We start from the raw sequence: 144,179 nt of genomic DNA, 5'->3' as shown, positions 1-144,179 counted from the left end.
TATTTGGGCACTAAACACATTTATTTTAAGATTTTTTAGGTTCTTCTACTATGTTTATTTCTCCTTGGGGTAATCTATCTTCCTTCTGCTGATATGTCTGGCTATCCTTCTCAGCATCTGTCTTAGTTTGGGTTCTCCATGGAACACACCCTGAGAAAAGGATGTGAGTTCAAGTTGTTTATTTGGGAGGTGAAAGAAACAGGAGTAGAATAATGGATAAGGGAGATAGAGAAGAAAACAATCACTAATGGGTGCATTACTAAACGAGTTACCCTTGTGTGTAACTAGCAGTCGATTCTTCAGGGAAACTTCTGGAAGCCAGTGTAGAACAGATCTCTCAGAGTTATCCTACCCAGGGGTCATGCTAGTATTTATGTACCAATTTCTTCTGGTTAGGTTGAGGCTGTTCCCCAAAGACATTAGTTCTCCATCACTTTTAGTACACCAGACCAGTAGGCAAAGCAGGATTCATTACCAATACAGGAAAACTAAAACAAAGAAATGCAGATGTTGAAAGTCAGACCAATATGCACTTGAGCAGTGAGAACGTGGAGATAAGGGGCACTGACAGTACCTGGTATGGCATTAAATCTTTTTTCTTCAGGGGCTCCAATCCCATGATGATGTTGGGGGCAACGTAGTTCCAGTCAGTTGGCTGCTGGACTACTTGCCTTGTTGCAAAAATGTCTGTCTTCCCACTCCCAGTGTGCAGCTGGCTAAAAGCCTTAGCCATAGTGAGTGTTCAGAACTTTTCTCAGTCCTATTTCATAATCTAGAGAGCCTTGTCTTTAAGCAGTATTGTTTATCACACAGAATGTTAAATTCTGCTTACTATCCCCTGCTTCTTAAGGACAGCAAGCCTGTCTATTCAGAACATTTTACTATTTGCATTTCTTTCAGTTTTCACTTTGCAAAATTATTTTACTTTTTAGGTTGGCTGAGTATTTTGGTCTTCTACTGGTATATTTTATCTATTATTGGTATGTATTTGGGAAGAGGGAATATAATCAATTACAATCTTACTGTGCTATACTGGCTAAATGTTTACTATCTCCTTATTTTAAATAAAATCATAGAATTTTAAAAAATTAAATTATGTATTTTTGAATTCTCATTTAAATGAAAGGAATGGGCCTAGTGAAAAATTGTTGTTTGTGCAAGGCTTACGGGAACTATTTTCTTCTCTTTGTTTTATATGTGGCCTTTTTTTCTATATGTAACTTTTTGGGGAAAGGTGGGACGTTCTGCCTTTTTGTACCCTTCTAATACTAGGTTACACTGAGAAATTTTCAGTTTGGAGTTTTCTGATATAGAAACAGCTGTAACTCTAACCTTTTCTATATTTTCAATATGTCATCCTAAAAACAAATCAAGATACTTGATATTCACTGTTTACTCAGATATTACAAAAATAACTTGCCCAATATTTAATGTTTATATAACAGAAATGGTCTCAATAGAGTAAATGAGACGATTAAAAGCCTGAGGAATAAGGTGTCCAAGAATAGAGGATTAAGAATTGCAGAGAACAAGTGTGAGGAATTTTATCTTTTCCAGAACTATGTTAGCAACTGTGGTAGGAACACAGAGAATCAAGTTTGTGTTTCCTTTTCAACCTTGCCTTACCCCCTTGCACCTTTATTCCAGAATCTTCAAAGTTTTGGACAACTTCTAACCTTATATAGAATGAGAATTTCTCAGAGTTTCTGTCTTAAACCTATGGATAAAAAACAACAAAAGGAAATTATACAGACCTGTCACAATTGAGAATGGTAGCTATAAGAACAAAGGCAAAAATATCCTAGACAAAAGTAATTCCAATTAAGAGAATCTCATGGTGGAACTAGTTAAATGGTTTGTTTGGTTTTGAGTTTTTTTCCTTCAATTGAGGTATAATTGGCATAGCATTATATGGTTTCAGGTATGCAACATGATTCCATACTTGTACATATTACAGAAAGAAAATCACAATGTTTAGTTCTCATCTGCTACTTTATGTAATTACAAAAATATTCTCTTATGATAAGAACTTCTAAGATTTACTTTCTTAGAAACCTTCAAATATGCATTAGAACATTATTAACTATAAATCCCATGCTGTACATTGCATCCAGTCACTGACTTACAACCATAAGTTTATAACTTTTGACTCCCCTCAACATTTTGCCTACTACCCACCCGCTGCTTCTAGCGAACACCAGTTTGATCCCTGTATCCATGAGCTTGTTTGGGGTGTGTGCTAGGTTTTTTTTAGTTTCCACGTATAAATGAGATAATACAGTATTTGACTTTCTCTATCTTCATTTCTCTCTCTTCACTTAAACAGGAGTGCCTCAAAATCCATTCATTTTGTCACAAATGGCAAGATTTTCTTCTTTTTGATTCCTCTGTGTGTCTGTGTGTGTCTGTGTGTGTACATACCACACTTTGTAATTCATTCATCAATGGACACTTGGGTTGCTTCCCTGTCTTGACTATTGTAAATAATTCTGCAATGAACATGGGGGTACATACACCTTTTTGAATTTTTTCAAAGGCTTTTATTTTCTTTGGATAAAATCCTGGAAGTGGAAATGCCAGATTAATTGGTAGCTCTACTTCTAATTTTTTAAGGGACCTCCATACTGTTTTCCATGATGACTGCACCAATTTACTCCTACTAACAGTGCATAGGTGTTCCCTTTTCTCCACATCCTTGCCAACACTTGTTACTTCTTATCTTTTTGATAATAGCCATTCTAACAGATGTGAGGTGATATATCATTGTGCTTTTGATTTGTATTTCCTCATGACTAATCATGTAGAACATATTTTCATGTACCTGTTGGCCATCTATATCTATCTAATCTATCTATCTAACTATCATCTATCTATCTTCTTTGGAAAATGTCTATTCAGATCCCCTGCCTAGTTTTTAATCATTTTTTTTTTTTTACAATTGAGTTGTATGAATTCTTTATACATTTTGGATATGAACACCTTATCAGATATGATATGCAAATACTTTTCCTGTTCAGTAAGTTGCCTGTTCATTTTTTGATGGTTTTCTTTACTGTACAGATTTTCAGTTTGATGTGGTTCCACTTATTTTTGCCTTTGTTGTCTTTGCCTTTGCTTTCAAATCCAACAAATCATCATGAAGAATGATATTAAGGGGATTATCTCCTATGTTTCTACCAGGAATTTTATGGTTTCAGGTTTTGTGCTCAATCTTTGATCTATTTTGAATTATTCGTGGTGTTAGATAGTGGTCCCATTTTGTTCTTTTGCATATGGCTGTCCATTTTTTACAGCACCATTTATTGATGAGACTCTTCTCTCCCTGTTGTATATTCTTGGCTCCTAGATTATAAATTAAATGACCATATATGCATGGATTCATTTCTGGGCTCTCCATTCTGTTCTACTGATTTATGTGTCTGCTTTTATGCCAATACCACACTGTTTTGATTACTCTAGCTTTGTAATATAATGTAAAATCAGGAAGCATGATACTTTCAGCTCTTTCTCAAGATTACTTTTGCTACCTGAGGTCTTTTGTGGTTCCTTACAAATTTTAAGATTGTTGCTCTATTACTGTGAAAACAGCCTTTGGAGTTTTGGTAGGGATTGCATTGTATCTGTAGATGACTTTGGGAGGTGTGGACGCTTCAGTAATATTAGTTCTTCCAATCTATGAGCACAGACTATCTTTACATTTATTCTTATTTTGGTTTTCATCAATCAATGTCTTAGTTTTCAGTGTACTGGTCTTTCACCTCCTTGGTTACCCTTATTCCTAGATATTTTATTTTTGCTACAGTTGTAAATGACATTTTCAAATTTCACTTTATGATAGTTCATTATTAGTGTATATAAACACAACATATTTTTCTTTGTTGATTTTGCATCACTCAACTTTATTGAATTTGTTGATTAGTTCTAACAGTTTTATGGTGGAGTCTCTAGAGTTTACATATATATAATATGTCATCTGTAGATAGCGACAGTTTTACTTCTGTTCTAATTTGGATGTCTTTTATTTCTTTTTCTTGATTAATTGCTCCAGCTAGGACTTCCGATATTATGTTGAATAAAAATTGGGGGAGTGGGTATCCTTGTATTGTTCCTGATCTTAGAAGAAAAGCTTTCAGGTTTTCAACTTTGAGTATGATGCTAGGTGTGTGCTTATCTTTATTGTGTTTAGATACATTCCCTTTATACTCACTTTGTTGAGAGTTTTTATCATAAGTGGATGTTGAATTTTGTTAAAGGCTTTTTCTGCATCTATTAAGATCATGAAATTTTTATCCTCATTTTGTTAATGTGGAATGTCACATTGATTTTGTGGATGTTGAACTTCTCTGCATCCCTAGAATAAATTCCACTTGATATAGTGTTTGATCCTTTTAACGTGCTCTTTAATTTGGTTTGCTAATATTTTTGTTCAGGATTTTTCCATCTATGTTCATCAAGGTTATTGGACTGTAATCTTATTTTCTTATAGTGCCCTTGTCTGGTTTTGGTATCAGTGTAATGCTCTCTCATAAAGTAAATTTAGAAGTGTTCCTTCTTCAAATTTTTGGAACAATTTGAGAAGAAATGGTATTAATCCTTCATCAATGTTTGGTAGAATTCACCTCTCTGGTCCTGGATTTTGTTTAAGAGTTTTTTGATTACTGATTCAATCTCCCTACTAGTAATCAGTCTGTATATATTTCTATTTCTTCATGATTTAGTCTTGCTAGGTTGTATGTGTCTAGGATTGTATCCACTTCTTCTAGGTTGTCCAGTTTGTTGATATATAATTTTTCATAGTAATCCAAGCAACTTATTTTATTTTTAATGACTCCCAGTACTTGAGAATATGCCAAGACCTGTCACTGTCCCCAAGGAAGGATCATAGTCAGCACCTAGTTTCAGGCTGTTGAAAGACCTAAGTCAGCAGCTTTTAAAGTGTGTTAATGTATATAGTTCTGTGAGACCATAAACCTCAATCCTACTGGTCACCAAAGCTAGGCCATCTAGAGGTGTCCATTTTGGTAGGAGTTATAAAAATCAGGGCCCAAATGATGGTATAAGTTCCTTTCTGGGAGACAATGGTGAGCTGGAGTAAGGCAAAAGGAGAGCATAGAGATGGTTTCCACCAACCTCTATCCCTGGAGTGTGTCTAAGAAGAGCCATAATGGTGTGCCAGACCAGACACCTGCCCTCAGGCATAATTTCCAGGACAAACAAATAAGGATTCTCCATAGAGAGACTGGAAATGTGTTTCAGTCTTCTATCTATGGAGTTCTTTGGGGGTGGCAGTCTGCCAGGATGGTTTCTCTTTTGGTTATAGTCCCCTGGGACCCAGGAAAGCAAGCTCCATAGGTCACCAAAGCCAGCAGTCAAGGGCATCCCCTTGGTTGCTGCCATAAAAATTGGGCACCAGGTATAAAAACCTGGGCATCAGATACATGTACAGGCTCCCTTTCAGGAGATACTGGCTCTGTGGAGCATAGCATAGGAAAAGAAAAAAGATAGCCCCGGCTTCTGAGTTCTCTGGGAGGATTACAGTGGGTTCTTTGATGTGTATTGAATTAGAAATCAGTCTCTCCTACCACAGCTATGAAGACAAGCTAATATACCTCTTTCATAGAAGCACTGAGCCCTGGGGGTAGTGGGCAGTTAAGAACTCTTTTTTTTTTTTTTTTAATAGTCCTGTGGGACCGACAAGTTTAGCTCCCAATGGCAACCAGAGCTGTACAACCTAGAGATATCATACCTTTGGTGACAGTCATAAAATTCAGGGTCCCAGATGACTGCATAAGTTCTTTTCTGGGAGATCCCAGCACGCTGGACCAAGATAGAGGGAGAGTGGAAGATGAGATCCACCTACCTCTGTCTCCAGAGGGCACTTCTGAAAATTTCTAGATCTGTGCCAAACCAGAGCCCTGTCCCTCAGGCAGCTCCAGGACAAATAAGCTTATTTCACAGAAAGACTGGGGTGTGTTTTAGTCTGCTGTCTATGCAGTTCCCTGAGGGAGACAATGGCCTAGAATCGTCTCTCTGATTATTACAGTACGGTGGGACCCAGAAACACAAGCTCCGCTGGCCGCCAGAGCTTGCCTGTCAAGGGGCATTTCCTAGGTGGCAGCCAGAAAACTGGGGCATCCATTCTTTGCCATGAAGTACCAGAAAGCTAGAACAATGCAGAGGTAGAGCACAAAGATGAGGTCTATAGGCTCCTATCCCAAGAGATGCCCCATCAGGCTCTAGATGTGTGCTAAATTATATGCCTGACCCATCCTGACCCTTTAAGACAAGAAAATAAGCCTCTTTTTTTTTTTTTTTAAGATTTTATTTATTTATTTGTCAGAGAGAGAGAGAGAGAGAGAGAGAGAGAGAGCACAGGCAGACAGAGTGGCAGAGGGAGAAGCAGGCTCCCTGCGGAGCAAGGAGCCCGATGTAGGACTCGATCCCAGGACGCCGGGATCATGACCTGAGCCGAAGGCAGCCGCTTAACCAACTGAGCCACCCAGGCGTCCCGAAAATAAGCCTCTTTCACATAAAGTTTTTAAGCCTCACAGTGCTTCTGCACCAGTACCTGGGTCAGATGAGTCTGAGCCTGTGAGCCCTTTAGACCCATTTCTTAGCTCACTATAGCCTTCTGGGTCTCATGGATAAGATCTCTGTTGGTTTTCGGGCACCTGAGGGGCTCAGTCAGTTAGATGTCTGCCTTCAGCTCAGGTCATGATCCTGGGGTCCTGGGATGGAGTCCCACATTGGGCTCCCTTCTCACTGGGGAGTCTGCTTCTCTCTCTGCTCCTCTTTCTTGCTCTGCTTACTCTCTCTTTCTCTCAAATAAATACAATATTAAAAAACAACAAAAAAAGCTCTGTTGGTTTTCAAAGCTAGATGTTTGGGCCTCATCTCTCAGGTGCAGGTCTTAAAAGTTGGAGTGCCCAATATAGGATTCAAACCTTTAGCTCCTCAGGGGAAAGCTCCAGATTTCGAGTCCCCTCTTGACTGTGGGCACCATTCCTGGGTAGCATTTATGGTAAAATTGTGTCTCAGCTTCACCAACCCACTTTAATGTGGATTTTTTTCTCATTTGTCTGAGATGCAGGAGTTGCTTAGCTAAGTGTTTAGATTTTTTTCAGAGAAAATTTTTCCATTTGTAGTTATCTGTGGGAGGAGGTGAGTTCAGGGTCTCCCTATGTTGCAATCTTAAACCAGAACATCCAGACCTAAAGGTTAAAATTTCATTTATTTCCCCCTTACCCCCAGCCATATTTCCTACTTCACACACACCAAGATAACTAGAATAAATAGATGTTCTCATGCAAGGTAAGCCTATAGCTCTCTACACATGCTAAGATCTAGCATAGATCTTATCTAGCATAGAACAACTATTTTTTTTTGCATTACACACATTTTTTACATTGGCTATATAAAATTAAACACTTAGTTGAAGCTAGTACTATGGAAGAAATCACAAAATCCCCATCCTTAGAGAATTTTTCAAAAATAATATGAAGTCCCATAAAGTCTTACTGAAGACTAAGATGGGAACGAACATTGCAAAACTTCCACCGAGTGCCAGATAATGTGTTAGGAAGATTTATATTTATTTCACTCATTTAAGCATCACTTGGAGTTTCCCAGCCAAATATTAGCTTATAAAGAAACAGATTCTGAGAGTCAGCGTAGCTAATCCAGGATTCAAATCATTTTTGTCTCTCTTCAAAATTTAGGCTCTTTGTACTACAAAACAGTGTTGTGTTCTTTCCAGGATTGGTGTGAGAGCTGGAAATAGCACATGTATATCTGGCACATAGGATCCTGAAATAAATGGTAGCAATTATTATTACTGTTATTTCACACTTCTCCCAAATGGCTTAATACAGATCCTGTGCTACTTTTTACAGAAGTAATTTTATAGAACGCCTGCCTTCCATTTTCATATTGCACTATGGCAACTTACTTTTGGACAAAATAAAGAGATGACCGAATTGGCTAGGGCCTTCCAAGAAAGTTTCCTCTCCAGAGAACAACAGTCCTGACCCACTCCTTGCAGGTGTATACCAGGAGGCTTATAAACTGTGGGTGGGTCTCCTGGTCAGACTTGATATTGAAATTGACCCTTTCTGTTATTCAAGTTTATTCAATATTGGGGAAGTGCCAGGAAGAAGTCAGTGTAAGAAAGGCTCATTTAGCTGTTTGGGAGAATGAAATGCCAGTGATTACCATGGAGTAAACTAGAATCTGCTTACAACCCCCTGGGGCTTCCTGAATAAACAGCCAATAGAGGGCTGAAAAGTGCCCTTGGGATTCTCTCTGATTCAAGCCACTTGGAAAGGGGCTCAGTGAGGTTGAAAGGCATGACTGTTACATAGGGGACATTCCCTCTTTCTTCACCTTGTCCATCCTGTACCGGACTGGCCACTATGGCAGGCTATCACTCACCACAATGTATTATTCTGTTCCTTTAACTTTGTGAGTTTTTATACAAGCTCATTCTTTTACAGAAGACCAGAGGCCCTACTTGCATAGGAGACCCAATGAAATAGCTACATTTTAATTAAATTTACACAGCTTTTATGACACCGGTGGGTAGCCTTCACTACTACCCAGAGAAACCCCAGAGCCCATCAGATGGACTTCACATGTAATTAATCTCTAATGCTCGACTTTGTAAGATATGTAATAATACTGCCTGGTTAGAAATGAGAGCTTCGGAGAAGAGTCATATTAAAGATGAAGAGAGAAGCTTTAGGAAGAATTGGTTTTCAAGAGAGCAACTAAGTGTGAACTTTATTAAAAGGAAAAGAATAATGGGAATATCTTGCATTAAGTAAAAATGCTTGACATCTTCAATTTTTCAGTTTCTTTTATTTTGCCCCAGACAAATGTTTCTGGGTTTGTTTTTATAATGCATACCATATGTAAGGTTATGTTTGTAGCCTCATAGATTTAATATTTGGGAAAGGGACGATTTGCTGTATTCAGAAATTGAAAAAGAGAGAGAGAGAGAGAGAGAGGAAGAAAACCCCCAACTGTGACTAAATCCTTTAATGGAATTTAAATCTCTTTCCCTGAAAATATTTTGAGAAATTACTTTCAATCAAGAGTTTTTATTTTTAATTATCAAGGAAACAACATGTTCAAGTGTATCCAAATCACTTACACAGTACTCCGTAGTTCTCGCTTGGCTTCAAATTGCATCATGTCACTTGATCCTCACACACAGTAAGAGGAGGGAAGAGAAAGCATCATTACTCCTAGTTCACAACTTATGAAACAAACAACTGTAGGGATCAACTTGTTTGTTGAAGGCCACTCAGGTGGTTAATGGAGACTATGACTTCTGATTTATTGTCTACTGCTATTTCCATTCTACCATTCTGATCCCACTGTCATTTCCAGATTTTGAAAAAATTTTTATACACACATACACACACATATATATACACCAATATAAACCTCATCTAATATTAAACCCATTATAATGATTGCTGCCTATTGTTAGGGAAAATTACCTAGAAGTGATCGTTCCATTTTTCTCTAAAAAAAAAACAAAACTCAGTTGTAGCCATGTAACATTTATGATGGAAGACCCCCTGATTGTACCCCATTTCCTGGCTTCACCTTTGTCTTGGATTCTTCATGTGGGCTATCATTATCTCTCCCTACACTGTAGGCTCTGCTAGGAACATCAGCATTGTTCTTAACTCCTCTCATCATCCTATTCTGTTACCATGTTCTTTGGTTCCACCTTCAAAATGTCTTTGATCCCAAATAACCCTTATTCTCATTTCCATTGCTACTATTCTGATTTGAACCTTTATCTCTTTTCTGAAGTACGTCCATTAAACCATAATTCTAATTTCTCCTTGTTTTATCCTCCTTGCTCTAACCAGAATTATTGTTGGAAATCTGATTCAGTCATGATTCTTCCCCACTTACGAAACTTTATTGACCCGTCTCCACTTACAAGGTATTATCCAGATATATTAACATGTTATACAAGGCTTTCCACACCTAAACCCAACATCTTCTCATTTCCTTCCTCTCATTTACTCTGTTCTATACCTGCAGGGTTAGGGGTGCTAACCCCCAAACTCAACCCCAGGTCCTGTGCCATCACTAAATCTAATGTAACTAAATATAACTTACTGTTACAGTAGGCTTACTGTTGACCAGAAGCTTTACTAATAATAGTTAATTAACAGTTATTTTATATGTATTATACACTGTATTCTTAAAGTAAATTGGAGAAAGACAATGATACTAAGAAAATCATAGGGAGGGGCACCTGGATGGCTCAGGTGGTTGAATGTCTGCCTTTGGCTCAGATCATGATCTCAGGGTCCTGGGATCAAGCCCTGCTTTAGGCTCACTGCTCAGGGGGAGTCTTCTTCTCCCTCTGCCCCTCTCCCCCCTCATGCTCACATGTGCTTTCTCAATCAAATAAATGGATAAAATCTTTTTAAAGAATCGTAGGGAGAGAAAACACATTTAGAGTATTGTACTGTATTCATTAAAAAAAAAAAAATTCATGTAAAGTAGACCCGTGCAATTCAAATCTGTGTTGTGCAAGGGTCAGCTGTATGGGCAAACTCCTGGGCTCTGGGGGAAGTGTCAGGTCCCCATAAATTAACTGTAAATTATTTGATTAGCTATAATTAGAAGAAAGGATCACAAAGCCTTACTTGGAATTAGTAATATTTAGACTTCTTTCCCCATCTTCAAAAATATTTTCCAAGCCTCTAGGAGAGAGATGGCCAACCATTCAATAACAATTAAAAAAGTCACTATTTGATAAAACCACTGAGGAAAAATGTCAGTTTATTTTAAAAAACATGTACACACAGACACACACACAAACACAAATGAGAGGTGTTAATAATGTAACAGTACTCTTCATTATAAACTTGAACTTTTTTGTACCACAGAAACAGACTATTGTTGGGCATAGAATAGTTTTAGATCGCTCCTCCTATGCCACCAGATAATAATTAGGCCTTCGAGGATTCTATGAATAGGAAAAATAAGGCTTATTTTGCTTAATATACGCCACCAAGCCATGATGGGAGACAGTTTAAGTTTAACCGCTTCCTTGATTTTTTCAACCTCATAGTCTTATAATGGTGACACAGACAAAGCCATGTAATACTTTGGACTTCAAAAAATAATTAAAACTTCAAGGTATCTGTGTCTTATTCCTAAGTCAGAATGATTTATGCTACTTATTATTTAATGACTGATGCTTTGACATCCTCACTGCACTGCTGTGATAGAAAATATGATCACACTGTGATATTTATAGTTGGAGGGGAACATTTTTGTTTTTATACTTTGTATTTAATTCATTCAACATCCTTTTCACTTCATTGCTCCCTCTCTCCCCTGGCAAGAATAAACTCATGCACTGAGCTTAGATCCGCTGTCAGTACCCGTGAGCTCTGAGAGGGTCCTAAATTTGGCAGAATACCCTCCCCTTGATGGGAGATATTCCAAATGAACAAACTGAGTGCTGGGCTTTCCTTCCCTCCCTACCCAAATTTTTCCAAAGTCCTTAAACTCCTTCCTTATCCCTGCAACTCTCAAGAGGGATTGCACTGATAAGGTTTCTGTTCATCAAAAGAGTGGAATGGCAGTGGCTCTGCTATTCCCCGGACACCTCCTTCTGGAAAAGGGCGGCTTCTCCCCTGAGAAGCTATTATAAAGAACAGGAGTTCTCCAGCTCCCATCATGAATGCATCACTCCACTTCAGTTATTGTTTCTGTGGATTCCTTTTCCTCCTGTCTCTCTCCCCCACCCTCAAGCAGTTTTTAAAATCCATTACCTAGGGAGTTTCAAATTGTGTCTGACCTATCGATTCCATGAGATGGCCATGTCCAATGGGCATACAATACAATACACAACCCAGAGCCCCGAATTCGGCGATGCGCGGATGAGACAAGGAATACACAACAGTGAACCACAGTTTGGAATTTCTAGGGAAATGAGATACTACTTTGATTTGGGGTTGGAAAATGAGACGTATGTGAAGAAGCTATGGAAAGCACAAGGCATCACGCAGATATAAGCTATTGCCTTCCTTAACAATAATTGAAAAATCGCTCTCAATCAGTTGGGGCTGAAAATGTCATGAGTGTTTTTCATGCACATCTCTATTCTAGATTTCAGGATGCTTTGTTGCTGATGTACACCTGTAAGCATAGGGTATTTAAAAGGGAGAAGGAGGGTTTATTAAAACCTGTCCAGGGGCGCCTGGGTGGCTCAGTGGGTTAAAGGCTCTGCCTTCTGCTCAGGTCATGATCCCGGGGTCTTGGGATTGAGCCCCGCGTCCGGCTCTCTGCTCTGTGGAGAGCCTGCTTTCCCCTCTCTCTCTGCCTGCCTCTCTGCCTACTTGTGATCTCTGTCAAATAAATAAATAAAATCTTAAAAACAAACAAACAAACAAAAACCTGTCCATTCTCACCCTTTTGCACTCACAGGAAAAGGTTTGGTGGGAGGTTACAGAAAACCCCTCTGAAGGAAACATGGCTTTTAAACCAACCTGTGATGAAGGGCATCTGTCAAAGAAGAGTCTTCTGGAAAGCTCTATCTTTTGTATTTTGCTCTGGTTAGGAATGTCTGGCCTAAGATAATTGCTATGCCGTGGACCAAGATATTGGTTAATTTAATTCTGTTTAATTCAACAAAATCTTTATTTTGTGCTAACCTGCGACCCAATCGCTATGTTAGTCTCTCTGGGGATATTAAAAATATGTAAGACATGGCCCATAACCTCAAGGAGTTAAGGATATAACTGAAGGGGCTTACAAAAATAGTTGATTTTTTTAAAAAGGTAGGGGAGGAAAAGGTATTAGAAATTGTTATAAGAACTCATTCTTCATCTTACTGCCTTTAACATATTAGCCTGGACAACTAAGAAATCATCATACTTTGGAGGAAAAATGAATATGTACAAATAAAATGGAGACCCAGGCTTTTATATTGTGCCTCAAGCAACAAAGCCTCCTTGTTCTGTTTTTCTGCAGAGTAAGTGAAGAGACCTACAGGATTAGATATATAATGTGTGGCCACTCTTCAGTAACCACTATTGAACTTCAAAATGAGTTTAGTCATTAGCTTTGACAAATGAGGAGCCTGTTATTGATTTTTACACATGTCTATCATGGGATCTATTTAAAAAGAACAGTCAATTCCAAGAAAGATTATGTTAATCTTATTGGTTTGATTTCCTAATGGGAGGAGGCAGAACAGGGAATAAAAGGACAGGTCCAGTATCATTTTCTTAAATCAATTCGAAAAACAATTTGGGGGGGAAAAATCAAGTGCATCTGTCTTTTCTAAGAAAGCTAAGAATATATTGATAAATCATTCCAGACAACGTTAACCAACAGCTTGAGAAGTTCACGCAAAAGGACATTGACAGGAGGGATACAATTACTAATTTATTTGTCTTTTTATGGTTCAGTTAAGAGTATCTTAGGTAGTCGAGCACATGGCAGCTCGTCAAACTTCACAGGGTAGCTGTCAGAGTTTTGACTGATGTACAAGCACGACTTGCTCACGTTTGCCCTTCCTTTCAATGGAGAGCACACAGGTAAGACAGCTTGTTGGTAATTTTTATTTAACGCTCTCAGGATCTGTGGCTGCACTTTCACTGAAAGTTCTGACAATAAAATTCCACTCCCTGAAATTTCCAAGGTTTCTGCTGCAAGCACTTCTCCATTTAAACAAGATCTTCCTTTGGGATTACACAACTCTTTAGGGTCTTTTCTGATGCTTTCTGATCTCGGAGACAGCTGTTTAGTATGTTGGAGACCGTTGTATTTTGGTTTTTGGTTTTTGTGTGTGTGTGTGAGCTCCACTGGAAAGGCATCTAAAAGAAAAATGAAACACAAGGAATTAGCACTGCAAAGTCACAGCGGGGCTCCAAGGAGACCTTTGTAAATCTGAATTGGCAAATGCCAACTTGTACCCGGTTTGACAATTTAAGCGTTCCCCACATTCCCTCTCTGCATTCCAACCCACTCATTAAACCCTTCATTCCACATCCGTCTTTGATGTCAGTTCTAGAATTTTATTTTATTTTTCGAGAAACTGAGTCTTCTGAATCTTCTTTCAAACAGGCTTGAGTCCTAGACTGTTTGGTGTTAGATCAGAAAAATTTCACTCAGGACAGGAATCATAGACAAGTTTTTCCACCACTTCACATACCTGGGTAATGTCTGAACACGGTAAATTGTAGTATGGCCTTGAATGCCTCATGTGGTAAAGGGAGCTGCTTAGCACACCTCATCCAGGAACTTCATCCATCCATATGAGACTATATTGGTGGCACATTCAGAGACCAGTCGTAGTATTTCAAAGGTCATGCAAAGCTATTATGATTTGGTGCCCAGGGTGAAACCCAAAACTTGATGTGTGTTGTCATATAGAAGGTCTGATGTGCTAGGACATAAGGTTTGATGAGCAAATCTTTTGAAGGCATGCTCTTGCAATTATTAGCATTCTTTTTCCCCAAAGCATAGCTGTCATGTGGTACATTCTCACTGTATTCATGTAACTTCATGTTTTGGAATTCTACCTCTAACAGCATGATAATCATTTCATAAAAGGATATTTTATCACAGCATAAGAAGGTAGGAAGAATATAAACTCAGAATGAAATCCAGTTCTTTACACGGAACAAGTGTAGCTTTATGAAAAAAAAAATCTCATTGCTCTATCAGGAAAGATAAGCTTGATGATTCTGCAGGGAAAAAAATTCTTCAGGGCATGTAAAACAACAAAATGCATTCCTTGTTCAACCCACTTGTACACTGGGGCTCTTTTGCAGGGTGAATACCTCCTTGAACAACGTGAAAAACATTGAGAGCTAGGCAACTTACATGCTGAAACCAAACTTTTTTGCATAGATGGTACACCTGTTATCCATATTTTTTTATTGTTTAAAGCACACCTCACAGCTCAGCCCAGCACAAGAGGTCGGAAGTGTATCATATGCTTGCGTGAAGTGGCTCTGGGTGTTACTGGATATTATCTAGTCCACATTTTAATCTTAAGGAAGCCCTAGCGATTATTTTTTAATATTTGCATCCTAAGCACCCATCATGCCGTCTGATCCAGAGTATTATTTAGTAATTATATCAGGACTTAAACCCAGCTGTTTGACTCCTGGTCTTCCCACCCCACCACCCCCCAGCCCACCCCCACTCCCAAACCTGTTCCCATCGCACTCTGATACTGTTAAGCATCCACAGTATTTACAAAGAAGAACGAGACCACCAGCACTTCCATATCTTTGTCCTTTTTGTCTCAGAACAATCCCACAAGATAATTATGACTGGTGTTTTCATCTTGATTTTTGGATTGAAGAAAACCAAGGCAGAGGGAACATGGCTCCCCTAAGGTCCTATAATAAGTGGTAGACCAAGAGCTCAAATTGAGGCTCCTGCCTGAATCCCCAGATCCTACTGAGTTGGCAGGTATGGTGTGGCTCGGAAGCCCCAATGGAAGCACAAGGGCCCTTTTGACACCCATTGCCCAGTGTCAGTTTCAAGTTCAGTTACCATCAAACATTTGCCTTGTGAGGAGCTTTTCATCAAGTTTCGATTCACTTTGAACAGAAAATCCTGCCCTTGGTGTCTGCAAACCTGTTGAGTCAGTCCTTTGCCCGGACACGTCTCCAGTGACTTTCCTGGCAAGCAGAGAATTACCTGCCACAGTGGGGAAATGCTAAAGCCCACATCAAACCTGCAGACATGGCCCAAGTTTCCCTTATGTTGCAAGCTTGTAACTTCAATGTAGGTCAAGGCGACGCAGAAGTGGGAAGCTGCTTCTAGAATTGCCCAACAAATTCTGATGGCAAACTTGCTGTGGGATTTACTTAATAAGGTTGGGTTTTTCAATATCAGGATCATATTGATTTTTCATGTTTTAATAATCGATTTTTCTTTACTGTACAAGCTTTATTTTCTTGTCCCTGTCTTATAGTAATCTATACTACGTTTTACTGGCTGATGAACTTTCAAATTTAGCTTTACTGGGAAGCACTAGGAAGATTGAAAAGGATGCTATTTGCAAATATCAACAGGAAAGAATCCTGTTCCACTTGCTAAATTCCCATTGATATTCAGCAACCTCTACATGCTATCAAAAGGTTGTCTCTTTGGTCCGCATATCAAATTCTCCTTGACATTTTGTCTCTGGGTAAAAGCAGGTTTTTGAATCATCAGAAAGTATGTTACCTGACCTTCCCCCCAAAGTATACAAAGATCAGAGAGCTACATCAGGAACAGGACTTAGATATATTTATATTAGTTGTAGTTATAGAAAAATCAAGCATTTTCTTAGAAAATCATTTTATCCTGATAGGAATGTGGTTGTTTAAGGTCTTGAGGATTATTCCTTACCCTGTGGTTTCTGTGAAGTCCAGATGTTGTCAAGATGGTGTTATGTGTGAAAACCATATATTTAGGAAGATTTGACCTCTTAGACATTCCCTGGAGGTAAATAAGTCTAACACTTTGAAGTTCAAATGTGAAAGTAGACATTTATAGAATAAGATTTTGCAATGTCCTAGAAATTAAACTAGGTATTATGTCAGGTCTATAATCCCCTTTTTAGTTGTTTTAACATGCTGGTAAATCTCACTTAACATATAATTAAGTAATGTGATAAAATGGCAATTTATTAAATGAAAATTGAAAAACTTGCCTAAGTTGATTTTAGTTTTGAGAAGATTGAAATCTTTTCAATATTTAGGAAAATAGAAGACTTATCTTTAAAAGAGTTAAAATTTATATATACATTTTTGTCTGTAAAATGATGTAATCGTATCACTCAAAGTGATTATCTACATTAGTAGTTAAGACAATGGTAATTTTGCTGACCTTGGTTTAGAACTTTTTTTTTTTTTTTCCTGGCAGTAACTTTCATCAATTAAGTGCTTAGATATTTGTGGGTCTATTTCCAGACTCCCCTGTTCTATTGGTCTATTTGTTCTTGTACCAGTAATATATTGCTAATACACTATAGATTTACAAGTCTTATAGCTATTAGTATAACTCCTTTAGATATGTTCTTTGAGATTATTTTGGTTATTGTCTTTGTTTCCATAAAAATATTAGAATCTGCTTGTCAATATTCACAAAATTTTCTAGGACTTTGGATAGCAGTTTTCCCAACATACAATCTCAATCTATAAATGCACTATATCCCATTTATTTTAGCCTTATTTTCTCTCAGTAATGCTGTACAGTTTTCAGTGCAGACAACTTGAATACTTTTTGTGAGATTTATTCCTAGTATTTGAATTTATGTTCGTATAAATGGTATTAATTTTCATTTTCTAAATGTCTGTTGCAAGTGTATAAGAGCACAATTTATATTTATTGATTAACCTTGTAGCCAGGGATTTTGCTAAATTCACCTTCCATTGGATTTTGTATATTCTTTTTTTTTTTAATTTTTTTCCAGTGTTCCAAGATTCATTGTTTATGCACCATACCCAGTGCTCCATGCAATACAGGCCCTCCATAATACCCACCACCAGGCTCACCCAACCCCCGACTCCTCTCCCCTCCAAAACCCTCAGTTTATTTCTCAGAGTCCACAGTCTCTCATGCTTCGTCTCCCCCTCCGATTTCCCCCAACTCACTTCTCCTCTCCATCTCCCAGTGTCCTCCATGTTATTCCTTATGCTCCTCAAGTAAGTGAAACCACATGATAATTGACTCTCTCTGCTTGACTTATTTCACTCAGCAAAATCTCCTCCAGTCCCATCCATGTTGATACAAAAGTTGGGTATTCATCCTTTCTGATGGAGGCATAATACTCCATGCTATATATGGACCATATCTTCTTATCCATTTGTCCACTGAAGGGCACCTTGGTTCTTTCCACAGTTTGGCGACTGTGGCCATTGCATCTATGAACACTGGGGTACAGATGACCCTTCTTTTCACTACATTTGATTCCCTAAGAAATTAAAAATAGAGCTACCCTATGACCCTGCAATTGCACTACTGGGTATTTACCCCAAAAATACAGATGTAGTGAAAAGAAGGGCCATCTGTACCCCAATGTTCATAGCAGCAATATAGATTCTTTTTTGGAGTTTTCAGGAGTACCAGTGTTCTGTTGAATAATTACATTAATTTTTACTTTTCCATTCCATATACCTTTCTTTTTTTTCCAGGTTTGAGATATAATTGATATATAACATTGTGTAAGTTCAAGGTGTACAACATAATTTGATACCCTTTTATGTTCCAGAATGATTGCCACAGTAGGGTTAACACTTCTATCCTCTCACAGAATTAGGACTCTTTCTTTGTAATGAGAACACTCAGATCTGCTCTCTCAGCAACATTCAACTCTACAATATGGTATTGTATTATGCCCCAGAACTTATAACTAGAAAGTTGCGACCTCCATATCTGTTTAATTTCTATTTCTTGGCATTGCATTAGCTATGACCTTAGTACTTCATAGAAACAAAATGTTGCTCTAGTTTTGGGTTTTTTATTAAAAAAATTGTAAATGCCTTTTATCTGATTAAAGAAGTTTCTTTTGATTCTTCCATTTGCTGAGTTGGTTTGTGTATGCATGTGTGTATTTAAATCATAAAAGGGCATTACATTTTTTTTTACATACTTTCTGGATCTATTGAAATCATAAGCTTTTTTTCCTGTAATATTTTAACATGGTAAATTCAGTTAATTTTTTTTAATGTTAATCCATCCTGGCATTCCTAGAATAAGCCCAACTTGACGTGCCATCCTTTTTTATATAGGGAACTGGATTGAGTTTACTAAATAACTTAAGATATTTCTGTCTGCATTAAAAAAAAAAAAAAAAAGTTTGGCCCATAATACTGGGGCCAAATGTTCTTATTAGGTTTTGGTTGCATGGATTTATACTATTCTTCTAAAATTAATTAAAAAGTATTCCTATTCTTCTACCATTGGAAGCATTGTATTTGATTGGTGCTATTTTTTTTCTTCTGATATTTGGAATATTTTACCTGTGAAGAGATTTGAGCCAGAAGTTTTTCCTTTGGAAAGATTTTATCGATTTCTTTAAAAATACAGAACTATGAAGTTTTTTCATTCCTTCTTATGTCCATTTTGGTAATAAGTTTTTCATAAGATGTGTTCATTTTATCTAATTTTTCAAATGTATTAAGTTATTCACCATATTTGTATCTATTGACCTCCTTTACCCATTTGGCCCATCTCATACCCCCTACTTCTGGCAACCACCAGGCTATTCTGACCTATGAGTATGGTGTTTGTTTTGTTTGTTACACTTAACATACTGTCTGCAAGATCTATCTATGTTGTTGTAAATGACAAGATTTCCTTTTATGGCTGAACAAGCTATTGTATGTATATACCATACTTACTTTATCTGTTTATCCAGTGATGGACACTTAGTTTGTTTTTATATCTCGGCTCTTGTAAATAATACTGCAATAGATACAAGGTTACTGCTTTTCATTTTCTTTGGATAAATATCCATGAGTGGAATTGCTGGATCAAGTGGTAATTTGATTTCTAATTTCTATCCACGATGTTTTCCAAAGTGGTTGCATCCATTTACCAAAAGTGCACAAGTGTTGCCTTTTCTCCACATTCTTGCCAACACTTTTTATCTCTTTTCTTTTTGATAGTAGCCACTCTAACAGGTGAGGGAATATCTCATTGTAGTTTTAATTGACACCTACCTCATGACTGATGCTGAGCATCTTTTCATGTGTCTGTCAGTTATCTGTAGGTCTTTTTTTGAAAAATGTCTATTGAGACCCTCTGTATTTTTTAATCAGGTTGTGAGGATTTTTTGTTTTGCTTTTGAGTTGTATGAGTTTATATATTTTGGATATTCACCCCTTATCAGATATATGATTTGCAAATCCCATTCCCTAAGTTGCTTTTTTGTCTCATTGATGGTATCTTTTCTGGTATAGAAGCTTTGTAGTTTGATGTAGTCCCACATGTTTAGGTTTTATTTTCTTTTGGGTGTCAAATTCAAAAAATCATCACCAAGACTGATGTCAAGTAGCTTACCACCTAGTTTTATTCTAGGGATATTATTCTAGGAATCTTATGGTTTCAGCTATTATTTTCAAATCTTTGGTACATTTGGGTTAATTTTGGGTATGGTGAAAGATATCAGTCCAGTTCTATACCTTTGCATGTAGCTGGCCAGTTTTCCCAGCATCATTTATTGAAGAGACTATCTTTTTCTTTTGTCTATCTTATTCTTTTGTCATAAATTGGCTATAAGTGCACAGGTTTATTTTTGGACTCTGTATTCTGTTCCATTGGAATGTGTCTGTTTATACACTAATACCATACTGCTTTGATTACTATAGCTTTGTATTATTGTTTGAAAAAAAGGAAACATGGTATCTCCTGCTCTGTTCTTTCTCAAGATTGCTTTGGCTCTTCAGGGTCTTTTGTGATTCCATACAAATTTTAGGATTGTTTATTCCTTATCTGTGAGATACGCCATTGTAATTTTGATAGCAATTGCCCTGAATCTGTAGATTGTTTAGTGTAGTATAGACATTTTAACATTAACTCTTCCAATACATGAGCACAAAATACCTTTGCATTTATTTGTGTCTTATTCATTTTTTTCATCAATGTCTTATAGTTTTCAGTGTACAGGTCTTTCACCTCATTGGCTAAATTATCCTCAGATGTTTTATTCTTTTTTTATGCATTTGTAAGCGGAATTTTTTTAAAAAATTCTTTGTTAGATTATCTGTGTATAGAAATAGAACAGATTTTGTGTTTTGATTTTGTGTTCTGCAACTTTACTCAATTTGTTGTTTAGTTCTAAAAGTTTTGGAGGTTTTTTTGGTATAATCTTTGAGGTTTTCTATATATAATATCATGTCATCTGCCAATAGTGAGAGTTTCACTTCCTCTATTCTTTGGATTTATTTTTCTTGTCTCATTGTCTGGTTATGACCTGCAGTACTATGTTGAATAAAAGTGGCAGATTGGGCATCCTTGTCCTGATCCTGATCTTAGAAAGTTTTCAGCTTTTCACCATTGAGTATGATGTTAGCTGTGGGCTTAGCATATATAGCCTTTATTATGTTCAGGTATGTTTCCTCTATAGCCACACTGTTGAGAGTTTTTATCATAGATGGATGTTGAACTTGTCAAGTGCTTTTTCTGCATCTACTGAAATGATCATATGATATATGATATATATTTTATATATATATGATAGCATAATGTTTGCTAAATGAATCCATGAGTATAGTTTGGTTAGCATTAGTACAGAGTCTAAATATTAATAGAGGAAAGATTATAATTTCTTAAAGGCATGATTGAGTCAAAGGAAGCAAAGCGGAATTGCTTGCATCTTTTTTTCTTTTATTCTAGTTGACACAAAATGTTATACTAATTTCAGATATGACATAATTGTCTGACAACTGTTATACCATGCTCACCACAAGTATAGCTACTGTCTGTCACCATACAACACTATTACAATATCATTGACTATATTCCCTGTACCGTACCTTCCATTTTTGTGACTTACTCATTTCACAAGACTATATCTCTTATTCACTTTTGCCCATTTAGCCCATCCCCACATCTCCTTTCCCTCTGGGAGTCACTAGGTTGTCCTTTGTACTTATGGGTCTGTTTCTGCTTTGTTCATTTGCTTTGTTTTAGATTCCACATATAAATGAAATCATATGGTATTTATGTTTCTCTGTCTTATTTCACTTAGCATAATACCTTCTAGGTCTGTCTATGGTATAGCAAATGGCAAGGTCTCATACTTTTTATGGATGCATAATATTCCAGCATGTACATATCACATCATTATTATTCATTCATCTACCAATAAGCATTTAGTTTGCTTCAGTATCTTGAGTATGGTGAGTAATGCTGCTATATACATAGGAGTGCATATATCTTTTCAAATTGATCTTTTCACTTTGGGTAAATACTCAGTAGTGGAATTACTGGATTATATAATATTTGTATTTTTTAAGTTTTTGAGGAACTTCCATACTGCTTTCCAGTGACTGCAATTTTCATTATTAACAGAGCATGGGATTCCTTTATTTCCATATCCTGGCCAACACTTGTTATTTCTCGTCTTTTTTATACTAGCTGTTCTGACAGGGGTAAGATGATGTCTCATTGTGGTTTTAATTTATATTTCCTGATAGCGATGTCAAGCAACTTTTCATGTGTCTGTTGCCATCTGTATGTCTTATTTGGAAAAGCATCTATTCAGTTCCTCTGCCCAATTTTTAATTAGTTTATTTTTTGATACTGAGTTTTGTAGGTTCTTTTATATATTTTGGATATTATGCCCCTATCAGATACATCATTTCTAAGTATCTTCTTCCATTAAGCATGTTGCCTTTTAATTTTGCAGATAGATATCTTTGCTGCACAAAAATTTTTTATTAAGGTATAGTTTCAGTAGTTTGTTTTTGCTTAGGATTCTTTTGCCTGAGGAGACACACCTAGAAAAATGTTGTTCCAGCTGCTGTCAGAGAGATTAATGCCTATGTTTTTCTTCTAGTGATTTTTATGGTTTCAGGCTTTACATTTAGGTCTTTAATCCACTTTGAGTTTACTTTTGTATAGAGTGTAAGAAAGTGGTCCAGTATCTTTGTTTTGCATGTAGCAGCCCACTTTTCCCAGTATTATTTATTAAAAAAACAAACAAAAACTGCATTTTCCCCATTCTATATTCTTTGTTATGTATTATTGACCATATAAGCATGGGTTTATTTCTAGCTTCTCTATTCTGTTCCATTGATACATCTTTTTTTGTGCCAGTGCCATACTGTTTTTGTTACAGTAGCTTTGTAGAGTATCTTGAAATCTGGACTTGTGATACCTCCAGCTTTAGTTCTTCTTTCTCAGGATTGCTTTTGCTATTAAAGGTTTTTTGTGGTTCCATACACATTTTAGGATTATCTGCTCTAGTTCTGTGAAAAATGTTGTTAGTATTTTTATGGAAATTGCATTAAATCTCTAGATAGCTCTGGGTGGTATGAACATCTTAACAATATTCTTCCAATCCATGACCATGGAATATCTTACCTTTTGTGTCATCTTTGATTTATTTCATCAATATTTAATAGTTTTCAGAGTATAAGTCTCTCACTTCCTTGGTTAAATTTATTTCTAGGTATTGTGTTGCTTTTGGTTTAATTGCAAATAAAATTATTTTCTTAATTTCTTTTTCTGCTACTTTATTATTAGTGTATAGAAATATGACATATTTGAATATTAACTTGTATTCTACAAATGTACTGAATTCATTTTAATAATATTTTGGTGGAATCTCTAGGGTTTTCCATGTATAGTATGTCATCTGTAAATAATGACATTTTCACTTCTTTCTTACCAGTTTGGATGCCTTTTATTTCTTACCTGTTTGCTATTGCTAGTACTTTCAGTGCTATGTTGAATAAAACTGCTGAGAGTGGATATCCTTGTCTTGTTCCTGAACTTAGCAAAAACAGAAAAACAAAAACAAAAAACCCCAATTTACTATTGAGTATGATGTTAGCTGTGGTTTTATCATATATGGCCTTTATTACATTGAGGTATGTTCTCTCTAGACTGATTTTGCTACTTTTTCATCATGAATTGCATACTGAATTTTGTCAAATGCTCTTTCTACATCTATTGATATGACTTTTATCTTTTATTTTGTTAATGTGTCATATCACATTGATTGATTTGCAAACATTGAACCATCCTTGCATCTTTTCATCCTTATAAATGATCCTTTTAATGTATCATGGAGTGTAGTTTGCTAATACTTTGTGGAGGATTTTTGTATTTATGTTTCTCAGGGATATTGGTCTATAGTTTTCTTTTTTATGGTGTCGCCTTCTGGTTTTAGTATCAAAGTAATGCTGATCTCATAGAATGTATGTGGAAGCTTCCCTTTCTCTTCTTTTTTTTTTTTTTCTTTTTGCAATAATTTGAGAAGAGAAATCAACTCTTCTTTAAATGTTTCATAGAATATACCTGTAAGTCCATCTAATTTTACAGTTTTGTCAGAAGTTTTTAAATTACTGATTCTATGTTATTAGTAATGGTCTGTTTGGATTTTCTGGGGTTTTTTTTCCTCATTCAGGTTTGGAAGATTGTGTGTTTCTAGGAATTTACCCATTTCTTGTATTTCACCCAATTTGTTGGTACATAATTTTTCATAATGTTCTTTAAAAACCCTTTGTATTTCTGTGGTGCTGGTTGTTATTTCTCCACTTCCATTTTTGATTTATTTATTTGGGTTCTCTCTTTTTTTTCTTAATGAATCTGGTTAAAGGTTTTGTTTATCTTTTCAAAGAACCCACTCTGGGTTTGATTTTTTTTTTTTTTTCTATTCTTTCTTCAGTCTCCATTTCACTTATTTCCACTATGATCTTTATTTTCTTTCTTCTACTAACTTTGGCCTTTGTTTGTTCTTCATGTTCCAGTTCCTTTAGGTGTAAGGTTATAGTTTTTGAGATTTTTCTTATTTTTTGAGGTAGGACTATATCACCATAAATTTCTCAGAATTACTTTTGCTGTGTCAAAGATTTTTGGACTATTGTATTTTCATTTTAATTTGTCTTCTTCTTCTTCTTTTTTTTTTTTTTCTTTAATTTCCTCTTTGATTACTTTGTTGACCCATTGGTTTTTTGGTAGCATGTTGTTTAGCCTCCATGTGTTTTTGTATTTTCCAGTTTGGGTTTTTTTGTTTGTTTGTTTGTTTTATTTTGTAATTGATTTCTAGTTTCATACTATTTTGGTTGGAAAAGATACTTAACAGGATTTCAGTCATAAATTTATTGAGACTTGTTTTTTGACTAACATGTGATCTATTCTTAAGAATCTTTAATGTGTACTTAAAAAGAATGTGTATTCTGTTGTTTTGGGATGGGTTGCTTTGTGTGTATCTATTAAATCCAGCTGGTCTGATGTGTCACTCAAAGACACTCTTTTCTTATTGATTTTCTGCCTGGATGATTTATCCATTGATGTTGGTAGGATGTTAAAGTCCCCTACTATTACTAAATTACTGTCAATTTCTCCCTTTATGTCTGTTAATCTTTGCTTTATGTATTTAGATAACCCAATGTTGGATGTCTAGATATTTATAATTGTTATATCCTCCTGTTGGATTTATCCCTCTATCTCTATGTAATGCCCTTCTTTGTCTCTTGTTACTGTCTTTGTTTTAAATTCTATTTTGTCTGATGTAAGTATTGCTACCCCAGCTTTTTTTTTTTTTTTTCTTGTTTCCACATGCATGGAATATCTTTCCACCCCTTCATTTTCAGTCTATATATATGTCTTTAGGTTTGAACAGAGTCTCTTGTGAGCAGCATATAGATGGGTCTTATCCATCCTGCCACCCTATGTCTTTGAATCAGAGCATTTAAACAATTTTCATTTAAAAAATTACTGAGGGTCACCAGGATGGCTCAGATGGTTACGCATCTGACTCGATTTTGGCTCAGGTCATGATCTTGGGGTCGTGAAATAGAGCCTCATGTCAGACTCCATGCTGGGCGTGAGGCCTGCTAAAGATTCTCCCTTCCTCTCCCTTTGTCCCTCCTCCCTGCACTCTCTTTCTCTCAAAATAAAAATAAAATAATTATTGACAGGTACATACTCATTGCCATTTTGCTAATTGTTTTTCAGTTGTTTTTATAGTTCTTGTCTGTTCCTTTCTTTTCTTGCTTTCTTGTATTGATGACATTTTTAGTGTTAATTTTAGCTTTATTTTTTGAGTATTACAGGCTTTTGATTTGTAGTTAACATGAGATTCACATGTAGCATCCTAAGAATATGGTAGTCTACATAACTTGATGGTCACTTAAATCCAAACACATTCTAAAAATCTTCCTTTTTATTCCGCCTTCATATTTTATATATGTGGTCTTATTTTACATCTTTTTAATTTTGTGAGTCCCCTTGTTTTTTACATATAATTGAAATTACTACTTTTGTCTTTCAACCTTCATACTAGTTTTATAAGTGATTGCCTTACTATTATTGTACGTGTGCTTTTTTTTTTTTAATGTTTTATTTATTTATTTGACAGATCACAAGTAGGCAGAGAGATGGACAGAGAGGAAGGAAGCAGGCTCCCTGCTGAGCAGAGAGCCCGATGTGGGGCTCGATCCCAGGACCCTGAGATCATGACCTGAGCCAAAGGCAGAGGCTTTAACCCACTGAACCACCCAGGCGCCCCTGTACATGTGCTTTTATTCATGAGATATTTTCATCCCATAATTTTCCATGGCCTTTTTCTTGTAAGGCCAGTTTAGTAGTGATGAACTCCTTTAGCTTTTGTTTTTCTGGGGAACTCTTTACTTCTCATTCATTTCTGAATGATAATTTTACTGTGTATTCTTGGTTGTAGGGTTGGGTTTTTTGGTTTTCCCTTCAGCACTTTGCATATATTATGCCACTTTCTTCTGACCTGAAAATTATCTGCTGAAATATCAACTGATAGACTTCTGAGGTTTTCCTTGGACATAACTAGTTGCTTCTTTTTTGTTTCTTTTAAAAATTCTTTATCTTTTCTCTTCAGTATTTTAATTATTATGTGTTGTGGTGCAGACCTCTTTGAGTTCATCTTGTGTAGAACTCTGCTTTCTGAACCTGAATGTCTGTTCCCTTCCCTCAGTAGGGAACTTTTCAGCTTTCAGCTATTATTCCTTCATACAAGTTTTATTTTTTTTTCCTTTTTTTAAATTTATTTGACAGAGAGATCACAAGTAGGCAGAGAGGGAGGCAGGGGTTGGGGGAAGCAAGCACCCTGCTGAGCAGAGAGCCTGATGTGGGGCTTAATCCCAGGACCCTAAGATCATGACCTGAGCCAAAGGCAGAGGCTTTAACCACTGAGCCACCCAGACTCCCCTCATACAAGTTTTCTGCTCCTTTCTCTCTCCTTTCTGGGACCCCTATAATGTGAATGTTTATTTGCTTGATGTTGTGCAAAAGATCCCTTAACCTATTTTCAGTTTTTACATTCTTTTCTTTTTGCTGTTCTGCTTGGGTGCTTTCCAATACCCTGTCTTTCAGATCATGGATTTATTTTTCTGCATCCTCTAATCAGTTGATTCCATCTAGTATACATATTTTTTTTTCATTTTTTATTGTATCATTCAACTCTTTTTAAATATTTTCTCTTTCTCCATTGAAGTTCTGAGTTTGTCCACTCTTCTATTCAGTCCAGTGAGCATCTTTAGGACCATTACTTTGAATCCTTTATTAGGTAGATTGCTTATCTCCATTTCATTTAGTTCTTTTTTCTGAGGTGTTGTCTTATTCTTTCATTTGGAGCATATTTCTATCTCCTCGTTTTGCTTGACTTTCTGTATTTTTTTTCTGTAAATTACGTGGGACTGGTCCTTCACCTAAACTTGAAGAAATGGTCTTGTGTATGGTCATCCTCTGTGTAGACTGGATGTGCCTGATAACTTTGGCTAGCTGGCATGGGGAGGGGAAGAGGTCCTGGGCACCTTATGCAGGGGCTGCTTTGGCAGGATGGCTGAAGCTGAAGTGGGCATGGGCCAGGATATTCCCAGGCCTCGCTCTTCAGAAGTGCCCTGGCAAGTCATCCAAAGCCAAGGTGCACATGGGTGATCTTTGATCACTCTGTACCAGGGATGGCCCTGGAGTATTCCAGGGTGCTTTGCATCTATGTTATTTTGGCAAGATGGCTGGAGCTATAGTGGGTACTGCCAGAAGTATTCACCATCCTGGGGCTGCCTTGGTGGGTCTTCTCATATGGGCTGGGAGTCTAGGTCTCACTGAGGTAGGAGACCAGCTATGGCACCTGGACTCCTCTTCTCTCTGGATTATCATAGGGGAAGGGGAATGTAAGCCATGGCATTTGTCAGGCCCTCTGACCTAGAGAGGGTTCTAACAGTTTGGAATATCTAAAAGGATTCTAGGATCTGGTTTCTTTATACTTTGGTTGCTCTTTTAAACAACAGTGCTGCATTTTTTTTTTTTTTTAATGTCCCAGGGCAGAAGAATCTGTTCACAATATCTCTATGCTGTCCCTCCCTACTGCAATTTGCAGCACTGAGGGTGGGTTACCCTTAGTTATCATGTCTCCAGCTCTCTTATTCTCTCTGTGGTCTCTCAGTCTTTTGTTACATAGGAGCTGTTCAGTAAGTCCTCAGTTTTTCTTTAGGAGGAATTGCTCCATAAATAGGTATAGATTTAGTTTGTGGAGGAGGTGAGTTCAGGGTCTTCTAAACTGTCATTTTGGACCCTTGCTGATCATAATTTTTATCTTGCTTTTGTTAATGTGTCATATCGCCTTGCTTGAGTTGTTCACGTTGAACCATCCTTGCATGCCAGGAATAAATCCACCTGATCATGGTGTGTTTTTGAATTTGATTTGCTAAGATGTTGTTGAGGATTTTTGTATCTGTTTATCAGGGATATTGGCCTGTCCTATTTTTTGGGGGGGTGGGGGGCTTGTTTTTGTCTGGTTTTGAATAAGGTAATGCTGACCTCTTAAAATAAGTTTGGAAGGGTTTCTTCCTCCTCTGTTTTTTGGAAGAGTTTGAGAAGGATTTTATTAATTCTTTAAATGTTTGATAGCATTTACCAGCGAATCCATTTGGTCCTAGACTTTTGTATGCTAGGAGGTTTCTAGATACCAGTTCTGTCTCCCCACTCTTCAGTCTGTTCAGATTTTATCTTTCTTTGGGAGTTAGTTTTGGTAGGTTATTTATGCTTCTAGGAGTTATCCATATCTAGGTTGTCCATTTTATTGATGCATAAGTATTTATAGTTGCCTATTATAATCCTTTGTATTTTTGTGATATCAGGTGTAACATCTCCTCTTTCATTTCTAATTTCAGTCCTTTATTTTCATGAGTTTAACTATTGTCGACTTTGTCTTTTTAGTCCCTATTTCATTTAAATTTTTTCTGAACTCAATTTCATTCCTTCTATTAATTTCGAGCTTTGTTCTTTTCCTAGTTACTTGAGGTATAAAGTTAGGTTGAGATTTTTCTTGTTTCTTCATGTAGGTGTTTATCACTATGAACTTTCCTCTTAGAACTACTTTTGCTGCTACTTATACAAGTATTGGTATGTTGTATTTCCATTTTTATTTGTCTCAAAAAATTTTTTTGTTTTAATTTCTTCTTTGACCCATTCATTGGTTATTTGGTAGCTGTTTAATTTCTACATATTTGTGAATTTTCTAATTTTCTTCTTGTAATGGCTTTCTAATTTCATACCACTGTGGTTGAAAAGATGCTTGATAGGATTTCAACCTTCCAGGGCTTGTTTTGTGACCTAACATATCATTTATCCTGGAGCATGTTACACATGTACTTAAGAAGAATTTGTATTCTATTGCTTCTTGATGAAATGTTCTATATACATCTGTTAAGCTAAAAACTTATAGATTAATATTCAACTGTTCATTTCTTACCATCTGGCCAGCAAATATAATGACCTTTTCTCAACTGAATTTTTTTAGAACATTCAACACTATTTATCTATTTCATCTTGAATATTCCTCTTATATAAACTACTGTGAAACTGAACTAACCTGTTTTCTCAGATTTGTCTTCTTTTCATACAATGTATATAATGAATCTTTCCATTCTTTATTTTCTTTCTATATTTTTTTATAATTGCTGCTATAGGATAAATGAAAACATTCCTTTAAACTGGTTTCAAATTTGCCATTCCCTGCTGGACATACTATTGCAAAAGATGTCTGAACTTCCAACTTAGCATTCTAAAAATTTTTATCATCTATTCCACTACCAAACTCTAAAGCAAAAGCCCTCACCCATATTTTCACATACTATCAATGATACTGTTATTCCCCTAGTTATCCAAGCTTAATCTTCAATTAAACAAACTTTTCACTACGAAAGTGTCCTAACTCAATTGCTAAATTAGTATTCCAACTCTAGTCTATCATGAATTCATCTTGATTTCATTTGCTTTAGCAGAACATTTTTTTTCCCCACCTCTTGGACTATTGACTAGACTCCTGAATGATCTCTCAAACTCTAGTTTTTCCCTTTACTGGTCTATCCAAACCATCTGATCATTCCTTCCTATTGCTTGGGGAAAAAAATTAGAATAAAAATAAGTGTTCTTTACTGTCTCAAGAACAAAGCTTGAAAATTCTAACCTGGCTTTAATTTTATTTTTTTTTTAAAGATTTTATTTATTTATTTGAGAAAGAGTGCTCATGCATAAGCTGGGGGGAATGGTGGGGGGTGGGGGAGAAGCAGATTTTCTGCTGAGTGTTATGACAGAATAATGGGTCCCTGATTAAAGGAGCGAGACTGATACAAATGAAGGTCAAACAAAGCTTTATTTTGCGCCAAGCATCAAGAATCAAACTGGCCGGCCAGGGCCGCACCTCTTAGAGAGAGGGCAACTCTGCTCTCCTTTACGGACTGGCTTTTAAGTGCAAAGGCCATGTGGTTGGGCCTGGCCACGCACAGGTGGCCAATGAAATTGTAACACACAGAGAAAACTGCACAGTGTTGCTAGGTGATCTAATTGAATTACAATTTCACCGTGGTTAAGATTGGCCCCCAAAAGGCTCCCAAAGGGCGGTGCCCATACTCCTTGGTAGCTAAGGAGACAGTATGCAACCCCCCACTGATCGGATGTCTCCACCTGGCCTGACCCATCCTTGTATCTGTGCTTTGTTACCTGAGGCTGGTTTCCGGGACTTGTTTTTTAAGTAGGTCCCCTGGGGGAAGGGGAGCAGGGACAGTTTAAGGGTTAAACAACGTTATTGTTTAACCTCAAGGGAAGCCTCTGGCTAAAATATAAAAATATAAAATAGGTCCTTACACTGAGCAGGGAACCCCAACCAGGGCTCCATGGAGGACCCTGAGATCATTACCTGAGCTGAAGGCAGATGCTTAACTGAATAAGCCACCCAGGTGCTCCTAACTTGGCTTTATTGATCCACCTTTTCTCTTATCCTTACCTATGATTTTTCTCTAATCTTTCATCCTTATGCATATACTCCCAAATTCTTACCAGGATAAATTAGTTCCTATTTTCTGAATGTATGTAAACTGTCATCTCCTACCTTAAACCTTTGTGAGCCTTTTATGCAGAAATAGCACAGAAGAGGGTGAGATTTAACTATTTCTTTGTCTATGTCAGCCACCCTACCCATTTACATATGAAATCAGCAGTTTTTAATATCTTCTTGTGGGAGCTAAAATTGGGACTGCTTTTCATGTCTCAGATGTGATCTCCGAGCCACATATAAAACTCAAGTGAAAACAGGGAGCAGGTATTGAAAATATAACTTGAAGATAAGGGGTCTATCTTTAAAGTTCCTGAGAACAAATTAGTGCTCCTAAGTCTGTCCCACATGAAAATATGAAACCAACCCCTCTTTTGAAACCTTCCGTTCCTGTTGTGAGCTCAAATTCTAACTCATCCATTCCATGTTATTTCTTAAATTGGAAGAATTCCTCCTGATACTTCTTTAGCTTTTTCTTTGTCTAATGAGCAGTTTTCTGTATGGTATCATATGGCTTTATGTACCTACTCTACCCCCACTTATTCATAAACATGATGAAGACATGGTTTATAATATTCATTTCTATATACTTCATATCACCCAGTATAGGCACTCAAATATTTGAACTATTAGTGTTTGCTAAACTACTTAAGTACAGCCAGTTTCTTTCCCCTTTTAATTGGGTCCCTTTTATGTGGATTTTGCTCTGTTATCCTAAGTCACCATATATTAGTTACAACAGATGTACCTACTATTTGGCTTGTTCTCTACTGACCAACTTTTATTTTGCTTTAAAGTTATTCTCCACTTCCTTCAATATATACTGTTTTTGTGGAGAAATAAATGAATATAAATACATTTTCATATGCACACACTTGAATAAACATGTATCTCTATATACATCAGGTTATGACTGCTAGGACTTCTTCAGGTGATAAAGTTCTTTAAATCTATGACAATGACTTACATGTTTAACATTTTGTCACTACCACAATGCCAGACACATACACATAGTGCTTAATAAGTGTTCATTGCCTGAAATTTTAGTATTTTTATAAACCCAAAATATGGAACACTGATTATAGTCTTTATATTTGCATAGGGAATCAGCAATTTTAATATCTTCATGTGAGAGCTAAAATTGGGACTGCTTTTCATGTCTCAAATGTGATCTCCAAGTCACATATAAAACAAGAAAAAAAAATACCATTGTGTGGGGAAGGGAGTTTTTTTTCCCTCAAAAACCAAACAGATCTGTAGAATGCTGAATTTGGAGTTATTCTGAAGCTGGCAAACATCTGCATTTTCCACATCTGGGGCAGCATCTGTTCTGTTGTTAGAAGAAGGAAATGAGAAAATTGGAGTAAACATCACAGCACAATATCAAATTCTACAAATCTAGCAAATGTATTTATTTATTGTTGATCAAGTGGCCAAGAAGTAGTGTGATGCCCATACTAAGATGCTTGATAATTACATTTCTTAACTCCTTTTAGAAAATGCCATACTCCAAGCCTGGGAATAACAAGCTTTTGCATAAGAGCACAGGGCCTATAAATAAGAAACTCATTAAGCTACCTGTAGCAGGCCTCTACCCCAGCCCTGCACTGGCTTGGGGATCTTAATGAGGTGATAATGAGGAGAAAATGGTTTAGCTCCTTTTTTGGCCTGGTTTGCGATGGGTAGGGAAATATCGGTCTTCAGTGAAACAGTCACCGTAGAGCCCAATTCATCATTCAGGGTGGGTCTATACCAGAGAAATAATTTGCTTCTGGGCCCTGTAGTTATTTGGCTCCCCTGTCTATGGAAACAAAGCAAGCTATTCATTCACATTTGAAGGGACTGTCCGAATAACACCAATAAAGGGTGTTAAACTAGCGGGTCATTAGCATTTGAAGGGAATGGCCAAATAACACCAACAAAGGGTGTTAAACCAATCCACATTGTAGGTGGGGGGGTGGGAGCCCTGTGCAATTCTAAGTGGATTAATGCCAGCATTATTTTCTCACTATGAGCCCAGCCTTCTCTCTAAGATTTCATATTCATTCATGGCTGGACCAAACCTTCTTGGCTATGCTCTCCTCTCCTTTTTCCCTATAAAGAAACTAAAGCAGTGAGCTGGGATTAAGAATATAACATTCAGCATGTTAAAGACAAGACTGAGATCAGATCACCAAACTGTTGGGCATCCAGGCCACAATGCCAAATTCAGTAAGATATTCTATGGCAGTCCCCAAGAGGGGTCCATGAAGAATAGAACAGTGATCGGTTTCATTTGATTCAAGCTTTTCTCAGGCTAAATGCTGCTGCTGCAAACCCTCAAAGTAACGGAAAAATGAAAAGAGAAAAGTGGAATTAGAATCTCAAGAGGAAAATACCAATGATCACTCAGTCCAAAGTTCCACCCAAAACGGAAATCCTCTATAACATCGCTTAGGGAAGGCCATTCTAGTCAAGGATTCAGACTGGGGGTGTTACTGCTACCTACCAGGTGGAATGGGCCACGATGACTCACATGTGCTAAATAACCCTGGAATTTTACTTACATTATTTATTCTTAAAATATATTGTGCTGTGCTCATGCTCAGCAATAAAGAGCTCATGCTGCCTAACACAGTAAGTGCTAGAGCCACAATCATACCCAGAGACTATAGTTTTCTATAACAAAACACAATTGGGATGCAGAGAACCTACAGACCTCAACTGATTGCAGAGAGAGATAATTTGGCAATAATTTCCACGCAGAGGATTTCAAGCAAATCATGGCCTATTGGACATACAAGTTTATCTTTACCCTTCAATCAATAACAGAGGATAAAAAATATATATATATTGCAAGCTCATAAGGACAAAGATAGTGGGAGAGATAAAGACAGCCATTGAGAAAGATGTCCCTTAGATTTAAGAAAAAAAAAAAAAAAGTTGAACACTTACTAGCCACAAGAGATGATGGAAGGAAAGGCAAGGCCACTAAGAAGCAAGGTAAGTCATGTTGCAGAAAGGGGTTGGCAGGGGTAACACTGAGCTCTGAGCTGTGATACAGGATGGGGCTGAAACAAGTAGACTGGCTGAACATCTGTTCAGTTTTGAACACTCCATCCCACCTGCCCCAATCACCAGGCTAAGTAAAATTTCCCTCCCACACCCTTCTTAACCCTGTACCAATTTGCAGGCTATTGGTTACATGATTGACAACTTCTGCCATCATTTTAAAATTCAACAGACCCGGGGCACCTGGGTGGCTCAGTGGGTTAAAGCCTCTGCCTTCAACTCAGGTCATGATCCCAGGGTCCTGGGATCGAGCCCCGCATCGGGCTCTCTGCTCAGCGGGGAGCCTGCTTCCCTTCCTCTCTCTCTGCCTGCCTCTCTGCCTACTTGTGATCTCTGTCAAATAAATAAATGAAAATCTTAAAAAAAAAAAAAAAATTCAACAGACCCCAAAAAACTTTATTTCTCTCTCTCTCTTTTTTTTTTTCCTGGTTATTTCCCGCTTAAAACTAATTCCTCCTTTGAGCTTTCTCATTTTGGTGAATTTTGTCATTTTTTCTATTATGCTATTGTATTTGCCATGGTTGTTTTGATATTCTGGTATTCCTGTGATTACATACCTTTCCAGTTTGTGGTTTATCTTTTCATCTGCATGTATTTTAGCAAAGATAAAATTGTATTTAACATTTATTCTTCTTTAGTTAGCGTTTATATGTGCATGTGAGTGTGTATGTCTTTCCTAAGAAAATCTTTTCAACTCTGAATTTCTAAAGATAGTCTCCCAAAAGGTAGTCAAAAAGTTTAGTTTTGACTGTGACATTTAATTAGATCTGTTTGGACATCGTTTTCTTGTGTTTTTTGATGTAAGTCTCTACACTGATACTTCTACCTGGATTCCCCACTTTCACAGCACCATTTAATACAGAGTTCCTCATTTCCCCACAATCTATAATACCACTTTTCTCCTATATTGTTTCCATAGATGCATGTATCTGTTTTGAGTTGTTCCTTTACCTGTTTGTCTATAACTGTATTAGTGCCATACTGCTCTAATTATCAGTTTTATGATGAATTTTTTATCCGGTAGAGAAAGCTTCCATCTTCTTCTTCAGGGGAGTTAGGGTATAGAAAAGTGTGCTTCTTGAATAGATGGTAGAATTTTCTGGTAAAAACATCTGGTCCTGGTTTTTAAATATTTTAATATAGAATACATGGTTTTTCAGTCTTTACATTTTTCTAATTTTCAAATTTATATTGTCATTAAGATATTCACAATTCTTAGTTGCATTTATATCTAGCCTGTTATACAAGTATTTCCCATTTTCTAATATTTTTTATGTATAATCATTTTTTAATCAATTTACCTGAGGTTCCCTTCAAAGAATCATTTCTTTGTAGATACTCTGGCATTTTCATTTTTCACTTACAACTTTTAAGTCTATACTATAAGTTTATTGTTCTTTTCCTCATTTCTTATTTGATGCTTAGATTGTTATTTATCAGTAATTCCTTTTAATATAATGGTTTAGAATTATAAATGTCCCTCCAGTGATCATTTTTGTTGCATTTTATAAATTTTGCAGAGTATTTAAATTACATTTAGTTTTAAGTTTTTTGTCTCCAAATTCTATTATTTTCTTCTTAAACCATAAGTTATTTTGAAATATATATACAAATATATATACACACACACATATATATATGTATTTAAACTATGTTTTTAAAATATATGTTTTTGTTATATTTTATGAAATTGAACTGCCATAAAAAAAAGCATGGGCCTGGAGCATAGTGTCCTAGTTAGTATTTATATCAGGATAGCATTTACTTTCCTATTTGCTGACATCTTGTGCTTACTCTACTTTTAGCTCCCCATGCCTTTGTATTTATTCATTCTAAGAAATGTTTGCTTTCTCTCTTATGATTTCACCAATGTGTTAAGCATAATCGTCCTAGTATAACCAAGACTTGGTTTCTAGCAGGAAAGGCTTTCATAATATCAGCTCAATGTCTAGTAAACTCTAAGAATCTTCTCCAACTACATCTTAGAAATTTCTATTCCCAAAGTCCAATGAAACTACAGGACATTCAAAAGTTTGAAAGGCTGTCCAGTGTTTTTACCTATTCACATTGGTCAACTCTTTCTGTTCTGCAACTGCATGCTAAGGAAAAACGGAATGATGCTGAGCACTAGTGTAAAAAGATTTGCTTTAGCTAAGTTTGCTTAATTTCAGGCTCACACCACCTCTGGTGTAGATAATTATGTGTATTGATTGAAAAGATCTTCTTTTCTAGCTCTTAGTAAAAGACAAATAAATAGAATAGATGGGGTTGTCAAATTTTCCTGGCTATGAAGAGGTGATTGGAATAGATGAGCTTTAAGTTGACTTTGAGCTCTAAGAAAATATGCCCGTGTCTAAAAACAATAAAATAGAATTTCCCATTAATTACCTGCCAGTGAATAATTGAGTGTTAAGTAAACATTGCATTTTTCCTCTGTTAATGGAGTAGCAACTTCTGAAGTATCTTTTTTTCACCCTTTATTCCTTACAACAATCTAATGCCCTCAAGTCACTAATAATTGTTGCTGCATTTACCTGTCATTTATGGATTGAGATTTAATGCAGTCTTTGTTAGTAAATGCAGGGGAATAATCCATCCTTAAAATCAAAGTTCAAGAATGTACCCTTGGAACAGGACTCCAGGGACAAGCAAACCACTTGTCTTGCGGCCTATAACCAGACAGTTCAGAACGAACAGGTTTCTTGAATTGAAGCAAATTTGACCCAGTGATATTTATGAAGTCAGAAACCAGGAAGAGGAAACTGAGTTTGTAAGGTTAAGAAAATATACGGAGTGGCCTTGAGAATAATAGTCATGGTCTGTGGAGCACATATTGAAGGAGTACTTTTGAAAAATGTACGTGGCGTATATATACAAACACTCACACGAACATGAATTCACATGTACATTGACACATACTCATGCACATAAATATACAATTTTAAGAAGACAGCATTATCTTTTATAAAAGTCCCCCCAAATTATTTTCTTTTTGCTCAGAATAATTTAAATTTAACTGAAGTAATAAAATACAAAAGTCCCTGATGGACTTTGCAGGGTCTTAGATATATTTAAACACCTGCAAATAAGATTTTAGAAAATAAAACTTGAAAATGTTCCTTTCTGAGATCAGATTCATAGGAAATCTGTACATGTAACCACTATTGGTTTTAATTGTTATATAATAATGTAATATGAAAATATTACTATGTATAATTGGGATAATTATATAGGCAATAATTTCACTTCATAATAGTAAAATGATTCAAGATTAATGGACTTGTATGAATTACACTACAGTAAGGTACAGCATTTAATATATATTTTTCAACTTGAAAGGCTGACAGTTAAAATATATGTGAAGAAGTGACGAAGTAGCATACAGATACTCTTATTAAATTAGATAACTCAATAAATCAAAAGCAATCTCTCCCATTAACTTTCTAGAGTATATGAAGTTTAGTGCCTTTTTATTTTTTCAGGTTTGAAATTCCTGCTCATTCTCTAGTTTTCAATTATTATTGAGAAATATCTAAAAGAGAAAAAAAAAAGGGTAATTTATCTTATAGCCTTAATGGGTAAAACAGAGGCCTCTCTATAGTTCTCTTAAGAAGCATTTCATTCAAAAACGGACTGTAATATTCACCTATCACTCTGAGAACTTTCTTCTTGTGTATCAGTTTTCTGCTGGGAAGTGAGTATAGAGTAACAGCAGCATTGTTTGTCAATGTCCTCCTGTGATTGTTAGCAATGCATCCTTGCACATATTGTTTCAGACAAAAAATTAGTATTTTGCATTAGAAGAGGATAATTAGGCAATAAGATACAAAAGCGAGTGTGGTTATCATGAGATAAACACACACATGGGGTGTTATGAGGCACAGCCAAGTGTCTGTAATCCCTCTAGGGTATGATTATCTCGTGATAACCACACACCCTGGAGTTGCCTTATTGCTATTATAAAATATCTTTATTATAGGAAGAAATGTGCATTTTTGTGCAGAAAGGAGACGGAGCTGGCAATTTAGAATGCCGAACAGCAGTTTCAGCTGAGCTATGTGGTTTACATAGATTAATCTATCCCATTGGAATGTTTCCCCAGCCAAAAAAATGTTCCCTAAATCCAAGCAGTCATAATCTGCAGTGATGTGCAGCTATTTGGAGCATTTGAGAAATTCCCTGCCTGGTTCTTAGGCTGTTGGTCTGATGGTTGCATGGGGTGAATTCTGAGATGCACGATGAGAGGCTACAGTCTTCTGGAAACTTGGTGTTCTGGGAACCCAAATTGTGATTCATGCAAAAATCAAAATTCTGTACCATAATTTTATCTGTTTTCTTGATCAAAGTAAATGTTTTAAAATCCTTATGAAAATAGCATCTAACAACAGAAATGTTCATAAGGGAGAGAAATTATTAAGGTGGAAACAAGAAGCTTGAGATGAAACTCAAAGTGGTGAGGGAAGAGTTGGTGAATGCCCTGGATAAGAGATAAGAAACTCAGGGCTTTAAAGCTAATGAAAGCCAAATGAAAGTCTGATGTACAGCCATAAATATCTGAATTATAATCATAAGGGATCAATGCATTCTCAGTGGCTCTAGAGACAGATTTAGTTTAAATGAAAATCATGAAGAAAGGCATTCATTTAGCCCTAAGAATCCAATTCTAAAATTTGCACAGTTACAAAATATAATTGTCCTCACTGGGGAAAAATATTAAGCCAAAGACTTAGTGATATATTAAGAGGGATTCCTCCCTTAGAAAAATTAGATTTATAATGAAAAGGTATGGATACATATAAAATCTGAAAAGATGATTCCACATCACCTAACAGGTCAAGAATGGAAAAAAGATGGCTTGGCTATCTTCTAATAGAAACAAGTAGTTCTTGTCTGTATCATGAGTGTTTACATATACTAAATGCACAAAAATAGCATGCACTAAAACCATCAAGGATGTCTCAATAAGTATAAAAGATTGATTATATAAATCCCATTTGATGTAAAATCACGATTTTTTTCTGCAAATCTGATCATTTATTAACCTGAGATTTTTAAACTGCGGTGGGGGGCACCTGGGTGGCTCAGTCAGTTAAGCCTCAGACTCTTGATTTCCCCTCAGGATCTCAGGGTGGTGACTGGGCGTAGAGCCTGCCTAAGATTCCCTCACTCACACTCCTGACTCTCCTTCCCTTCCAATAACAACAACAAAAAAAGTGATGGAGTCAGAGGATGGTCAATGGATACTTTTTCATAAAATTCCCATTGTAATTAAACAAATTGTGATATAAAATAAAAAATGGGCAAACCTATAAATTGTGTTAAAATAAAAATCAATTCTTTATATTCAGGTTTGGGTGGCCAATCTTTGCGGGGGGGTATTTAGCCCAGCTTTGATACTTTAATGGTAGTGATCAAAATGTGTCAACTCTAATGTAAGACTGTTGTTTAATATGGGATATGAAATCAACATAACTTATTTGAATTTTTAAAAAACCTTCAAGGAATATATGCCATACCTTTTTAAATGCAGCAAAGCCACTTCTTGGTTTAAATTAAAAATAAGTTTTATCTAGAGATCTCCTGCTCAGTCATGGTAGGTGCTTTATGCTTTGTGATGCTTTATGGGTTTGTGCATTTTACTAAAATCAATGCCTCGCAGTCTAATACTTTTTGCATTGTTTATGGTATGGGTTCTATAAGCTAAAATACAGTTTTTGATGTGTAACTCCAAATCTTTATTTTACAATAAAACTTGCCATGGGGAAAATTTAAAGGGGCACCATTTGTTGTCTAAATATGCAACAGCATCTTTCACATAATTGACAATTGTTTCAACGGAATGCTATCATTTCTGGTCTAAATCCCCATCTTTTAATTTAGCCCTAGGCCATACCTTTTAAAGAAATTGCCATCCATGAAATATCAGATGCTCCAACAGGGCCAGACTTGTGTACCTCCCTTGTAGAGCTGTGTGAAAAATTTCACACCTACACTGAAACTGCCAAAATATGCTTCTTCACTCTTTTCAGTACCAAGGGGAAAACATATACTTTTTCCCTTTGGGCAGTTTTGACAGCTTTAATACAAGTGAAAAGCAGGTTTTGCCAGCATAAAAAAGGGAAAAGGGAAGAAATCTTGAAATTATAATGTGAGAACCTCATCGTGTCAGGAGGAGGTGGAAAGCAGAGAAAACTGAATATCTAAGCTAATACTTAGTCTTCTCCAAAGCTGACCACATGATCAGTAGGGTTCAATTGCTTGCTGGCAAAGATCATGACAAGTGAAGGAGGCTAAACATTTTAAGGGTAAAGTCAATACGAAATAAAAATAATAATAAAGGGCAGTAAAACTTGAGCCTCTTGCAGCATTTTCCCCCAGAGTTAGGTCATAAGTAAAGCCAATTACGTCCATGAGTCTGTCCCATTGCCAAGCTTCCCTTCTCCCCCCATTCCACAGCCCCCACTCTGTGTATTGTCAAGATTTAGAAATCTTCCTTATCTTTAAGGGAGAGAGATAAAAATATAAAAGCCAACTAATATATCCCAGAGACATCTCATTGCTCAATGGAAAATCACCCTTCTTCAACCTCTTTCTCTGGGAATTTTGGAGGAATCTTTCATTTCTATGGGAGAGGAAGAAGCTTCTTTGCTGAAAGGTTTTTAAATAGAAAATTGTCATCATGGCCACTTCCCTCAATCACTGCAATCCCAAAACCCTCAAAAGGTTTGGTGGAATAATAGGTCTAGAAAATACATATAGATGTAGCTCAGGGGATTCAGTCGAACAGAGATTTCTTCTGGACCTATGAATTCCTATAGCATTTTTTCACTCTTTAGTCACGCTTTAAAACAATTGAACACCCAATATAAACATCAAGTCAATGAAATAAGCCAATGTGCTGAGCCGTTCTGCATCCACCCAAACTCATCTGGTAGAACGCTATACTTGCAGAACACGTGGAATGAATTTTAACTTGACTCTTATGTGGAAGTCTGTGCTACAGGCAGTTCAAAGCATTTACATAAAGATCCATCTTTTGTCACTTTGAAGAGAGGGTTACTGTGTATTAAGACAAAAACTGATGGGCCTTTTACATAAAGAAGGAAAATGGCTTTTATTTTTGGTTTTTATAAAAATCTTTAGAGGGATAATTCTGAGTTCTATATCAGTAATTTAGAGAAACACTACTGGTGAATGAGTTTGAACCTTTGCCCCTTGGATTATTTTATACCTTGTCCATTAAATAATAAAAATGGTCATTTGAGTAAATGCTATTATAACTTTTCTGTACCTAATGACTGTAGGCTGTTGAATTTGTAAAATTAACACCTAGGCATAAGATAAGCAGAAACTATAACCACATGTCAACATTTTAAGGGGCAGGGAGGCAGAGAGGAAAGTGTATTTTACTGCTTTCATATTAAAAATTACATGGACTTTTCCAATAACATGACACTAACTTTGTACTCTGAGCTGAGAGTCAACTTTTCTCTCCTGAGTGCTCTAATTAACCATCTTCCAAAGTGACTATTCTGGGACTTAGGACTGAGCTTACAGTGCCTTGTCCCTACCAATAATAACTTCCATTGAATTATTGCCTGCTACTTACTATCCTCTGCTGTCCTCCTTCTGTCTCCATGCCTGCTAATGCTGGCTCCACTCCCACAACACATGTCCTGATGCCACTTACACGGCCCCAGCACCACTCAGGTGAGTGTTACCATTGAAACTGCCTCCCAGTATTGTCTTGTCTATACTGGAAGAATGAACCCAACTAACTCTCTGTATTGCTCTTCCATCATCAAGTCTTACAGACTTTGGGTGGAAAAAAAAAAAAAATCTCTTGGTGAAAATTTTTAGCTTTCTCTCTCCTGAAGATTCAGATAGATGTGCCTAGGGTCTGAGATAGAATATATGTGCCAGTGGCTGACTCCGTGTTATCCTTAGGACTGTTCCTTTCTTTCAGTGGTGGAAGAAATGCTGTAGGATTGTATTTTTGCCCTTGGCTTTCTTTTACAACAGTTTCTTTTCCAGATAATCCTCTGCTCATCCCAGCTTTCAGACAAGGGTATATACACTAAGTATACAGATATAGTTTGACCAAATTATGGCAGACACTGCTAATTTTCTCTGTGTCCATATGCTCCTTCATTTTAGTAATAGAACCTCCCCTCCAGTCTACCTCCAGGTCTCAGCAGGGTGTGCAGCAAGTTAGCTAGATACCGTATTTCCCAGCCTCCCTTAGGGTAAGGTATGACTTAGTGGCTAAGCTCTTTCAATAGGTTTGACCTTAAAAATTATGCCTTTCCTCTTTCTCCCTCTTTTCTTCTCTGGGCTAGAAAATGGCAATAGTTGGAGCAGGTACCATGAGCTCCAGAGGGGAAAGCTACATATTAAGGATAGCAGAGTGAATCGAGCAGCTTGGGTTACTACATATTCTGTGGAGAAAAAAAAGTGAAGAGCACTGCTAATTAGCACTGCTAATCTCTGAACTTTTATAAGATGGGGAAATAGGCTTCTAATTTGTTTGTTCCACTCCATTACTTGAGTGTCTTTATTATGGCATTTTGATCTATATTCTAATCAGTATACTGGAGTTGAGAAGAGAGAAGACATCTGATTTATATTTTATCATATACCCAAAAGTTTAGTAAATTAATGAACTCATTTGGCTTTTTTTTAATATTTCAAGTTTTTCTCTAAATTCTAGTTAGTTAACATACAGTGTAATATTAGTTTCAGGAGTAGAATTTAGTGATTAATCACTTACATACAACACCCAGTGCTCATCACAAGTGCTCTCCTTAATACTCACCACCCATTTTAGCCCCACCCACCTATCCTCCAGCACCCCTCTTTGTTCTCTATAGTTAAAGAGAAAGGCAAACCATAAAATACGTTTTACCCCCTGTGTTCACTTGTTTTGTTTCTTAAATTCCACATATGAGTGAGATTATATGGTATTTGTCCTTCACTGACTGACTTATTTTGCTTACAGAATATACTCTAGCTCCATCCACATCATTGCAAGTGGCAAGATTTCATTCTTTTTTTATGGCTGAGTAATATTCCATTAATAATCTCACACTTCTTTGTCCATTCATCCATCGATGAACATTTGGGCTCAATTAGCTTTCTTATATATTCTGGCAACAGGTTTTGGATGAAATTATTTCCCATTCCTATCATGGAAATTGTAACAAAAGATAACTGGATGCTTTTAACATTGAGACTAACATAGCTTGCAAAAAATTGAATCAGTATCTCAAGAAGAAAAATGAAGTTATATGTGAAAATAGACAATATATGTAATAATTTTGTGGACCATAAATTGTTAGTTACATAATATAATTGTTACTATTTTACTGACATAATGATTATTGTGTTTTAGCCACTTTAGAGACCTAAACAAAATATACTTCTGTTAGTATTTAAAATATACTTCAGCTTACACATATATGGTCAACTAATCTATGACAAAGAAGGCAAGACTATAGATGGGAAAAAAAAAGTTTCTTCAATATATGGTGCTGGGAAAACCGGACAGCTATGTGCAAAAAATAAAATTGGACCATTATCTTAAACTATATATAAAAAAATTTAAGACCGCCTGGATGACTCAGTTGGTTAAGCAACTGCCTTCAGCTTAGGTCATGATCCTGGAGTCCCAGGATCAAGTCTGAATCAGGCTACCTGCTCATTGGGGAGTCTGTTTCTCCCTCTGCCCCTCCCCCATCACACGCACTCTCTCTCTCTCTCAAATAAATAAATACTTAAAAAAATTTACAAAATGGATTAAAGAATGTAAGACTTGAAACTATAAAACTTTTAGAAGAAACTATAGGCAGTAAATTCTTTGACATCAGTCTTAGCAATGTGTTTTTGGTCCAGTCTTTTCAGGCAAGGGCAGCAAAAGTTAAACAAATGGGATTACATCAAACTCAAATGCTTCTGCCCCACAAAGGAAACCATCAACAAAACAAAAAGGCAACCTGCTGACTGTGAGAAGATATTTGCAAATCATACAATCAATAAGGGGTTAATATCCAAAATATATAAAGAATGTATACAACTTAATATCAAAACGAATAGTTAAAAAATGGGCAGAGGACTTGAATTGGCACTTTTTCCAAATTAGACAGCCAGCCAGCCAAGAGGCATACAAAAAGTTGCTCAACATCATTCATCAGAAAAATCCAAATCAAAACCAAAATGAGATATCACCTCACACTTGTCATATTGGCTACTAAAAAAAAAAAGTTTTGGCAAGGATGTAGAGAAAAGGGATTGTACACTGTTGTACACTGTTGTTGGGATTTAAGTTGGTGCAGTCACTGTACAAAATACTATGAAAGTGCCTCAGAAAATTAAAAATAGAACTATAATACAATCCAACAATTCCACTTCTGGGTATTCATAAAAAAACAAAACAAAACAAAACAACAACAACAAAAAAAAAAACCACACCAGTCTCAAGAGATATATGCACCCTTATGTTCATTCTAGTACTATTTATAATAGCCAAGATATGGAAACAACCTCAATATTCACCTATAAGTGGGTGGATAAAGGTAGATGTGTGTGTGCGTTTGTGTAAAATGGAATATTACTTAGCCATTAAAAATGAAAACTTATTTGGAACAACATGGATGGACCTAGAGGATGTCATGCTAAGTGAAATAGGTCAGAAAAAGACAAATACCATATGATTACATTTATATATGAAATCTAAAATTTAAAAAAATGAACAGAATAAAACAACACAGAAACAGACTTGTAAATATGGGAAACAAACTTGGTTACTAGAGGTTGAAGTGGTTAGTGGTGGCAGAACACACAAAATCAGTGCAGAAGATTAAAAGAGATAAAATTCCAGTTATAAATAAGCCATTGGGATGTAATGTGTAGCACAGGGAATATAGTCAATAATAGTATAATAACTTTGTATGATGACAAATGATAACTAGATTTGTTTTAGGGATAATTTCAAAATGTATAAAAATATCAAATCGCTAGGATGTGTACCTGAAACTAATAGGATATTGTATGTCACTTTTACTTCAATAAATAAAATGTACTTTAATATTCAGACATGATACATTTTAATTATTGCATTCATTCATTTCACGTATTTGTAGACTACATGCAGAAGATGCTGACAGAGTATACATCACTAAAGGTCGATGTAACAGTGATCCTACAAAAACCAACTCATTTTATCTATCTTGAATTCAGATATTCACACAAGGCACTGAAATATGTCACTGAAAAGCAAATTTCCAAATTGCACATTTGTTCTATGTTTATGTATTATAGAATATGTGCATATAAAAATATACAGAACAAATGATGACACTGCATAAGAAGGATAATGGAAGGCTTTTTGAGAAATCGTAAGGAAGCAATAACAAAATGAATGACGAGTTTAAAGAGCAATTGAATGAGAGGAGAAGGGTATTTGAAGAGGTTGTATAAGATAGGAAACTTAGATTTATTTTCTTACTTGCAATCTGTGGGAAGCATTTTTAATGTTGTGTACCTCTATATGTGTGACTGTGTAATGGCCTTGTCTTCTCATGAAGATAACTGGTTAAGCCTGTGAAATGTTCATTGATCTAAGTGGATGGGTCTGAGGGGAAGGGCTTGTCAGCTGGGACAGCTTATCAGAAGAGGGTTGTTCTTCCCACCCACCCCCCTTCTTCCTATTTATTCCTAAACCAGGGAAAATTCCCCTGGGAGCATAGAGGCTTCAGAGGGAACATTGCAGAGACTCAAGAGATGAGAAACGGTTTGTAAATGAGCATTTAAAACATGAAAACACTCTTGTTTTTAAAGCCAATGAGTATAAAGTACCAGTGGGAGACGTGAGTTGACAGCTGGGACTCTTCATCCGTCTGGCCAAGGGATTCTGAGTCAATCTCTGACGGATGAAAAGTAGGACTGGGAGAACTGGGGCCTGTCAGGATCTGCTCAAAATTCCTGGGCTTGCCATTTCAAACCAAATTCAAACCTTCCAGAATTTGAGATTAAAGAGAGTGTTTACAGAAAAATAAAAGAGGCTTGAAAATGCTTATTAAGAGGCATCTTAGAAATCTTTATAAAGCGTCATCTGTGATGATTTACATGCAAATGAATCTGAATGTGCTTGGCATACATTATGTAAGGTTTTCAGATTTGATCAAATCCATGCTGATCATGGAAAATTACATGCATAGAGCCATTAGAGAGTTTGAAGCAAGATGGCTTGTCCATTCCTGGTTTGAAGCAGAGAAGTGACAAGGGAGAACATAGAAGTGCTTTTTATTCAGTCACTTAAGGACAATTTTTGCTCCCAAAGATATATTTTGAGTCTAAGACAGTTCCAGAGGTTTTTGGGAGCATGAAATGCCCTCAGGTTCAGGCTGGTCTTGGAGAGGTCTGAGCAGGAATTTACTCCATGCCTGGAAGATTCCAAAAACTCTAGTCTTATTCCAGTATTTCTTGGGGGATCTGCACTGCTTCTGCCAAGGGTTTCAAATCATCCCAAATAGTTTCTGATTTAATGTGACCTCTCTCAATGGTAGGACTTGAACTGGGACCCTGGGTCTTTGCTAATCATGGTTTGAATTACGAAAGAGATTTCCCAAGTTCATGAAGTTGCTAAAAGGTGTAGGATGTAGATAAATGCAAATAGAGACAAAAAAAAATTGCCACCAGAGTCTCAAAAGGCTATGAGGAAGAAGGCCACGACAATGTTATATAACAAACTAAGACAGGTCTCTTTGGGAAATTTATGTAGCTACTGAGTTCTTACCTAATTCTAAGAGTCTAATGGTCAGTACAAAAAAAAAAAAATGGGTCCTAGAAATTGCAAAAGATAAATATGTAAGGGGGTGTGTTTCTGGATTAACTAGAATTGGCAGTTTTGTTTATTGTCTAACACAGTATTCTCAGGGTATAAAATACTTACTAGCCCAGCACTCTGGTAAGTTTTCCTGATTTTCTCTCTCACTCACTAGTAAAATGAGAAACTCGTTATCAGAGCCAAAATTGGCACTGAGGAAAAATATGAAGTAGGCACAAGTTTGCTTTAGATGTCTACTTCCTCTTCTTTCTACCTGTCCCTTCCACAACCTTGTCTGTGTCTGTCCTTTACACCATGTCACCTCCCATCCAAGGCACAATCATTATAGTTAAAAATAAGAGTTGGCCAAGATAGCTACCAAAGATTTTTGTCTTCAAAAATATTAATGCTATGTTTAAAAATAAACAAGCACCCATTAGATGATAATTTGGTGTATTTTGTATAAATATTTAGTTTATCTATTAGTGTTGCATTGTATAAGTCTGATTCTCAATAGAAAATGGAGTTTTTCTCAGATCCTTCAAATGAAGAGGCTCTTATGAAAGGATCCCTTACAGAGGTGTGAGAAGGAAAAGGGAACATATAAAGAATGGTAATGAACTTAGAAACCAGCAACAGAAGAAATCATTAATACCTCTAAGGCTAAAGAAGCAAGTGGGAAAACTATTACTGGAACTCAGAGCTAGAGTCATACAGAGAGGCAGCTATTTCTAGAGGGTAAAACCCAAAGCAGGGAGTGGACAGAGAAGAAATACCCCAAACATGTTCTCTCTACCTAGTGCTTCCTATTGATGGAAAGCCAGAGGGTGGGGCAGCCCAGTTCCTGATGCAGTCTGTAGAGGTCAGTCAACCGGGGCACCGAGCAGGGCAGAGGATACAGAATAAATTGGTAAATGGGGTAGAAGGTAGAAGAAAAAATCAGTACATTAATCTAATTATCTTCTTTTTTTCTCCCAATGGCTTGATGAAGACACTCCTTTCTAACACCCTACATTCAATATTTTATTTAAGTCACTCCAGGGTCTGGTGGTAAGAATTCAGACAAGCTTAGTTTCAAAATCTCTTAACTCTGATTTCTTCCCATTCCAACTCTGGGTTACAGAAAGGAGGTGGTGGGGTGATGGGGTGACTGGGTGATGGGTATTAAGGAGGGCATGTGTTGGAATGATCACTGGGCATTATACGCAACTAATGAATCGTTGAACACTACAACAAAAACTTATGATGTACTATATGTTGTCTAACTGAACATAATGGCAAATTTTTAAATCTATCACAATAACTTTGTCTTGTTCTCAATACTAAATCTTCTTAAGATACTATGTAATTCAAAGGAACTAGAAAATAAAAGAACAAATAAAGTTCAAGGTTTGTAGAAGGAAGGAAGTAATAAAGATCAGAGAAAAAAAATATATCAATGAAACCCAGAACAGGTTCTTAAAAAAAAAAAACAGAACTGATAAACATTTCAGAAAAAGAGAAAATCCAAATAACTAAAATTAGAAACAAAAGAGGAAAAGTAACAAGCAACACCAAAGAAATACAAAGGACTATAAGGGACTACCAGAAAAAATTACATACCAACAACTTGGAAAACCTAGAAGAAATGCATAAATTCCTAGAAACATACAATACTTCAAACCTGAATCAGAAAAATTAAAAATCTGAGCATACTAATTATTAGTAACAAAACTGAATCAGTAATCAAAAACCCAACAAACAAAAGTCTAGGATCAGATGAATTCACAGGAGTATTCTACAAAACATTTAAAGAAGAGTTAAAAAAAAAAAAAAACTATTCCAAAAAATAGAAGAAAATGTTTCTAAATACATTCTATAAGACCAGCATCACCCTGACACCAAAACCAAGGATGCTACAAAAAAAGAAAAAAAAAGAAAATTGTAGGCCAATATCCCTGATGAACATAGATACAGAAATCCTCAATAAAATATTAGCAAACTACATTCAACAATACATCAACAGAATTAGCACAATAAAGTGGGATTTATTCCAGGGATGCAAGGATGATTTAATATTCACAAACCAATCAGTGTGATACACCACGTTAACAAAATGAAGGCAAATAATAATATCTCAAAAGCAGAAAAAACATTTAACAATATTCAACATCTATTCATAATTAAAAACAAAAAAAAAACTCTCAAAATGCATTCAAAGGGAACATACCTCAAACATAATAAAGGCTATATATAACAAAACCACAGTTTAGATCACGTTCAATAGTGAAAAACAGAGAATTTCTGCTAAGATCAAGAATAAGAGGGGTGCCTGGATGGCTCAGTGTGTTAAGTTTCTGCCTTTGGCTCAGGTCATGATCTCAGGGTCCTGGGATGGAGACCCACATCCGGCTTTCTGTTCAGCGGGGAGTCTGCTCCCCACCCCCTGCCCCCCCCCACCCCGCTCCTTCTCTCTCTGCCTGCCTTTCTGCCTACTTGTGATCTCTGACAAATAAATAAATAAAATCTTTAAAAAATAAAAGAATAAGACAAGTATGTCTGTTCTATGTCTGTTCTTTCCACCTTTTTTCTTTTATAAAGATTTTATTTATTTGAGAGAGAGAGAGAGGGAGTGTGTGTGCAAGGAGAGAAAATCTGAAGCAGATTCCACACTCAGTGCAAAGGCTGAGGTGGCTCAATCTCTCAACTATGAGATTACAACCTGAGCCAAAACCAAGAGTCAGCCAGTTAACTGACTAAGCCCCAGGAGTCTCCATTCTTGCCACCTTCATTCCACATCATACTGGAAGTCCTAGCCAGAGCAATCAGGTAAGAAATTAAAAAGTACCCAAATTGGTAAGAAATAAGTGAAACTGTTGCTATTTTCAGATGACACACTATACATAGAAAGACCTAAAGATTCCAACAAAACAATTAGAAGTGATAAATGAATAAAATTGCAGGATAAAATATCAATATTCAGAAATTGGCTGCATATCTCTACACTAAAACAAAGTAGCAGAAAGAGAAATTGAGAAAACAATTTCATATATAATTACACCAAAAAGAATTAAGTACTAGGAATAAGTCAATGAACTAAAAGACCTATACTCTAAAAGCCATAAAATATTGATGAAAGAAATTAAAAAATGACACAAATAATGAGATATTCCATGCTCATGGACTGGAAGAATATTGTTAAGGTATCCATAGCACCCAAAGCAATCTACAGATTCTAACTAATCCTTATCAAAGTACCAAGAGTATTTTCCACAGAATTAGAGTAAGTAATCCTAAAATTTATATGGAAGGAGGAAAAAAAAAAAAAAAAACCAACCCTGAGTAGCCATAGAAATCTTGAGAAAGAACAAAGCTGGAAGTATCACAATCCTAGATTTCAAAATATACTACAAAGCTATAGTAATCAAAACAGTAGGATTCTGGTATAAAAGAAGATACCGGAAAAAAAAAAAAAAAAAAAAAAAGACCAATGGAACAGAATAGAGAGTCCAGAAATAAGCCCATGCATATATGGCCAATTAGTCTACAACAAAGGAGGCAAGAATATACAATATTGAAGAGATTATCTTTTCTATAAATCTGTGAACAATGCACAGCTATATATAATGAAACCAGACCACTTTCTTACCACTTTCACAAAAATAAAATGGATTAAAGACCTAAATCTGAAGAAAGACATAGGTAGCAATATTTTTTTTTTAGGTGTATTTCCCCAGTCAAGGGAAACAAGAGCAAATATAAATTATTGAAACTACACCAAAATAAAAAGGTTTTGTGCAACAAATGAAACCACCAACGAAGAGAAAAGGCAATCTACTGAATAGGCAGAAGAGAGAATTCTGACAAGGATGGTGGGGGAGGATCCTAAGCTCACCCTGTCCCACCGTACAATTAGATAATGCCCATATCAGTGTAAATCACCCAGAAAATGACCTGAAGACTGACATAACAGATTCTCCACAGCTAAGTGAAGAGGACATATCAAAGAGGGTAGGAAGGGCAGACCTGGGGTTGTGAGCAAAACAGACTCATGGGACTGTCTGAAAGAGGGAGGAAAACTACAAGCATAGAGAGGGAGGAGAAACAGACACCACCTCAGGCACAGAGGACCTGTACTGGAAGACATTTGGCTTTGAAAACCAGAGAGACCTAATATTGCTAATTTCTTACAATCAGTGGGCTTACCACCAAAAACTAAAAATCAGTGGGCCCAACTTTATAAGAGTCAGAGCAGAAGAGGAAGCTGATTCCCCACCCTTGCACAACAAACAGCCCTGCAGAGATACAGCACAGAAGCAGCAGGTTCAAAATGCATGGGGTATACAGGTATACAGGAAGCTCTATTTCCCAATCTCAGAGCATGTGCTGGAGGGGCAGAGATCTTTGGGAAACCTCTCCAAGACCAAAAGACCTGGCAGGCACCATTTCCCTCCCCTGCTCCCCAGGCTGGTTATACAGCCCTCTAAGTACCAGTACAGCATGAACACTCTCCATCTAGCTTGCCAATAGTGCACCCTGATCCCACACTGTTCTGTAAAACCACACCTTCATTCCAGCCTTGGCATGAGTTTTCCCAGGTGGCTATAGGTCCCTTCCCACAGTACACCAGTGTGGACCTTGCTGAAACCAGGTGCCCTACCTCCATGCTCTCCTGTGACCCCACTCCCTCCAAAAAGCCTTTAGCAGGAGCCCATCCAAAGAGATGCCACAAGACTAGCAGTGTGCAAGCAGCCCTGATGGGTTCCAGCACTGCTCCAAAGTGATTCCTTCCCTAGGGACAGAGAAAGATAACTACACACACCAGTTTGATTGCAGACACACAGTGTGGTGGCGCAAGACATCTGGACTGACTGCAGACCCCATCCACCAACAAAAGCTTCTCAAGAACTTAAACAGGGAGAGCACCCTGGAGTTTAGTACTATAATAGCTTTGGCAAATGCCTGATCTGACCCAACTCAAGCCCAAGACAGATTTAGACTGGGTGATTGACAACACAGGGACCAAAGCCTGCCCACAACAGTCAAGGAAAGCCACTGCAGATGACTGGATTGAAAACAAATGTGACTCAGCCACAGTCGGTCATACACAAAACATATGGGAGACACACCTGAAGAGCTAGGTTCTGGCAAACAGGGGACAATGCACTGCAGGGCAGTACAAGACATCTTCTTCATAAGGCCACAACTTTCAAGAGCAGGAGATGTAGCTAACCTTCCTAAATTATAGTAACAGATAAAGGGAGTTAGACAAAATGAGGACCCAGAAGAATATATTCCAAATGAAAGAGTAGCACAAAATTACAGCAAGAGAGCTAAACAAAGTAGAGATAAGTAATATGTGTAATAGAGAATTTAAAGTAACAATCAAAGATATTCACTAGATAAGAAAAGAGTGGAAGATCTCAGTGAGAGGCTTAACAAAAAGAAAACAAAGAATAACCAATCAGATGAAGAACTTAATAACTGAAATTAAAAATACAGTAGATGGACTAAATAGTAGACTCAAGGAAGCAGGACCCATCAGTAGCCTGGAGAACACAGGAACAGAAATCAATCAAGCTGAAAGGGAGAGAGAAAAAATAATAAAAGATGAAAATAGGGAACTCAGTGACACCATCAAGCATAAAAAGATTTAAACTATAGGGATCCTAGAATGAGAAAAGAGAAAAGGGTGAAGAAAATCAATTTGAAAAAAATAATAGCAGAAAACTTCCCTAATCTTGGGTAGAAAACAGATATCCAGATCCAGGAAGCACAGAGATCCCCAAACAAATTCAATCTAAGGTGGTTCATACCTAAGACACAAAGTTATTAAGATGGCAAAATCTAGTGATGAAGGGAAAATATTTAAAATGGCAAGAGAGGGCATCTGGCTGGTTCAGTCAGTTGGATATCTGCCTTCGGCTCAGGGCATGACCTTGGGGTCCTGGGATTGAGCCCTGTATTGGGCTCCCTGTTCAGCAGGGAGCTGCTTCTCCCTATCCCTCTGCCCCTCCTCATCCAACTTGTGCATGTTCTCAATTTCTCTCTCTCAAATAAATAAAATCATTTAAAAAATATAAAAATAAAACAGCAAGAGAAAATAGTTAAACCTTGCAACTAAGAATACTCTATCCAACGTTATTAGTCAGAAAAGAAGAAGAGATAAAGAGTTTCCAGAAAAACAAAAGTTAAAGAAATTCATGACCACTGAATCACTCCTAATAAAAATATTAAAGAGGACTCTTTGAATGGAAAGGAAAGACCATAAGTAAGAGTAAGAAAAGAAGCACAAAAGCAGTAAAATCAAGTATATCTATAAAAATCAGTCAAGAGACTCATAAAATAAAAGGATGTAAAGAATGACACCATATACCTAAAACATGGGGGAGGAGGAGGGAAGAGTAAAGAATGGGTTCAAGGTAAAGAGACTATCAACTTAATATAGACTGCTTGTGCATAAGATGCTATATACAAACTTAATGGTAACCAACATTCAAAAAATCAAAAACCAGTAACAGATATGTAAAAATTAAAAAAGCAAGGAATCCAAGTATATACCTAAAGAAAGCCAACAAACAGAGAAGAGAGCCAGAGAAGAAAGGAACTACAGAAGAACTACAAAAACAACCATAAAACAAGAAAAATGGCACTTAGTACACACCTATCAATAATTACTTTAAATGTAAATGGACTAAATGCTTGAATCAAATATGTATGGTTACTGAATGGATAAAAAGCAAGATCTATCTATGCGTTGCCTACAAAAGAAGACTCATTTCAGACCTAATTACATAAGAATATTGGGAGAAAAATAATAGAAAACCTTGTATCATGCAAATAGAAGTGAAAAGAAAGCCATGATAGTTATACTTGTATGGGACAAAATGGACTTTAAAGCAAAGACTCTTAACTGTAGGAAACAAACTGAGGGTTTATGGAGGGGAGCTGGGTAGGAAGATGGGGTAACTGGGTGATGGGCATCAAAGAGGGCATGTGGTGTGTTATATGCAACTGATAAATTATTGAACTCTGTATCTGAAACTAATGATGTACTATATGTTGGCTAATTGAATTTAAATTAAAAAAAAATAAAACAAAGACTATAGTAAGAAACAAAGAATGATACTATGTAATCATAAAGGGAACACTCCAATGAGAACATGTAACAACTATAAACAATTATGCAACCAACATGAGAGCACCCAAATTCATAAAGCAGCTAATAACAAACAAAGGAAGTAATCAACAGTAATACAGTAATAGTAGGGGACTTTATCACCCCCACTTAAATCAATGGATAGACCAAACAGAAAATGAACAAAGGAATGGTGGCTTTGAATGACTCATTAGACCAGAAGGATCTAACAGATATATTCAGAACATTCCAGCCTAAAACAGCAGATTATGTTCTTTTCAATGGAAGAGTCTCAAGAAGACATAATAGGCAACAAAACAAGTCTCAACAAATTAAAAAAGACTGAAGTCCTATCAAGCATCTATTCTAACCACAGTGTTATGAAACTAGAAATCAATGACAAGAAAAAATCCAGAATGAACACAAATACATGGAGGTTAAATAACACATTAATAAACAGTGAATGTGTCAACTAAGAAATAAAAGAGGAAATTGAAAAATACATGGAGAAAAATGAAAACAAATAACAATGGTTCAAAATCTTTGGGATACAACAAATGCTGCTCTAAGAAGGATGCTTATAATACAGGCCTACTTTAAGAAGCAAGAGAAACTTCAAATAACCTAACCTTATACCTAAAGGAGATAGAAAAGAAAACCAAACACAACCCACAACCAACAGAAGGGAAGAAATAATAAAGTTTGGAGCAGAAATAAACCAAACGGACACCAATAAAAATAAAATAATAACCATAATAATAGAGCAGATCAAGGAAACCAGGAACTGGTTCTTTGAAAAGATAAAAAAAAAAAAAAAAGATAAATCTGTAGTCAGACTCATAAGAAAGAATAAGACAACTCAAGGTCAGAAATTGAGGAGGAGAAATAACAACTGACCTCACAGAAACACAAAGGATTATAAACAACATTACAAAAAATTATATGCCAACAAATTGGACAATCAAAAAAAAAAAAGGATAAATTCCTAAAAATATATAACCTCCTAAAACTGAAGCAGAAAAAAAAATAGAAAATTCAAAGAGACTGCGTACCAGCAATGAAATTGAATCAGTAATCAAAAAACTCCCAACTAACAAAATTCAGGGTCAGAGAGTCAGACGGCTTCATAGGCAAATTCTACCAAACATTTTAAGAAGAATTAATACCAAAATTCAGGGTCAGAGAATCAGACGGCTTCATAGGCAAATTCTACCAAACATTTTAAGAATTAATACCTATCCTCCTCAAACTATTCCAAAAAATAGAGGGGGAAGGAAACTTTCAACTTCATTCTTGAAGTCCAGCATTACCCTAATACCAAAGACATTACAATAAAAGAAAAAGACATTACAGAAAAGACATTACAATAAAAGGGAACTATAGTCCAATACTTCTGATGACTATAGATGCAGAAATCCTCAACAACATATTAGCAAACCAAATCTAATAACAAATTAAAAAAAATAATTCATCATGATTAAGTGGGATTTATTCCTGGGATGCAAGGGTGGTTCAATATTCACAAAATGATCAACATGATACATCACATCAATAAGAGAAAAGATAAAAACCTTTCAATAGATACAGAAAAAAAACATTTGACAAAATGTAATGTCCATTCATGATACAAACCGTCAACAAAGTAGATTTACAAGGAACATATATCAATATAATAATTTATATTTTTAAAAAGACACAAGACACAGTTAACATCATACTAAATGGTAAAAAACTGAGAGCTTTTATTCTCAGATCAGTAACAAAACTAGGATGTCCACTCTTACCACTTGCATTCAACATAGTACTGGAAGTCCTAGTTGCAGTAATCAGGAAAGAAAAAGGAATAAAAGGCTTCCAGTTGGTGAGGAAGAAGTAGAATTTTCACTATTTGCAGATGACATGATACAATATGTAGAAAAGTCTTAAGACTCCACCAAAAAACCACTAGAACTGATAAATGAATTCAGTAAGGTCACAGGATACTAAATCAATATACAAAATGTTACATTGCTATACACTAATAATGAAGGAGCATAAAGAGAAATTTTAAAAATCCCATTTACAATTTCACCAAAAATAACAAAATACCTAGGAATAAATTTAACCGAAGAGGTGAAAGACCGATACCCAGAAAACTATAGAGTGTTGATGAAAAAAATTGAAGATGACACAAATGGGAAGATATTCCACGCTCACAAAATGGAAGAACAAATATTGATAGAATGTCCATACCACCCAAATCAATCTACAGATTGAATGCAATCCCTATCAAAATACCAACAGCGTTTTTCACAGAACTAGAACAAATAATCCTGTAATTTATATGGAACCATAGAAGACCCCAAATGACCAAGGCAATTTTAAAAAAGAACAAAACTGGAAGTATCACAATCCCAGATTTCAAAATATGCTACAGAACTAGAGTTATCAATACAGTATAGTATTGGCACAAAAATAAACACATAGATCAATGAAATAGAATAGAGAGGCCAAAAATAAACTCACAATATGTAGTCAATTAATCTTTAACAAAGGAGGCAAGAATATGTAATGAGAAAAAAAAATAGTCTTTTCAACAAATGAGGCTGGGAAAACTGGACAGCAACATGTAAAAGAATAAGACTAGACCACTTTTTCATACCATACACAAAATTAAACTCAAAATGGATTAAAGACCTAAATGTAAGAGACTTGAAACCATAAAAACCCTAGAGGAACACACAGGCAGTAACCTCTCTGACACTGACCATAATAACTTTTTTCTATATAGGTCTCCTGAGGCAAGAGAAACAAAAGCAAAAATAAACTATTAGAATTTGAACAAAATAAATAGCTTCTGTACAGTAAAGGAAACAGTCAACAAAACTAAAAGGCAATTCACAGAATGGGAGAAGATATTTGCAAATGGCATATCATATAAAGTGTTAGTAACCAAAATATCTAAAGAACTCCTACAGCTCAACACCAAAAAACCCCCCAAATAATTGGATTTAAAATTGGGCAGAGGACCTGAACAGGCATTTCTTCAAAGATACAGAGATGGCCAACAGACACATGTAAAGGTGCTCAACATCACTCATCATTAGTGAAATTAAAATCAAAACCACAATGAGGTATCACCTCAAACCTATCAGAATGGCTAACATCAAAACATAAGAAACAAATGTTGGCAAAGAGGAGAAAAAGGAACTTCATGCACCATTGGTGGGAATACAAAATTGTGTAGCCACTGTGAAGAGCAGTATGCAGGTGCCTCAACAAATTAAAAAGTAGAATTATCATATATTCCACCACTGGGTATTTACAAAATGAATACAAAAACACCAATTCCAAGAGAGATATGCACTCATATGCTTATTGCAGCATTATTTACAATAGCCAAATTATGGAAGCAGCCCAAGTGTCCATCGATAGATGAATGAGTAAAGAAGATATGGTACATATACACAATGAAATATTACTCAGCCATAGAAAGAATGAAATCTTGCCATTTGCAACAACGTGGATGGATCTGGAGTATAATGCTAAGTGAAATAAGCCAAAGAAACACAAATACCATATGATTTTACCCATAGGTGAAATTTTTTTTTTTTTTTTTTATTTGACAGACAGATCACAAGTAGGCAGAGAGGCAGGCAGAGAGAGAGGGGGAAGCAGGCTCCCTGCTGAGCAGAGAGCCTGATGTGGGGCTCAATCCCAGGACCCTGAGACCATGACCCGAGCTGAAGGCAGAGGCTTAACCCACTGAGCCACCCAGGCGCCCCCCATAGGTGAAATTTAAGAAACAAAACAATGAATGATGAAAAAAAAAGACAAACCAAAAAACAAACTCTTAATTATAAAGAACTGATGGTTACCAGAGGAGAGGTGGAAGGGAGAGTGAAATAGGTGAAGGAGATTAAGAATATATTATCATGATGAGCACTGAGTAATGCATAGAATTGTTGAATTGTATATTGTACACCTGAAACTAATATAACACTGTATGTTAACTACATTGGAATTCACATTTTTAAAAATTAAAATGACAAAATAATTAAAGTGTCTCAACTACCTTCTCATTCTCGCTAATCCTACTGGGGCTCCAATTTATAATATGTATTTTACAATGTGTCTTATATGTCTCTTGTGCTTTTATTTTTATTTTTTTCCTATTAGTGTTTCCCTTTGTGCTTTAGCTTGGATATTTTCTATTCACCCATTAGTGACCCTAAGTCACTAATCTTTTTTTTTTTTTTTTTTTTTTTTTTTTTAATTTTTTTATTTTAATAAACATATAATGTATTTTTATCCCCAGGGGTACAGGTCTGTGAATCGTCTGGTTTACACATTTCACAGCACTCATCATAGCACATACCCTCCCCAATGTCCATTTCCCCACCACCCTCTCCCATCCCCCTTCCCCCCCGCAACCCTCAGTCTGTTTCTTGAGATTGAGTCTTTTATGGTTTGTCTCCCTCCCAATCCCATCTTTTCATTTTTTCTTTTCCTACCTCCCCCCAAACCCCCCCACCTTGCATCTCCACTTCCTCATATCAAAGAGATCATATGATAGTTATATTTCTCCGATTGACTTATTTCGCTAAGCATGATACCCTCTAGTTCCATCCACGTCGTCGCAAATGGCAAGATTTCATGTCTTTTGATGGCTGCATAGTATTCCATTGTGTATATATACCACATCTTCTTTATCCATTCATCTGTTGATGGACATCTAGGCGCTTTCCACAGTTTGGCTATTGTGGACATTGCTGCTATAAACATTCGGGTGCACGTGCCCCTTCGGAGCACCACGTTTGTATCTTTAGGATATATACCCAGGAGTGCAATTGCTGGGTCGTAGGGTAGCTCTATTTTCAGTTTTTTGAGGAACCTCCACACTGTTTTCCAGAGTGGTTGCACCAGCTTGCATTCCCACCAACAGTGTAGGAGGGTTCCCCTCTCTCCGCATCCTCGCCAGCATCTGTCATTTCTTGACTTGTTAATTTTAGCCATTCTGACTGGTGTGAGGTGGTATCTCATTGTGGTTTTGATTTGTATTTCCCTGATGCCGAGTGATGTGGAGCATTTTTTCATGTGTCTGTTGGCCATCTGGATGTCTTCCTTGCAGAAATGTCTGTTCATGTCCTCTGCCCATTTCTTGACTGGATTATTTGTTCTTTGGGTATTGAGTTTGATAAGCTCTTTATAGATTTTGGATACGAGCCCTTTATCTGATATGTCGTTTGCAAATATCTTCTCCCATTCTGTCAGTTGTCTTTTGGTGTTGTTAACTGTTTCCTTTGCTGTGCAAAAGCTTTTGATCTTGATGAAATCCCAATAGTTCATTTTTGCCCTTGCTTCTGTTGCCTTTGGCGATGTTCCTAGGAAGAAGTTACTGCGGTGGAGGTCAAAGAGGTTGCTGCCTGCATTCTCCTCAAGGATTTTGATAGATTCCTTTCGCACATTGAGGTCCTTCATCCACTTTGAGTCTATTTTCGTGTGTGGTGTAAGGAAATAGTCCAATTTCATTTTTCTGCATGTGGCTGTCCAATTTTCCCAGCACCATTTGTTGAAGAGGCTGTCTTTTTTCCATTGGATATTCTTTCCTGCTTTGTCGAAGATTAGTTGACCATAGAGTTGAGGGTCTATTTCTGGGCTCTCTATTCTGTTCCATTGGTCTATATGTCTGTTTTTGTGCCAATACCATACTGTCTTGATGATGACAGCTTTGTAATAGAGCTTGAAGTCTGGAATTGTGATACCACCGACTTTGGCTTTCTTTTTCAATATTCCTTTGGCTATTCGAGGTCTTTTCTGGTTCCATATAAATTTTAGGATTATTTGTTCTATTTCTTTAAAAAAAATGGATGGGATTTTGATAGGGATTGCATTAAATGTGTAGATTGCTTTAGGTAAAATAGACATTTTCACAATATTTGTTCTTCCAATCCATGAGCATGGAATATTTTTCCATTTCTTTGTGTCTTCCTCAATTTCTTTCATGAGTACTTTATAGTTTTCTGAGTATAGATTCTTTGCCTCTTTGGTTAGATTTATTCCTAGGTATCTTATGGTTTTGGGTACGATTGTAAATGGGACTGACTCCTCAATTTCTCTTTCTTCTGTCTTGTTGTTAGTGTAAAGAAATGCGACTGATTTCTGTGCATTGACTTTATATCCTGACACTTTACTGAATTCCTGTACAAGTTCTAGCAGTTTTGGAGTGGAGCCTTTTGGGTTTTCCACATATAGTATCATATCATCTGCAAAGAGTGATAGTTTGACTTCTTCTTTGCCGATTTGGATGCCTTTAATTTCTTTTTGTTGTCTGATTGCTGAGGCTAGGACTTCTAGTACTATGTTGAACAGCAGTGGTGATAACGGACATCCCTGCCGTGTTCCTGACCTTAGCGGAAAAGCTTTCAGTTTTTCTCCATTGAGAATGATATTTGCGGTGGGTTTTTCATAGATGGCTTTGATAATATTGAGGTATGTGCCTTCTATCCCTACACTTTGAAGAGTTTTAATCAGGAAGGGATGCTGCACTTTGTCAAATGCTTTTTCAGCATCTATTGAGAGTATCATATGGTTCTTACTCTTTCTTTTATTAATGTATTGTATCACATTGATGGATTTGCGGATGTTGAACCAACCTTGCAGCCCTGGAATAAATCCCACTTGGTCGTGGTGAATAATCCTTTTAATGTACTGTTGGATCCTATTGGCCAGTATTTTGGTGAGAATTTTCGCATCTGTGTTCATCAAGGATATTGGTCTGTAATTCTCTTTTTTGGTGGGATCCTTGTCTGGTTTTGGGATCAAGGTGATGCTGGCCTCATAGAATGAGTTTGGAAGTTTTCCTTCCATTTCTATTTTTTGGAACAGTTTCAGGAGAATAGGAATTAATTCTTCTTTAAATGTTTGGTAGAATTCCCCTGGGAAGCCGTCTGGTCCTGGACTTTTGTTTGTTTGGAGATTTTTGATGACTGTTTCAATCTCCTTACTGGTTATGGGTCTGTTCAGGTTATCTATTTCTTCCTGGTTCAGTTGTGGTAGTTTATACATCTCTAGAAATGTATCCATTTCTTCCAGGTTGTCAAATTTGTTGCCATAGAGTTGCTCGTAGTATGTTCTTATAATTGTTTGTATTTCTTTGGTGTTGGTTGTGATCTCTCCTCTTTCATTCATGATTTTATTTATTTGCGTCTTTTCTCTTTTCTTTTTGATAAGTCTGGCCAGGGGCTTATCAATCTTATTAATTCTTTCAAAGAACCAGCTCCTAGTTTTGTTGATTTGTTCTATTGTTTTTTTAGTTTCTATTTCATTGATTTCTGCTCTGATCTTTATGATTTCTCTTCTCCTGCTGGGTTTAGGCTTTCTTTGTTGTTCTCTCTCCAGCTCCTTTAGGTGTAGGGTTAGGTTGTGTATTTGAGACCTTTCTTGTTTCTTGAGAAAGGCTTGCACTGCTATATATTTTCCTCTCAGGACTGCCTTTGTTGTGTCCCACAGATTTTGAACTGTTGTGTTTTCATTATCATTTGTTTCCATGAATTTTTTCAATTCTTCTTTAATTTCCTGGTTGACCCATTCATTTTTTAGAAGGATGCTGTTTAGTCTCCATGTATTTGCGTTCTTTCCAAATTTCCTCTTGTGATTGAGTTCGAGCTTCAGAGCATTGTGGTCTGAAAATATGCAGGGAATGATCTCGATCTTTTGGTACCGATTGAGACCTGATTTATGACCCAGGATGTGGTCTATTCTGGAGAATGTTCCATGTGCACTAGAGAAGAATGTATATTCTGTTGCTTTGGGATGGAATGTTCTGAATAGATCTGTGATGTCCATCTGGTCCAGTGTGTCATTTAAGGCCTTTATTTCCTTGTTGATCTTTTGCTTAGATGATCTGTCCATTTCAGTGAGGGGAGTGTTAAAGTCCCCTGCTATTATTGTATTACTGTCGATGTATTTCTTTGATTTTGTTATTAATTGGTTTATATAGTTGGCTGCTCCCATGTTAGGGGCATAGATATTTAAGATTGTTAGATCTTCTTGTTGGACAGACCCTTTGAGTATGATATAGTGTCCTTCCTCATCTCTTATTATAGTCTTTGGCTTAAAATCTAATTGATCTGATATAAGGATTGCCACCCCAGCTTTCTTCTGATGTCCATTAGCATGGTACATTGTTTTCCACCCCCTCACTTTAAATCTGGAGGTGTCTTCGGGTCTAAAATGAGTTTCTTGTAGGCAGCATATGGATGGGTTTTGTTTTTTTATCCATTCTGATACCCTGTGTCTTTTGATTGGGGCATTGAGCCCATTAACATTCAGGGTAACTATTGAGAGATATGAATTTAGTGCCATTGTATTGCCTGTAAGATGATTGTTACTGTATATTGTTTCTGTTTCTTTCTGATCTACTACTTTTAGGGTCTCTCTTTGCTTAGAGGACCCCTTTCAATATTTCCTGTAGAGCTGGTTTGGTGTTTGCAAATTCTTTCAGCTTTTGTTTGTCCTGGAAGCTCTTTATCTCTCCTTCTATTTTCAATGATAGCCTAGCCGGATATAGTATTCTTGGCTGCATGTTTTTCTCGTTTAGTGCTCTGAATATATCATGCCAGTTCTTTCTGTCCTGCCAGGTCTCTGGGGATAGGCCTGCTGCCAATCTAATGTTTTTACCCTTGTATGTTACCGACTTCTTTTCCCGGGCTGCTTTGAGGATTTTCTCTTTGTCGCTAAGACTTGTAAATTTTACTATCAGGTGACGACTTGTGGACCTATTTTTATTGATTTTGAGGGGCGTTCTTAGCATCTCCTGGATTTTGATGTTTGTTCCCTTTGCCATATTAGGGAAATTCTCTCCAATAATTGTCTCCAATATACCTTCTGCTCCCCTCTCTCTTTCTTCTTCTTCTGGAATCCCAATTATTCTAATGTTGTGTCGTCTTATGGTGTCACTTATCTCTCGAATCCTCTCCTCGTGTTCCAGTAGTTGTTTGTCTCTCTTTTGCTCAGCTTCTTTATTCTCTGTCATTTGGTCTTCTATGTCACTAATTCTTTCTTCTGCCTCATTTATCCTGGCAGTGAGAGCTTCCATTTTTGATTGCACCTCATGAATAGCTTTTTTGATTTCAACTTGGTTAGATTTTAGTTCTTTTATTTCTCCAGAAAGGGCTTTTATCTCTCCGGAGAGGGTTTCTCTAATATCTTCTATGCCTTTTTCGAGCCCGGCTAGAACCTTGAGAATTGTCATTCTGAACTCTAGATCTGTCATGCTACCTATGTCTGTATTGATTAGGTCTCCAGCCTTCGGTACGGCCTCTTGTTCTTTTTTTTGAGGTGAGTTTTTCCGCCTTGTCATTTTGTCCAGGTAGGATTTGCTTTCTCCTGCTGTGGAATTCCGCTGTTCTTGGTGACTGAAGTTGGTTTTGGATGGTTTCTTGTTGATCTTCTGGGGGAGGGGCCTGTTGTAGTGATTCTCAAGTGTCTTTGCCGCAGGCGGAATTGCACCGCCCTTGCCAGGGGCCAGGCTAAGTAATCCGCTCGGGTTCGCTTTCGGGAGCTTTTGTTCCCTGAGCGCTTTCCGTAGAGTTCCGGAGGACGTGAATGAAGATGGCGGCCTCCCAATCTCTCGGCCCGGAGGAGCCGAGAGCTTGGGGTTCCGCTCCTCAGTGCACTCTCAGAGCAAAGCGCCCAATAGCCCCGCCTCCCTGGCTTGCGGTCGCGCCTCGAGGAAAGCAGTCAATTGTTGGAGCTGGAGAAAAGCGCCGGGTCGCTTTTGTCTCCGTGGCCTCCGGCCGCGCTCCGAGCCCACCCAGCCTGCGACCGGCACAAGGTAACCCCGGGCTTAGAGCTCACTCCTCGGCTTTGTCGCTATAGCCGGCTTCCCCGCTCTAATACCTGCGAGCTCTGCGGCACTCAGACATCCCCAGTCCTTCTGTGACCCCGCGGGTCCTGGGGTTATGCTGACCCCGCCTGGGTTTCCCCCCAGTTTAGCCTCTGGAGCGATGTCTCCCAGTGGAGCCGACTTTTAAAAGTCCCGATTTTGTGCTCCGTCGCTCCGCCGCTTGCCGGGTGCTGGCCCCTCCCCCCGGGGTCTATCTTCCCGTCGCTTTGGATTCACTTCTCCGCAGGTCCTACCTTTCAGAAAGTGATCGATTTTCTGTTTCTGGGATTGTTGCTCTTCTTCTCTTCGATTTCCCGTTGGATTTATAGGTGTTCACAATGGTTAGATAAGCTATCTAGCTGATCTCCTGCTACCCGATGTCGTCTCAGCCTGCTACTTCTCCGCCATCTTGACTCCTCCCCCTAAGTCACTAATCTTGACTTATGTGTTTAACCTATATTAGATACATCCATTGAATACTTTCAGTTGTGTTTTTCAATTCCAGAATTTCCATTTGATTCTATTTCATAGTTCTAATTTTCTGGTGAAATTATCCATTTTCCATCTCTTTTATAATCTTTTCAACTTTTTTTTTTAAAGAAACATTATTAAGAGGTTATTTCAGTCTCTGCTAAAACAAATATCTGACTCACCTTCTTATCTTGCCTTTTTTGGAAATTCTTTGGTGTTTGGAGGTGTGATATGGTCCTTTATCTTGGCGTGATTATTTTTGGCTGAATGGTAAATGCTGTATATTAAAAAAAAAAAAAAATCATAGGAACTCCACCTGACATCATGTGTTTTTCTAGAGAGGGTCATCCTTTTCTTTACTAGACAGAGGTTTTATCACTTCAGTTCAATCAAGTATGGAACTGAGTTAAGACAAGAGTACAGCTTTAGTAAAGCTCCTAGGTTATCCTTGTTCCTAGGGTGTATCTCTCTCTTCATTTTAACACCAGGTATGTTCACCAGAAATGCCCTCCCCCCACCCCCCCCTTTTTTTTTGGCCAATAGTATGCATGTTTAGGGGAAGGTGGGGGTTTGTTCTGTATTCAAAATCCTTTTTGTAGTAAGGTGGGAAAAAAAAAATCTCTGTTTTTTATAGGTATTAGATTTAGTTTCACATGCTCTTGTCCTTTGAAGCTTCAGAGTTCAGCCAATACCTTGAGGAGGAAACCAGCTGCATATTAGGCCCAGTTCTCTATGCCCTCTCACTCTGATCTTAAGCGCTCAAGCGTCCAATTTTGTCTGTCTGGTCTTATAAATCTGCGTGTTTCTCTGTGACCCACCAATGGTCTTCTATCCACAGAATCTGTATTCTCATGTTTTCAACTAGTGCATAGACTCAAATGCCTTCATGAAAAATGGCTACAGAATGTAAACTCATATTTGTGGTTTCTTCTCTCTACATATTTTCCCCTTTTGTCCTGGTTGCTTCAGCAGCTCTCCAATGTCTTTAACAGATTTTAATTTTTTTCTTTTCTTTCCTTTCGTTTCTTTCTTTTTTTTTTTTTTTTTAAGTTTGTATGACCTTTCCAGAGGTTTTTAATGAGATTGTTGGTCTGCTTCAAGTGATCTTATTGTTTTTTGAAAGATGTTATTTATTTATTTATTTATTTGAGAGAGAGAATGAGCACGGGGTAGGGCCAGAGTGAGAGGGAGAAGCAGACACCGATGCCGACTCTATCCCAGGAACCCTGGATCATGACCAGAGCTGAAGGCAGACACTTAACCAACTGAGCCACCCAGGCATCCCTCCAGTTATTTTTTTCTGCTCTATATATCAGAATATATATATATTCTGCTCTAAATATTTTATTTATTTACTTATTTAAGTATTTATTTAAATTTCAGGTAACATATAGTGTAATAGTAGTTTCAGGAGCAAAAAAAAAATTTTTAAAAAGTAGATAGAAATTAATTGAAGTAATGTGCTTAAAAATCCAGTAAGTGTTAATTGGCAACTGGAATACCTGAGATATACTTTTGTCTCTGCAATTTATTTACTGTACAACACTGGACAATTTACTTTGCCTTCCTATGCTCTAATTATCTTATCTGAAAAATAAAAATGTTAGACTAGATAAACTAAGATATTTTCTTTCATTCTGTGAATTTGTATTCTCATAATTTGAATAATTTTATTAATGTATAAGTAAAGTTTGGTATACTGTCAGAGCATCCTACAGAATCATCATCATACTAACAATAAATAAGAAGTAACTAAATAAGAAATACACTTAGAAAATGATGAGCCTTTAGAGTTCTGTTTTCATTGAAGATTAATCACCATAGCAAAAACTTTTTAAATCACTGAGTTAACAAGTTTCTGTAAGGATATTCCTATTGACTGTTATAACTAAGAGGGCTGTATGTCCTTGTTTGCAAGGGCATTCCCCATTTATATTTTTGTCTCTACATAAATGTAAATAGTTTCTCCTTTTACTCTAAAATAATATTTTTTTGGCTGGAAAATTATATGGTTATTCTAGTTATAATCCTGAGAGAAGGAAAAGTTCTTGGTTGGTCAGATGCATAATCATTCTTGTGAGACTAATTTCAGATTTTAATATTGAGTATGCCAAAAAGCAAAAGTGACATTGATAGAAACTATATTAAGTTTCTATTCAGATGATATTGATAGAGTCCAGAACACTTCAGGTATTGTTTGAATCCCGAGACTAGCTACATGACAGTTTTCCGAAGGTGTTCATATTTTTGAAAGAGTGAGAATCAGTTGGACAAAGCATAATTCACAACAGGCCAATACATGTTTCATCCACTGAGTATCAGTGCTTTTAACAGATATAGACAATTGAGGGCAATATGTAATGAAGAGTGCAAAACTCAGTGATGGACAAGTGTTTATAAGGGGACAAAAACCTCTTATACTAATGTCTCTACAGATCTACCTACCCTAGTGTTCAGAAACCTCACAGTTCAGTGTTGTGAGATTATAATGACTTTGATGGAAATATTTCAATTTATCACTGGATTTTTTTAAAGATTTTATTTATTTATTAGAGAGAGAGAAACAGAGCTCGAGCACTAGCAGGGGGGAAGGGCAGATGGAGATGGAGAAGCAGTCTCCCCATTGAGCAGGAAAACAGATGTGGGGCTCAATCCCAGGACTCTGGGATCCATGACCTAAGCTAAAGGCAGATGCTTTAACCAACTGAGCTACCCAGGTACCCCTATCACTAGATTTGAAAAATAATATTTTTTACTGGTTTCCTTTCTTACAGGAAATATGTATATAAAAGATATTTTAAAAATATTCTGGAAATTTAAAAATATATATATTTACTAATGAAGTTCTGGTTCAAGATAGCAATGCAGTAAGATCCTAAACTCATCTCCTTGGACACACTGAAATATAGCTACATATGGAAAAATTTCCTCTGGGAAAAAACCTAAAACCTAACTGAGTGACTCCTATGCATCAGGCAAATGAGGAAAACCAACCAAACAAACAAACCACAACAAAGTGGGTAGAGGAGGCAGACACATAAACTCGAACCCTAGCACAGAAATCCACAATTGGGAGGAAACTAAAACCCTGAAATATTTCCCTGAGGAGTGAAGGGTTTGAGCCCTACATTGGGCATCCCAACTTTTAAGACTTGCACATGAGAAATGAGCCCCAAGACATATAACTTTGAAAACCAGTGAGGCTCATGTCCACAAGACCCACAAGGCCATAGTGAACAGAGAAATGGCTTTTTAAAGTACTTGCAATCTCAGACTCACACACTGGGACCTAGTATAAAAGCAGCCAATTGAGGAGTGCCCAGACTTTATGTGGAAAAGGCTTATTTGCTTATCTTAAAGCACTGGCCTGAGGGGCAGCATCTAATTTAGCACACATGTAGAAGGCTGCTGGAGTATTATTCTCTGGGGATGGGGGCTGGCAGGTGCTATCTTTGCACTCCCCCTTTGCCTTGATCCACATCACTGATATCTCCCAGAAACAAGCTTCTTCCCTCCTCTGGTGCCCAAATTTTTATAGCTACCACCCACAGGACACATCTAAATTTCCCAAATCTGGGGGCCATTTAAGTTTGAATTCAAGGGTTCCACAGGACTATAAACAATGGAGGAGTTATTAAATGACTACCACCCTCAAGGCATACCAAGAGGCAACAGTCCGAGCAGCCTTGTCTTTCTGTGAAAGAGGACTTCTAGCTTATCTTCAAGGCTGCAGCTTGAGAGGATGCTCCTAAGACCCTGGAGGACAGTTGTAATCTTTGTACTCTCTCTCTGCCATGCTCCAGAGGGACCTTGTCCCCTTGGTGAAATTTTACATCTTGTGGCCCAGTTTTTATTGGGCAATTTATCTGGACAATTTATCTATTGTCCAGATTATATGGACACTACCCAAAGGATATCCCTTGATATCATTACTCTGGTGCCCAGCTGGGCTTGTGTTCCTGGGTTCTATGGGTCTGTAAAAATCAGAGAGACTGTTCTTGATTAGGTAACAACACCAGGGCATTGCACACAAAGCAGAATGGAGAAAGACTCCAGTCTTTCAGTAAATGAGGCCTATTTGCTTGTCCAGGAGTTTCAGCCAGAAGGGCAATCTTCTAGTTTGACACACAACTAGGGACTTACATACATATATCTAGGAACAGGTGAGAACACAGAGTGTGTCCACCCTCTGCCATACTCCAGCTCAGCAGGATCTCCCAGAAAAGTTTATACCCTTGTCTGTGTCCTTGATTTTTACAGCTGCTGCCAGTAGACATTTCTAAGATGCCAACGTTGGTGGCCAGTGGTGCTTACACTTGTGGCCCCACAGAACTGTGTATATTTGCATTCTTCCAAAGCTACTGCCTAAGGGTCCATCTTCCAATCAGCCTCCCTCTAGATGCTGATTGAGATCCTCCCTTTTGGGACACAATGGGTCTTGGGAGATTCTCAAATACTGGGAGTTATTAAAAATAGAATAGAATGCTTGGACAATCAAAAGGGTTTGAGAGACAACCAATACTAAGGCAGGGTTAAACAACAAGTTTGATCTCCTATGTGTGGCCTCCCCTTGAAGAGTAGGAGGGATGGCTATTTTATCCGATGCCTAGAAACTAACACAGAAAATTAAGGAAAATAAAGAAATAGAGGACTATATTCCAAGGAAAGAATATAGAACCTCAGGGGAAAAAAAATCCTTAAATAAAATGTAAATAAGTGAATTATCTAATAGAGTTAAAAGTAATGTTCATAAAGATTGTTCATGAACTTGGAAAAATAGATGAATAAATGAGAAATTCAACAAAGAGAAAATATAAGAACATGCCAAATAGAAGTCATAAAACTGAAGAATATAGTAACTGAACAACAAATTGGACTAGAGGGGTTCAATGGCAGACTAATGAAACAGAAGAAAAGATCAATTAACTAAAAAATAGGGGAGTGGAACTCATTAAGTCAGAAAAGAAAAAAGAAAAAAAATAAACCAAGTGAAGAGAGCTTAAGAGACCTGTGATATAATATCAAGAAGAACAACATTTGCACTACAGGGGTTCCAGAAAGAGGAGAAAAAAGGAAGCAAATTTATTTGAAGAATTAATGGCTAAAAGCTTGCCTAAACTGAGAAAGAAAAAAGACATCCAGACACAGGAAGCTCAGAGATTCAAAATAAGATGAACCCAAAGGGACCTACACCAAGACACATGACAATTAAAATGTCAAAAGTTAAAGACAAAGAAAGAATCTTAAAAGTATCAAGAGAAACACAATTTGTTATGTACAAGAGAACCCTCAAAAGACGACCAGCATATTTGTCAGCAGAAATTTTGCAGGCCAGAAGAGATTGGCACAATATACTCAAAGTACTGAAAGGAGAAAACTCTAGAAATCAAGAATTTCCAGACAAGAAAGAGATCAAAAAGTTTATTACTGCTAAACTAGGCTTGCAAGACATGTTTAAGGGACTTAAAGCTAAAAAGAAAGGGTACTAATTAGAAACAGGAAAGTGTATAAAAGTATAAATCTCACTGGAAAAAGTAAATATATAGTTAGGTGACAGATTAATCACTTATAAAGTAAGCATGAAGTTTAAAAGAGAAAGTTGTAAAAAGAACCATAATTATAATAATTTAAAAACACAAAAATTAAAAATATGTAAAATGAGACATCAAAAACATAAAACATGAAGGGGGAGAATAAAATGTAGAGCTTAGAATGTGTTCACACTTACATTGTTATCAACTTAAAACAGACGATTACAAATACAATTTGTTATATATAAAAGTCCTGGTTATCACATAGCAAATATGTGTAACTAATACACAGAAAATAAAGAGAAAAGAATATAAGTATAAAATTAAAGAAAGTCATCAAACCACAAGGAAGGGAGAAGAAAGGAACATATAAACAAAAAACAACTGAAAAACAATTAACAAATGAGAATAAGCACATACCTATCATACTTACTCTAAATGTAAACAGACTAAATTTTCCAGTCAAAAGACAGAGTGACTGAACAGATTAAAAATACAAAATCTAACTATATGCTGCTTATAGGAAACTTGCTTCAGATTTAAAAACTCACAGATAGAAGTTTCTATCTATCTATCTATCTATATTCATTCATTCCTTGCAAATGTAAACCAAATGAAACCTGGGGTTGCTATACCTATGCCAGACAAAATAGACTTCAAAACAAACTGCAGTAAGAGACAAAGAAGAGCATTACATAATGATATAGTGGTCAATTCCACAAGAAGATGTAACATTTGTTTTTGTTTTTGTTTTTGTTTTTGTTTTAAGATTCCATTCATTTACTTGACAGAGAGAGAGAGAGATCACAAGTAGGCAGAGAGGCAGGCAGAGAGAGAGGGGGAAACAGACTCTCTGCTGAGCAGAGAGCCTGACGCGGGGCTTGATCCCAGGACCCTGAGATCTTGACCTGAGCCGAAGGCAGTGGCCTAACCCACTGAGCCACCCAGGCGCCCCAAGAAGATGTAACATTTGTAAATATTTATGTACCCATCATAGGATCACATGCATATATAAAGCAAATATTAAGAGATCCAAGTAAACAGCAATACAGCAATAGTAAGAAACTATAATATCCCACTTTCATCAATGGCTAGATCATCCAGACAGAAAATCAATAAGGAAACATTGGCCTTAAACAAAACATTAGGCCAGAAGGACTTAACAGATATATACAGAACATTCCATACAAAAGCAATAGAAAATAAGCATACATGAACATTCTCCAGGTAGATCTTATGTTAGGTCACAAAAGAAATATTAATAAATTATAGAAGATTGAAATCTTATCAAGCATCTTTTTTGACCACAATGATATGAAATTAGAAATTATTCTATGAAGAAAGTTGAAAAATTCATAAATATATGGATATTAAATGTCATGCTACTGAACTACTAAACAACCAACAGGTCAAAGAGGAAATATAAGGAGAAATTTAAAAATACTTTGAGATAAGTAAAATTGGAAACACAACACATCAAAATATACAGAATGTAGCAAATGCAGTTCTAAGAAGTTCACAGCAATAAACTCTTACCTCAAGTAAAAGAAAAATCTCAAATAAACAACACCTCAAGAAACGAGAAAAAGAACAAACAAAACTCAAAGTTGGTAGAAGAAAGGAAATAATAAAATTAGAGCAAAAATAAATGAAATAGGAACTAAAAAGACAATAATAAAGATCAATGAAACTAAGAGCCAGTCTTTTGTGATATGCCACCTACATGATGTCCCACAATAACAAAATGAAGTATAAGAATTATGTGAACACCTCAACAGACACAGAAAAAGCATTTGATAAATTTAACTCCATCTATAATAAAAACTCTCAATTGAGTTTATAGGGAACATACCTCTACATAATAATGGCCATATGTGGCAAAACCACAACTAGCATTATACTCAATGTAAGTTTTTCTTTTAAAATCAGGAACAAGGCAAGAATGCCCACTCATCACTTTTATTCAACATACTATTCAATGTTCTACTAAGAATAAACAGTCAAGAAAAGAAATAAAAGTCTTCTATGTCAGAAAGAAAATACAACTGCTACTATTTGCAGATGACTTCATATTTTATATAGAAAACCCTTAAGACTACCAAAAAACTATTTGAATTAGTGAATTTTGTAAAGGTGCATGTAACAAAACCAATATACAAAAATCCCTTGCACTAATAGTGAACTTTAAGAGAAATTTTTTAAAATCCCATTTACATCAAAAATAATAAAATACCTAGGAATAAATGTAACCAAGGAAGTAAAATTTGAAGACACAAATAAACCAAAAGATATCAATTGGTCATTGATGGAAATAATATTGTTAAAAAGTCCCAAGGCAATCTACAAATACTGTGTAATTTCAATCAAAATTCAAATCACATTTTTCACAAAAAATAAAACAAACAATTCTAAAATTTGTATGGGCCCACAAAAGACTCTGAATGGCCAGGCAATCTTGAGATAGAACAAAGCTGGAGAGCTCACAACCCCTGATTCAAACTATGCTACAAAATTATAGTAATCAAAACTGTATGATATTGTCATGAAAACAGATACATAGGTCAATGGAACAAAATAAAGTCCAGGAAAAAAATCCATGTACACATGGATTTTAATATTGATTTATGACAAAGGAGCCTAGAATATACAATGGGGGAAAGAACAGTCTCTTCAACAAATGCTATTGGGAAAACCGGACAACCACATCCAAAAGAATGAAACTCAACCACTACCTTATACCATACACAAAAATTAACTCAAATGGATTGAAGACTTAAATATAGGATCTGAAGCCATAAAACTCCTAGAAGAAAACATAAGCAGTAAGCTGCTTGTTGTATAATTTTTTTTTATTTTGATACTAAAAGCCAAGGCAAAAATACTCCCCCCCCCCCAAAAAAACAAGTAGGACTACACCAAACTAGAAAGTTTCTGAATAGCAAAGGAAACCATGAATACAATGAAAAGACAACCTCCTGAATGAGAAAAAAAATTGCATATCATGTATCTGATAAGGGGTTAATATCCAACATATTTAAACAACTCAGACAACTCAATAATCAACAAAAGCAAGTAATTTAAAATATAGACAAAAGATCTGAACAGATATTTCTCTAAAAAATACATTCAGATGACCAAAAGATACATGAAAAGATGATAAGTTAGTTATCATCAGGAAAATGAAAATCAAAACCCAGTGAGATTACCACCACACTTAGAATGGGTATTATCAAAAAGACAAGAAATAACAAGTATTGGAGAGGGTATGGAGAAAAGAAAATACTTTGTGTACTGTTGGTATGAATATGAATTGGTACAGCCACTATGGAAAATAGTATGGATGTTCCTCAAAAAAATTAAAAATAAACTATCATATGGTCCAGCCATTCTATTTCTGATATTTATCCTAACTTAAAAAAATATGCACCCCTTGGTCATTATGGCAATAGTAGCCAAGATATGGAAATAACATAACTCTTTATCAAAAGCTGAATAAAGAAAATGTGTGTGTGTGCATGCATACATATGTGTGTATGAATAAATATACATACACATAAAGAAGGAAATGTTGCCATTTGCTACAACATAAATGGACTTCAAAGCATTATGGTAAGAGAAAGAAGACAGGGAAAGACAAATACAGGATGATCTTATTTATTGGATCTAAAACCAAAAATATAAGACCCTAAATAGCCAAAGCAAACTTGAAAAGCTGTAGTCATCAAGACAGTATGGTACTGGCACAAAAACAAACACGTAGATCAGTGGAACAGAAGGGAAAACCCAGAAATGGACCCACAACTATATGATCAACTAATCTTTGACAAAATAGGAAAGAAACTGGACAGCAATGTGTAGAAGAATGAAACTGGACCACTTTCTTACACCACACACAAAAATAAATTCAAAATGGCTGAAAGATCTAAATGTGAGACAGGCAATCATCAAAATCATAGAGGAGAACAAAGGCAGCAACTTCTTTGACCTCTCCCATAGCAACTTCTTGCTAGACATGTTTCTGGAGACAAAGGTAACAAAAGCAAAAATGAACTACTGGGACTTCATCAAGATAAAAATCTTTTGTACAGTGAAGGAAACAATCAACAAAACTAAAAGGCAGTCAATGGAATGGGAGCAGATATTTTCAAGTGACATATTAGATAAAAGGTTGGTATCTAAAATCTACAAAGAATTTATTAAACTCAACTCCCAAAAAGCAAATAACCCAGTTAAGAAATGGCCATGAATAAAGAGTTTTCCAAAGAAGATATCCAGATGACTAACAGACACATGAAAAGATGCTCAATATCAACTCACCATCAGGGAAATACAAATCAAAACCATGATTAGATGCCACCTCACACCTGTCAGAAGGGCTAAAATTAACAACACAGGAAACAACATATGTTGGGAGAATGTGATGAAAGGGGAACCTTCATACACTGGTGGGAATGCAAACTGGTGGAGCCACTCTGGGAAACAGTATGAGGGTTCATCAAAAAAGTTAAAAAGAGAATTACTCCAGACCCCGAAACTGCAATACTGGGTATTTACCAGGAGGATACAAAAATACTGATTCGAAGGGATACATACACCCTGATGTTGATAGCAGCATTATCAACAATAGCCAAACTAAGGAAAAAGCTCAAATACCCATCAGTGAATGAGTGGATAGAGAAGACGTGGTATATACATATACAATGGACTATTACTCAGCCATCTTGCCATGTGCAATGATGTGGATGGAGCTACACTGTACTATGTTAAGTGAAATAAGCCAAAGAAAAACAAATATCATGGATTTCACTCACATGTAAAATTTAAGAAACACAACATGAACATAGGGGAAGGCGGAAAAGAAAAAGAGAGATGCAAACCATAAAAGACTCTTAATTAGTGAGAACAAAGAGGGTTGATGGAGGGGAGGTGGCTGGGAGATGGGCTAAATGGGTGATGAGTATTAAAGATGGCACTTGCTTTGATGAGCACTGGGTGTTGTATGTAAGTGATCAATCACTAAATTCTACTCCTGAAACCAATACTACACTATGTGTTAACTAACTAGAATTTAAATAAAAACTTGAAACAAAGAAGAAGAAAAAAAACCCACTTCCTTAGTGAAATAATACCAGTAGATGACAGCCATTCAGAGACAATATAACTTGTTTATTTCATTAGAAGAAAATTTAAAGTGAGATTTTACCTAGGAATCAGATTCTTTGACATGTTAAAAGTAGAAGTGCCTTCCCAATACATCATAGTGCAAGAATTTAAATTCCTATAAAGGAATTCAGTGCATCCGGAATCATGGAATGAGAACAAAGAATTTTTCTTGCTACAAAACCCACTTTTTATTCGTTTCTGGTAGAAAATTTGGTGATTCATTGCTTACATACAACACCCAGTGATGAGCACTGTGTGTTGTTTATGGGTGATGGGTTGTTGAACTCTACAACAGAAACCAATACTACACTGCATGTTAACTACCTGGAATTTAAATTAAAATTTGAAAGAAAAAAATAAAACACAAAATATAAAAACAAACCCAAAACACACAAAACCAAACTCATGTAAAAAAGATGGTGGCTGCCAGGGACAGGATGTAAGGGGTGGGTTAAACGGGTCAAAGGATCAAAGTGTGCAAACTAGTTATGAAATAAATAAGTTATGGGGAAAAACATATAGCATGGTGACTATAGTTAATACTTTATTGCATACTGAACAATGGCTAAGAGAGTACATCTTCAAAATTCTCATCACAAGAAAAAAATCAATTTTGTAACTAGGTATTGTGATAGACGTTAACTAAATTTACTGTGGTGATTATTTTTCAATATATACAAATATTGAATCATTAGCTGGTACACCAGCAACTAATACAATGTTATATGTCAATTATGCCTCAATAAAGAGGAAGAATACACATGGAAAAAAATTCATTTTATTGTTGGTGCTATCAATGACTTCTTTTTGTTGATTATGGAGTGTGTATAAAACTCTTGTTTTTAAAATTCTATGTCAGGAATGAAAAATAGTACCAAAACTTCATTAGAGACTGAAAAAATATGTGTTTGACTAATCTTTTCTCTTTTTATGCAAATCTCATTTGGTGGTTATCCCCAAATGGCATGCAGTAAATTAGTGCTTAATTATTCTAAGTCTACTGATACAAGAAGTGGCTGGAAGAAATAATAATGTGTCAGATAAATCTACAATCCTTTCATTCATTAACTTAGTCAGTCAGTCAGTCATCACCAAAACACTGTTTTTGATGCTGGGTTATATTGAGTTTATCATTTACAATTCCTAAATCATAAGAATTTTGAAGCTACAGGCTGGTAGTTTAATTCATAGTGATTCATAAGTAATACAATTCTATCAAGTCTATATGGCAATTTTCTTAACCTTCTATAGTTGGCCATTTTTGTTATTTTTGGAGCTTTTCACAACTGTAGAATACACATCCACACATAAAGGCTTTTGATTTTTTAGGATTACTTCCTCAGAACTCTTTATCAGAATTAGAATTAGTGGGTCAGGAGAATTAACTTTCTTAAGGCCCTTGATATACTGCCATATTACTATATATTAGCCATATCAATGTACATTACCAGCAGCAAGATACCAATTTAACTTTATAAATAATAATTACCTATGTATTTCTGTGGTTATCTGTTGTATTGCTTTCTCTTTTTATTTTTGATTTTTTTCTTATTTAATATAATTAAAGCATTGCTAATTTTGTTTATAGTTTTGGAAAAACTGATCATTACTTTCAGTGTTATTGTTTATTCTAGTCATTATGTTATTTCTGGTTTTTCTTTGTTTTTCCTTCCTCTACTATATTTCAGCCAAGTTTCTTCTTATTCTAATTTGTGATATAATGTTATTTGTTTGAAATTTTTTTCTTAATGCAAGCATTTATGGCATAAATTTCACTCTAACATCTGTTTTTGTTGCATCCCATAGGTTTTGGAATATTGTTTTTTCTCTTGTTTTAAACATGTTTTGATTTGCTGTTTGATTTCTTATTTGGTCCATTGCTTGAGTAGTATGTTTAATATTTACATATTAAATATTTAATATTTACATTGTAGATTTTCCAGCTTTATTATTTTTAATTTTATACCACTGTGATTAGAAAATAGACTCAGTAGGATTTTAGTCTTCTTAAATTTCTGATACTTGTTATGTCTCTTTTCATATGATTTAACCAGGGGATTCTTCTATGTGTACTTGAAGAAAATGTGTATTCTATTTTTCTTGGAGATATACCTCCAAGAAAAAAAAAATATATATATATATAATATATATAAAATATATATATAATATATATAAATATATAACATATGATTCATATATAATATATGTATATTATATATATTTATATATATGTATATTATATATATTTATATATATATATGAATCATGTATCCTGAAGTATGCTTCAAGTAAAGAAATAACTTCAACTGAGGGTACTTGCTTAAAATAAAGTGTATCAGAGGGGAGGTTAGTGGAAGAATGCATGAAAGGGGTGAAGAGGATTATCATGATGAACACTGAATAATGATGTATAGCATTGTTGAATCACTGTATTGTATACCTGAAACTAATATAACACTGTATGGTAATGATATTGAAATTATAATTAACTTGATAAAAATAGGAAATAAAAATTGTCACTTTCATCATGGAAAACACAAAATGGAAAATAGATATAAAATATGAATAAAACTTTTATTTTTGAAGATGACACACTCTTTTCAAAATGAAAAAAAAATTCCTTTGTTTTCCAGATGTTAAATGTTTTCTTTTAAATGTGTTTTATCTTCAAATTTTCAAAAGAAAAAAAATTCAGGTTTAATGTGTAATGAAGAATGTCAAGATTTGTGAAACAGAATAACTGATTTAAGGTAAAGAATCGGAACTATGCTTCTAAAAGCATAGTTTTTTATTTATAAAAAGTAAGGGGACAATAATATTGCATGTGAAGCACAGCACCCCTTTCTTAGTAGTTTGTGGTCTAACCCAGATTTATTTTCTAAAGACTAGTAGGAGATTGGCATTAACCAGGTAACGAATTCAGAAGCATGTAAGCTACCCCCATAATTGTGCAACTTACATTGGGTACATATATCTATCATTAGCTCAGTCTGGCTAGAAACAAGTTTTATGCCAGCCTTGTGTTTAGACTATTTTCCATACTGCACACAGTGATATTCATTAATTTTCCCACACTGCCTTCAGTGAAGTCCATGTCGTGTACTTTACAATGGATGTTTATTTAGAATGCTGAATAATAATCTGACATCACTTGACTTCCTGATATGGTCTTTGATGTTCTCAAATGAAGTTTGATCTCACATCTGTATTAACATTTAAGGCGACATAGTTCTGGGAAACCTTATGAGGAACCTCCCCCCCCTTCAAAACACACATATAATAACATACATCAAAAAGTTGAGTCCAAAACAAACATTCTTTGACTAAAGACTAGGAAAGGAATCTCAACTGTTTAATCTTCAGGATCTTTCTACCAATAAGAGAAATCCTAATTTGTTTCATTTTATGATCTAACACACACACACACACACACACACACACACACATTTTTTGTACATGCACAAATTGTAGTCAACATTGGCTAAAAAGGAGTTAAACTACATGAAGCATTCCATGTAATCACCACAGAACAAATTATCCAGCTATAGCTTTCATTTCTTGATCATAATTACATTAAAAGTTCTCAAATTATAACATCACATTTCTTAAATCAGAAAAAATATATATATTATCATGATCCAAGATAATTTGATTGCTTACATGTAGTACTTCATAGATTTTGTGATATAAAATGTAAATTGAATGTTGTGATTGATTCATTATCTGAGTAATTATTGGGTAGACTTAATTATTTCATGTGTATGCAACATATTTAATAAATCTTATTGTTGTATTTAGTTCAGGAAACAAGGAATAGAATCTTCAAAAATGAAAGCTTAAATTATATTTATGGTCTGTTGTTTGGAAACCAATGATTTTTTCTTCTGGGCATATGACATTGCAATTCTACTCCTGACTTCCATGATCTATTCCTCTCCAGACCTTGATTCTCTGACTACTATTCTCTGATTATTCTTTGCCATGAGAGATGGTAACTCCTAAGCATATTTACAGAATCTCTCTCCTTCTTGCTTTAGGGAATTCATATACTCAGAAGAAACACTTTACCAACTTTATTTTGGCTGCTCTCAGTTTTGATAACATATCCTCTTAAAGTTATGAAGCTTCAGTTGACTTCTGAAAAGTATTATTTATACTACCAAAACCTGAAGGGGGACTTGTCAGGAATTAAACTTCTCATTTTTCTTACACTCCACAGTTAGCCATTTGTTCTTAATTTCCCATTATTTTCCCGTTATGTTTTTACCATCTTTTTGTTATCCTTTGAAATCCTACAGGCATTTCTGCCACCTCATTCTTATCACCACCTGGGCACTGTGCATAACCGAGACCCACATCTTCCTTCATCTCCATATTACCCACCATAAGTTAGAACCTAACCATTATCCAAACATGGATAATCACACAGCTCTCAACTTTAGAAAAGATCTCTTGAGCTGCCTTGTGCTCCATGGTCTTATTTGTGCTTGTAACATTCAATTTCCTCTGTCTGGCCTTGCCTAATTGTCTTCATGCTCTTTCAGGTGAATTTTGCTGTTCAATATATACAATTTTGTGTATTTGCATATCCAATTTTCTTCTTTCTTCCCAAATATGACCTCCTCTTTCCAAATATAAATCTATACTCTAATTAGTCCCTTCCATCCTTGGTTTCCATTATTCAAGTTGCATCTAGCTTTATGTGATATTGTGAACCTCAAACTTCCTAATTAGACTGCTAATTCTTCCATTTCTCTCACAGAAAGATAGAACAATGCTTGTTAGTTCAGCACCTACTCTTTATTCAATCAGTACTTTTGTTGACTAACCTATGCCATGAGATATATGGGTGTGTATTTATTTATTTTTAATGGGGAGAAGGAAAATTTTTTAAGTCTGAAAGACTTCATCAGAAGAATATTACAATCTAGAAGGAGACCCATTCCCCCATGTAGGAACATAAGAATCTGAAAATTAAATTAAAAAATTCAAATGTTAATAATAACTATCTGCAGAAAATCACCCATGAGGCTGTGATACATGGCTGTGAAGCCTCCAGAATGCCAAAGTTCAATCTAGGTAATGAAAGTACAGCCTCAACTTTAACCCAGAAATGTTACGAACTTAGAAACTGGAGAAGAATCAGTTTGTTTTAAATCAGTTCTGTCTAGGGACACCTGGGTGGCTCAGTCCATTAAGTGTCTGCCTTTGGCTCAGGTCATGATCCCAGGGTCCTGGGATCGAGTTCCACATCGGGCTCCCTGTTCAGCAGGGAGCTTGCTTCTCCCTCTGCCTCTCTCTGTCTGTCGTGAATAAACAAATAAAATCTTTTAAAAATAAAAATAAATAAGGAGTTTGACTTGACTGAATCAATCTTTGAGAACACGTCCTATTCCGGGTGCACACTAACAAACCACGTGAGGCCACTGGACTTCATGAAATCTTAGGCTGAGTGAGAAACAGTCATAGGGATCTTACCTAATTTGAGAATTTTTTATGAAAATGTCAAAGTTGAAGTCTTTGAAATCTTTAAAGCCTTTGAAGCCAGAAGCCAGTTTAGTTTTTAATCAAATAGTGGAAATTTTATGATGAAGTTGGGCCAAATATAGTTTCTTCTGTGGAGTATAATTACTGGAGCAGTCCTATATTGGAGTAAGTTATTTATTTGATGATCTTTATATAATCTTAAATTGCTGAATCACCTTAAGATCTGTTATGGGAATATTATCTTTCAGTTTGGGGCCAAAAGTTGCATTTTGGTGAACGGTCTAGACATGACAAGTACAATTTTCTGATTTTCTAAAAAGGAATAACAAGAGATCAATACTATATAGGAAAAAGAAAAGTTTTTGATATGAATAGGCAATTTGCAGAAATTATATACAAATGGCACTTTAACCAGATGAAAAGATGCTCAAATTTTCTCATAGAAGTTCTTAGGACTGAGTGAGAAAATGAGCCTGAAATATTTGATTACTTCAAAAAATAAGAAAATTCCCAATGACTACTAGGTTCGTGTCAAAACAAAACAAAACAAAAATCTCAGAAAGCAACTTAAAGAGTCTCCAGTGGCCTACATAGGACAATTTAAGCATCAGTAAGTGATACTATGTGAAGACAACTAAGGCATAAAAATACATTTAAACCACTGAGATAATGATATTAAAACAACTAATTTGTCATATTTGAAAGATGCCAGGGAAACAACTCTTATTTTGAAAGCCAATTTAAAAATAGAAATAAACATTTTTCCTGCATTCTCTGTACAAAATTATTTGAGTTGACAAGAAAAATTCCACCCGATAGGAGTATTTCAGCCAATAAATGAAGAGGAAGTGATAGATTAGAATTTTAGAAATTTTAATCCCTCAGGCAAACATCAGAAAAAAAAAATCAGATATAATGTAGCTCCTGAGAGAAGTATACAGATTACCACTTATGAAGTATTTTTAAAAAGATCTTATTTATTTGGGACACAACAAAAGAGAGCAGGAGCAGAGAGGAGGGGCAGAAGGAGAGGGAGAAGCAGACTCCCCTTTGAGCAGGGAGCCCGCTATAGGACTTGATCCCAGGGCCCTGCGATCATGATCTGAGCAGAAGGTAGATGCTTAACCCACTGAGCCACCCAGGCTCCTGGCCACTTATGAGTATTTTTATAGAAAAAGAAAATCAAAACCTTATCCAGTCAAGCCTCTAGTTCTAACTACCACTAGTATGCTAACTGACACCATTGGAAGCAATCAACAAATTACAGAATGTGAGAAAAATCTATGGGCTTGCAGAGTATTTAAATATTTTTAAAAGTTATTTGCCAACACTTAAAGATTTAGGATATTTTACCCAACAATCCACAGGTCCAACTTTTACTGAAAATTCAAAATATCTGTATCACTGTCTTCAGTAGAGAAAGCAACATTTATCTTGGGCCAGGTAGCAACTGCATCTTCAAGATGAGCCATGTTTTACTCCAATTTACAACAGAAATCACCAGGCTCAGTTCCATCATGTTACTATATCTCTAGGTTTTTAATCTCTGTTTTAAGAGATTTTGTCATCTGTGATGGCTGGTATGGTGCGCTCTCACCAGACAGTGACCCATTCATTCAAGTCATTCAGAGAACAATTTATACATGTTCATCCTGTATCAGACACTGCACAAAGGACTGGGAATATAGCACAAGACATTTTTATTTTTTAATTTGTTTCCTGGTCCTCTAACATTTTTAAAAAGTGTGTGTGTGTGTGTGTATGTGTGTGTGTTTTGAGCAGTTTAGGTTCATAGCATAATTGAGAGGAAATTACAGAGATTTCCCTCATCCTCCCTGCTCCAATACATGCACGTAGCCTTCCCCATTATCAGCATCTCACTGGAGTGGTACATTTGTTACAACTGGTGAACCTATGTTGACACATCATTATCAAAGGCTACAGTTTACCTTAGGATTCACTCTCAATGTTGTACATTTGATGGAGCTGGACAAATGTATAATGATACATATTTATCAGTATAATACCGTACAGAGTATATTCCCTGCACCACAAATCCTCTGGGCTCCACTTACTCATCTCTTCCCTATCCCCCAACTCCAGGCAACAACTGATTGTTTTACTGTCTCTATAGTTTTGCCTTTGTCAGAATGTCATATAGTTGGAATCATAGAGTAAGTAGCCCTTTCCGATTGGCTTCTTTTGCTTAGTATTATGCATTTCAGGTTCCTGCATGTCATTTCATGGCTTGGCAGCTCATTTCTTTTTACTGCTGAACAAGATTCAGTTGTCTGGATGTACCACAGTTAATTTATCCACTCACTTACAGAAGGAATCTTGGTTGCTTCCAAGTTTGGGCAATCATATATAACATTGTCATTTACATCCACGGGCAGGTTTGTTTTTTGTTTTTTTTTTTTTTTTTTTTTTTTTTTTTTTTTTTTTTTTTGTAGGTGTTAGTTTCTAGCTCTTTGAGGTAAATACCAAGGAGCACTGATAACTAGATCATAATAATATGTTTAGTTTCCTAAAGCCACCAAACTTTCAAAGTGTACCATTTCGCATTTCCCCCAGTAATAGATGAGAATTCATGTTGCTCCTTGTCAGCATTTGGTGTTGTCAATGTTTTGGATTTGGTCCATTCTAAAAGGTATCTAATGGTATCTGGTTGTTTTAATTTGCATTTCCCTAATGATATGTTATGGGAAGCATCTTTTCATATGGTTATCTGCCATCCATATCTTGTCTTTGGTGAGATGTGTAAGGACTTTGGCCCATTTTTTAATTGGGTTGTCTTTTCTTTTTTTTTTTTTTAATTTTTATCTATTTTTTAAAAGATTTTATTTATTTATTTGACAGACAGAGACCACAAGTGGGCAGAGAGGCAGGCAAAGAGAGAGAGGAGGAAGCAGGCTTCCCACAGAGCAAAGAGTCCGATGTGGAGCTTGATCCCAGGACCCTGGGATCATGACCTGAGCAGAAGGCAGAGGCTTTAACCCACTGAACCACCCAGGTGCCCCAATTGGGTTGTTTTCTTATCACTGAGTTTTAAGTGTTCTTTTTGCATTTTGGACAGCAGACCTTTATCACACATGTCTTTTGCAAATATTTTCTCCCAGCCTGTGGCTTGTTTTATCATTCTCTTTATATTGTCTTTCACAGAGAAGTTTTTAATTTTAATTAAGTCTAACTTATTATTTCTTTACATTAAGTGTCTTTATTATATCTGAAGTATCATCACTACACTCAAGGTTATCTAGGTTTTTTCCTATGTTATCATCTAGGAATATTACAGGTTTATGTTTTATATCAAGGTTTATGACTCATGGGGAGTTAATTTTTGTGAAAATGTAAGGTCCTTGCCTAGATTTTGTGTGTGTGTGTGTGTGTGTGTGTGTGTCCAGTTGTTCCAGAATCGTTTGTTGAAGAGACTTTTTGCTTCACTGTATTGCTTTTGCTCTTCTGTCAAAGATCACTTGACTATGTATATGGGATTTATTTCTGGGCTCTTTATTCTGTTCCATTGCTCTATTTATCTATTCACCAATACCACATTGTACTGTTGTTTTGTCTTGAGTTGGGTAGTGTCAGTCTTCCAAGTTTGTTTCCCAGTATTGCTTTGGATATTCTGGGTCTTCTGCCTCAAATAAATTTTAGAATCAATTTTGCATATTCATAAAATAACTTGCTCTGATTTTGACTGGGATTATACTGACTCTATAGATCAAGCTGGAAAGAACAGACATCTGGACAATATTGACACTTCCTATTAACGAACATGGCATATCTCTCCATTTAACTAGTTTTTGTTTTATTTTGTTTATTCAAGTTTTGCAGTTTTCCTAATACAGATCTAATTCAAATTTTGTTAGATTTATATATAAGTACTTAATTTTGGAGGGTAGTGGTGCTAATGAAAATGGTATTATGTTTTTAATTTCAAATTCTACATGTCCATTACTGGTAAATAGTAAAGTACCTTATGCATATTAACCATGTATCTGCAATCTTGAGATAATCATATATTAGTTCCAAGAGTTTTTTGGTGATTCTTGCAGGTTTTCTACACAGATGATCATTTGCAAACAAAGATATTATTATGCCCTCCTTCCCAATCTGTGTTACTTTTATTTCTTTTTCTTGTCTTACTGACTCAGTGAAGACTTCAAGTATGATTTTGAAATAAAGTTGTGAGAGGGGGCATTCTTATGTTGTTCTGGTTCTTAGTGAAAAAAAAAAAAAATGTCTAGTTTCCCACCAGTAAGTATGAGGATAGCTGTAGGAGTTGGGTTTTTTGGTTTTGTTTTCTTTTGTTTTGTTTTTTGTATGTATTTATCAAGTTGAGAAAGTTCCCTCTATTCCTAACTTATGAGAGTTTCTATCATGAGTGGGTGTTGGATATTGTCAAGTGCTCTTTCTGTATCTGTTGATATGATCAAGTGATTTTTCTTCTTTAGCCTATTGATGTGATGGATTACATTAATTTTCAAATGTTGGATTCATCAAATCCCAGACTTGCATATCTGAGATTAATCCCATTTGGTGGTGGTTTAGAATTCTTTTTTTTCTTTTTTTTTTTTTTTTAGTTTATTTATTTGACAGACAGAGATCACAAGCAAGGAGAGAGGCAGGCAGAGAGAGAGGAAGGGAAGCAGGCTCCCTGCTGAGCAGAGAGCCCCACATGGGGCTCAGGGCTCGATCCCAGGATCCTGAGATCATGACCCGAGCCGAAGGCAGAGGCTTTAACCCACTGAGCCACCCAGGCACCCCCCTAGAATTCTTTTTATACATTGTTAAATTCGATCTGCTATTTTGTTGAAGGTTTTTGCATCTGTGTTTGTGAAAGATACTAGTCTATAGTTTTCTTTAATGAATATACATGTGTTTGGTTTTGGAATTAGGGTAATCCTGGCCTCATAGAATGAGTTAGGAAGTATTCTTTCTGCTTCTATTTTCTGAAAGAGCCTGTAGGGAATTGTTATAATTTCTTCCTTAAATGTTTGGTAGAATTTACCAGTGTACATATCTGGGCCTGGTACTTTCTATTTTGAAAGGCTATTAATCATTGACTCGATTTATTTGATACAGACCTATTCAGATTACCTATTTTTTTCTTGCAGTTTTGACAGACTGTGTATTTCAAGGAATTGGTCCATTTCACCTACGTAATTAAATTCATGAGCTGGGGGTGCCTGGGTGGCTCAGTTGGTTAAGCAACTGCCTTTGGCTTAGGTAATGATCCCAGAGTCCTAGGATCAAGTCCTGCATTGGGCTCCCAGCTCCATGGGGAGTCTGCCTCTCCCTCTGACCTTCTCCCCTCTCATGCTCTCTCTCTCACCGTCTCTCTCTCTCAAATAAATAAAATCTTTTTAAAACTAATTCATGAGCCTAGAACTATTCATAGTATTCTTCTATTACTTTTCAAATTTTCATGGGATCTGTAGTGATGTCCCCCCCCCCTTTTTTTTTCTTTTTTTTCTTTTCTTTTTTTTTTTTTTAGAAAGCATCAACAACACATGACTATTGATTCACATAAAAAGACAGTGAGGTGGTTGCATAATTTTGCAGGTAAAAAAATTGAGGCTCAGAAAAGTCAAATGGTTTCTTTTCTCAGAATCTTTTTCATTTCTGATATTAATAATTTGTATGCTCATTCTCTTGCTTTCTCTCTCTTTTTTTAAGTTGGCCTGGCTATAAAGTTATAGATTTCATTAGACCTTTAAGAGAACAAATTTTTGGCTTCATTGATTTTCTCCATTGATTTTCTATCTTCAATTTATCAATTTCTGTACTACTTCTTAATAAGAAGCACTTTTTAAAAAAAATTTTATTTATTTGACAGACAGAGATCACAGGTAGACAGAGAGGCAGGCAGGGAGAGAGGAAGGGAAGAAGGCTCCCTGCTGAGCAGAGAGCCCGATGTGGGGTTCGATCCCAGGACCCTGGGACCATGACCTGAGCTGAAGACAGAGGCTTTAACCCACTGAGCCACCCAGGTGCCCCAATATGAAACACTTCTTAACAAGAAATATTTCCTTCTTAGTTGGATTTAATTTACTCTTCTTTTTCTAGTTTTCAAAGGAGAAAGCATAGATGATTGATTTTAGATCCTCCTTCTGTTCTACTACAAACATTCAACTTTATAGTTTTCCCCATAAGAACTGATTTTAGTCCATATCACAAAATTTAAGTTATGTTTTCATCTCCACTTAGTTCAATATTAAATTTTTCTTGAGATTTCTTCTTTGATCCACATGTTAATTTAGAAGTGTTTTTAATCTACACATACTTTTTTTTTCAGTTATCCTTCTTTTATTAATTTCTAGTTTAATTTCATTATGGTCTGAGGGCAGAAATTTAATGATTTCTATTTTTTTTTTAATTTGTTAAGGTGTGTTTTATGGCCCAAACTGTGGTCTATCTTGGTAAGTGTTCACATTAATTTGAGAAAAAGAATGTGCATTTGCTGTTATTGAGTGAAGTAGTCTACAGACAACCATTATATCCAGTTGAGTGATGGTGTTGTTGGGTTCAACTATGTACTTGTTTTCTGCTTGCTATATCTGTTCACATCTAATAGAGGAGTGTTGATGTCTCCAATATGATAGTGAATTCATGTATTGCTCTTTGCAGTTTTATCAGTTTTTGCTCCACAGTTTGATGCTTTCTTGTTAGGTGCATATACATTAAAGATTATTATGTCTTTTCAGAAAACTGACCTCATTACATAAGGCCCTTCTTTATCCCTTATAAATTTCGTGACTTCGAAATCTTCTCTGTCTGAAATTAATAGAGCTATTGCTGCCTTTTTTCTTTTTTTTTAACCACTGTTAACATGGGGAACTTTTTCTTCATTTACTTTTAATCTAAATGTGTCTGTATGGTTAAAATTTTTTAGAAACAAAATATACCTAGGTCATGTTTTTTGATCCACTCTGACAATCTCTTTTAATTGGTGCACATAGACCATTGACATTGGAAGTGATTATTGATATAGCTGAAGTAATATCTACCATATTTGTTACTATTTTCTATTGCACTTGTTTTCTTCTATTTTTTAATTCCACTCTTTTTCTGCCTTTTGTGGTTTTAATTGAGCATTTATAGGATTCCATTTTCTCTCTTTTCTTAGGATATTATACTCTATTTTTTACTTTTCTACATGGTTGTCCTAGAATTTGCAATCTACATCACAACTAACCTCAGTTCACTTTCTTTTTTTACAGCACCTAAAATATTGAGTTTATTACAACTAGCAGTAGCCTTGATATTATAATTATTAACATTTGTTCCAAATATGAAACTTCATTCTCTACACCTGTTATCAAATTAGCAATTTTTAACATGTTAAACATGATTTCTTATGTATAAGACAGAGAATAGTCATAGCATACTTATTAATTTCAGTTTTCAGTGCCATAACCCTAATTCCATTTCTAATTCGCTAACACTTTTAATGGCCACAGTTTTGAAGTGGACTTTCTTCAACTTTTTTCTCTTTCGCATGTCCCTCAACAATATTGTTTCATAGTTATTTTTTGATCATGCATTAATCCTTTTAGATGGGCTTGACAGAAATGCCTGTCTTTGTTTTTTTTTTTAAACATACCTATATAAGTTTATCTTAGTGCTCCCCAATTGCAAATCCACTTTAACCAGATATTTTACAGACACCTCTTAAAACTAACTCTGCTTATTCAAATCTCTGAAGCTTTACCATTCTTTCCATTGAGTTACTTTCTATTAATCTGTACTACCAATCTTTTAAGATCTATACAGTATCTTATTTTCTTCAAAGACTTCACCAGCCATTCTGTCTAATTAATGTTGATTTCATGGGTGAATTCTATCAAACATTTAAAGGAGAATTAATACCTATTCTTCTCAAACTATTCCAAAAAAATAGAGAAGGAAAGAAAACTTCCAAATTCATTCTAGGATGCTAACATTACCACAGTCTACTTTATTCATTAAAAACCTTAGCATATTAATCATAACTGTTTTAAGTTCCCAGTCTTATCTCTCCAACATCCCTGTGATACCTGGTTCTGATGTTTATCTTTTCCCTTCAAATTTGCTCTTTTTTAAATCTGCCTTTTATTTTGCCTTATAATTTTTTTTCCCTTAATGATGGCATGGGGTACTAAGTAAAAAGAACTTTTGTAAATAGGCCTTTGGTAATGTCGTGGTAATGTATGAAGACAGAATGTTCTATAGTCACGAGTGGGTCTCAGTCCTTTAGTGAGCTTCTACTTCCAGACTGTGAACTCCACTAAGTGTTTCTCAGGACTTTTTCTGCCCCCTTTAAGTGGAACAGGATGGCCAGAGTGAACTAGAGTTAGGTATTCCCCTAGCCCAATCAGTTAGGCTCTGATAACAACCTAACAGACCAGGTTCTCATTAACTAGTTTCTCCTGAGGGCAGGACTTGTTAAGGAGAACAAAGTACTCTGGTGGATTTCAAAATGGTTCCCTTTTCCCTTTCCTTGGTAGAAGCATAGGAGGATTTTTCTCCAGTATTTACTTCGAGAACCTGGTCTAGCTCCTGATGGTCAATCTCATAAAATTTGGGGGCTTCCCTTGGAGTTTTTAATTCACAGAGTTGTCCACACTGAACCTCCAGCAAGTTACCATTCACAGTTCAGGTTTTCCAACCTAGCACTCTTCCTACAATGATTTCTACTTCCTCTCTGCCTCAACAAATTGTGATTCTCCATATTTGTTGGTATGCCCCATCTTGTGGGTAGCTATTTGTCCTTTGTCCCCTCCTCTCTTACAGAGCTTAAAAGGGTTGTTGATTTTTCAACATTTTCAGCTTCTTACTTAGGATGGGGCTCCTTATATATGGAATTGATCCTTATTTATATTTCATCGTGTGACATTTGCTGGCTCTGGATTCAAGTTTAGTTGTGAAAAGGAATGCCCTCAACACAGATTGTTGAAAAGGGAAAATAACAAAGTGATCTGAAGTGTGAATAACTGAGGAAATTGAGATTGCCAGTTGCTTCTAGGGGTACAATGCACTGCTCAGTTTAGAACAAGGTTTTTTTTTTGTTTGTTTTTCTTAAGATTTTATTTATTTGGCAGAGAGAGACCAAGAGAGAGGGCAGGCATGTGCACAAGCAGGGGAATCCCCAGGCAGAGGGAGAAGCAGACTCCCTGCTGAGCATGGAGTCAGATGTGGGATCTGATCCTAAGATCTTGGAATCATGACCTGAGCTGAAGGCAGATCCCCAACTGTCTGAGCCACCCAGGTGTCCGGACAAGGTGATTTTGAAGTGATAAGGTAACGTTCATGTGAAGGTATCTCTTAAGCATTCAGGAAGATGCATATCAATGCTTCTCCTCGGTCCTCCCTTATGAGTGATGGTTCAGAACTAGAAGTTTATTATATTCTATTTAGAGAGAAGGAAACCAAAGGTATTTTAACTACTTAGTTGGGAAAAAAATAGTAATTCAAAGGAATTAATCTTTTTTTCCCCTGGCACATCAATTTCTGATCAATCCTTAAGTATAATTTATCTACTTAATAGTTTATTCATAGCAGATTATTAATCCATGGCTAGTCCACCTTGCCTCACAGCAGAGTAAATAATCTGCTTGTTCCGCCACCCTACGATCCAGCTAATGGTTTTCAGGCTATGCTAATTAATGTTTATATACTTAGCAAAATAAAGTAGTAACTCTACTTTTAACAAAATAACGTAGCATTCTGAAACTAAAATAAGACGACTCTTGGTTTATTTGCACTTCACCTTCTCCCCACTGACATGGAAACAGGAGAGCTGGCTTATACGATGTGTATAAAAGAGAGAGGATCACAGAAGCTGGAATTAGTAATGATAAAGACAGCAAGCACCAATGGGGAAGGATGTACAGCCAGAAAATAAACAGAAAAGAGGTCCAAGCAGGAAAAATTGAATTCTAAACCTCACGCCACCGGTATTTTCCTTCAACCTCCTGGAGCAATGTGCTCGCCCTGTGGACACACTTTAAGCAGGGACAGCAGTGAGGAGAGGTTAACTACAGATTTTTACTAAGTACACGTTTCACTTCAGCTGCATCATTAAGAGTGACAGAGACATTGCCAGAATTTCAGATGGGTGTCAATTGTGGCTCATGAATAAAAATAAGGAAAGATCAATTATGAATATTTCTTCTATAGGGGAAAAGAAAAACAAAACAAAACTCAGGAAGGGAGGAGACGCTGTCCATGTCCAGACAGTTCGGTGCTGTCTAACTCAGCACCCAATTTATATGCTGAATCCTAACCTGAGTATATATTTAGTCAAGCATTGCATGTTTAAAAAAAATATTCTCATGACCCGTGGAGATTGGATTCATGGCATCCTAACTGATTAGGGCCAGAAGTACAGAATCCGGAGTTTACGAATGGGTATTCTCTGTATACAAGTCTTTGTCCGTTTCACCATTATTTCTCTCAGCTCCTCACAACTTGAGGCTCAAATTCTCAGCTCTGCTTTTTGGATAAAGTCTGAACACTTGCCTAGCAGGCAAGACTCTCCAGAATTTTGCCCTGAAATGAATTTCCATTTTGCATTTTTATCTTTCATTTACACATTTTCAGCTCTATCCAAACTCTACTACTGAAGCCACTTGCTCTTCAACCTCTTATTATTTGCTCAAACAGCTGCTCCAGATAAAATACTCGCTACCTTGGTCTTATATATGTTCTCTACCTCTTCCAGGAAGCCCTTCCTGATTCTCCATTTGGGTATATAACATTTTCCTCCTCTGAACAGATTGATTGGGTGTATGAGTTTTAATGTTGTACATCTCCCACTTCTCTTAATACTAGTTATTTTATGTATGTTTATAAAGTGTCCCTCAAACTAAGTTATTTTCCCCATGTCAATGAAAATAAGTATTCATTACAGGGAATCCTACTTAGGTTTCACGTTCTGAGAAAGGATCTAATTTGGGCATAAGTTAGTGATGTTTTCTACTCCCAAGTCTGATTTTTGCAATGTGCAGTCCTAGGGACAGTAACTTCTTTATGCCAGACAGTGTGTTTAGATTTGTGAACCCATTATTTCTAATCTTTACACTCCTAAGAGGTTGGTTTCTCCCATGTTTATAAGTCAGGAAATTTACAAGTTAATAAATTAACTCAAGGTCACGTAGCTCATAAATGGCTGAGCCTGGTCTCTATCCCACCCCATCAGCCTCTATATCCCACTTGCTTTTTACTGGTGTCCTTTTATTTTCTGTTAATTGATTATGTTTTTAAAAAAATTTCTTTACACGGAATGTGTATCATTGTTTTTTTCTTTTAAATACAGAAGCCCAGCTTCTGTCTGCCTATCCCATGTCCCAACTCTTTCTTTTACTCTCTCTAAAATGCATGTCTATTTGTATGTGGTGGGGGGTTCTGTGCACTTAATACAAATTATGGAATTCCTGTCCGGTGATTCCAGAAACTTCATAGGTAAAACAATAAGACCTTTAACAGCAGATGGCTGTAATCTTTCCTACCATGGTCAACTGGACTAAGACCACTGAGAAAAGATGCTCAATATCTCTCACAAGGGAAATGCTACCCAAAACCACAACGAGATATCACTTTATACCAGTTACAGTGGCTACAATCAAAATGACAAGAAATAACAAATGTTGGCAAGGATGTGGAGAAAAAGGAACACTTGTGGGGCACCTGGGTGGCTCAGTGGGTTAAAGCCTCTACCTTCGGCTCAGGTCATGATCCCAGGGTTCTGGGATCGAGCCCCATATTGGGCTCTCTTGCTCAGCAGGGAGCCTTCTTCCTCCTCTCTCTCTCTGCCTACTTGTGATCTCCGTCTGTCAAATAAATAAAATCTTTAAAAAAAAAAAAAAGGAACACTTGTGCACTGTTTATGGAACTGTCAACTGGTATAGCCAGTGTGGAAACAGAATGGGGTTTTTCTTAAAAAATTGAAAGTAGAAATACCATATGATCAATAATTGCACTATTGTGTATTTAGCCAAAGAAAATGAAAACACCAATTTGAAAAGATATATGAACCCCTATATTTATTGCAGCATTATTTACAATAGCTAAGATATGGAAGCAATCTAAGTGTCCATCAATAGAAGAATGGTCAAGGAAAATGTGATACAGCCACACACACACCCCTGACACATACACAAAGGGATATTGTGTGTAGCCATAAAAAGGATGAGATTGTGCCATTTGAGAAAACTTGGATGGATCCAGTGGATATCAAGTGAAATAAGTCAGACTGGGAAGGATACATACCATGTGAGTCCACTCATAAGTGGAATCTTGAAAAAAAAAAAAGAACAAATAAAAAGAATCAGATATTGTATGGTTACATACAGAAACTACATGGTTGTCAGAGGGATGGGGATGGGAGTTGGACAAAGAGGGTAGAACAGAAAGAGATATAGGATTTTAGTTACAGAATGAAGAAGTAAAAAAAAAAAAAAGGAAGAAGAAGAATGATTAAGTCACAGGACTATAACTCACAGTGTAAGAAATACAGTCAATGGTACTGTAGTAGTGATGTATGATGACGGATGGTAGTTACACTTGTGATGAACACAGCATAAGGTATAAACTTGCCAAAACACTAGGTTTGTATACCTAAGACTAGTGTAACATAGTGTGTCAACTACACTCAAAAAAATATCTTTCCCATTCAAAAAATAAAAAATAAATTTAAAAAAGGATATATCACCCAAAATAAGTATCTAAAATGTTAGCTATTATTATTGCTGTTATTACTGTTGTTGCTTTTCAAAACTTTATGGTGATTGTTGAATCATGATTAGAGGAAGAAGAGAATTGAAAAAAGCTAGGAGAGGCCAAATTATAGTATTTATATTGGGGTAAAATTCATATAACCTAAAACTCACCATTTCAATCACATACAATTCAGTGGCTTTTAGTATACCTATTGTGTTGTATAACCATAATTATCTAATTCCAGAACTTTTCATTACCCCAGAATGAAACTATATCCATCAAGTAATCAGTCAGTCCCCATTCTTCCCTCAACTCTCAACTCCTGGCAACCACTGATCTTCTCTCCATCTCTACAGATATGACTAATTCTGTATATTTTATTAAAATGGAATGATACTGTATGTGGCTTTTTTTATTTGGCGCCTCTCATTTCCCATAATGTCTTCAAGGTTTGTTCATGCTGTGCATTCTTCAGTACCTTATTCCCTTTTATGGCTCAGTAATATTCCATTGTGTGGACATATGATATTCTGTTTATCCATTAATAAGTTGATGGACTTTGTTTCCACACAAATTCATCATTACCTAAAAACATCAACTAAACAGCAGGACAGTGGAATAAGTGAATTATGTTTTGACTATTGTGGTTTCTCATCCTTTCACTTTCAACTTATTTGTGTCTTTGTATCTAATGTGAGTCTGTTACAGACACCATATAGTTGGATATCATTGTTATACATTCTGCTAGAGAGTAGGTAATGGTAGCAGTTAAGTTAAACAGCACAGAGCTCTCTTACTGAAATGTATTTGTTCTTCACTGAGCATTCCCTTGGTTATGATAAGGTTTTGATTAGATTCCAGAAGAGTAAATCACTGCTTTTGTTACAAGGAAAGTTTGAGGCTTCCTACCCCAGTTTTTCTAATGTCATTTTGTCAATTAATTTGTCTGATGAAGTTGAAGAGCACAGCTAGAATTTCAGTAGGGAAATGAGAAAAAGGCTATTAGAGTGTATCAGCATCCCCAAGACCATTCCCAGGTTTGATGATTGTCTAGCAGAACGCAGTCTGTGAGTTGTACTCATGGTAATGATTTTTTTTTAATAGTGAAGATAGACAAAGCAAACTTAGGGCAGGGGAAGGTGGGGGACATTGGGCAAATCCAGAGGAAATAAGGTACAAGATTTACTGAGTCCTCTCTGACTAGAATTGAACAGGGTGCCCTTAATTACTCCAGCAACAAATTGTGAGAAGCTCATTAGAGACTCAGTTTTATCGTTTTACTGGTGGTTAGTGTTTTAGGGTTTTAGTGGTTAGGGTTTTACTGGTGGCTAGTCACATAGGCATCCTCGGCCTGGCACAATTTTCAAGGTTCCCAAAAGAAAGCAGTTATTTAGTATGAACCTTATTGTTTGTATGAACAGTTTAGACATAGTGAGCTATTTTTATCAGGATGGTGGGAGTCTTCCTGTTACCCAAGGTAACATACATCAGCCAATCTTACAAGCAGGTCTTTCTAATAGCAGTATAGCAGGAAAAAAGGGAGTGGGATTCTAAAAGACTGATATGAACGACTATATATCAAGAAATTAGACAACCTCAAAGTCATGGAAAATTCCTAGAAATATACAACCTAGCAAGACTTAATCATGAAGAAATAGGAAGTTGGCACAAACTGATTACTAGTAAGGAAAATGAATCAGCCATTAAACAAAACAAAACAAAACAAAACAAAAACTTCCCAATAAATAAAATCAAGGACCGGATGGTTTCACTGGTGAATTCTACCAAACATTTAAGAATACCAGTATTTTTTTTAACTTTTCCAAAAAGTAGAAGAGGGAACACTTTCAAACTCATTTTATAAGGGCAGCATTACCCTGATACCAAAACTAGATGAGGACACCACAAGAAAATTATAGGCCAACATCCTTGATGAACATAGATGCAAGAATTCTCAACAAAATATTAGCAACCAGAATTTAACAAAATATTAAAAGGATCGCACACCATGATCAAGTACAATTTATTTTAGCAAGCAAGGATGGTTCAACATCTGCAAATCAGTGTAATAATACATCTTTTTAACAAAATGAATGATAAAAATCAAGTGATTATCTAGATAGCTTTAGAAAATATATTTGACAAAATTCAACAACATTCATGTTGAGAGTGATAAACACTCTCAACAAAGTGGGAATAGAAGGAAGATTCCTCAACATAATAAAGACCATATATGACAAACTCACAGCTAACATCATACTCAAAGGTGAAGAGATCAAAGCTTTTACTCTAAAATCAGAAACAACCAAGGATTTTCACTCCTCACTTTTATTCAACATAGTATTAGAAGTCCTAGCCAGAACAAATAGGCAAGAAAAAGAAAAAAAAGGCATCCAAATAGGAAAGGAAGAAATAAAACTCTCACTATTTGCAAATGACATAATATCATTTATGGAAAACCTTTAATAAAGAGTCAACCTAAAAACTGTTAGAATAAACAAGTTCAGTGAAATTTCAGAATAAAATATCAGTACACAAAAATGTATTGCATTTCTACATACTAATAATGAATTATCAATAAAAGAAAAGAAATCCATCCCATTTACAATTGCATCAAAAAGAATAAAATACCCAAGAATAAATATAATCAATGAGATGAAAAACCTGTACACTGAAAACTATAAGACACTGGTGAAATACATTGAAGAAGACATAAATAAATGAAAAAATGTTCTGTGCTCATGGATTGGAAGAATATTGTTAAAATACTCATTCTACAGATGCAATGCAATCCCGATCAAATCCCTATTTCACAGAAATAAAACAAATAACTCTAAAATTTGTATGGATCCACAAAAGACCCTAAATAGCCAAAGCAATCTTGAGAAAGGACAAAGCTGGAGGCATCACAGTTCTCTAATTTCAAACTATATTATAAAGCTATAGTAATCAAAGCAGTATGGTATTATCATAAAAATAAACATACAAATCAATGGAATAGAAAGCTTAAAAATAAATCCATTTGTGTATGTATATATAAATATACACATAAACACACATACACATGTATATGCATATATATGTGTGTATATATTTTTTTCAAATAATTTACAAGAAAGGAGCCAAAAATATACAATGGTTAAAGGACAGTCTCTTTAATAAACAGTGTTGGGAAAACTGGACAGCCACATGCAAAAGAATGAAACTTGACCACTATCTTACATCATACACAAAAATTAAATTAAAACGCATGAAAAACTTGAATGTATGACCTGAAATCATAAACTTTCTAGAAGACACATTGGTGATAAGCTCTTTAACATTGATCTTAATAATTCTTTGGATTTGACACCAAAAACAAAAGCAACAAGGGCAAAAATAAATAAATGAGACTAAAATTAAAGTAGACAGCCTCTGCACAGCAAAGGAAACCAACAAAATGAAAAGATAACCCAATGAATGGGAGAAAATGTTTGCAAATGATATCTGATATTAAGATTCATAACATATAAAGAGCTCACATAAAACAATAGCAAAAAAATCCAATTAAAATATGGGTGGAGAATCTGAATAATTTTTCCAAAGAAAACATACAGATGGACAATAGGTAAATTAAAAGATGATGAACACCATTAATCATGGAAATGTAAACTGAAACCCAATGAGAATCAACTTACAGCTCTTGGAATGGATATAATCAAAAAGACAAGAAATAACACATGTTGGTCAGGAGGTGGATGAAGAGTACTATTGGTGGGAATGTAAATGGGCTCAGCCACTACAGAAAACAGTGTGGAAATTTCTCAAAAAAAATTAAAAAGAACTACCATATGATCCAGAAATTCCACTTCTGGGTATTTATCTGAAAGAAACAAAAGCACTAACTCAAAAGATATGAGCACCCCCATGTTCATTACTTCATTATTTACTGTAGCCAGGTATGGGAATAATCTCAGTGTCTATCAATGAATGAAAGGATAAAGATTTATATATATTTATATATATATATCATCTATGTGTATATATACATATCATATATGTATATACACACACACATATATACATATACATACACATCTCACACACACACATACACACACAATGGAATACTATTCAGCCATAAAAGAATATGAAGCCTTGCCCTTTGTGACAACATGGATGGAGCCTGTGCACGTTATGCTAAGTGAAATAAGTCAGAGAAAGACACATTTTGTATGATCTCACTTACATGTTGAATCTAAAAAAAAAAAAAATCCGGGGGTGGGTAAAATGGATGAAGGGGATCAATGGGGACAAACTTCCACTTGTAAAATAAATAACTTATGGGGATTTAATGTACAGTATGGGATTATAATTAGTAATACTGTATTGTATATTTGAAAGTTGCTAAGAGAGCTGACCCTAAAAGTTCTCAACACAAGAAAAAAGTTGTAATTCTGTGTGGTGTTGGATGTTAACCAGCCCTAATCACAAATATTGAATCATTTTGTTGTACACCTGAGACTAGTATTTTACATACCAAGTATATCTCAAAAAAACTTGCAATATTTTTAAGACTTTGGTGTTATATTTTGTTTGGTTGTGACATTGTGCTGAGATGGATCTTAAGTTGGAAGAATAAAATTCCAGTTTTATTCAAATTTAAGGGGCAGATTTCTGGGGCGAGTTGGGTTATTATAAAAATAAGGCAGGGCACCTGGGTGGCTCAGTGGGTTAAAGCCTCTGCCTTCAGCTCAGGTCATGATCCCAGGGTCCTGGGATCGAGCCCCGCATCGGGCTCTCTGCTCGGCAGGGAGCCTGCTTCTCCCTCTCTCTCTGCCTGCCTCTCTGCCTACTTGTGATCTCTGTCTAATAAATAAATAAAATCTTTAAAAAAAAAATAAGGCAAACAATAAAGTGTGTGGTACTGTGAGTTTGTCTAGAGTGTCTCAAATAACAGAGAGTTCCAGAAAGCCCCACTGGGCTCTGGTGTCAAAATATAGCTCACAATTTAGAGGCATTTTTCCATTCTCTGCTGACTACTGAAGAATTGCCCAGGCCATCATGGCAGCTACATAGATGTTTGAAATGCAAACAGTGTGAGCAACAGGAGACAAGACAGGAGTATCAACTGTTATCAGATGTCCACAAAAAGGAACACCAAATGCACCTTGGGAACATGACAATGAGGTAGCAGGTGCAGGATAAAGGTAGAATACACAGGGTCATCCATGGACTTTACCTTAGTAGGCTTGGGCTGCCAGTACAAAATGCCACAGACTGGGTGGCTTACATAGAAGAAATCTGTTTTGTTTTTTTTGTTGTTGTTGTTGTTTTGTTTTTGTTTTTGTTTGTTTTTTTTTTTTTTTTTTTTTGATTCTAGAGGCTGAAGTCTAAGAGCAGGATATGGTGAGTTTTGATTTCTCCAGATGCCTATCTTCTTGGCTTATGAGTGGTCTTCTCTGTGCCCTCACATGGTCTTTTTTTTCCTGTGTATGTGCATCTGTCATGTCTCTCTTCTCATAAGGCCACCACTCCTACAGGATTAGGGTCCCACCCTTATGATATCATTTAACTTTAATTACCTCCATAAAGATCTTATCTCCAGATCCAGTAACTTTGGGGATTAGGACATCGACAAAGGAATTTTTAGGGGACATGGTTCAGGCCATAACACCATCTCACACCAAGTCCTCTGGAATCCATTTCATTCACACTCCCTGAATCTGTAGGAGGTTGGAATTCCAGTGGGTAAGCCAGGCTAACTGTCTTGTTATTCTTCATTTTATTATATTTTCTCTTTTTTTCCATCCTATATTTTCTAATAGCTGATCCTGAAGCTGCTTTCATGGTTAATTTGGATATTTGAAAATTATTACATGAGCCACTGTCCCTTCTCAATGTTCTCGGGAAAGAAGCAACACTGTACAGAATCCTACTACATATTTTTGTTGGATAGCACTGCCATTTTGCACACAGGCTACATTCAAAGAACTAGGTTGAATAAATTCACTGTTTTTAGAATCAAAATTATGTAAATGATCATCTCATTTTAACAGTATTTATAACATTCTCCAAGTTTTATAAATGGTTTTATATGCGAATGAATGAATAAATAGTATTTCTCTCTCTTACGGCAACCCAAATGCAATTATGCTCATGGAGGGAAATAGAAAAGAATTATAGGTTCAATAAAATGCTGATCTCCAAAGTAGCAGTTGACATTTTCAGGTATTTTTGACAAAAGCCGCAGTGTGAGTTCTTAAGAGTCTGTCATGCCTTCCAGATAAGAGAAGAAGTTGCAAGCCCAAGTTGTCTCCCTCCACCCTCTCCCCAAATGTGCCCAAGCAGGTGCTGGTTTTGTTATGGTTAATTTAACAGCTTAAAGGATTTTAACTTTCTATTTACCTCATTTAATTTTCTCTGGGGGTCAGCACTATAAATGTTGCAGGCATGAAATTAACTGTGTCACTGTGGCTGCTTTAGCTTAACAGGACATTATGGATCTCAGCTCCTGCAGTTGAACGGTACCCAAGGTTTTGAGGTGTGTGTGAGAGTATGTGTGTGTTAAAGAGTTTTCTTACAAAATGTTAATATTCAAGAGACTTCAGAGCACCCTTGTCCTATATCAAATCTGATTTGGGGGAACTGGTTTTACAGTGTTCCTTGAGTAGTTCTCTCCTAGTGACTTTCAGGTAGAAGAAGTACTACTGATTAAGAGATGTTAATTTGACTAAAGAATTTATTCTGAGACACCAATCCATGGGTAGCTTTTATGATAGTTTTATGGCAGTCTCAAGTAACCTTAGCAAGTTTGTCTTCTGGTTTTTTGCCATGTGTTTCTAAACCCAAGGTAAAACTTTCTCATCCCAGTAGGGCTCCCACTGCTCGGTCTTTTCAAACAAATCCAAGGCCTGACTGGTGGCAAAGTCTGCATCAGTAAGCAAGCTGGAGGAGCTCAGCATATTCACCCAGTATTTATTCCACAGAAGATCAAGCAACTGATGATCCAAAGAGGATTTGAAATGTAAGACTTCTAAGGCATAATACTGTTTGCAGCACGCACCGAAATCTTCTATTTTACTACGTGGAAGAGCCCGACACTCGAGAGTGACCTTCATCAAGAGGTTTGTAACCTTTGGGTAGGTCTGTCCTAAAGGCTTCAAGATTCAATTTCCCTGCAGATACTGTTCCTGTCAGGTTTCAACAAGCCCTGATATAAGCCTGCTGAGAATCTCCGAAACCTGTGCAAACCAGACATGTCCAGACTTCATCCCCAGAAAGTTCTCCAAACCTAGTGAACACTGTAGACAGAACCCAAGATCACTTTCTAAACCTCGTATATTTTCTGTAGCTCCCCAAGCCGAGTAACACTTTGGTGATAGTATCTGGAGCAGTGAGTTTGGGTATCATTCTGTTTAATCCACTGAGATTTGGAATTTTTTATTAGCATTCCTACAGAGCACGGACTAACCTACTCCCACTTAATTATCTAAAGCCTCAGCCAAGGGGTCATAAATAACATTAATACAGTATTTAAGATAAGTGGCACTGGACAGCTTCTCCATTGATTGTGGAATGTGCTAAGGTTTTGTCTTTCATGTCCACATAAGAGAGGAAAAAAAGAAAGCTTAAGGGAAAGGACTCACTACAAGTCCTTTGTCTAAAAACCTTGGGAAGTTTGACATCCCATTCTTTCTGACCTCTAAGTGATCACAGCGACAGCCAGAGATAATGTTTTTTAATGTCTCAGTTTGAACGTGGCCCAATATTTAAAGTAAAATCCACAGATTAAGCCTTCTTATAAATTTCCTGGTTCCGTTGCCTTGCATTATTAGATATATTTCTGTTTCCTCTGCTTTCATAGACCTAAATAATGAAAACTCTTTATAGTTCTTCCAAAGCTCACCGATTCTGACATGTGGTATTCACATTTTGTGAGTAATTTCCAAGGCACTTCCTATTTTTCTGTTGAGCTGTACGCCAAGATAACTTTTGGAAGGTACAGCAGCATAGGTAATTGGCAATTATCCAGATTTGTGTTGGCTATCTTATGGAGGTGTTTCTATAAATTAGGGATCCAGGCAAACAGGTAAATTTTATTACCCAGTCATAATTCTCATTGGGGGTGTTCCCTTACTTTATATTCTCTCTTCATATATTTATATGAAATTGCCTCAAATGATGCTTTTTCTTCAGGAAGAGCTCATCGATAGATATCCCAAAACAGCCATAATTAGGCAAGCTGGCCAATTAAATAAGGAAACACAATATCTTGTTAGCAATTGGCATCAACTGTTGGGTGACATTTTGATAAACTGCTTCAATATACTGTATAGCATTTTGGTGCTTTTTCACTTCTTAAAAGGTCACAGTCTCTGAAAAGTAACATCGAAAAAGCTGATATTTAAAGGGTATAGAAAAATTCAAATAAATAGTCTGGTCTACTGCTAGATAGCTCTTCTCTCTTCACAATGAAATCTCTGATCGTCTACTTGGCCTGTTTATTCTGTTGGTTAAGGTTTCCATTGTTCTAAGGGGAGATGACATGTCTTTTTCTATCTGCAGATCTGCTATCACTCGAAGCCTGACTCTGTACTTTTCAGTATGAATTTTTTTCCATTTTTTTTTCCCAATAGGAAATTTAACAGTTGAATTACTTGGGACGATCTATGTGGTTACTAGTGGGTCCTTTCCTAAAAGACCTAGAGGTATTTTGATACCAATGCCCATTAGTGAGATTTTCAGGAAACTTCTGCAAACTACTCTGAGGAGTGTGTACTGCGTTATTTATGGGTGGAAATCAGGGTCAGCTCCACCAAGACCCTTGATTAATGTTTCTTGTAACATGATCCATAAACCATCTACCTTAAAACAACACATGAAGTATTTTATCAAAACGGCAGATACTTTTGCATCAAAACCCAGATCAACTGAATCAGGATCACCTCAGGTGGAGTTCAGGATGCCTCATTTTTAGAAAATCTCCGGGTAGTTCTCTAAGCACACCTTTGGAAACCGGAGCTCTCTGCTGTAAAGAGGCAGTCTGACCACTAGGGAACTTAGAGCTAGATCCTGCCTCTCTTTCTCCATACCCAGTAACCTTTCTACATTCTCATCCAGCAGGAAAATCACTTCTATTCCTCACATCGTTTTAAGACAAAACAAAAATAAAACAAGTTGCTTTCTTCCAAAATGACCCATCCTCAACTTTTTTATTTAGCTGGTTGCCAAGGGTCTGTCCTTGCACACCGCGTGCTGCTCGTGAACATTTGGAAGATGGGGAGAACAGCATCGTCTTGCTATGAGTGGATAATTCTTTTCAATTGTCCAAGGTAATGTATGAAGTGCCACAAACTTCTTTTACAGTCTAGTTAGAAAGGCCTGAGCGCTGGCGCAAATCCACAGCCCTGTGTGACCATGGACTGGTTGAACAGGCCAGTGGTCCCCTTGTTCAGTCCGTTGGCCACAATCACAGAAGTGAGGTGGCATAACTCCCTTTTCAAAGAAGGTTGTACTTATTTCACCCTTTCCCCAGTACATAATCAGTTTTACTGATTCCAAATAAATATCTGACATTTGGTTCAACAACTTTTGTAGCTTAAAGCTTCCAAAAAGCAATTTCCCCACAACAAAAGAGCTGGAAATACATTGTAAACGTGTGCAAATTGCAGGAGGTTAACGAGGCAGGGACATGTTTATATCAAGTCTCCTCATTTCTGTGTGCCTGCCCTGGAGGTCAATGAAGAGGTCAAGGCTCAAACAGCCAATAAGGCCCAGCTGGTGGCCACCTCACAGACCCTAAGGAAGAACCCTCATTCAGGTTTGAGAAAGGCAATGAGGTGTAGACTTCTATCCTCAGATCATAGTCATCAGTCTGTATAATTTCTTTAAAAGGAAAAAATATTCTGTGGGCTTCAGCTATAATGAGTGTCCTGCTGCTTAGAATCTGCTGTTGGGGGTGGGGGTCCCACTCCCTGCTGTCTCTCCATCCCCATGTTCTACCAACTCTGAGACACTGGATGTCTTATCAACCTGCCTTGAGAGAATTTATCTTTTCTCTGACTCTTCAGGTTCATGGTCTTATATCAAGTGGCTTCTTTGTGCCCATTTATATATTGTGCTTTTCCTCATTTGCTTTGGATTTCCTGATAGTTACTGTGCTTCTTGCGTACCCCTATCTGATGCCACAAAAAAACTAGGCTCAGCACTTAGCTACAGGCCCTGGCCCTTCCCATTCTCAAATGTCTGTCTGTAACCCTCCTTTTCTTGAGAACCTGACCACTAGAAAGATACCATTTACCAAGTTGTCCTAATCAACTGATGCCTGGATCTGGTCATTCCAGGTCTGGCCAGTGCCTATCAGTGACTTAGTAGTGACAGCAAAAGTAAAGGACTATTGATTGTATGTGAATATAACTCCAGTTCTCAACTCCCTTTTAAAGTTCTTCATTAAATTCTGTAAAACACAAAAGGAATTAAGAAGCCAGTAGTTTATACTGAGGGTGGGGTGGAAACATTAGTATGTATAGAATACCAGCTAAGGGCCAGGTGTACTGTCTTCCTTATGGTCAGAAAATGCCTCTTGGGGATGGGGGGCGTGGGGGGGGCGGGAATCGAGCATACCCTACAGTAAAAAACTGGATAAAGTGATAAAAAGTAAGAACAAAAGTACGGGAGCAGGTCATGTTTTAAGAAACACTGGGCATAAGAATATATATATATATATATATATATATATATGAAATATAAAAATAGTCAAGGGACTCAAAGAATAATTCAATATTAAAAATAATGCTTCAGTGGAAAGTTTACAAATCAGGTTCAACAACAGACAGGATTACCCTTTAACACAATCAAGTAAAGACCATACCTGCTGCATTGATTTCTCTATTCCCTATTGAACTTGCTTTTGTGGCACATGATAGGAATGCCAAAGATATTTCTTAAATTAATCCATATATGAGAGAATAAAATAACTGCTTGGTCAGCCAAGTAAACTGCATTATAGAGCCAAAATTTGGGCAGTGACATTGGGGCATTTACTAATAATCATAAACCTGTGAGCCTGTGTCCAGCATAAACGTGGGTTTAGAAAATAATGCATTTCTCTTGCTCATAGGTATTATTCCACTAAAGGTTAAAGATCACAGTCCTCTCTCTGCCTGTTTTCTTTCTAAATGGTATTCAGAGCTTCACCATTTTCTTAATGCGCTTACTATCTCTTATCATGGTTATTTTTCACATTATTTAGAGAAAATTTGTCTTCCTGCTAGAAATTTTTGCATTGTATATACAACATTACTTATTGCTTGGATAATGCCCTATTAATTTCAATGGATTCCTTTTGACATAAAAATGGATTTGCACTGAAGGGCAAACACTACCTCCATATGTATCCAGGCTGCATTACAATCGAATCCATCACATTATACATTTATAGGTGTCTACCCCTGTTACACTGCTGAAATGGTCTGCCATAAAAAATGGCCATGTGAAAAGCTGGTTTAAATTTCATGCATTTTTACTTGCAAAGTATCTGGTTAGATGAACAGAAGCCTCCAAGATGAAATCCTTTCCAACATGAATATGCGAACGTGACTCCCCGGGAGCAGCGACAGCTCAGCATTTCGTCCAGTGCCTTTTCTTTAGATTCCAATGACAGATTTGTTTTAGGGTCAGCATGTTGGAAAGCATGGAGAATTTATTTTTTTGGAAGCTCTCAGTGGTAAATGGCACACTGGAAGAGGGAAATGCGAGCACTGTTTTCTTTGGCACTCCCAGTGCTAGTCAAGGAGAGCCCTTACGTGGTCTCCGAAAGCCCAATTTAGCATTTCGGACCTTTCCGGTTTTATCTTTAGAAATAATTGTTTTGCGTATATATTAGCTGACGTGTTTCTGGCAACTAAAAGGTCTTCCTTTTTCTTATGAAGCATGGGAAATCATGCCTATGAAGGTGACTTCTGGCTTAGAGGCAAATATATGTTCCTCGGGGACAAGTATGGAAGTGAGACTCAATAGGTCTTACTGTTCAGGGTGCTTCTAAAAAGTGAGGGTCAAGAGCTTAGGAGAACACCAATTTTGTGGAATTTCATCAAATTTCCCATTTTTCCCTAAGTTAGAATTTCCAAATGGATGGACATGTATTATAGCAAATAGCATACCAGTAGGAGGAAAAAAAAAATCACTAGATTTCTATCTATGAATTAAACAAGGAAAAGTGTTGGCTCGTGTTTTGGGATTTTTACTTCTAGCGTAATAAAAACAAAACAGAACTGGAACTGACAATAACACCACCAGATTTGAATCAGAACGTTTGGGTTATCTCTGTCCTTTGTAGATGTCAGACTTCAAAGAGTCATCAGGTTCTATCGCATGCTTTCTGTATAAAATGGGGACTTTCCATAAGGGGAAGTTGCTCTATGTATTTAAGAAAAGTAAAGCCAGTATTTATTATCACAGGTTTTGCATAAAAATGTAGGCTTCTGGTCTCAGTCACTTTATATTTAAAATCGGGATAAAAATCTACTTTTTGCCATCTGTAGATTAAATAAGATAGTATGTTATATGCCTTGAAAATTTAAATGTTATTTACCATTCACTGAACTCATATTATTCTTGCTTTTAATGGTTTCTTTTCTCTCTTCTAATTTTCTTTCTTTCTTTCTTTCTTCTTTTCTTTCTTAGATCCCAGGTATTAACCACAATACTTCATTCTTGATGGTTTGAAGACTACAGGTTCTTTAGTTTGGCTTGGCCCATGAATTCTGGCTCATAATTTTTCCATTCAAATTATTACAAGATGGTTTTATTTATCATAATGTCTGAATGGAATATAAATGAAGCACAGTGTACATCAGCTTCCTTATGTGAATACATATGGGTCTTGTACATGTAGAAAGGGACAGAGTGAATGAATTTTGAGAGGGTGAAGATGTGGGTGGAGTACATTTCTTTTCTCATTTCTTCCCTTCCATCAATAAAAGCTTTTCAATACATAAGATATAGAAGTAATACATACGGATGCAAATCGGACTGACTTACTGTGAGTTTTTAAATAGAGGACCCACACTGTTCTTGTCTTAGAGTATGCTAAAATATATTTCATAAAATTGTATTATAACCCTCAAATTAGTCTGATTCTGTTTTTAAAGACTTTTTGCAGAATTTAGTGGTTCAAAGTTGAGGTTGAAAATGAGCAGTCCCTGGCATTACAAAGGATCTGTAGAATTCTTTTCTGTAGCTAGGAGTTTGAAAACCAACTATCAATCACGTTCTAACTTAAAAAGATATAAATGTGTACTGAGCAGAAAGAATTCGGTTCAGGTCTGCTGGCCCAAATACAATGGTCTGAATAGCAAAGTCCTGAGATTTCTTAGCTGCATAATGTTCTTACAAATGGTCCATGCTGTGCTAATAAAACTATTGTGACGAGGAGCTTTTGCAGTGGAAACTGACAGATGAGGCAGAGTTAAGTACTTTTTCAGACAAGCTACTGCAGTAAATCATTAAGGCACACAAACAATCATCCTTCATCAATGCGCAATTTGTTTCATAGCAATTGCAAATCGAAAACAATGTAAACAAACAAATCGACAACTAATGAACATCCCCCATCGCTCACTGTAAATAGATCTACAACTTTAGAAGAACACTTTATCCAACACATTGTCAACTCATTGTAAACACATCTACAACTCATAAACAACTCATTACCCAGTATGTTGTCACCTCGTTGCAATTAAAGTTGAATGTTAACTGTACTGTATGTTCCTGCTCTGAATCAGATTATACCCTGGGAGGAAAATGCAAAGGAAGGAGAGCCAGTTCAGAAATGAGAAGGCTTTTTACTTCACTTCCACCACCCCCCTCCCCACCATGTTTGACTCTTAAAATTATTTGACCAGGCTCACGTAGAAATTAACCTGCATTTTTTACCCTTTCTTCAGGTATTCCCCTTTTTTCATTTGCATAGAGAAGGCAGTGGTTTCTTAGCACAAGTTCCTTTCATAGAGGAAAAGTAAATGTGTAAAGTATTCCCCAAGCAGTAGTAAAACTCACAGCTTTTACCATAATTGCTTTGTGTGAACTGCGTTTGGCATCCCTACCTGGTGTATAATCTCCTGGTTGGGGCCAGCTTTTTTTACAGTCTGCAGGTTGATGGTTTGGGGAAAGCAAATATGAACTTACGAATGTCACCGCAATTCTCCGGTAACGTTACTGTTGCCTGAGGATTTAAGTGGGTTTCTTCACCGAGTGGGTTTCTTCACCATTTGGGCTTCTGTAATCCTTACATCACAGAGGGAGTTTTGCCAGGTTATAGGTGCGAGCTTGTGTATAATATACACACATAAGCAGATGCCTCCACAGCATCTGACCCTTTATACAAATTGTAGGGTCGATTTGTGAGATGGGGGTATGATTTTAAAATAATTTTTTTTCTTTATCTTTTTTCTTTAACTTTCTTGTTTACCTGTGTGGAAGATGGAAGAATTTGAACTGGAATGTTACTAAATAGCGATAATTTGCACATTTGAGATACAATCCTATGTATATAATTATGTAGATAATTTAACAGCTTTAGAAGCATCATATTCATAATAACCAACCCAAAAGGGCTGTGTTATAGTGAAAAACCCACTGGCAACGAGGGCCTCAGTTCTCAGAATATCAGAAATGATTTCTTTCTTAGGAAATAGTGGGATGCATCAAGCCTTTGCAGTTAGAGAATTTCATGTGAATATAGTTCTGTCACCTCCTAGCTGTGACATGTCCTCTCTGAGCCTTAGCTTCTGTACCCATAAAATGAGACTGCAAGATTCTGAGGATTAAAGATTAAAATGTTTGTCAGGCATCTAGGGCAATGCTCAGTGCTGAACAAGTGTTCGATAAATACGACGATGATGGTGGTGGTGGCCAAACGAGTTTCCAGTCTCTAGAGAAATCTCAGACCAAGAAAATAATAAGGTCCTTTGATTCATTCATCCCTCTATCATCTCCCATATTCACTCTTCATTATATACTCCGTCCACATTAATGTTTTCTTAGGAAAACACTTTTGGGGAAAAGCCACAGATTTTCCATTCCACTCTTCTAAGATACTCTAAGTAGTTGTGCAATATTGAAGTATGAGCCCTCAGATTTAAATACTAAAAATAAGAGTAACTTTTACTCAAAAAGAGACTTTCAGAACTCTTTTTTGTACACGGTTCTCAAGATAGACTAAATTATTCTAAAGAGAGGTCACTTGTTACAATATGAAGATCAGTGCACCATGAACTGAGGTGTGGATTTCAGTCCTCATTCTGCCATCAAGCAAACATTTGAGTTTGCGCAGCTCCCTTAACCTAAGTGAAAGTCAGCACTTGCTGCCTCAACTGTCCATCTCACTTCCTTTTAACCCATTTGTTTATTCAACAAATAGTTATTAATCACTTTGATGTGCCAGGGACTCTTCTAGGCAGTAGGGATCCATTAGGAGTAAGACTAACCGTTCCCTGGTCTCATGGAGCTGGTGATGAGACAAAGTGAGCAAGTAAAAAAGTTAATGCAACTTCAAGAAAAAGGGCTGTGAAAAATAAAGCAGGCAAGGTATTTGAAAGTGATGACAGTTGGCCCTTCCCCCACTTTTTCTCCTCTAAAAAAAAAAAAAAAAAAAAAAAGTGATGGCGGGCTACTCTGTTTTTGACAATGGTGAGAGATTTCCTCTCTGAAGATGCCATTTGATTATAGACCTGAATTAAGTGATAAAGAAGTCATGCATTATTACGCCAGACTCAAGGATTATAGACTATAAGAATTAAAAACTTGCTTCTTTCTGTTTTTCTCTATTTTGAGGCTAACAGAATCCGTTCCCACCATCTTTATTGCTCCTATCCTCTAAGGTGTAGGAAGGTTGTTGCTCTCTCCTCTTCTGCCCCACGTAGGCTTGCATGTATCTTTCCCATTCCCTGTCTTCTTCTAGTATCAGAAACTGAGCCTTCATAACATCGTTTGATAGGTTTTATCTTTATTCCCATAACTGCACATTTACGTTATTTATAAAAATATTCATGCCAGAGTGAATACAAAAAGAACAAACACTTTAGAAAGAGAGAGTTGTAGGAGATGAGGTCAGGGACTTAGCAGATCTCTGAGGCCAGCATAAAGGCTTTGGCTTTTGCTCCAATCAAGGTGGAATTCTTCTGATGTGCTATCTGAATAGCCTGTAGGTGGTCAATGGTAGAGAAGAGAGACCAATCCAGACCCTTTTGTAATAATCCAAGCAAGAGATGATGGAGGCTTAGACTACTATAGTAGTAGTGGGGGTGGTGAGAAATGGCTGGATCTGTGACTTCTAAATATCTGGGACTCAGGACTTGATCATTATTGGATGGTGGTGGGCTAGGTGAGATGAAAACATCATTTGTACTCTGCACTCCTGAACTTCCTTGACTAGCAATGAGCAAGAAGACCTGAGGCAAGTCAGTCAATTTCTCTGATCCTGAGAGTTCCTTGAGTTCCATGAAGATTAAGTAGGATAGATGGCACACAGTCACCCCTCAGTAAACAAACATTAGCTTCTATCTCTTCATCCTTTCTTTATAGTAGCAAACATGCTAGAAATAGTATGCTGTTCTAAGGTGGGCCATTTTATTTTTGTGACTACTCTCAAAAGGTAGTCACAAGGTAGGTAGAGAACATACTAAAAATAAATTCCAAGACAAATAAAGAACACAGTAATAGGTCATAAAAACAAAAAGGCATTAGATATTTCAAAGCAGATAAATTTTAGAAACCTCTTTCCCAGACCAAAATCTGTAGACTGCCAGCAGTATGGGTTATGGCCTCGCAGGTGTGAGCCAACAAAGAGGCTTCTCAGTGGAGGTGGCGGTGGCGGTGTGCTGGTGGCACCATCTTTCCGGCAACCTAATGCCTTCTTAAAAAATTGGGCCTGGCTTCAAAATGGGCCAGCTTCCTCTGAAGCTGTATATACAACAAATATTTTATTTCCTTGAGACATTTCGACCTTATCAAATGCTCAATTTTTTTCCCTAAAGATTTGTATCCAATTGTTCTGAGCAAAGAAACCAGCATGAGAATGTTAATGATGTACCCATTCTCAGGTTACCTGGTGCTCTGACCAAATGTGAAGAGAAAGGGCTTATTAAAAGACGCTTTCTAGAAGGGGGAAACTCTTATGGCCACAGACTGCATCCACTAACCCTCAAGAATAATATATTCATAAAAGTGAATAGGACAGAACAGAAAACACATTAACAGGATGGTAACAGCATTCACTGAGCACACTTTATGTATCACTCACTGTTCCAATCACTCTGCATTTAATAGCTCATTTGCACAAAACCCCTAGAATTTGCACAAAATTCCCAGTTCCATAAGTAAACAGAGGCGTGGAGAGTTAATTTTTGTCCAAGCACAGCTAAAAATGCCCAGGCCAACATTTGAACCCAGGCCATCTGGCCTGAGGCTACATTTTGAAGCATTATTCAATACTACCTTTATCATGCTCAGAAAAAGAAATCAAGGAATATATTAACTTATACCTAGCCCTGAAAAACAACTCTCTCTGTAGGAACAGTCTCTCGTTAATAACAATATAAAGAAAGAAGGTCAACTGAAAGGCAAATGAAGGTCTGAAAGCTTATTCACACTCCAGCCTGGTGTGTGGCAATCTTTACCACTTAAAACGACCTAAATCCCTCACGCTGCCATGTAAGGCATGTTGTTAGAAAATTCTCGGAGCCAGTCTCTAAATCAGCCGTTCTCTCCATTGCCAGCCAGGTCAGGGCATCTGGGTAGCCCTCAAAGAATCACTCAACAAGAATACACTAAAGAGTTTACCAAGTGAAAAGGAAGGATGATGATCTCAGCAGGGAAATAATATTACACCTTCCGTGTGAAAATTCCCATACACAATGTGCGCGCGCGCGTGCCACACACAACCATGTTCATTCTTACCTCTCAACTCTTTCTCCTTTTCTCCCTTCCTTCACCCATTCCATCTTTGCCCTATGCTCTCAGATTCCCCTTGAAGTCTATCAAGTTTCCAGAAGAAAACAGGTGCTCAAAGTGTGCTAACATTTTACATGTGTGTAAAACAGATGCGTGCGCATTATGTCGCAGGTCCAAGGCATTTGAGACATACAGTTGCTAAAATTTGAGTCCTCTCAGCTTTATTAGATCAGGATGCTATATAGAATGTTGTTCGGTGTCCTATCTGCTTCAAAGTAAAGGGAGTTAGTGAAGATTTCGAACCCCCATAAGAATAAACTTAAATGATTTTAACCAATATTCTGCTTGATTTGTTTATCAATAAGTTGTATTTAAAGATTTAGGTTTCCCAATGACACACATTTTTTAAAGACTTATTTATTTGAGAGAGAGCATGTGAGTGAGCATGGTGGGGGGCAGAGGGAGAGAGAATGCCAAGTAGACTCCCCGTTGAGCACTGAGCCTGAGGCAGGGCTCCATCACACCACCCCGAGATCACGATCTGAGCCGAAACCAAGAGTCAGACACTTAACCCACTGCACCACTCAGCTGCCCCATGATATGCATTCTTGCACTGAATCATGTTCTTTATAAAATTCAGGGATTACCTATGGCTTGATGCTTAAGTGGGATTGGTATTTAACATCATGCTACTCATTCCCGGAAGCAATAGGAAAGTAACCTTTTGAAAACTGAAAGTAAACCTTGCACTGCCGAATGGAGTTCACCAAAGCCGATGAAAGTTCAAGCTATATATTGTCCTTAAAATGGGTAAATTCTGCCCACTTCCACACCATCTGGTTACTTTTTCTACACTTTTCCATAACTCATCCTGTTTTCTCCTTCTGTACTTTTCTTGTTCTTCTGCTGCTTTTAAGTCTCATCTGAATTCGCCTATTTTATCACTCAACAGAGACTATCTCGGACTTTTCCTCTAAGTCCCGGCTGACTTCAGGCTAAATTCCAGATAACTAGCTGGGGTTGAAATATATATGTAGAAAAATTTTATATGGAACATCTGTTGTACAAATGGAGATGCTTTTAACAAACAACTAGTCTTTGATCTAAATAGATCTGGTTTTCCTTTGACTTCCTACAGAAGATCACGGCTCCAGGTCTTCTTCCACCCTTACCCTCAAAACTGAACTTCCTCCCCCCACGTGTCAGGCATTTAGACCATTTTCTGTGTTATGATTACAAGCTAAAAAGTGATGAATATTCTTGAACATCACTAGTTCTTAATAGGGATTTTAAAAAAACAACTTATCTTCTCTGTCATCGAGTTTCTGGAACCTACAAGGATTTCAGGGCAGCTTAACGATACATTCATAATTCTTAAAATTCAGCTTCTCCTTCTCATAGTCTTGTCATCTAAAATGTCTAAAGCAGCCAGGTTTTCACCTGTATTGCAGTAAGTGCTACATTATAAACTATGTTTTAAAAATATGTTTTAATTAACTTTTTCAAATCTACTCATTAAAATTCCCACAAAGTGGACTACCAATGGAGCATTTTGTAAATAAGCACTCTTAGGTACCTAACAAAGAAAATGTCTACAAGAGTTTTGTAGGAAATTGCAAGCAGTTATTATTCTACTTTAGTTATCATAAATGTTGAAAGTAAATACCAAACATGTATAACTCACCTTATAAAAATAAGGGCTAATTTCGTTGGTCTTTTTTAATACACAGGTTTTTGAGTCACCATACACAAGATTTTAATTTTCAAAGTTTGTCAAAATATCAAATGAATTACACCTTAGCAAAAATGTATTAACTATGAAACCACTGGGACTCTGACAAACTGTTTCAACTCTCAGATTTGTGACCTACGTGGTCAACGAGTGATGGATTAGGAATGAAAGGGTTAAACTGTGCGTGTGTGGGTGCATGATAGCCAGGAAGTGAGTTCAGGGCACCACCATTCAGCTAGGTCAAGGCTTCGTGGAGTCAACGGTCAAGGAAACCAAGGGTTCAGAGAGCTGGGGACCTGGAGAAACACGCCCTGGAGAATTTCAAGGAAGCAAGGTCTAGGAACACCACTTGGAGCTAGGGGCAGGGCTATTTTGCAAGCCTTTGCCCAGAACAGCGACTAGTGTTACAATCCTGAACCACTCTCTCCAAGATGGTGCTTTCTGTCATTAAAATGGCTGGAATCAGCCATAGGGAAAAAAGTCGGGGGGAATTCAGTAATTTCTTCAGTAATCAGTTTCTGGTTCCTTATTCGGTATCTACATTTATCAAGGGATCACTAACTTGTGGTGCCGATAGGCCCTTTTTATGGTATTGTCAAATAGGAGGACTTTGATGGGAATATTGGTTTGGAGGTCAAAAAAGAGGTCAGGACTAGGGATGCTGCTCTGGAGTTCCGCTGCCTACCCTGTGTCATAAATATATTTGTGGAATCAATTAGTTCATGAAACCATGGAAATGGAGGTAGATAGGTCACTAAAGAGAGACTTACAAGATGAGAAGACAAGAAGAAAAACTGAGATTGAGGAGTAGATAACAGAGCAGAGGAGGACATAAGATACTGAAAAGGAATAGCTAGAGAAATAGGAAACAAGAAAAGTGGGAAGGAGGAGATTGCTGTTCATGGAGGCCAAAGCAAGCATGATTTTCAAGAACTGAGTGGCTAATTTTCTCTAATTCAAGTATGGTCAGGGAAATAATTGAAAAGCATCCACTGTACCTACCAAGGTGGTAAAGCCATTCTTTTTTGTTGGTTTGTTTTTGGATTAATGGCCTCAGAAACTATACTGCATTGTGTCTCAGGAAGAAAAAGAAGGTAAGGTAGGTCAAGTGACAGGCGGTATTGTTTCAAACACTTTAACTGTGAAGGTAAGTAGAGTGGTGGTGCAGTAGCTAGAGGAATTTTTAAAGGTAGAAAGACATAAACACATCAATATGCTGGTGGGAAGGTTGAGGCTGAAGATAAATGTCGGATCTGCACTATGACAGAGAGAAGTCCCTGAGGGAGTTAGAGACGGGGGTGGGGCAGGCATGGGATCCACAGTATAGTCAGCTATCTCTACCTTGAGTACGAGGATGGGATCTTCTTACAGTAAGATAAGAGGTGATGGGAATGAGATGCCCATAAGCCTGGCAGAACAGAAGCTGTGCATATTCTTGAAGAAGAGAGGCTTTGGAGAATGGGCTCGAGGAAAACAGTAGAAGCCTGAAATAATTATATAGTAAATAAGAAGACAGGGTAACACTGGTTCTAATATAGTTCTGATTCCTACATTTTTGATATATTTTTTTTTCTATTAGGAAAGAATCTCAAAAAATTCAAATGTAGATTCCATTATATCTTTAAGGTCATCAATCATAGTTGAAGGTCAAATGACCCATATGAGGATATCCTGTAGAGAAGACGACTTAGGATCTAATTTTCCAACTAGCTATTATGTAACTTTGGGTGAAACATAATTCTTTGATAAATAGGAATGAAATATTTGTTCTGATCAGTGGCAATTGCAATAGTAATGAAAGTCCATGATACTGCAAGTAAAACGCTTAGCTTTTTCATTTTCAATTGGCAGCAAATATAGAAGTGAGCTGCAGGGGAATATTTTATAAATAAGCAGTGTATCCCAAATAAAGGTACACTTTTAACTACATGGATATTGCAAATATTCTAAAAAATAGTTCAGTTACTTAAAGGTCAAAAAACAAAATCAAGTCAAGGGATGCCTGGGTGGCTCAGTCGGTTAAGCATCAGACTCAATTTCAGCTCAGGTCATGATCTTAGGGTCATGAGATCATGCCCTGAGTCGACCTCTGTGGCTGAACTCAGAATCTGCTTGAGTTTCTCTCTCCCTCTCCCCCTTTCAGCCTGCTCATGTGCACTTTCTAATACATCAGTTAAATAAATTTTAAAAATCAGGTCAAAATCAGGTTCTTTTATGTTAGAGTATTTTATGTACCACTTCAAAAGTTATCCCCCAAGATTAGGAAAAAAAAAAAATTCAGGTTTGGGTGGAAATCAGAAGATTTTTTAGCTATAATGGATATCATAAACAATTAGTATGGAATAGGGAAAACACAGTGATCCAGTCTGAGTATCATTCATATAGTTTGAAGCTCATGGCACCTGTGCAACATGTCTCAGATCCATCCATCTCAGACCAGCAGGTCATAAAGTGCTCTTCGTGGTGGGCCAGGAACATTCCCTGGTGGGACTTATTGTAGGAATTGTAGGAATTGTAGGAATTTATTTTGAAAAGGAGAACAAAATCCTTTTAAATGACTTCATAATGCTTTATGTAGTCATATTTTAAAAAGAAGGTTATTTAGAAAGGTCATTCCGAAATTTCACTCCTAACCTGAAAGGGAAAATGGAACTTTCTAAGGAAGTGCTATTCAGAATCCTTCCTCTCAACCCCACTTGAAGGGAAAGGCGATTGAGGGAAGCCATAGTGAAAAAGCTGATATGACATGTCTCAGCACAGTCTTTTCACTCTTTGTGTCAAGCTTTCAGCTTGATATCGTTACTATTCATCAACGATCCATTGATCCATCAATCCATAAAACACCTATTTTTGAGTAAGACATCATACTAGGATTCCCAGTTGCTACCCAGGTGTTCACAGTGGATCACAGGAAAACAACACGTAAATAATAAAAGGACAACAGAGGGTGAGAAGTGTAGCAGGGGATCTATGCAAAGAGCACAGAAATAGCACTCAGGAGGGAAAGAGGTCTTCTGCTGGAGGGTCCAAAGTGTCTTTCAGGGGAGAAAACACATGGCCTGGCATCGGAGGTGTGAATTTTAGTTCACTGTATACGATTAGAGACTTTCCATTATACCGACCGTTGCCACAGTGAAGGAGGGATGTCGCTAGGATACCAAGTCCCATCATACCCTCCACGTCTCCCTTACTCTTTAGGGAATCCTTAGGTTTTGCGTTTCTGCTGTACTCACAGATGGGTATTTATTTCTATGTTCATTTCTCATTGCTCAATTTCTCAAACTGGTTCATGATTTCTCCCCAACATAGGACACTGGTTCTGTCCCCAACTGAGGACCTAGGCTGTGCACCGTGACCTCAAATGCTATTTGAATTCAAGTCCATTCATCATAACCTGTGTGTTTTCATTTTGTCACTGAGGTAAAAAACATGGCACGTGGATGACATGAGATTCAAACACTGTGCTGCAGGAAAGCCAAAATTCTGTCATCAATTATTTCTAGAGGAAAAACTCCAAAATGCCTCATCATCAGATGATAGTCTCAAATAGAAAGAGCTGCTAAATTTAAATAAGATAATTAAGAAGAGAGTCTACGTGTTGAGCTGCACAGTTTGGGGGACGCATAGTATATTCAAAGTTGTTTGATTGACTTATTCGGGGATTTAAAGTATTTACAATATACATTGACACATATAAATAATCATTTTATCAAGAAAGATAAATTTTGGATGTTTTTCATTTTTCTGGCCCTAACCTTTTGCTTCCCACTGTGTTTTCATTTAAAGTACACATTGCTGCCTTTGTGCACAGTTATCCCAGACACTTTTTGAATAAAAATTCTTCAAGAGGAAATCCTGGCTTCATTACAATTCTCTTTTTAATCTGTTAAAATTCATCCAAATTTGCGTTCTCTAATTGCATAGGAGATTTAGAGAAACGTCCAAGAATCTCCAGGACTTGTAACCTTTTTTTTCCTTCACTTGTTTCCAAACTGCATCTGTGTTGTCAGACAAAATATTGATATAGCTTGCTTAGCTCCACTTAGTAGAATCTAGGACAGTGATTTATGGAGTAGAGGCAAATCCACGTTAAACCTCAAGGTCTGGGAGTTTAGGGTTTATGTTGCTATCTATTGAGATTGGTATTTCCTTTCCCTGCTTATAAAAATAAAAGGACATGTGAATGGGTCACCCAGAAACACAAAGTTGTTGTTTAACCTCACGCTTGCCGCTTGCCTGTCAGAAGGTGTGTTTGTGCTTGAAAGATCCCCAAAGTGAAAACATGTTGACGCAGTAGAGAAGGGTTGAGTGACACTCTGAGAGTACCTTGAAGAGGGGGCGGCGTCCTTTCAGACCGAGAGGGACAAAAAGCAAAGTTGGAGGCTATCCATTTCATATCAGACTAGAAATAGGAAGTTTACAGCACATCTGGAATCTGAGTACCTCTGTGTGTGTGTGTGTGTGTGTGTGTGTGTGTGTGTGTATACAACCCAGACAGCTGAGAGCATATACAGCACAGATACTATAGATGTGTGTGTGTTTGTATACACGTGCACACAGAGAAGCACACACAGAGTATGTCTACACACACACACACACACACAGCTGTCATCATCCTAGGGGATTGGCTTGTCAATCCAGCTGCTGAGAAACAGGCCAGGTTGGCCTTTTGCCTCCAGCAGGATGTCCCGAGGTAGCATTTTGCGTGTGGCAGGCAGCCAGGACAATACATCACTACAGCTGGATTAGGCGGATAACACCAACAAGGCCAGATCAGGAACAGGAATAAATCCTTTTTTGTAGAATTGTGTAGGGGGTTTTAGAGATGACTTATCTTTTTTTTTTTTTTTAAATCTAAAATTACTATTTCCACAGCTAAAACAGGAAGGAAACAGTTGTCATGCAGAAAAGGTGAAGAAAAGGACATCGGGGGCTCTTAAAGAGGGCATGAACTTGCAGGAGACAGAGACTCCAGCCTGTGGTGGAAAGTGTTGGGGAAGGGGTTGCAAGACCCAAAGGCTCAGAGGTGACCAAGAAAGGCCTCAAGAGTTGGGATCCTGGATTCAAGTTTCCTGACCCTATTCACGGTGCTTTTCCCCAGGAAGTTTACAGGGATTTAAAATTAGCTTCAGTGTAGAGCCCGGGTATACAAGAACCTTGGTATTTTCAGATATGAGCTCATAACACACGCCCCAGATGAAGGCAGGTTGCTCCACCCTATTGGTGACCTTTAGTCTTTCGTTTGAGTGTTTAATGGAGTCTCGGGGATCCACTTCAACCAGACGATCTTCCTCAGGAAGACTTGGGGAGTTTATTTTGCCCGAATCCACTCCGGTTACTATTTTAACAACTTTACAGATCTCACAAATGATTTTAAATAATAAGCTCATAACAATACAAGAACATTTTGCTTATTAGCATAACCTTTTACCAACCACAACTAGTCCCCACACAAAAATATAAGAATTCAGAATCTGTACTTGGTGGCCATCTGTTTTCTCTCTAAGCATTACTTGTGAGTCCCTTTCTTTGGGTTGTTATTAAGATATTTTAAATCGTGATGTTCTTGCGCCGCATGCCAGATAGAAATAATGATAATAAAATAAGTGTGTATAGCAATTTACTTAGAAACAAGAGCGAGCAAAAGAAAATTAGTGAATGTTTAATTCTAGGCAGAGGGCCAAACTATCCTAAGCCCCCGCCTCCATCTGCCCTTGCCATATTTTTTAAAAACCCACCTTCGAGAAGTACAGATTTCTTTGTCTATGGCAGCAGACTTTCCATAACGTGGTGTGTAGTAGAAAGGTTGACTGCTAGGCTCTAGAACCATGCAGTCTGAGTTCAAACCCCAGCTCTGTCAACTAACTTGCTGGGTGACTTTTAGAAGCTTACTTAACTTCTCTGTGCCTTTGATTCTCCATCAGGAAGATGAAAGGGGTATTAGTCTAACTCATAGAAAATGTGTGTGTGTGTGGTGTGTGTGTGTGTGTGTGTGTGTGTGTGTTACCTGAGTTAATGTGACTACCGCATTCAGAATAGCATCTGATAAGCACTCATGACAAGCACCATGTTAGACCAGATAACTGTTGGCTATTATTATTGTTAAGAATACTAATAATTACAGCCATTTGGTTCATTAGTCTGTCCTTAGTCAAGGCTGCACCTTGATGTGGTCTTTAAAATCTTTATAGGTGACCACTCTAGTTGCATCTGTATTCATGAAAATGCTATTTCCTAGTACATCTGGATAAAATTTAGCTGCTCATCTTTTACTCCTGAATCAAGTATTCTTAATAGGAGCAAAGGGATTTTTCTGCAGAGTCAGCACATTATTAAATCCCTGGTTCCCCCCGGTTAGTATATGTTTGGACTGTGGCCAAATCCCCATTAAACTTTATATTAATCATGTTCATTGTATTCTATTTGAAAAAAAAAAAAAAAAGGGAACCAGGGAGGGAAGTATCTTCCGGAGAACTCAATGTGTGTTATTTCTAAACAGTGAACATTAGGAGACTAAGATTCTTGGCAATATTTGCATCTTAATGTAAAATAATTGCACCAGAAACCATTTTGGTTCTGGCCCAACTTCGGTACCTCTAAAAATGTGCTGGTACATGGCTACGCAGGTGCATTTTTATTGCATGTTGTTATAGCAGGAAGTGGGTTGCACGTGCCTTTATGTGTACAGTTAAGTGTTGACCTGCCTGCAGTTGAGAACTTCGCTTAATGGGAAAAAGGAGAGGACAACTCAGTTTCACAACTATCTCTTTCCCTTTACAGTATTTTTTTCTTGCTCTCCTGATCCCCAAAATAGTAGTGAAAATCTATTTTTAAATTGCTATGTAAAACTTCTCATAGCAAGTTAAACAGTCAAAGAGTATAAAATTTCTGGTTTGCTGTGAATATTGACACTTCCAAAAATCGCTAAATACTGTTGGGATTTTAAACTACCATAATCTCCTTAAAAATACATAAGTGAGATTATCTTCAACAGTTGAAAATATTATAGCTTTTCTTGTTTCTCCTCTGATTTTATACTTATTCTAATTTCCCCCCTACATTCTATCCTAATACATGTATTTCTATCCTTGAAGGGTTTTTTTTTTATTTCTCTATGTTATTTCTCTGTAATAAAAATGTGTGTAAATCATGTTTTTTTTTTTTCCTTTGGTGTATGGCTCTAAGTAAAAAAAAATTCCAACTGGGTTATCATTACAAATATTCATGTTAGTAAACCAATGAAAACAGCAGAAATAAGTGATAAATCTGGATAATTATATTATGATAAACTTCATTGGAAATGCATTTATTAATGAGAAGGACAGGTCTGGTTTCATTTTCAATTGATTCATGTATTTTTGGGTGCATATCATTGCCAGAATGGAACAGAGTTGAACATCGATTCTATTCCTTTCTTCACTTACGAACACTGAAAAACGTTGTGCACCTGACCAGGGGGATGGAAATAGAGGGAATTTTATTATAACACCGCAACCCAATTCTCAGTATTCCTCTGAGTTATATGCCAAAATATCATGTAGTCACTTATCAAAAGTTATTTCTAGTGCTCTATCAGCTAACAACTTGACTCCTTTAATTTTACTGAAAGCAAAGAATTATAAACAACCTGCCTTGTGAAAGACTTTGTCACCCAGTCATTAGACACGTTCATTGCCTCAGTTTCTGGGAAGTAGACCAAGAAGGCTTTACCAGTATCGATCAAATAACTGTTAATTATTCCTGCTATTTCTTTACTTTGAAGCACTTTGTTTCAGTCTGGATATACTCAAAAAAGGTTGGGAAAATAAAAACGTTTATTTTAATTCATCTTTGCCAAAATGTTTTTAAATAAAATGTTTTCATCTTATCACATGCTTTGAAGATAATTTTTTTACAACTTGGAGCTGAAGATTTACTTCATTCCATTCTTGGAAGATGTTTACCCTTTAACCTACTTGGCAAAGCTAGTTTTCTTTGTCTAACCAATCAAATCAAAATCACTTTTTGATAGTTATTATGCATCACTGTGACAACATCTCATTTCTGAATTCTAGCTCTAAGTTACATTAGCTAGGTAGGTAGGTAGGTATAAGGATAAATGAGGCATGGAGATTTGCCATAAAATCTTACCTCCTTACCCTCTGTATTTCTCACAGTCTCTCCCTTCGCTTTCCTCCCAAAGGGCTCTCTAATGAGAATCATTCATTCTTTGACAATAGTTGGTGAAGGAAAATGAAAAGATCCATGGAAGAAAACAGAACCTCTGCCACCCACTTTACAAATACACTTGAATTAGAATATATCATCCTGACCAAAGGGCCTCTTTCTAATGTCATTCTTCATTCTTAATAAAGATATGTTTAAAGAAGAGACAGACCTTAGGTTTTTGGTGCATTGGTTACAAAGGCTTACCAGACAACAGTATTAAAAACTAAAAATTGTTGCTTCATTTGGTATGATGGAGCTTTTTACAACACGGGGCCAGGCCAGTGAGTAGTAGGACTTCCTTTTATGAGGGAGAAGACAGTTTTTAGTTTTTTTTTTTTTAATTTTTCTTTTTGAGAGAAAGTGTAAGGAGGGGCAGAGAGGGAATCTCAAGGAGGCTCCCTACACACTGAAGAGCTCTACAAAGAGCTTGACGTGGGGCTCAACCTCACAAACCCTGAGACCACGACCTGAGTGGAAATCAAGAGTCGGGTGCTCACCCAACTGAGCCACCCAGATACCCCGGTAGGAGGAAGTTTTTAAAGAGGAGATATTAAAGAAGAACCAGGATCAGGTTTCAGCCACAGACCCACCACAAGACAAAAGTACATATAGATGTTGAAGACCAGGAAATTGTCTTGGTCTTTTTGATAGGAAATTGATAGGTCTTAAATTGGTAAGTCTTAAAACTGTTGTTGCCACATAGACCTTGGAACGGCACACATCCCAATACGAGGATTCTGTGGGGAGACTGATGAAGGGACTGTAAGATCCTCTGAATAGAACCCTTGCAATGGAAGCCTGTCCATCTCATGCACAAGGAGATTAAGGGCTACCTTCTTGATATGATTTTTTTTTTTTTTTTTTTTTTTTTTTTTTTTTTTTAAATTTTTTTTTTTAGATTTTATTTGTTTATTTGACAGAGAGAGAGAGAGAGATCACAAGTAGGCAGAGAGGCAGGCAGAGAGAGGGGGAAGCAGGCTCCCTGCTAAGCAGAGAGCCCGATGCGGAGCTCGATCCCAGGACCCTGAGATCATGACCTGAGCTGTAGGCAGAGGCTTAACCCACTGAGCCACTCAGGTGCCCCTTCTTGATATGATTTTAAGGGCTTGAGGTGTTTCCTTCACTCTCATTGACCCAGCTTTTGATGCCTGACATTATTTCCCTATCAAAAATTCATTTTACATTCATCACCCAACTGTATTCTTTCAACCTCTGGGAAGATATCATTGAAACTTGTTAAGCCAGTTGTATCTTAAAACCTTAGTGAATGTGAGATTTTAGTCGTCTACAAATAGAAGAGCAGAACACACACAAAGATTGAAGGCAGGGGAAGGAAAGGAGGACATACAAAGGGTGCACTGAACCCAGTCTGCTCATTTTGGCTGCCTGCTGTGGCTGCCCACTCCAGGGCTGTCTTGACCTCAGTCTGTAAGTTTCTACGACCAGTCAGTGCAGATAGATTGGCTGCATCAATAGTCATAGTCCTGGTTCCATTTTCAGCCTGACTTCCATATGTAATTTATCACTACCTGAGACCTTGAAATGATCCCATGCACTAAGTGTCATTATCCCATTTTTAAGCAACAAAGGTCTTCTTGGTCACACAAAGTATATTGGTCTGTGTTATGGCACCCCAGTGTCAGGTACCCTTTCATTCTCATTTTTACCTTCCACATGGAATTTTTAGGAAACAATGTATACAAGCAAAGACGACTTAGGGAGGATTCCAGTCATTACATGCTCAAGCTACCAACCTCAGGCATAGCTCCTATTCTCAGCTCTTTTTGTCGTGAGATGGGACACTTTTTACTTCCCAAGTGATCTAGTCTTGTTGCATCTTGTTTCTTCCTTCCTAGCATGACAATTTCCTTCCCCGGCTGCCTCTCCTCCCTATTATGTAGAGAAATCCTCATCTAGATCAAAATTCTATCCTGAAACTACATAGCATTGTTCATTAAACGAAAGATATTATTAGACACTACTCATCTTAGAAAACAATTTAGAAACCGTTTTTTGTGTTTTTAGCATACTCTTAAAGAGTCTCAGGTTCATCTCAAAAGGCTCATCATGAAAGTGTCCCCCAGGGGCGCCTAGGTGGCTCACTCAGTTAAGCGGCTGCCTTCGGCTCAGGTCATGCTGCCAGGGTCCTAGGATCGAGCCCCCATCTGACTCTCTGCTCAGTGGAGAGCCTGTTTCTCCCTCTCCCTCTGCCTGCTGCTCTGCCTACTTGTGCTCTCTCTCCATCTCTCTAATAAATAACTATGTTTATAGTCATAAAAAAAAGAGAAAGTGTCCCCCAAAATGTGGGTTTTCCCTCTCAAGGAATTCTCAGACCAACTTCTAACAAAATAAAATGTTCTCTGTGTTATTGGCATTATAATTCCATGTTAAATAGATAATTAGAGTGGGTAACAAGGCAGGAAATGGTTAATAGTACACTTGCTTGCTACATAGAATCAGGTCATTTAACTTCTCTTTTTATTTGTAATTATAACACCTTCCCTATCTATTTCACAAAGATGTTGAGGATCGAAATAAATTACTTGTTTTCTTCTTTATAAGCTATTTGTTCTGAAAGGTCTAAATGACTATGTAAACCTAAATGATGTTTATCATCATTATTCCAAAAGGTTTGTCTTTAAATAAGTTAGGATATTAGGTGGATGAGTGATATGAAAATAAGCTCTCAGTCTAGAAAAAGATCAGTGTTTAATCATTTACTGAAAAAAACACACAGTTAAGTGTGCATCCAGGGTTGAAACTAATGGCTTATAGGAAAAATTTTGAGTAAAATAATATCTAAACTCTTTTTTATGGTATAAAATGTTCTCAGAGTTTGGGCCCTAAAACTTTTTTCCTTTTTTTTTTTTAAGATATAATTGACATACAGCATTGTATGTCAATTGTATAATTTTAATATGCATTATGCATAGATTTGATACATTTATTAATAACCATATTACACTATGGCATTACCTAACTTCTCCATCATCATCACATAATTAACCTTTTCTTTTTGTGCTGAGAACACTTAATATCTACTCTCTCAGTAAGTTTCAAATATACAGTATGGTATTGCTAACCATAATCACTATGCTGTACATTAGATCCCCAAAACGTATTCATCTTACACCTAGAAGTTTGTATCCTTTGGGTAGCTCCCCGTTTCCCTTAGCCACCAGCCCCTGGTAACCACTATTCTGTTTCTAGTTTGGCTTCATTAGATTAGACATATAACATAAAAATCATGTAGTATTTGTCTGACTTATTTTACAAGCATAATGTCCTCAACGTCCATCCATGGTGTGACAGTTCCATGTTGCATGTGTGTGTGTGTTTCCATGGGCATACACACATACTACATCTTCCTTATCCAGTCATACCTCTTATCATTACCCAGTCATCTGTTGACCGATGCTTACATTATTTTTATATCTTGTCTGTTGTGATCAACATGCAATGGACATGGGAGTGCAGATCTTTGAGATCTTGTTTTCACTTTCTTTGGGCATACACAGAGAGGTGGGATTCCTGGGACATATGGTAGCTCTATTTTAAATACGAGGACTCTCCATGCTGATTTCCACAGTGGCTATGCCAATTCACACTCCCAGCAAACAGTGCACAAGGGCTCCCTTTTCTCCACATTCTCACCCTCATGGTCTTTTCCAGGACAGCCATTCTAACAGGTTTGTGGTGGGATCTTAGTGTGGTTTTGATTTGCATTTCCCTGATGAAGAGTGATTTTGAGCACCTTTTCATAGGTCTGTTGGCCCTTTAGATATCTTTGCCTCATCCCTGCTTAATTTTCAAGTCTAGCCTCCTCTATCCCTTCACGCTCCACACCTACCCTCCTAAAACCATATCCTTTCTAATCATCATGACGTCACAGACGTGATCTCCCAAACCTGAGATTGCCTTTCCAGTCTGTTTGGTGAACTGCCAGTCATTCTTTAAGACCCAAATCTGACTTCCGTAGGCAAAGTAAATGTAGAGTCCACAATATTCCTTTCGAGTTCCAGGGGCATCTGTACTGCTCTGAATACCACTAATTGCACGCGTTGTTTTTTTTGTTTCATTGGTGGTTTTGGCTAATAAATTTGTTAGGTACTATACATTGACTATCTCAAGTTCTCATGATTAAAAGGTAGCCATTTTGGATTTGTTATTTCAAGTTCCTAACAACTAACTTTGTTGGTTGTAGTTTATATTCCAATAAATATCCTATGTCAAATTTTGAACAAATGGACACCCTAAAAACCCAGTTTATGGTAAGCATGATACTTGCCACTAGAATAAATCACAGACTTTGTCTTTAGGGAGATAACCCCCTAGTGAGGAGGCAGGCGTTTAACCAACAAATAAAATTAGGAAGGCTTAACATCAAGCAGAAGAAGGTTGACACTACTTAAGAGTACCTATAGGGTAGTGGCCATATAGACACTACCAGAGGGAAAAGAGAAACCTAGAATAGGGCAAGAGCTCAGTGAAGCAGGATGTGTTTCCCCTGCAACAAACCAAAACTTTGGGTTACATTGCAAACTTTGGTTTGCTTTGTAAATTGGTGAGAAGTGTTACAAGGTCAAATGGCAGTTGATAAAACATTTATTAAAAATCACCAATTTGGGGGGCACCTAGGTGGCTCAGTGGGTTAAGCAACCGACTCTTGGTTTCAACTGAAGTCTAGATCCCATGGGTCATGAGATCAGTTGCTTCATTGGGCTCTGTGCTCAGTAGGAGTCTGCCTGAATATTCTCTTTCTTTGCCCCTTCTCACTCTAAAAAATATCATTTAAAAAAAAGTCAATAATTTTGTCAGTAGCTTCTCCAAATCCCAGATCTCAACTAAGACCTTGCTCCCCTTCCCACCTTGCCTTCTAAATGGAACAGACAAACATGAATAACATATTTGGGGTAACTGTGACCACCTGACTTTCCTCCTCTTTTAATTGGGTTTTTCCTGCATTACTCAACTGGAAATCTACTTTAGGTTTTCCAGGACTATGAAACAGCAGAGATTTCTACCTTTCTCCCTCTGTTTCCAATTGCAAAAGAGGTTATTTGGCAAAATGAATGTTGAATGTAAGAAGTAACCACAACACAACCTCTGTCCAAATCCTAATCTATTATTATGGATGGAGTCCAAAATGATGAAATTTTGCTATGAGACATGTTTAACAGTGTTAGATATAAGGAAAATGTATCTAAACATATAGTATCAAATGTGATAACATTTTAAGCTTTACATAAATATATGACACATCTATAATGTTACTGAGGGAAACTATAGTGCCCCCAGGAAGTTGCAGCTAGGGAGATTAGAAATACAAACATGTTTTTAAATGCTGAATCCATGGAGACAAATGTTTATCTAAGCTATTTTGTTTTGTTCAGTTGGCTGGTGGGTAGGAGGGAGAAAAAAGCATCTTAGTAAGAAATGTGCAATTCTAGTAGATGCTGTATTTAATATATACAACTTTAGTGTATACTAAGAGCGTAATACTTGTTAATCTGCTTAAAATTGATGTTTGGCATTTGCTGAAAAGGTTCTATTTTCATATAACAAAGTCAGTTGTTATTAACTTGAATTCACAAATCAGCAAATGATTATACTTTAATTGTGAGAGCTTGAGATATTCAATGTACAGTGACTAATATGGTGTTTAGTAAAAAGAGGGTAGACATTGCATACAGTTGTTAATAGCAGGGATAGAACAACAGACACACATGAAAAACTCTGCTGCTATAGAGCAGACCATACAATTGCCTTCATCTAAGGAGGTGGATTTGGGTCTTGAAGGATGACTGGGCATTCCAACAGCCCAGAAAAGGAAATTCCAGGCTTGGGAGACAGAATGTGCACAGACATGGAATACGTGGAGAGAAAGAGGAGTTAAGATTGGAAAGGAGATTTATGCCATGAGTTGGCATTTAGATATTATCTCATCCATAATTATTTTCTACAAGGCAGTGGTTTCCACCCTGGCAGTACACATGACTGAACTGGGGAAATTTTTAAAATACTTATGGTTCCTCTCCCTCACAATGCACACAAACGTAGAGCCAGCCTTTGCCAATAAAAATATGGGATACTCAGTTAAATCAGAATTTTAAATATTTTTTTTTGTATAGGTATGTCCAGTGCAAAATCTGGAACACATTTATAATAAAAGTATTTATTGTTGACTTGAAATTCAAGTTTGACTAGGTGTCATTCATACATATATATTCATTCCCCCACCCCCACCCCAGGAACCTACCCCTACAGAACAATCGAATCAGAGTCTCTTGAGGTGGTGTCTGGCCACCAGGGTCTCTTAAAAGCTCTACAAGTGATTTTCACATGCAAGCAGGGTTAAGAACCCCTGGTCTAAATGATGGGCAGTCAATAATTTCAAACAAGGGAGAGACACGTTTGAAAGATCACTGAGAGAAACAACCAACGGTCTCACCATTTTGTGACGTACAAACTAAAGGAAGAAGAGGCTGGCAACAGGGAATCTGTTGAGAGGTATTTTGCAGGCATCTGGTCAAAAGATGGGAGTTGGCTAGAACTAAGTTCTGGTAGCAGACATAGAGGAAAAATGAGATTCTTGACCAGTGACTCGGGTTGTGTTGACTAAGAACTTACGGGAACAAAGGTCACTGACGGAGCAGAAGATGACCGCTGGATCCCTGCCAGTGTTGCCATTCCTTAGCTCTCTCCTCCCCCTCCTTCCTCCTCCAGTTTGGGCTTGAGCACAGCTGCATTTTATTATAGAGGTGACCTTGGACAAGATACTTAACCTTTGTAAGACTTAGTAATTCTTCCATAAAATGGTGACGGAGTTAACAGTAACATATTTTGGAACATTATTTGTAAAGGTTAAGTGAAATACCTTTAAGAATCTCATGATTCCTCCAGGCATGTGAAGTAATCAATATATTTTGGCCATTATTACCATGTTGCTGTGATTTTTAAGTCTAATCAACATGATTCTCTCCCTAGTCCTCTCTCATTTCTGGTTTCTCACTTCTCCCTTCCCCCTTCCATCCCCTTTCTTCTCCCTCAGTAGTGACTTTCTGAATCCTGGAGTGTTTGGTGTTATCTGTTTAGGAAGAGATTTGCTGAGGCAAATTTCAACTCATTTAAGCAAGAAGATAGAATAAGGCTGAGTATGGTAGCTAGAACTAATTCTGAGAGGAAATGACTACAGAATGGCTTAGGGAATCCCAGGACTACTCCATTATTCCATTCTAGACAGCCAGCATCAAAGAATCATCGGATCCAAGAATGTCAGAGCAACAAGGGTCTGTAAACATGTATTAGCATGATATTCTATAAATTGAAATAATAGCTACACTTAGGCATAGCTTTGTAATTCTTATAATCTGGGAGGATCTCATTCTACATCCAGTATTTTGCAGAGGCTGTGTATAGAGGAGTCCACAGGGAAAGCTCTTCCTTAATTGGCCCCGGTCAAGAAATAAGTGATAAAAGTCACTGTGGGGGCAATCTGGGAAATTCGCATATAGGCTGGAGTAGATGACATTATTCAATGAATGCTTATTTTTATGATATGGCAAATGGCACTGTGGTTAAAGGAGAGAATGTTCTTGTTTTTAGGGCAGAAGTATCATAATGGCAATAACTTACTTATAGATGGCTTAGCGGAAACCATTTGAAATAAATACGTATACATGTTCAATTTGCAGGGTGGGGGAGAAAGAAAATATGGCAGAATTGGTGAGTCTAGCAGAAAGCTATGTGTGGTTTATTTTTAAAAGAAAATAAATCTAAGTTTTAAGATAAAGCAGCAGCAAGGAAAGTAAATTTCTTTAAAAAACAAAACTGCCAACAACAACAACAAAACACACAGAATACATGATTACTATTATCCAAAGGAGGAAGAGAAGCAGGCTCTGGAATCAGACCCGAGCCCCAACCTTGTGGGGCCACCTTTTTATTAACTAGGCAACATCAGACAAATTCGAAAACCCAAGCCTCAGTTTCCTTATCTGCAGAAAGAGCTTAATGATATTAACAAAAGTCCCTAGTTGCTATTCGGCTGTCCCCATTGTCATAATGGAGTAGGATCATGAAGGCGAAGTGCTTAGCCCCAGGGCCTGGCACAGGCCAAGAGCCCACGCAGCATCCTCTCTTACTGTTGTGACCCCAGAGCCCAGGGGAGGAAAACCAGGAAAATGCCCTCTCTTCCATCTGTGATCTGCCAGTTCCTTTTTCTTAGACTCTTAAAATTGCCCTTCATGTAGGAAACTGGGACATCAGTAAAAAACTGGGCCACTCCTTTGTAGGGTACTGAAGTCCAAACAAAAATCCCTTTTCTGTGGAGTAGGTAGCGTGAGGGTGGCATTCCCCCTCACTGTCATCTCTAGAGCCAGCAATAAACAAATCATAAAAAATGTGCTTGGAAATTTCAGCTCCACAGTAATAGCTGAAACAAAGGCAGAAAATTGCAGCTCTCTGTGTAATAACTAAGCCTCTCGTTACGTGCTGCTGTATTAAATATAAAACATTTTCATTTCCTTTGTATAGGAAATTCAATAGGACCTGAAAAGGGGGTCAACCAAGTACTGTGACTCCCACAATAAAATGTGAGTGGTGCTAATATTCCTTTTCCAACTCTCGAGTGACGGCAAATAACCAAACAGATAAAATGTAGCTTTCATAAAACTCGAGGTTTGGTGGAGAATTAGCATGAGACTTGTACTTGCTACTTGCTAACGGAAGGTTGGCCAAGAGCTCAGATTTATGCCATGAAATTTAAATGGTTCTCTCCTGAGGTTTTCTTGACAATATCATTGTATGCGGCTGAGTTAGTTTATTGGCACTTTCGTATGGGGATTGTTTTTGGAAGAGTGGGGAGTGGGAGGGTAGGGGTGACGATAACCTATTTCTTTAAGAAACCCAGCACTTACGGGGCTCTAGGGAATTTTAAAGCAGGGAATTTGGAAGAGTAACACATGCAAGAGTCTCCAAATGCTGAGGCAGAATCAACAACATTTACAAAATTACATTGGGGGAAAAAATAACATGGTAAGATCACAGTTCTTTTGTTGGGGTGTTTATAACATAACACATGGCTTCATCTCACCAGGCTTCTGAAATTAGAAGGATATTGCTACAAGATTTGTATGGATCGGGCTTTGAATTTGCATGCAAGTTTGCAGGGAATTTTGTACAAAGATGAAGCTTCAAATTAAATTCAGACCCAGGTATTTTAGTGGCCAGGAAAGGTTATTCACAGCACGCCCAAGACAACAACGTCGCTAACTAACTTAGAAACAGGAGGTCACAGATTAAAGTTAAGGAGGGAGGTTAGGCCTATAAGCAATTCAAGCAGAATTTAATTACAAAAAGGGTAGCTGAATAATGGCACACATAGCTAAAGGCAGCAATAGATGCAGGAATTGTAAATCAGTTCAAGGAAGCTGAGAGAGAAGGAAATAAAAAAAAAAAAAAAAAAAGAAGAGGAGGAGGAAAACAAATCAACTCTCTTAAAAATATCCTAGGGTTAACTGAGCAAGCCTCAGTGGGTCAGAGTCAAGGCTTTATCCTTTCCACGTCCCTGTGCTTTGAAAAAGACACCTCAACAGCAGTTCATTGATTTCCACAAAGGCCGCAGACCTGTGTCATCCACCCAATTGAATTCCTTTGTGCCGTACATGTGCTTGCCCTATATTGTCTGTCCTCTTACAATTTTATCTCCCCGTGTATACATTTCTCCCACCACGGGTAGGACACAATTATTCCATTCTTGCCAACATGAGCTATATAATCAGCTTGGGAACTGACATTTCATTCATGCCCTTGCAATACACGAGAGGAATTAAAGGTCCGTGTCCTCTGTGTCTTTACTGTTTTATCCCTGCCATGCATTTCGAGGATAGTGGCTAAATATCATGGCGAGAAAGAATCCGTCTCAAGCTGTAACTTAAAAAAAAAAAAAAAAAAAATGCACCTCTAATAATAATTATGCTTTTTTTTTTTTTCTTTAAGTGACTGTGTTTCTGGACAAGGAAATAAAAAGAAGGCCAACGTTCAAATGCCAAAACAGCAGAGGATGTGTGCGAAATGGAGCTTACAATGGGACTGCCAGAAAGCCTGAGCTAACATTAGAAGCATGTGAAAGTTGGCAACCCAGGCTCACGTGGAGCGAAAGAAACAGTGTTTTTGTACATTCCAGTTCCTGTTGGTTCTGATCCCTTGAATGTTGCTTGGGGTATTACGCTCCCAATTCCAAACAAATTTCAGCTAAACCTCAAAATATTTTCAACGATGAGAAACCAAACATGATTCCTCCTAAGCATAATAAATCAGCTCAAATTTCAGTAAAGCTCTAAGAATCTACTTAGAACCCTGAGGTGTTAAAGTTCCCAGGAAAGAACTAACCATTCTCATGTCTAATTTGTAATGTTTTGGTTTCAGCTTTCGGTCGCTTTTCTATTTCTAAGCAATTTCACTCCGACTCCCCTGCCCCTCTCAACCCGGTGTCCACCAATGCTTTCGGATCAGGCTACTTATTTTTTAAGAAATAACCCAATTGACATTTATTGGGCAGGTGGTAGCCAGGCGTCTTCTCTGGAGGGAGAGAAAATTATTTTAGGTGCTTTCCCCACTCTCCTGCCTTTTGGACTAAGTGAATTTCAGCACCTGATCCAAAGCACAAAGGTCATCCATTAGCAGAGAGCAGAAACTAATTTGGCTTTCCCTGGCACCTCTCATACTCGGTGATTGTCTAATAGTTTGCATGGTGATCAGGTGGAGCCTTGGAGAAGAATGGTTTGTATGCAGGTTGCGTATCAGAATGTCACCATGTTCTCCGGGCCAGCTTACAACACGGCTTTGGACATAAGGATCTACTGCGAGAGGGTGGTTGTTAGTTTATTCACTGGTGTGCTTTACACTGACTGGTTTTGTTTTGTTGTTTTGTTTTTGTTTTTTTGTTTTTTACTGGATCTCAATAACTATTTTGCTCTTCTTTAATAATCTTAAAACCGCCACACACAAGTAGATTTATGGTGGATTTCCCCTCTTTTGTCCTACTGTCTGCTCTCCTCCGTCATTAGTTCGACAACTTATCACTTGGCAACTGTAGGCTCAGAAAAAACATGTGACAGTTTTAAACCAATATTTGATTGGCATCATGGTTACTGTGACATCCTCGATATAGATGGACTATGTGGGGGTGGATTCACCCTCTGCCTTCCAGGGGCTTCTTTTAGAGAAGATGAGAGAACAGATTGATTAAGAAAACCCAGAAGAGTAAATAAAGGTGAGGAATCTGCTGATGCAGCCCCTCCATGAAGAATTGCATTACTTATTTTTAGATTTATGCTTAGAAGACAAAGCAATCTATATGAGCTGCTGCCTGCCTGTATCTTTCCTCCAAGCTCTTTTAAAAGAAATTATATATATGTATGCGTGTGTGCATGTGTGTGTGTGTAGCAATAACTTTGACATTATTCCAGAGAAACACTTTTTTATTCTTTCCTATTGATTTATAACTTCTTACTTTTCTTACCCTTGTCAAAACTTTTCACTTACGACCCAAGAGCTAGAGAACAAAAATCAGTCCTGTCCTGTTCTGAGTGTCATTGTGTGGTGATCCTAAGTGGCCCCTAAACACCTTTATCGATTTTTATTGATGGGATCCACAGGCACTCTGAGTGATCCCACTCCAGAGGGGTGTAAACCAATGGCAAGGTGAACGGGGAAAGGAGGTGGTCCCGCTGTAGGCCAGAGTCCAAATGCTCAGGGGTCATTGACAAAACGTCAAACATTTCAAATTTCTGACTAGCTCTCTGACTAATGCCATGCTAAGCAGAAACATAACTATTTCCTCCAAGGAACCCGCAGACACACAGACACACAAACACACAGAAATAAACACAGTTTCTGTGGGGTTTTTGTTTTCCTCTTCCAGTGGCTTACTTTCTTGCTTTCTGTCTTACGTGTGCACGTTCGCACACATGCACACATGCGCGCGTGCGTGCACACACACACACGCAAATAGTCTACAGGGAAATTAAGCGGTGCCAACGAAACAGCGTACTGAGAAAGTTCTTGGATAAATTAACAACGCAATTACATTACATGACATGCCACAAGATGGATGAGGAAAACTTGGCTGGTATTATGTTCTGTTTTCAAATTGCAATTTATTTGAGGGTTTTAATGGATGCCTTATTAAAACATCTCGGCCCTGGTCAGGTTTCAGCATATGTCACAGTGGCCTGTGATTGATGACACCCTCTGCTGCTTCTCTTGCACATTTGCAGGGAATTTAAGCAAAGAGGGAATGAGCTGAGGCCCAGCTTTGTATTGATCGTGTGGAGGTGCGCTGCCTGGGAGCACAGTCTAATAACATTCTCTGAGCTGAACTGCTTCACATGAAGGCATTTATTACAAGAACTAAAATGTTATATTGCTCAGAATAAAAGAATATTGTACAAACAAAAGAGTTAGCAGTGAGTGGGGGAGGCGGGGAGGCTATGGCAGGCTATGGAACCATGCCTTGTTAGTTTTCAGAAGCCACATTTATAAGTGTTGGTGGAAACAAACCGAAGAAAGTGAAGGTTTAAAAAAAAAAAAAAGGTAAAAGAAAGGAAGGAAAAATGCTGTGGGCTTGATTTTTGCCTATTACAGCCAGTTAAGCGTGTAGAATGGCAGAGTTCCATGAGAAAGAAGATGCTAGGTAAGGATTGGGAGGGGAGCAGTCCGACTAAAGTCCTTTGGAAAATAACCAAATATCAAAATAGGTCATAAGACATTACTTTAAGGCCGTCTGAAATCTTTCTCACTTTATATATGCTGTCATTAATTTTTGGGACAAGCTCCCACCAAAACAGCAAGAGGTAGTCATACCTGAAATGCAATTTTACTCCCATCCATTGTAGAAACTTGATCTTCATGTTTCAATTATAAAAAGAGTTCCATTTGCGATTTTAATACTTGAAGTTTTAGAAACCCTTATGTGAATTGTCAAGAAATTTACTAATCTTTAATCAAAAAACCATATTCAGTTAGATATATTATATACACAGATCCATCTAGTCACAGAAAAAAGACTAGAAGGATATAAAAGCACCTATTATTAGAGAAATGATAGTAATTTTCTTCTTTGTGCTTTTCTGTAGTATCTTAATAGTCCAAAATAAGCACATATTACCTTTAAAATCAAAGGATAAAAAATCATTTTAGAAATATTTGTACTGTCTTGATTTATAAGAATAGTTAGAGAAATCAGTATCCTTTGAGAGTCTACAATAAATATAATCTCAAGGAGAAAGATTCATTTTGCATTAACATGTAAGTCTCTATTTCTTGGTAAGCAAACTCTATGCATTGAAAATGTAAATGAAAAAAATAATAATAACAGGCAGAATGAAAATATCCCTATGCAATACAAAAAAAAAAAAGTAAAAAAAAAAAAAAAACAGTAAGAAGGAAACAAGAAACTATGTTGCATTTCCAAACTCTGATAACATTAGGGTCTGCCAATCTCAGTCCAAAGGATTTTTTTTTTTTTTTTTTTTGCTTGACCTGCTGATTGCTATTATTTGAACTGCCACATTTATTATTTTGTTAGCCTTTGAGGGCCTATAAAAATCTCACCTAATTATATTGGAATCACCTAGCATCACAGCCGAAGCCAAAGAAGGTGAGAAAATGCCCAACAGCTTTTCCTTGAAATGGAAGGAAAAAAATAGTTAAAGAACGAACAAACAGCAGAAACCAAGAACACTCAGGAAAGCCAGCTTTATGAGTCTCCCAAGAAATGGATACAGAAAACATTTTTTAAATGTTGACAGAAACTGTTAAGTTGTAAAAATGGATTTTTAGCATTGTCAGTTAAATGCACCTTCTAATGTGCGAAATACCAAATTTACAGTCTTTGACTAGATTGTGATAGCTTTGGTGGAGTGGTGCTGGGGAAAAAAGGGAACTGTTACTTAACCTCCCAGGCCTCTTTTTCTCTTGGATCGTAGATTTCATATCCCTCTTCTAGGTCTTCTTATGGCCCCTCATCTTCTGTGCCTGAATGTCTATCTGTTTATCAAAACGGAATAACTTTCTTTCCTTTTTACTGTGGAAGTGGTTACATAATGTCAGAAACTCTAGGCTCCTTTGTTCTAAAATGAGGACCAATTCTCCAATCCTGGAGAACTACTTCATTTAATTTCAAGTCAGTTAATATTCACTGAGCATTATCTATGAAGCAGTGAGCTTGGCTAGATGATGATAGCCAGCTTTCAGAGTCCGTCTCTTCTCACTACAAATGCATCCATCCACACAGGCCACAATTTAGTCACCTATCCACCCCAGCTGAGAACTGAAGAAGTAAAGCAATAAAATGAGAAGAAGGTATGGCTTTTGTCAAAGCGGTGAAAACAAACATTTATCAATAATTATGTAGTTCAGCTTGTACGAACAGCCATGGATGAAAAAACCCACTAATGTGCTCTATTTTTCAGGATAATTCACGGATTGTATAGGGCCTTTATATCAAGTTTCCAGTAGCATAACACAGACGATGAGCTCAGGGCAGACACGGAAGAACAGCACACAGGAAATGTTAAAGCAACACTGGGAAGCACTTGGGACCATGCACTTTGCAGGAGCAGAATCCCACCATAATGTGGAATACAAAAGGCAAAACCATGCAACTAATGGGGGAAATAGACAAGAAAGTAGAAGAGAATACAGAAATAAGAAGAAAGCGGGGAACACCCTAAGCTAATACAATGTAACATGTCAATTTTATCTATGAAGTGGAGAGGGAAGGGTGGAGAATGCTTCTGGGGATGAAGTCTTGAAATTTTGTATCTGTTCTCTGACCAATTTCCACACTGAGGTCAACAAAATGCACACAATCAGTAAATGAGAAATGGAAACTCAGATTCCTACCCAGAGGTGGCAAAGTTAGTATCACTGACTTACCACAGGTTCTGTCAATTGCTCCCTGGTAAGGAATATTTGATAACCAAAACTAATTAATATATACTCCATTCATAATTTAACTCCTAAGTGAATCTGTATAAGTACGTTCATGTGGTTTTCTGCTATTCTTAAGTAATCCTTTGTGCTTCAAAATCCCAATTTAAGAATCTGTGTTATTTAGGATTCTTGGTTGCACCGGTGACCAATTTTGGCTGAATTAGCAAGAGGCATTTTCTTGGAAAACCGTCAAGAAGCTCAGAGAGTCGATGAGAATTTAAGTAGCTGGGAGTGGGGACAGCAGATCAGCTGAGGACTGACTGGTCCTGGATGGCCTCCCTCCCAAGTCTGATGATTAATTTTGCAAGAAGCTACTAGTTCAGGGTCCCTCTTCATCCATCATAGGCTATGCGTTTTCCTATTGTGGATGGTTCCAAAAACAGCAAGCAAAAGCGGGTAGCCTAACGTGCAAGCACTTTTCCAGTCTTTGCATTAAGTTTGCTCACACCCTGTTGACCAAAACCAATTGCACAGAAAGCCGAGTCCACCTGGAGTAGAGATACAACTGCGTGAATACAAGAAGGTATAATTCATTGAGGGCCATTACTGTAACTGTTTACACACTCAACTTTTGGCTTCCATAATAGAAGGGAAGTGCCTGAACTCTTCCTCCGACAAAGCCAAGTTACAGTGAATTAATGGAATAAAAGGGAATCAGGGTGACATTAAGAAGAATAATAGATAGTGGGTGGCAAAAATACGCAATAAATGGTCACCATGGAACCCTAATTAGATTTTTGGAATGGAACTGAATCCACATAGACACTGTTTTATTCCTCTAAAAATTGTGGGCTGTGGACAGGTATCATCCATTGGGAATTCACGACTTCCCTAAACAACCAGTTCCCCATTACAATGCATGTGAACTTTCCAAATTAGCCAAGAAAACTATGAATTATAATCTCCTTCTATTTTTTTGAACAGCCATAATAAATATTCCTCAACTGATTTAGGTTACATCTGTTCACATTTCAATTCTTGTGTCTAAATGAAAAATAATAGAAGCCAAATATGAAATGTATATTTTAAAAGAATCTCACTGCTCTAGAAACTTGTTATCTTATATGTCACACACTGTTTCTTTCAGTTTGATTGGTAAATAACAGTTACTGTACATAACCATGCTACTAAGAGTACATTGAGGAATGAAAATAAGTAGATATTTTCTGGCATTTTAGTGCACAAATATAACCTCTTAACCTGCAGCATCCAAAGGTTAAGTCTCAAAACTGAGTCCATTAACCTTTCTAAATGGTTGTGATATTAAAAACTGGCTCTTAATAGCTATGGGTCATCATCTAATGCAATAACCATCAGCAATAAAGAATTATGGATTAAGAACATTATCTATCTATAAAATGGTCATTTATGACACTTGTACGCAGACCATCTCTAAAATGTACCAATACCCATGGCCAAGAGTTCAGACCTAATAATATACATTATGCTTTTATTAGTATAGTTATGATATTAGTGAATTTTTAGAGAAAATCATCACATTTACAAAAGGTTCAGGGTGTTTACTTCAAACATGAAGCCAACAAAGAAAATCTTCCGAATTCTCTTTCATTGAGCTATAACTCAGCGAGGTGGGGGCTAATTGACTCAGAATGTCAAATAAAAAAGATAAGAAACGTGTTTTTAAATTGTCTAGTGTCAATACCACAGAACAAATTTGGCCTCATCTACATCACTGAGAAACAGCCACCACACAAAAGCTCCCGTGTCTTTTATCAAATAGAAAATGGTTTCTTTGGATTGGGTTTTGGTTGTTTTTATTATAACTTAGAAAATTAAATATATACTTACAGAGTAGTTACTATGTACCATCAGCAAGGATATGCTATGTCTGAATTCCATAGATATGAATAAAAGAAACTTTAATTTTCTAATAGAAACTTAGTCCCAATCAATATTCCTAAGGACTTTAGTTAATTTTCTTTTTTTTCCCTTTAGAAAGAAAACTTTTTTTTCCATTTTATTTTATTTCTTTTCAGTGTTCCAGAATTCATTGTTTATGCACCACACCCGGTGCTCCATGCAATACGTGCCCTCCACAAAGGAATTGCCACAAAATACAATCTTCTGAAGAAATGGAACCATAAAAATAACCAAAGTTAGTTATAGTTTCTAAATATAGTTACTGTATTAACCTGTGTTTTGTCTTTGGCCCTGCAAAAGGAAAAAAAAAAAAAAGTACTCAGGGGTGAAATCACATTAAAACTTGTTCTAAGGAAATGGAGAGAGATAGATTTGGGGGAAAAAAGAAATCTGGGGTGCTTTGCCACTTCTAATTTTTTTAAAAAATTATTTTATTGAAACATTTGTATTGTCCTGTGTGTTTCTGAAATTTGTTTATTTACATTTCCTCCTCTACGTTTATTCAATTTAGGACATCACTATCTTACTTTTTGGGTACAGGATGGTCCATATAACTCCAAGTAACAGTGGAAAAAAAATGCCAGTGTTCAGAAACATGAAATACAGATTAATTAATAGAAAAATCTAGCATAAATAGTAGCTCCCTAAAATTTGTTTAAAAATACATCTACAAGCAACTTGCAAATACACATTCTCCATCTCAAGGAGTTGTTTAGGCCATCTTTAAAGATTTTATTTATTTATCTATTTGAGAGAGAAAGAGAGAGAGGGAGGGAGGAAGCACACGTGTGCTGCCTATTGGTGGGTGGGGGGGGGAGTGGAGGGAGCCGGGGGCAAGGGGAGAGGAAGAGAAGCCCAGTCAGGCTTCATGCTCAGCAAAGAGCACAATGGGGGGCTAGATTTCAGGACCCTGATACCATGACCTGAGCTGAAACCAAGAGTCTGATGTTTAACCAACTGTGCCACCCAGTTGCTCCTAGACCAACTTTAGTAACTTAAAAAAAGTTGTTTGCTTTTCTCCCCCCTGCTTCTGGGAATCCAAACTCTGATGCATTTAGAACTTGAGCCCGCAGCAGAGAGGCAATCACTCCAGTCTTTGTTAGTGAAAAGTCTTATCTCTGTGATCTAACTTGATGGCCTGGGCTACACACCTTCCTCTCAGGGCCCCTCAAGTTACCTCTCAACAACTCTCTGGGATTCCCTGGGCTAGGATGAGTAACCTCTGATCCACTACTAATACATAATGTGAAAGCCTCAAAAGATTTGTCAAATAGAATTGCTAAAAAGAATTTATTTTGTATGCCCCTGCCCCATATTCACTCTCAACTTACTGCTGCCCAGTCTCAGGTCAGACTATTTCAAACCAATGCCAAAGAACTCGAGAAATTCTACAGGTCAAACTTGTCAGTCCTATTAGTAAGTCACATCCCATACTAAATTATTAGGTTAAGAGGAAAATAATTTGCAAGACCCAGTGACTCTTTAACAGCCATAGAAGCACAGCTTTTGGGTCTTATTTCCTCCTACAGAAGCCTGAAGTTTGACATGCCGAATTCTTAGCTCCTTGGAAGAAAAATTCATACTTTATTAACCTTTGCATCCAGCATGTCTAAAATGTCAATCAGAATTCTATCCATGATATTTATAAATTGATAATAACAAGTACTGAGCATCCTACAAGTTAGATGTTCAGGGCATTTTGACAGATTATCACGACATAAGCTCCTGAAGTGTTTCCAATCATGTTCTCAATTGGGCTACCAAGTACAAACAGAGTTGAGAGCAGTTTGCTTGCTTTTGGTAAATTTCCTTAGGAGCTGTCCTGTAATGTGGCTAGTTTGCCAGATTGCTTTCACCACGGAATGTTAAAACAACATAATCATCAACTAAACTATGTTAACCAGACTCCCCAAAGGCATATACTCCATGAAATAAGAAGCAATGTAATTTCACAATAAGTATAACATCGTTTAAAATTCTGTTGCCAACAATTCTCAAAGGTGTTATCCCTCCATGTGCTAGCTCTTCATCCAAATATCTAGAATTCTTTTTTCAGTTGTTATCCTTTGAACGTTCATAATAACCCACTGGAATTTCAGAAAGTATTTTTCTTCTTTTTTCTACCTCTGCTTATCTTCTTCATCTCCACTCTTCCTCTTATTCTTCTCCTACTCCCCCTCACACTCGCCTTTTGATTTCTGAACACTGCACATGGTAACACAGTTGAGTTCCCATCTCTCCATATTTCGTTTCCTTAAACGCTGAGCATCCAACGGGTTTTATTCTAACCACTGTCAACTGGGTCATTATCCAGGTACTGATATCGAGGGAAAGGGAATCTGTTTTACAGGAGGCGTCCCCCTGAAGTGTAAATTAAGTCAATCACTTTTTGAGTAATTGTATAGGGGAGTATTCAAAATAGTCACTTTAGGAGGCTTTCCTTATTCCAACAATACAGATACTGTTAAAACCCTGGAACTTCTCCTGTGAAGTTGTCTTCTGGGTCTATGGCACATTTTATTGGAGAGCCACTTGGATATATAAATTTGAGTACTTTTTATTTAAAAATGGTTCAGAGAATGGATAGGGCAAACGATAGCTTTATTAGATCTCACTGTAAGTCAGAAGCTTTTGTATATACAAATATTCTTAAAGCTAAGCCTTCTTTCAAGTAGGAGTATGGCTGTGCTTAGATGATCTTGCCGGAGTTGCCTTCTTGTGGTGGAAGGTGGGCTTTCCACCTGCTTTAAGGAACTGGAGGGCTGATGACAGTCAGATTCACCTAAAAAAGGAGCTATCTCTACAGTCCTTTTTTGGCTAGATCTATTTAAAAAGGGCAGGAAATAAAGATCAGGGGTCTTTTCCACTGGGAAGCCACTCCCTACGAGCACTCAGTTATGGGAATTGCAACAGACAACATAGGACAATAACAGAGAACATGAACCCCTCCCATCTACTAGTTCCAGCTGCATGTCCTGAAAAAAATTATATATTACTGCATTACTGTTCACACATCTTGACAGAGCCTGTTTTGTCCAGGACTAAGGCCCCGAAGTTCATCTTGAGTTTTATTCACCTTCCTGTGTGAGAAAACTATGGTTTCCTCACACCCCCTATTCCTCACTCTGGCACCAAACACAGTGCCTAGCACATGGAGGAATTTGATAAATATTTGATGCAATGATGAAGGAAGCAATAGAGACTCAACCTTAGCATAATGCCCACTTGTCCTCTCTCCCCAGATGCACTATAAGGGGGACAGGAATTAGGACACACTTTAGGATATCAGGCTGTCAAATGAAATACCCAGAACCCATTGATACTCCTGTCTTTTCTTCTCTCTGACCTGTTTTTCAGTCATGAAGATTTGGGGAACTATTATTTGGATTCCAATATAAAATTACTCACTTTCCTACAGAAAACAATTTCTCTATGTTCTTTCTCATCTTCTTTTAAAAAATTACAGACATAGTACAAATATATGTACTTATACATAGAAATTTTACGCATTTATTATATACATTTACAAATAAAAGACTTAGGGATATCCAATCTATTTCTAGAAGTTAAAAAAAAAAAAGCTATCGCTCTCAGAACCCACAATAGAACTTCTGAAAGAAGCTCTCCAGCTACATATGTGTGTGTTAAATTTTTTCATAAAGCCTCCTTGGGTGTTCATGTTGTCAGCATCTCAGAAGGCCCTTATTAAAGAGCTAGCATTTGACAGCCAAACCAACTGTGCCAGTTACCAATTTATTGCCTCTCAGCCCTGAGCCACCCTTCATTGCCTGCTTGTGATACTGGAACATTTCTCCCTTGCCAGCTGGCACAAGGTTCATCTTTGTTAGTAGAGGGTGCTGGAGGGACACTAGAAGTGAAAGGAGCTTCTCCTGACTCCTGCGTGCTTCATTTCTTCCCTCTTTGCAGTACTGGGGGTGTCTGGGACACCCGGTGGAGCTGGTTTCCCCTATGGATACTCTGATGGCAGAAATCTGATTTGTTCTGGGGCCCCTCAGACAAGAGGACTCTAGGAAATCCTTATAACTGTATCTAAGTTAATCAGAGGGAAGCATTCCATTCTCTTTACCAACAACTGGTCTTGGGGGGTAGATGGGCAACCACATTATAAACAGCAATATATGGTATAGCAGGGGAAATATTCTAGAGGCACTTCCAGGAAGGATTTCTTTAACAAAAACACACAAGACACAGGCAGTTGCATTTTCTGCCTCTGGTGTTGGTGTATAGAGATGTGATGCTTGGAGAGGAGCGGCCACCTTGAGACCCAGAGGAATAATAATTTTCATGTTGAAGACGGCAGAATAAGAACAGAATCTGGATCTAGTGATGAGGTTGGGCTGCTGGATTCCCCAACTTGGAGATCTCCCACCTTCAGACTTAACCATACACATGACAATTTTTAAAACCCCCTAGTACCTTGGATATTAGTTTTCTGATGAATTAACAACCCAAAACACCCTAACATTCCTCAAAATGAATTTTACAAGCACTCCCAGTCTGCACCCACAAGCCCAGCAATCCATTTTCATGTACTAGAGAAAGCTAATCCTTATCTGAGGCCCTTCTACTTCTAGGGTTTCTTGTCAAGGGGCTCGAGGAATCCTCTGAAAATCTCTACTCATGGACAACAGAAATGGGATCTAGCAATTTTAAGATATGGAAAGGAATTCCTCTGCTGACTTTAGTTATCTCTCTGCTTTCCATTTTGGTCACTTTATGAAAACACTGAAATTATTTTTTTCTGTAGCTCATAAGAAGACAAGATAGTCAAGTAGTTTAAAGAATGGGAGCTAGAGTCAAAAGGTCATTGTTCAAATCTTATCCGCTCTACTCTGAGCAAAATATGGGACACATAACTAATAGAGCTGTTTCCCACCTGTAAATAGGTATACTAGAACCCACTTCGTAAGGTTGTACGTGGAACTTCATTAACCCTGAATGCAGTTCACTTATTTTATATTTGTTAAAACCTCAATTTTGCCTCAAACAGACTACCAATAGACAACTATTGGGAATGTTCAGATGAATCCAGATAGAGATTTAGAAGTTTGGAAAGAATAATTCTGCATGGAAATATACCTATTTTGGGGGGATCTCATTAAGAATTCTGAGCAAAACTCACATCTTTGGAAAAAGACAGGAGAAATAAGCCCTCCATCCAAAAGGAAATGCTGACGGAGGGCTTCTTCACCTTCATGGTGGAAAGGACACTACTGATGAGCCCCACCAAGCAGAAGTGAAGGGGCAAGTTGAAGATCACTCAGAAGCTCCCTTAAAGTATGTAGGTTTAAGTTCATGTCTGCAAGGAATGGAAAGAAAACATTTTCATACACTTTGAGGAGCAAAAAGAAATACTGAAAGGGATGCCTCTTCATTTTGTCACCCCTACCATCTTTTTCTCTCTCTTTTTTTTTTTTTAGGTCAAATAGTTACAGCACTGAAAATCTCACCACAAAGTCATCAGAAGAAATGCAAAAGACCACCTCTTCTTTCAAAATAAGCTTAAGCACCTTGTATAGTAGCAGAGCTTACAAAAAATTAAGTAAATAAATAATGGATGAACACTAACACCACTGGGCATTCAATGCGTCATTTAAGTCTTGGAACATTTGCAAGTGTTTATTTGCAAACATGTGCTTCTGGGCGTTCACATACCCATATTCCAAATCTGCGTAATTTAAATTCTAAACATTATATAGATAATGCAAAGTTTACACAAGGGATTCCAAAAATCCATCTTTATGTCCCCGACACTACATAAAGCAGTATTTTCTGCTAATAATGTAAAAACCTTGAATTTTTAAATCATTTCCTTTAAAAATAATTGCCAGTTTCAGCACCGTGAATGGTTTGACAAGGCAATAAAGCTTTGTGACTTCCCAGCCCTGTGCTTGACCAGTTACACTGTGACATTTGGTGACCATTAGGCGCACTTAATCTGATAGATTCCCTGTCCTCAGTCCACTCCCACTCCAGACCCACCCACAGCAGAACAAACAAAAAACCTTTTGGAGCATTAGGACTAGTTTTGAAAAAAAGTTCCATTGTTTCCTGAGTCCTTAACTCATTTGTAAGTATTCTGAATTTCTGAAAGAGGCAATGGAAGGAATCATGAAAATTAATTCCAGGGGTATAAGACCATGATGAGTGGAGA

The sequence above is a fragment of the Martes martes genome (genome assembly GCF_963455335.1).
Source record: "Martes martes genome assembly, chromosome: 7".
NCBI lineage: Eukaryota > Metazoa > Chordata > Mammalia > Carnivora > Mustelidae > Martes > Martes martes.
This window is presented reverse-complemented; position numbering follows the sequence as displayed.